Raw genomic sequence first — 134,726 nt, forward strand, 5'->3', positions numbered from 1 at the left:
CCCTATTTAAGCGGAGGCTCAGCCGCTGCCGGGCTGGAGACCGGGGACCGGCACCGGGACCGTCGCTGCTCCGCTTCGTCTTCGCTTTGTTACCCCCGAGCGCTGGAGAGCCCGGACGTGGGTGAGCAGCAGCGGAGGGGCAGGACCGGGATGCGCGGAGGGGGGGGAAGACGAGGGTGGGAAACCGGTACCCACCGGAGGGCGGGGGGGGAACAGAGCCGGTCCCGACCGCAGCCGGTGCGGGCAGCGCTGCCCTCACCCACCGCCGGCTCCCCCCGCGCCGCCGCCGCCCGGTGCCGGTACCGGCTCCCCCCGGTGCTGCGGGCGGGGCGAGGCGGAGCCGCCGTGATGCAATTTCCGCGAAGTCCGGCCCTGGTTTGAACGCGGGGAGGCCCCAGAAACGAAACCGGAGGCGGCGGCGGCGGCTGCGAGACCCCGGCCCCCCCCCCCGGGGCGGCGGCGGTGAGAGCGGAGCGAGGGCTCCGGTGCCCCGGGGCTGCGGGAGGGGGGAATCGGTCCTGGGGGGCTCATCCGGTCCTGGCCCCGCTCGCAGCATCCCTGCGCCTTGTGGGGGTTACGGTGTTGGGGTGCGCAGCCCCGGGCAGGGGGACAAGGAGCATCCCAGCGGCTCTGCCCTAACGGGGGCTGCAGGCTGGGAGCTCCCAGTATAAAGTGAACTTTTTATACTGGGATAATGGGAATGTGGGAGTGAGGGGAGGGTGGCTGGCCAGCGGTGTCACGGTGTCTCTTGGTAGCAGCCAGCGCGGTGCCAGCTTCCTGGGTGGGACACGGTGTGAATTGTGCTGATGGATAAGGCTGGGGCCAGGAGGGCCCCCTCCCGAGAGCCTCTAAGGTTGCTTTTGCCCAGGAGGCAAATACCAAAGGGGGTGCGATCTTCGTGCAGCCAAACAACTGGAGGTGATGGGGATGGGATGGCACCACCGGGGATGCTGCACTGGTCCCGCATGGCTGCTCCGAGCGCTCACACTTGAGAGAGCCAAAACTCCCCCAAGTCCCAGCTCCGGTGCTCGGCCGGGACCAGTAACCGGGTGCGGGTCCTATGCTGGATGCCAGTCCCCGTCGCAGCACTCTGACCCCCTCCCTGGCTCTGATCGAGGGGCACTTGGCTTACTCCAGCGTAGCCGTTGCCTAATCCCTGTTAATCATTAAGCAGGCAGGACCTGACCAAAGCCGCAGCGGCAGCGCTCGGTCACGGGGAGCGCTCCTTTGCCATGGCCACGCTTCCATTCCCCATTGCCAGGGATGGGGATCGCGGTGGGACACGGCATGGCCTGGCCCCGACCTGGAGCATCCTCCTGAGGGCAAAGGAAACGCGGTGGTGTGGGTCCGGTCGGGCTGGTTTGTAGGGAGGCTGCAGCGGGTGCCTGTGGCTGTGTTGGTGCCTGCTGAGGGCACGTGTAATTGGGGTAGACGGGGCTGCGGTTGGTGCAGATGTGGGTGTACAATAAACCACCCACAGTGACTTGTTTCACCCATCAATGGGTACCAGTGGCTTTAAACACCCGACTGGGCTGGTCAGGACCACTGGGAAGAGGTTGCTTTGCTTAAGACGTGCAGGATTCAGCTCGCAAGCTGTGGTCTGGCTGGTAAAGAGTGAGCTCAATCAGCTCCCACGTCCCTCCAGGCTCTTGGAGTTTGCCCTGTTGATATCAGAGGTTTATCAGTAAGACAGCTACCTCCTGGTGCACCTCCCCACGCTTCCTTGTGCCTGCATCTTTCCTCCACCCTGGCCTGGATTGGAAAAGCTCCTGTAGCTTTTCCCCCTTTCTTTCCTGGTATAAGATGGTTGTAGAGAGGAAGAGGCTTTAAGTTAACTTCAGTGCTGTGTTGTGCAGAGGCTTTCAGAGGGGTTTGCACTTCCCCTTCCTCTTCCCTGCCACCTCCAGACCCATGTCTGGGTTCAACAACGGGTTCAAGGCTTGCTTCAACAAAATAAACAGCAAGGGAATTGACCCTTTAAAGGCAGAATGCTCCTCTTGGCTTTAGCAAGCTGGGGTGTCCTGAATAGGCACAAATACCAGCAAGAGCCCAGCTGTCCTGTATGGTCCTTATGTAGTTCTTAGAGCTTTTAACCACCAGGTCAGTGCTGTTGCTGCTGCAGGATTGCTTCTTCTCTGGGCTCTGTGGCTATAGTGGGACCAGGAAGCTCAGCTCCTGCTCCATGGAGCTGAGTGCCAGCGGTCAGATTCCATCCTCTCTTTGTGTACTACCGAGGTATGCTGGAGTTGTGCAACATCTGTGCAGCTGTTGACAAATCCGGGCCTAGTGAGAGCCTTTCCCAGGAGGGCTTGTCCTAAGGAAGAGAATTCCAGAGGAAGGAAGGTGAAGCTGCTGTCGGAGGGAAGCTGCAGTGTTCCCAAGGCTGCAGACGTTAGTCCTGGCTCAGCTGGGAGTGTCCAAAGGAGCTGAAACATGCACCAAAAGGTGCAGGGGTCTCCCTCCCCTCCTGCAGCCAGGCATGGGGTGTGCTCAGGACAGGGTTAGGGTTAGGGTTACCCCCAAACCTCTGCCTCAGTTCCCAGGACATGGGGTTTGGCAGGAGCAGCTTTGGATGCAGGATCTGCAGCCTCGGATGCAGCATCTGCATCCCCATTGCTGTGTTGCCTTTGTGGTCTCACTGGGGACCAGTGGAGCATCCCTTGGGAAGCAGACACAGTGTCCCATTCTGCCTCCTGTCTTTTTACTGTTTAGAGCTGCTCTCTTATGATTTGGTTGTTTCCCAAGTTATTTCATTTCAGTGCAAAGCATCTGCCTTATCTTCTGAAGGGGGATGGCTGTAACCTGCCTGCTTGGCTGGGGCTTTGGGCCTTGGTACCCACAGGATGCAGCGCAGGGGTGAGGATGCTGCCTGAGCAGCCCCACTCTGGTCCCTGCAGATGCTATAGGTTTGGTCAGTTCATGGCACAGCCATGGGAATGCTGCAGGTAAAGGTTTGGAAGCAACAGCACAGAGATGAATGGGGGGGATTTAGGTCTTGGCATGACCCAGTGACCCAAACCATAGCAGAGGAAGTGGCAATGCTGCTGTGGGGCTCTAATGCAGGGTATTGCAGCTCACCACAACAGACAGCACAGTTGTGCCCAGTGCCAGGCCTGCTGCCAGGCCTTGGGAGATAAAGAGAGCTGGTGCTTACCCACCGAGCACGTGTCCAAGCTGCGGAGTGGTGGAGGAGGAGGATTAGGTGATTTCTCCATCGCTTGGCAGCAGTTGGATGCTGTGGTGCTGGGATGGGATGTGAGGGTCTCACTGAGGATGAGCTGGGAAGGGGGTGATGCTGTGGCTGCTTCCCCTTACAGTCCTGTCTCTGTTTGCTGCCTGCAGCTTCAGCTGGAGCAGCAGCTTCAGCACTGGCCAAGTTGGACGGGGCTCAGAGCAAGCAGCTCCAGTGGAAGGTGTCCCTGCCTGTGACAGGGATTGGAGCTGGATGAGCTTTAAGCTCCCTTCCAACCCAAACCAGGCTGTGGTTCTATGAGTTAAAGGTGAGCTTATTTCATAGAATCATAGGATAGTTTGGGTTGGAAAGGACCTTAACATCATCCAGTTCTATTCTAGTTCTAGTTCTGTGGGCAGTTCAACGCAGTTCACCCCCTGCAGCTGCCAATGCTGCTCTTCCCCATGTCACTGGAGGCTGTGGGTCAGAGCTCGATGCTCGGCACGAGGCTGGTGGCTTTCCTTGGCAGCACATCCTGCCCACAGATCTGCCCCAGCTTGATCCCAGCCACAGAGCCCTGCAGCAGCATCCCCAGCGATGCTCCTGGCCTCTGGTTACCCAGGGAACTGCCCCAGTGCGGATGGGGAGCAACGAGTCCCCTTCCTCACCTTCCTCACCTTCCTCACCTTCCTCACCTTCCTCACCCTCCTCACCCTCCTCACCCTCCTCACCCTCCTCACCCTCCTCACCTTCCTCACCTTCCTCACCTTCCTCACCACGGGGCCAGGGCTCTTCTGGCTGGGTGGTTACAGGGGTGCCGGCAGATCCCAGTTCCAGCCTCCAGTCTCTGGCCTTGGGTGCTGCATCTGAGGAGCAAAGAGGGCGGCTGCTTCCTTAATGAATCCCAGTTAAACCTTTGTGTCATAGGGGAGACCAGGCTGGGGCTTGGAGCTGGATTTGTCCTGCTCCGTGAGGAGCTTCCCAGATGGACCTAGGGCATAAAGCAGGGAAGAGAAAGAGAAAGTTGTCAGGAGCCAACCGGGGTGGGGAAGGCACCGGCAGAGGGAAGAGGAAGTTGGATGGTGTGGATGGGGAGGAGGTTGGTGGGGACCAGGTCCTTGGGGCAGGCTCCAGTGCTGGGTGGTAAACACTGATGGGCTGAGCTGAGCCCCATGGGGACCCCTCACTGCTCAGCTGTGGGACATGGTCCCCTGGACCTGGGGTGATAGCTGAAGGGTGCTGGGGGATAAGGAAGGGGCAGAGCCAGGTCCTTGGGTGCTGGGTGAGGTTCGTGGCTGCTCAGTGGTGAGTGGGGCAAGGCTGTGCCCAACCAGGAACCTGCTGATGGGTCCTGTTCCTCATTCCTTTGCCAGGCTTTGTGACCCCGCACCAATGGCTGGCACCTACATAGCGAGCTAGGACACGGCCGCCCCATGGCACCTCCGTCCCCTGGCATCACCTGCTAGGAGCTTCCCACCGGCACATTCCGCTCCGCCGGAGCCAGCGCTGAGGATGCCGCCGGCCAACGGCCCCGCGGTGCCGCTGGCCAAGCTCCAGCAGCAGCTGGAGCTGTGCCTGGTGTGCTCCAAGTGCAGCGTGAAGGAGAACGAGATCACCTACCACCGACGGGACGTGGAGCACAAGTGCATGTATGAGATCCTGCTGGCCCGGTGCCGCCGCAGCCGCGGCACGGCGTGGAGGAAGGTGAACCGGCGCCCTGGCTTCCCCAACCCGGCGCGCTATGCTGTGTGCCGGTACTACGTGATAGGGCTGGGCTGCAGCAAGCACAAGAACCAATGCACCTTCGCCTGGAGCACCGAGGAGGCTGCGGTGTGGAACTTTGAGCGTGAGCATCAGCTGCAGCGGCGCTGGTTGAAGGTGGCTGTGCTGCAGGCACAGCTGGGGGGTACCCCCATTGCCGGCGCTCACCCCACCGCGGCTGCCGACATCACCAGTGAGTTCGGGGGGTGCTTCCAGGAGATCTGCCGGCAGTGCTTCTTTGGCTGCCCGCAGCGCATCTCAATGGGCGGCCAGGGCCGGCTCTGTGACATACACCGTGCTTGGGACCCGCTGCTGGTACATGTGGTGTCGGACAGCCGCAGGAAGCAGCAGTACACGGCTATCCGGCCCTGCCCCGAGTTCATGTCCACCTTCAGCTACTGCCGGTTCGTGTCCAGGGGGCAGCCCTGCAAGCACCACCCGCAGCGATGCCAGTATGCACACAGTGATGTGGAGATGGCCGTGTGGCAGGCGGAGAGGGAGCATGGCTTGGACCGCGCCGAGCTGCTGCCGGCAATGGGGAGCAGCAGCAGCACCGGTGCCACCGGTGAGCCCGCGGCACCCGCACCGGTGCACTTGTACTGCCGGTTCTGTATGGTGACCTTCAGCTCACAGGAGAGCTTCGAGAGCCATTGCTTGTCTGTGGAGCACCTGCAGATGCTCTCGGCAGACAGCTCGGTGCAATGGGTGCACCGCGCACCACCGCTCGGGATCACCAAGTTCTCACTGTGCAGCAGGTAAGGCACACGCATGGGGATGGGGCTGGATCCATGAGGAACCCCATGGAGAACCCGGATACCTCTCTCCTGACAGAGTGGACGTGTGTGAAATGGGGAATAGCTGCACCCAGGCACATTCTGTTGAGGAGCTGCAGGAGTGGATCCAAAGGGTGAAGGTTGCCGCGAAGAAGAAGAAGCAGGCGCTCAAGGAAGGGCTCTTGCCATACCAGGACCGGCTCATTGCAGAGTATAAGACGTGCTCCAACGAGGTGTTGATTGTGAGTTGTGGGCAGGGTGGGAATGGGGTGATCTGGCACATCACAAGAAGCCTCTTGTGTGAGAGCATCACCATCCTAACGGTGATGCAGAAGGGGGTGTTGTGATAGGATGGGGGGTGATGGTTTTAAACTGAAAGAGGGGAGGTTCAGGCTGGATGTGAGGAGGAAACGTTTTACAATGAGGGTGGTAAAACACTGGCATAGGTTGCCCAGAGGTGGTGGATGCACCATCCAAAGCCAGGCTGGACGTGGTTCTGAGCAACCTGATTGAGTTGGAGATGTCCCTGCTCATTGCAGATACCCTTCAGAGGTCCCTTCCAACCAAAACCATTCTATGATTCTATGTGGCATTCCCTTTTGGGAAGGGCCTGCTCAGGGTACTTGGCCACTCTGCTGTGAGTCCTTTTGTGCCCCAAGGCTGCTGCATGGGGACACTGAGCAGTGGATGAGGACTGAGTGTGAGGATTTACCATAGTCCCCTCCTGGGAGGATGCAGGATGCAGTCAAAGGATGGAGCTGGCCCCATGGAGGATCCCTGAGGGGCTGCCTTCAGTCTCACTCCTCTCATGCCTCCCCTACAGATGTCTGAGCACGTGGAGGGTGTCAGGGTGGTGTGTGAGCAGCCCCTGGTCATGCATCTGGAGGACAGGAGGATGAAATACCAGTGGAAGTTCAGGGTGCACTCCCAGGTAAGGCCAGCACAGCGGGAGCTCCTCTGCACAGCCCTGGGGCCTTGGGGGCTGTTTGGGTTAATTCTGATTTATGGAAGGGGCACCAGGATTGGGATTTGGGGCTGTCCAAATGAGGATGAGTGATGGAGATGCAGGAGCAGGTCAGGCTCAGGCTGAGCTGGGACCATGTGTGAGGGATGCAGCCACCATGCCTCTCATCTCACCTCATTGCTGCTCCCATCACCTCCCATGTGTCATCACAAATAACAAAGACCAGCTCCTTTCCTGCCCTGGGTTTTGTGGGTGTTGATGCAAGAGCCTGGCTCTAACTGTCCTCTCCAGCCTCAAAGCTTCCTCTGGCAGCAGACTGCCTCACTTGCCATAGAACTGACAGCTGAGGTTCTTCCAGACCTCAAACCATTGCTGTGGGGCTGCACAAGGAACAAGCTCCTTTAAGGAGAATTCCAAGTGCTCTGTAGGTCCAGCACAGCAGCAGCTCCAGTAGCAGAACATCATCACCCGCTGGGCTTCCCCCATGGGCTGCCCTCACTGCATCCCTCTCTTCCCCTTGCCTGTAGATGCCTCTGCAGCACGTGGCCCTACTGAAGCGAGAACCTGGAGTCAGCTTCTACCTCTCAGGGAATGGCCTTTCCCGAGGCCTCCAGTACATCCGTGGGGAGCACGTGGCCACGCTGCCCACCTGCCCCCCCACAGCACTGGTGGAGGTCTGCATGGAGAGCTGCTCGCTGGGGGTCTTCGAGCAGTGGGTGGTGTTTGACTTCGGCAGCCGCCCGGTGCTCATACAGAAGGTGAAGGTGAAGGTGGGCAGGAGGGATGCTCCCCAGCACGTCCCCAGCAGCAGGGACAGCAGCCGCCTCGTCGACTTCGTGCGATGGGATAGAGGCAACCGCATCATCGTGCCCAGCGTGGTGAGGACTGCTGAAGATGTGGTTCTGCTGGCCAAGTACAAGCCTCCTGCTCTGGCGCTGGAGTACCAAAGGGAGGGTGGTGCAGCTGTTCCCATCACCCGGCTCAACTATCGGGACAGGATGCACAACTTCCTGTTCCGAGAGGAAGAAGCTGAGCAAGGTCTGATTGCCAAGTAAGTGCTGGGTTTGGGTCCGGAGGGGTTCCTTGTGGCTCTGGACCCAAGGCCCATTGGGGCTGTGCTGCTATTGAAGTCTCTTCTGGGTTGGGTCCTGAGGCTCCGTTCCAGGAAAGAGGAAACCTGCCAAGAAAGATGTCTTGTTGGGTACTGATAGCATGGAAGGAGTGAGCAGGGGGTGGTTGTTGGGTTCGTGGGCTGGTTCTCTGCTGTTCATGAGGGTGTTTCCTCCTTTCAGACTCAACCTGCGGGTTGTCATCTCGCTGACCCACATGCTGCAGAACCTCACCATGGGGATGAAGTTTGCCCTCCCTGGTGAGCTGTTTGCTGAAGTGCCTACCCCATACAACCTCTCGCCGGACACGGATGAGGGGTATCTGCTGAGCAGGTCTGTGCCCACTGCTTTGCTGGCCCTGGACCCACCTGTAGACAATCGGGTGTACGAGGTTAGTGTGGATCATAAAGCCACCACGGAGAAGACCATCTGGCTGCAGATACCAAAGAGATGCTGCTCAGAGCTGAAGTTCCAGCAAAACACATCCCGTAACGTGGAAATCCAGTTCCAGATCGACCAGCTGCTGTTCCGGCAGTGGCACCAGGCTGTGGACCGTCTGCTGGATGAGAAGCTGGTCCTACCCGATGTCGCCAATTGCTCCATCCCCTACTCTCTTGGGTCACCACAGAAAGGGAACAGCAAGCAGAAACTCGCCATCTCCTTGATCACAGGCCAGACAATCAGCAGCCGGCAGGTCCCACCTCTCCTCATCTATGGGCCTTTCGGCACAGGGAAGACGTTCACCTTGGCCATGGCCACCATTGAGATCCTCAGGCAGCCCAACACACGGGTGCTGATCTGCACACACACCAACAGGTCAGCAGGGGTGAGGGAACAGGCAACCAGGGCTGTGAGCCAGGTCCAATAGAGCTGGTCTGTTGCTTGTTGTTGGGATGAGAGGGAGCCAGGGTGGATGAGATGGAGCCGAGCTGCCCTTGCCTTAGTATTCATTTCAATGACTTGTTTCAATAAGTTCAGTTTTATTTAATATGTCTTAAGCTGCTCTAGCACTTCCTGCTAGGAAGAAGCCTGGCATGGGTGGAAGCCTTTGTGGAAGAGACATGTTCCTGCCTCATTCTAAAACAGGGATAGAGAGACAGTTCTGTAGCCTTTGCTGTGCACTGGAAGGAGTAGGAAGCTGTTGGCTGCCCTTGCTGGGATAAGATGGTGCTCTGCTTGCCCTTGAAGGTTATTGTGCTCTGTGCACATGCCAGTTTTTGACTTTCCCAGGGAGACTTTGGGGAAGAGGAAATGCAGATCCACTGTGACTGCCATTGACTCTGCCCTAGGAGAAAGCAGGGCAAGACTTAAATTAGAGCAGTTATGCTCCAAGAGTGTCCACATCCAATCCTGCAGGCTGGTACTGCCTTCGTTTGTAATGTATAATAGATGGGTGGCTGCTCATCTTAGCCTCTTTCAGGCTGTCTGCTTGCCCTGAAGCTTCTTCTGCAGATCCTGTATCACCCTCATGGGCTGTCAGAGAAGAGCTCTGTGTGACCTGGCCCTGGAGAGCAGCAGGGCCATTGGGTTTGTGGAGCACATTGCATCAATAGACGCCCTAGTCTGAACTGTCAGCTTCTGGTTTAAGCCATGCTCACAATAGGCTTGGAATTGGTGGCTGCATAAACAGCACCTTCTCCGTGCATATGTGGATATCTCCTGGGATGAGGATATTGTGAGCCAAATCTGGGAAGAGTCTGGGTGTGCATTGGTGAATGATGGGATAACGCATTGGGATGATGGTCACAGCATTTGGGAACAGCACTTACAAGCCCTTGATGGTTTCCCCTTTTGTTCCCCTCCAGTGCTGCTGACATCTACATCCGGGAGTACTTCCATAACTACGTGACCGACGGGCATCCATGGGCTGTTCCTCTGAGGATCATATCCACTGACCGTCCCATCAACCTGACGGACCCCATCACACAGATGTACTGCTGCCTCTCTCCAGACCAGCGCTCCTTCCGGCACCCCACGCAGGCAGAGATCGACAGGCACCGCATCATTATAACCACCTCCATGTTATCCAAGAACCTGAAGGTTCCCCCAGGCTACTTCACCCACATCATGATTGATGAGGCTGCTCAGATGCTGGAGTGTGAAGCTTTGGTTCCACTCTCCTATGCCACGTTTGAGACCCGGATTGTGCTCGCTGGGGACCACATGCAGATCACCCCAAAGCTGTTCTCTGTTGGAGGGGGACAATCTGCTGATCACACTCTGCTAAACCGACTCTTCCAGTTCTACCAGAGGGAGACGCATGAGGTTGCCAAGAAGAGCAGGATCATCTTCAATGAGAATTATCGCTCCACTGCAGGCATCATTGAGTTTGTTTCCAAGCACTTCTACACTGGCAAAAACAACACTATCACAGCCAGTGGAAACATCCCACCCCATCCCGAAATATACCCCCTCATGTTTTGCCATGTGTCTGGTGTGGCAGAGAGGGATATGTCCATGATTTCTTGGCAAAACACCTCTGAGATAATACAAGTGATTGAGAAGGTGAAGGAGATTTATTTGAGGTGGCCGGATGAGTGGGGTGTCCGAGATCAGAAGAGCATCTGTGTGGTCTCCCATGGGATGCAGGTATGTAGGAGAGCTACACGTTCCCCACTTGATGGGGCTGCACACGCACTGCTGACCATGCTATGAACACTCCCTAGTGAATGCTGGACTCTATTGATGATAAACCCATCCCTCGTGCTAGTGAAAACGAGGAAGCTGGGGTCTTGCATGGCATCAGTGGCTGCTCCCTGTTTGGATAGCATGTCATGGGTGGTCAGAGCAGGGATGCCTCGTGGTGACATGGTTTAGTTGAAGGCTTCTTTCAGCATCTTGGGATTGATCCGAAGGAAGAAGTTCCTTACGTTAGGGTGCTGAGGCACTGGAATGGGTTGCCCATGGAAGCTGTGAATGCTCCATCCCTGGCAGTGTTCAAGGCCAGGTTGGACAGAGCCTTGGGTGCTGTGGTTTAGTATGAGGTGTCCCTGCCCATGGCAGGGGGGTTGGAACTGGATGATCTTAAGGTCCTTTCCAACCCTAACTATTCTATGATCTTCTGGGCAGGTTAACTATAGTGCAGCCTATGGGCACTGGTGACAGCCCAGGACGTGTGCCTGTTGTTGAGTAACTTGCTTGGTGAGCCTGCAGCTGAGAAGGATGAGGGACCTTGGTGCTGGGGACACACACACACATTTCTGAGCTGGAACCGTGTTCAGTTGTGCCTCTTTCTTTCTTACCAGGTTTCTGCAACAAGGCAAGAGCTGAGGAAGAAGCACCTCCAGGATGTGGTGGTAGAAAACTATGAAAACCTGCCAGGTTTGTGTCTTGGGCAGCAGCTGGTCAGGCCTGGCTGCATCTGAGCTCTCCTGTGGGCTCTTTCACAGTCATACTGGGGGACAGGAGAGTCTGCAGCAGCTACAGCCGCTGTGTCATGGGCACAGGGAAGGGATGCTGGGTCATGTCTTGCCAGCACCTTCATGTTGTCCTCATTAAAATGGAAAACGCAGGCTGACCCCATGGCAAAATACCTCCCTGGGAGGCTGCGTGTGGTGCTCTGAGGCAGAGCTCCTCTCCCTGTGGCTCTGCCACCACCGCAGCCCAGGGAATGATGACTGGGAGGGTGCCTGGGAATCCTTTGGCTGGTTTCCATCCCCTTCTGGTTGGGGATTCTTTGGTTTTGCCTTCGTGGATAAGATTCCCCATTGAAGGCAATCTGCACCCAGCTCCTCTCAGATAAAGGCCCTTGCTCTGTGGGAGGCTGAAAACCCCATAAGTGAGATCCCAGGGACTTGGGTATGTGTGAATCATGTGAAGCCTCAGTGGGAGAGGCTGATGAAGGAAGGGAATTGAAACCAGGATGGGCTGTGGGTACCGGTCACAGCAGAAATCCCAGAGCAGTCAGTGAAGGAGGAGTCTGCTGCTCTGATGATGGGAGAGGGACAGGGCTGAGTTTGTCCTCAAGGATTTAGTTTATGATGCATCCATGGATTTATGACCATTATGTTTTTATTGTGCAGCTGGGACTCCTCGTGGTGAGAATAACCAACCCCTGGGGGGTGTTTCTGACCTCCAGCCCCTCTCTTGGCAGCCTCTTCCCAGCTCTGAAACCACCAGGGTTCCTCTTGCTGTCTGTTACTTGTCCTTGAGGGGAGAGGGATTCTTGTCACTGCTCTTGTTCCCCTCGGAGCCCTGAGGAATCTGGGACTCACAGCAAACCCCATGCTTGTGAGGAAGGGCTGGTGGTGCTGCTGGTGGCACTGAGTACACTGGGCTGCTCCGTGGGCTGCCCATCTCCAGGCATGCAGGTGGTGGTGGCCTCATGGCATCCCCAAGAGCTGCTTGTTCACATCAGGGTCACTCCCATGAGCCGAGTGAGGTTACATCAACCCACGGCCGCATAACACAGCATAGATGGGCAGGAGGCACACACGGGTTGGGGTCCCATGAGTGACTTCTCCCTTGTCCCCTCCGGTGCAGGACGGGAGTTCCGGGTCATCATCATCAGCACGGTGCACACCAGCGAGAGCCTGCGCTTGTTGGCCTCCCATCACCTGGAGTTCTTCAATGAAGCCAGAGTGCTCAACACGATCATGACCCGGGCACAGTCGCTGGTGGTTGCGGTGGGGGATGCGGTGGCCTTGTGCTCCCATGGCCAGTGCAGCAAGATCTGGAAGCGCTTCATCCAGGAGTGCATTGAGGAGGAGAGCATCTTCCCAGAGGAGCTGACAATGGCCCAGATCAAACAGGCTGCGTGCGACAAGGAGAGCTGGAGCAGGAGGAGCCCGGAGGGGGATGAGGATGACAGCGACACGGATTCCTGGAGCTCTGAGGCTGAGAGCATGAATCCCGATGATCCCATCCTCCAGGAGCTCTTGGATGAGAGCAAGAACGTGCTGGTGACGGTGTCTGAAGAAGGGCTGCTGAATGTGAAGTCTGAGTCTTCAAGCCTGTGGAAGGACCGGCAGGAATACGTCAGCTTCTCATCTCAGGTGATGCAGGAGTACCTGCACATGCACCCCAAAATGTACAAGAGGTGTGAGCTGGTCAAAGAGAGCTTTGACAGAGCTTCTGCCTTCACCCTCAACAACTCCCCTGCCATGACCATTCAGATCAAAGGCAGAGTTCACTGTGGAACTGCTTTCACCGGGGATGAGGTGCTGGTGGAAATCCTGCAGGGCAGCACATCTGAGAGCAGCAGCCACCGTCCGCAGGGGAAGGTGGTGGGCATCCTAAAGCGCGGGGACAGGGAGCGCACCTTCATCTGCATGATGGATGAGTTTGATCCCCGGGTGATGATACCCATCGATCCTACGGTCACCAAGATATTCGTCCCAGGGCTGAAAGAGAAACCCAACGTCATTCCCATCCGCAGGCTTGTCAATGGGAAGTACAGAGTGGTCAGCTGCGAGAAGATCAGCCAGGAGATGAGGAGATGCCAGTTGTTCTGTGTCCAGGTTATCTCCTGGAGGGAAGGGTTTTACTACCCTTTGGGGATAATAACAGAGATTATGCATGCAGCACTGACTTTGGAAGAAGGCTTAAAGATCCTCAGCTTAGAGTATGGTCTGGAGAAGAAATACCCAGCTGCTGTCACCAAGGAGGCAGCCAGATACCTCTCCAGCAGCAAACTGAGCTTCAACAAGGAGAACCTGAAGGACTGCCGGAGTTACCTGACCTTCACCGTTGACCCTGAGGGTGCCAAGGATTTGGATGATGCTATCAGTGTCAGGGATCTTGGGCATCACTATGAGATTGGGATCCACATTGCAGATGTAGCTGGCATCATTCCCAAAGACAGTGCCTTGGACCTGGAAGCAAAGAAGCGGGGGGTCACCTACTACCCTCCCAACCAGGAGCCTCTGTCCATGTTCCCACCCCACATTAGCCAGGATGTCTGCAGCCTCCTGCCGCAGAAGGATCGTAGGGTGATCTCCTTGTTTGTCACCATAGCAAAGGGGACCGATGAGATGCTGAAGGAAGTCTTCTCCCTCTCTGTGATCCGCTCGGACATGCAGCTGTCCTACGAACAGGCAGAGCTCTTTATTAAGGACCACTACAAGGGAGAAGCAGAGACCCTCTCTTTCAACACCTTGGAGGACTGTGTAGCTGTGGCTTATCACTTCTCCAGGGTCCATCGGAAGTTTCGGCTGCAGGACGACTATTTCTATGACCAGCTGGATGAGGAAAGCTCTCCGGGGAACAGGGGCTCCCATCAGATGATAGAGGAGTTAATGATCATGTTCAACAGCTTTGTGGCTGAGTTCCTCACCAACCAGGAGGACACCAGAAGCTTCACTCCTCTCCGGTGTCAGTGCGAGCCAAACCCTCAGCAGTTAATACACATGAAGAACAAGTACAGCCACATGCTCCCTTTGTCCATCCACCTCTCGCACCACCTGGGAGAGGTGACTGCCCAAGGCTCCTGTGAAAACATGAAGTTCAGCCTCCTGGTCCCCATCTGGGAGCACCTGCAGTCAGCTGCTGCTGTCCGTGACTTCCAGAAGATGCTGGACCTCATTGCTACTGATGACATCCACCCAGAGCTGGCCCCGCTGGCCCTGGAGTTCCGGAGGATGCTCAGCCGCTCCTATTTCAGTCGCTCCAACTCCACTGTGCAGTCGAAGGCTGGGCATTACTCCCTGCACGTGGACTCATACACGTGGGCTTCCTCTCCCATCCGTCGGTACGTGGATGTCGTGGTCCAGCGCCACCTTCACTCCGTGCTCGGCCATAAGCCCATCATCTATTCTTTGGATGACATTGAGTTTCTCTGTCATGACTTCAACAGGAAGAATTCCCAGGCAGTGATGTATGAGAAGAGAGCCCGCTGCCTGCAGATGACCACCCAGCTGAAGGCTCAGGTCCTGCAGAAAGTGGCCTTTGTGGTGGATGTCAAAGAGATGAAAAGATACTTTGAAGTCCTGTTTCCACTGAACAGAGAGAGTATCCCAGATCCCCAGGCCATTAACTACAGGTCTCTTCAGCTGATGGAGCAGCCCGTATTCATGCAGCAGCAGAACAGCATGAGGCTGACGTGGAAGAGGAGGATGTACTCTGCGGAGAGGATGAAGGAGCACAGCCTGCAGAAAGGACCTCTCCTCAACCGCAGTGTCACCCTCTTGGGCAGCCAGACTTGGCAAGAGGTGCTTGTAGCCATCAGGAATGAGGATTTTGAGAAGGCTGTCTCCCTCCTGAAGGGCAAGGAGCTGCACCAGAGGGCCATGGGCTGGATACAGAAGAGCCGGTGCTTGCACTACGTGGAGGTCTCCCTGGATCTGAAAGCTGGTGACGCGTTGCAGTTCCAGCTCACCACTGATGTCTGTCGGGGCTTCCTGGTGCCCTTTGTGCAGCTGTGGTGTGTGACACCAGGGTTCGATGTCTGCCTGCAGCACACGGAGAAGCCGATCGATTGCTTCTCTGCCTACGCCACGCTGCCATCCAAAGACAGGTACAAGAACGCAGCCGAGTATAACAAGGTGTGGATGCTGATGAGTGCCATGGAGTCTGCTTCGTGTGCCGTGGCTGAAAACGACTCCATTGTCCTCCAGGATGTCGAAATAAAGTGGGCAGAGCAAAGGACAAGCAAAGGGCAGCTGCAGGGGAGCTTCGTCCTCAACAAAACGTGTTTGGAGGAGTGCTCCATCGAAGTGGACTTCAGCCACTGTTACTTGTGCATTCGCTTGGCTGGGCTGAAGCTTCAAAGGGAGGAGGAAAGCCTTAGCCACAGCCTCCAGAATCTGACTTTCCTGAACAAGGGCAGGTCAGAGAGCAAGCTTGTGGTTGATCCAGATACCTACACCTGGGTGGCTCATGGGGTGACCGAAGAGTTCAGCGATGAGGAGAGGTCGGAGAGGTCGGGCCAGCGTACTATGAACTTCTACATCCACTATATGTCTATGGAGAACATCCCTGTGGAAATCTTGAAGGCCTCTGCCAGGTTCACGGTGGAGCTCATCCCAAAGACGCTGCCAGATGTGTAAGTGTGCTTAGTGGTGAGTGTGTCCATGCAGAGCAATGGCTTCCTGCAGGACTCCTTAGCTGCATCCAGACAAGGCTTTGCTTGCCATTGTGGCTGGCCCCTGACAAACCCACTTGCTCTTCTGGTTGACCTTGAGAATGGGGAGATAGGGGCAGTTTCCCCAGGCATCTGTTTCTGGTGTTACTGGGTTGCTGCAGTATGTGTCATAAAATGCAGTGGGAAACACAGGATCAGGGGTTGCTTAGAAGTGCTCCCTGATGTCCCAATCATTCCCCTTTGTTGTTGCTGTGAAGCAAGATCTGCTCTTGTTAAAGCCAAGCTGATGTCTAGTTCACCTCTCTCTGCACACAGCATGGGCTGTACCCATGACTGTTCTGCCTTTATCAGGACAGAATGTGTTTCCTTTTGTAGTGTGAACTTTGGGAAAGAATTGGAAGCTAATCCACTAAAATGGGGTGGGCAGCAATAAAATGGAGCTGGGATGGAAGTTGTGCTCCTTGTTCTCAGCATCTTTACAAGCTCAGCTCTTCAGACAGTTGACAAATAGTCCCAGATGCAAAACAGCAGAGAAACAGTTGGTTTGGTTTAAGTCCCTTATGGAAGGATTTAACGCAACACCATAGCAGAGAGGAAAGGATAAACAGGACAGTTGTACAAAGCTGTATGTTAGTTGTCAGTAGTTTATGCAACATCCCATTCATTCTTATATTGCCCTGTCTGTCAGACGGAAAGAGAAGGCAATCTGGAAGCTCCACCATGCCTCTGAGCTCGCTAAAAGCATCGCCCTTGGCCACGAACCTCCTAAAAGAGGTAGGTGCAAATACCTTTCTTACCTTGTAGCTCCTTGCTTCTGGGGGTCATTGCCATTGGGGTTGCACTCCCAGACCAGGAGGTTTCCCTGGCAAGGGGAGGAGAGGAGCTGCTGGCCTGGCAGAGGGAAGGTAATAGGGAATGCCCTGCGGAGAGTGGCATGGGTGATGCTTTAGCCCCAGGGCTCACAGAGAAGGGCTCATGGGCAGAACATCCTGGCACGGAACAAGGATTCCTTTCAGGTGGTCTTGTAAATGGGGCACACTCGGTACCTGCTGCGTCCCCCTGTTGAATCACTCGTGTGTGTAACCCTCTCTAAACTTGTTCTCTTGGCTCTTTGCTGTAACAGGGACAACGTCCAAAATCCTGCAGCTAAGATCCTTTGACATCCCTAACAGCAAGAGGGAGCTGAACGAGAGCCAGAACCAGGCTATTCTGAATGCTCTGAGGAAGTCCTTCACGCTCATCCAAGGCCCACCAGGTAAGGCTGGGGAGGCAGCACACGTTGTTACAAGAGACAGGTTCATCTGTTGCTTTCCATAGGACCCTTGGCTACAGGAGGGGGTAGTGTGGGTTGGCATCACCCAGAGCTGTTCAAGGCAGACCCCTCAGTTCTTGGCTTTATTTCATGGCTGATCATCCAGATGCTGGTCTAGAGCATGGGTGTCATGGTTAAAGTGTTCTCACCACCTCCTTGTTTTTGTAGGCACAGGGAAAACCGTTGTTGGAACTCATATTGTCTACTGGTTCTATAAGCTGAATGAGGAGAGCGTTGAGAAGGAGAAAATGCTATCTTCTGATGAAGAAACGGCCAAGGGGAAAAAGTGCATCTTGTACTGTGGCCCATCCAACAAGTCTGTGGATTTTGTTGCTGGTAACTATTGGTTTGAAGCTCCCCGAGTGGCTTGTACAGGTGGGAAGGAGAACATTTGGCTGTGAGCAGAGGTAGGGGGACAGAAAACAGGCCTGGTCCTTACAGAAGACCCCTCTCTGCAGGGTGAGGACCAGAGAAGCTGGGGTTGATGAATGAGGGGTGGGGAGAAGAGGGCACCTCACTGGCCATGGGCTTTCTGAGCATCACCAGTGCCTGGTGCTGTGTGAGCAGACCCGTTCTCTCCCCAGAGATGCTGATGAAGATGACGATCCTGAAACCACTGAGGGTCTATGGGGAGGCCATTGAGGCAATGGAATACCCATACCCAGGGAGCAACCGGCACCTCTCCCGCAAAGCCCTGCGGGATGCCAAACCAAAGAAAGAGCTCAGGTAGGACCTGGTGGCCATGCAGGCTCTGAGGGTGCTGGGGAGGGATGTGTTCTGCACTGGGAGAGCTCAACAAGCCAGAACAAGTGTGGTTTTCTGCTGTGGAGCAGCATTATTAACCTGTCTTGTAGTTACTTTCTCCCTGTTGGAGGTGGATAATCTAATGCAGGAGCTGGTCAGGTTGTTGAAAAGATCCTAGAGTTTCCATCTTTTGGTTTTGAATGGCTCTAAAAGTCTCTGAGTTTATAGAATCAAAGAATCCCAGCCTGGCTTGGGTTGAAGGGACCTTAAAGCCCAACCAGCTCCAACCCCTGCCATGGCAGGGACCCCTTCCACTGGAGCAGCTGCTCCAAGCCCCTGTGTCCAACCTGGCCTTGAGCACTGCCAGGGATGGGGCAGCCACAGCTTCTCTGGGCACCCTGTGCCAGCACCTCAGCACCCTCCCAGGGAACAGCTTCTGCCTCAGAGCTTCATTCCCCCTTGCAACTACTGAAGAAAACTGGTTGCATGTTGTGTCCTCAAGGGTGAACTGTGAGGTCTGCAGAGATGGAGCAGTCTGGCAGTGACTGCTTTAGCTGATGGGGTTTCTCTACATAGCAGTGAGGTCTGCCTCAGGGCAGAGATCACTTGGGTCTGTGTTGGGGGATGTTATTTATGTGCTGGCTCTTTATCCAGTGCTATAATCCTGCATCACCGCATCCGCCGGCCGCCCAACCCTCACTGGAGGGGCATCTGCAACTTCGACTCCCGCATGAGGAACGAAGAGCAGATAACAGAGGAAGAAACAAAGAAGTGAGTAGAGACCCTCTAGGGTCACCTTTAGGTGAGAGGTGGCTGATGTTGTCCATGTCCCACCCCTCAAGCACTGCCTGGAGGAGCGCAGTGCAGCCATCTCTTGCCCCTGTGAGAAGAGCTTTGGGCTGCTAAGGCTCGGCTGACACAAACTCATAGACCTTGGGAAACACAATGGGTTTGTCCTGGCTTATGGAAGCCAAGGACACTTCTGCTCTGGTGCTGTTGTCCATCTGGACCAAAAGTCCTATTATGTGTTTGTGATGCGTGCATCCTCCACCATAAGCCCTAGTAGGTTTCCTACAGCGTCCATCCGAAACCCTTTTCTGGATGCACCAGCTCATTCAAGGGAAGGAGATGGAGACATAATCATTTAGGAAAGCAGAGCCCCTGCCTGGTTCCTGCAAGAGGAGCCTTCAGCTGTGTTCCTTATGCATAACCCGGTGTCTTCTGCATCGACCACCAGGTACAAAAAGCTGCTGTCGGCTGCTCGTATGTACGAACTGAGACGTCACGATGTCATCCTGTGCACGTGCTCCGCTGCATCTGCCCCTTCCCTGGAGCAGCTCAGTGTCAAGCAGATAATCATCGATGAGTGTGCCATGTCCACAGAGCCTGAGACCCTCATCCCCTTGGTCAGCCACCGCCATGCAGACAAGGTAAGTCCCTTCCTTTAGGAGGAGCTGCTCAGGGCTCTCAAACCATTTCTTCCATCCCTTCTGCTGCTCTTCCAAGTTCTCCCAGGTTTTAAGGTTGTTCTTGGTAGTACCTGTGATGGTTTATCACTGTCCTCATGCACTGGAATGGGTTGCCCATGGAAGCTGTGAATGCTCCATCCCTGGCAGTGTTCAAGGCCAGGTTGGGCAGAGCCTTGGGTGCCATGGTTTAGTGTGAGGTGTCCCTGTCCATGGCGGGGTTGGAAGTAGATGATCTTGGGGTCCCTTTCAACCCTAACTATTCTATGATTCTATGGTTCTGTGTACAAAGTATTAACGTGACAAGAAGCATAGAGCAGATCTCAGTGGGCTTACTAGACAATGTCATTCTCCTGTCAGATGGGAGCAAGACTCTGCATTATCCAGGTTAGGATCTATATGCAATGCCCAACATGGTCTTTGCTTGAGGTTGCTGTAACCATCACATAAATAGGTAGCAACAGCTGTCTGTGTACAAGCAGCAATTCAAAGAGCTGGCTGCCTTCAGCAGTGCCTCCACCCTCACAGCTCAGGTGTCCACTCTTCTTCCCAGGTTGTTTTACTTGGGGATCACAAACAACTGCGCCCTGTGGTCAACAATGATGTCTGCAAGACCCTTGGCATGGAGACCTCTCTTTTTGAGCGCTACCGCAAGCAGGCGTACATGCTGAACGTGCAGTACCGCATGGTGAGTGCCTCCAGGGCCTTTCCTTCTTGCCAGCTTCAGCACCACGGCATTGATGGCACAACCTGGCCAGAAGGATGCTACAGGTTGGGTTGTTCCTTGGGGGTTTGCTCACCTCAGTTTCTCCCCTTTTCTCTACCAGCACAAAAGCATTTGCAAGTTCCCATCGCAGGAGTTCTATAACATGCAGCTGAAAACGTGTCCCAAGCTCCTCCGTAAGAACAGTGTCTTGTACCACAAGGATAACTTGTGCTGCCCCATCATCTTCGGGCACGTGGAGGGGAAGGAGCAGAGCCTCATGGTTTCTACTGAGGAAGGAAATGAGAACTCTAAAGCAAACCTGGAAGAAGTGGAGCAGGCGGTGAGGAGGGTCCTGGGGCACTGCTGGAGATGCAAAAGCAGGGGTTGTTGTGCTGGGATCATGAAGGGACAACGAGTAGCCATATAAGATAGAGATCAATGGGGTGCAAGTGTCTGCCTGGTGTCTTCTCGGGTCTGGAGCACACCAGGATGCCCCTGCCCAGAGGCAGATATAGGGCAGGGTGACCCAGAGCAGGGGCAGCAGCACAGCCAGGCACCATCACTGCTCTGGGGTCAGGGTGCTGGAACGCTGGGTCCCTGTGGCCACCGCTCCCAGGTGAGGAAGACCCTGGTCTCCCCAGGTGAGGATAGCGAAGCAGCTGACACTAGATGGCACCATCCTGCCGGAGAGCATCGCCATCCTCAGCCCCTACAACGCTCAGGTGTCCGAGATCAGCAAGGGCCTCCAGAAGGAGAGGATCCATGGGGTGACCGTCTGCACCATCATGAAGAGCCAAGGTGAGGCTGGCAGGAGAGGGGAGGGTTGGTTCTGTTCTCTCCTTGCCTTCGTGGGGACTGAAGAAACACTTCACAGAAAGGGTCTTTGAGCGAAGCTGACACCAGGGTCATTTCAACATCCCTTTGGATCACGATTGGTGATTGTAACAAACCCTTTGGAAGGCTTCAGAGGGCTCAAACAGGGTGAGATTGATGAAGATGCAGAGGAGGAGGATGCCTGTCGGGGTGTTGAAGAGCTGCCATAACACATGCTCTTTGGAGAACAGCGATCAGGAGTCTGCTGGCCTCCAAAGCTGGAGAACCCCAAGAGTGGCAGCAGTTCTGTGGGGTCACTGTAGGGACCCCAGTGTTCTGAAGGGTGGAGGGTGGCCGGATGCTTCCTTCTATAAACCCATGGTTCAATTGTGCTTTGTAGGAAGCGAGTGGAGATACGTGATCCTGTCCACTGTGCGCTCCCGTCCCCGAGCTGAGATTGACAGCAAGCCCACCAAGAGCTGGCAGAAGAAGTACCTGGGCTTTGTCACTGACCCAAACCAGGTCAATGTCGGCATCACGAGAGCTCAGGAAGGACTCTGCATTTTAGGTGGGTCTCCTGGCAGTGAGTGCAGGGATAGAGGGTGCTAGTGTGAGACATTGGTGCCCAGGGCAGGGGGATGGAACTGGATGGTCCTTTCCATCCCAAACCATTTTATGGTAAAGGGGGGGAGGTCCAGCCTGGTACAATGATGGTCTTGCTTTATTCTTTTAGATGTCTATGGGTTAGAAACTGGTGTGTCTGGGCAATCTGGGAAGTGGAGGGTGTGCACAGCTCATATGCAATGTGTACTATTGTCTGTTCTCACCCTCTGGTTGGGACCACATGGTTTCTGTCACTTGCAGCCTGGAGCAATCTCCTAACAGGATTTGGCTGCTTAGTTCCCTCCTAATCACGAGTAGGCTGTGATGTGCAGGGAAGCTGCTCACAGAGATGACAGCTCGGAAAAGGGAGAAAGGAAAGGAAAGGAAAGGAAAGGAAAGGAAAGGAAAGGAAAGGAAAGGAAAGGAAAGGAAAGGAAAGGAAAGGAAAGGAAAGGAAAGGAAAGGAAAGGAAAGGAAAGGAAAGGAAAGGAAAGGAAAGGAAAGGAAAGGAAAGGAAAGGAAAGGAAAGGAAAGGAAAGGAAAGGAGGAAGGGAGGAAGAAAAGAAGAAAGAAAGAAAAGAAAGAAAAAGAAAGAAAGAGAGAAAGAAAGAAAGAAAGAAAAGGAAAGAAAGAAAGAGGGAGGCAGCATCTCACAGAGCTCAAGGAGATGTCCCTGTGAGTTACCCAGCACCTGTAGGCTGGAAGGGTCAGAGAGGAGTTTCTGTGGCTGGTTTGTGATGTTGTTCAAGCCTCTTCTGGCTACTAACCTGCTGCCAACCCCCCTTTGTGCCACCAGGGAACCGGTACCTCCTGGAATGCAACCCTTTGTGGAGGAGACTGCTCCAGCATTACAGGCAGCACAACTGCTACACTACAGGCAATGGGATCTTAGTCATGAAGGCTTTAGCCTTCCGCCGGTGAAGATGGGCTGTACCTCCACGAGCTCTTCCCTCTCTGCCTGAACTGTGTGCCTTGGGAAGGATGGAATCTTTCCATTACTGAATCACCCATGGAGCCGGATGCCGTGTGCAGGACGTTTCCTGCACAGCCACAGATCTGCTTCAGTGCATGTTTGGCATCTTGGGGTGTTTAAATCAGTGCAACCTTGGATAGGAACTTTCAGCTCTAGCAAACCAAAAACCATTGGAAACGGATGGGGACGTCACTCGATTGATGGTGATGCTGGTTTTTAACCAGAAGATGCTCAACGGAGCCTCCATCCTACCTACCAGCATCGCTGTGCTTTGGGGACCAAATACTCCATCCATTCGCCAAGGGTGGAATTCCTGCGTGCAACGGAGCCACGCAGCAACCTGCTGTTTGCCATAGGGGACCAAAGCTTCTGAGTGCTACCACTCCTTTGAAAACCAAGGCCAGGGGATTTTTAATGCTTCTCGTTTCTCAAAGCAGAAAACCAACGTGTTTTGTTTTATCGCTGTTTTTAAGTGAAGGAAGAAAGCAAAGAGAGAGCCGTGTTCTGCTCTTTGTGCAGCTAGAACGCTGTTCTCTGACCGTGTAAATACCACAGAGCCAAGGCCGAGTTGGTTTTGTAAATAGATTTACTCCTTCTTTGTACGAAGGAGGTCAGCCTCAGCAGTGTAATGTTAATGAAGAGCAATGAGCTCTTCTTCCAGGAAACGCTGGCATTTGTAAGCGTGTTTTAATCTCTTCCATTTGGATCTCCCACAGGAGCTTCCCCTTTTCCTACCCCATGTTTTTTAAAGCTGCTTCTAATTTATTGACTTTTAACCCTGTGAATTTGTTTCACAGTTTTATGGCCTGAGTTTTTAAGGGCGGTGATGGAGAACTGGTCAATGTGCCCACAGCTTCCATGTGCATCGTGTGCTTTCGTTGTTGGGAGCAGCCAAACTGCTGTGAACTGGAAGCTGTGGTTCACTGGGGCTGGTAACGTGTGGCTGACACCGGTGTGGAGCTCTCTGCCGAACCATGGAGCTGCTTTTTGATGCAGAGTAGTTTAGAGGGAAGGGGTCTTTTATCTCATTTCAGTCCTGAATGTATGAAGTGCCTGTCTCAGCTCTCCCCATGGCCATGTGCATGGATGTCTCTGGATGCGGGATGGAGCCAAGGTGCAATCGCGGTGGTTTTAGACCCAGTCTATACTGTGCTGGGACCAGAGTCCTCCTTGGTGCAAGCAAAGGGGACCCCAGACTTCACAGCACCACAGCTGGGATGAATTCTGTCCTATCCGAAAATGCAGCATGGCTCTTTCCAGGGTGGAGGAATGCGCAATAAGGAAGTGTTGTGTCTGGAAAAGTCCTTCTTGAACGCTGTGTTTCTTTCTTCTCATGACCATGTTAGGCTGGACTCAAGAACTGTGGAGAAATTCTGTTCTCTTAGTTTAAACTACCTTCCTGCACTCATGCGTCTGGTTTGATCTGAGCACTAGAGCCCACCCAGGCTTGCTCTTGTCTTATTGAAGCATAATAATAGGCATCTGGCTGGTGATTCCATGAGGAACAAAAGCCCATAGGAAGTATATCCTGCTGGTTCTAAAGCTGCTCGATGAAAGCTGGGAAGAAGCAAAGTTCATTGTTCCTCTTTGAAGTCATCTTGGTTGGGATCTTCTGCACCAGCCTGGTTTTTGTAATTCCAAAGTAAGCTTGCATGGGAATCTTTGTGGACTACTGAAAGGCAATCGTGTATCCCCAAGGTGATGGGGAGGATTGCAGAAGATGCTGAACACTTCAGCATGGTGCCAGCATTGTTCTGACAGTCACCTTGGTCTCTTTAGAACCAGAGGGTCTCGTTTCCCTGGTCTAATGTAAGTGTGGAGGCTCCTCCCTGGTGGCCTTTGCTGGTTATTCCATTACATGTAACACAAACTCACCTCAAGAGTGGTGGCTTAGTCCAGTGCTGGTGTGTGGAGTTTGCCCATGTGTTTGTAGAGACCAGGAAAGAGACCTCCCAAAGCATCTCCCTTGCCCTCAGTGGGGAAAAAGTGTTTGCTGCTACTCCTTGGAGGGTCTTGAGATGCTTTGCTTGGTCACCTCTGTGTTGCAGGACAATATACGTCTTCTTTTCACCTCTGAGCATGCATCTTATAGGCATTGCTTGGAAAACACTGCCCTGGTCCATCCGAGCTGGGCTGGACTCTTGGGCTGCTTGGGCTGGGGGCAGGTATAGAGTTGGTCCTGCAGCTGCAGGAGTCAGGGATAGCTGGAAGTGCAATTAATCCAAGTTTTTATAGACTGTTAATGACAGCTTTATATCGTGTCCTTGTGCTCATGGACAGAGAAGCATTGACATGAATGGAGAAAAGAGAGTTCCAAGTAGTCCAGTTTCATTTGCACACAGAGCTTGGAATCTACTCCTGAAGGAATTTTCTGTTCAAGCACATGTTCTTCAATGACCAAACCCTTGGTAATTCCAATAGGAATCCACTGGCAGCACAGGGTACCTGTCCAATCCCAGGCTCTATGTGTTCTGCACCCCACAGATGAAAGAACCTTGTTGCAGGACACAGATGTGGATTCATCCAACAGGAAAACTTCCTTTCCTTGGCACAGGTTAGAGCTTGTGCCTGAGCTGAGCCAGGGGAACCTGTGCAAGCAGGAAGCAATGGTCCATGGGGTTGTAGCCATCCTCCTTGGGCTGGCGGTGACCCCATAGCCATCCAGAACAGGGAAACCTCTCCTTGGCTGGCAAAGGAGAGGCCCCTAGGACTGATCCTGAGGGATTGGACAGATGTGTGTAGGACAATCAATTTACTGCAATAAATTGTTGGGTTTTTTAAATACAAATGAGATGTGAAGGTGTCCTGAAGTGTAAAATTGAGGGACTTTAGATGGGGCAGGCTTTTATCTTTTGTACGTCTGTGACTTGCAGCAAACCTCAAATGATGTTTTGGATACAGATTTTTTTACCTGCTTCTACTGTTTATAAGAATGAACCTCAAACATTCCTGGGTTTTGGGGGTTTCTTTGGGGTTTTTTTTATATTTAAGCCATAATTGTAAAAATGATTTGGATTTATTTAAAGAATAAATTTTATTATGAAAAGCTCTGTTTCTGTGATGGTTTGACTGGAATCTGTGTGGGGATGGCTCTATCTGGATGGAACCAAATGGTACTGCATTAACTGCAATACATGCCAGTGTGTAGAGGGTGAGAGGAACCAGAGATGGAGATAAGACAAGGGGAGTGATTTGAGAGCTTAGGATTCAGGTAATTTAGAGGAGGGGAAGCAGAGGGAAACAAAGCATCGTTACACTGGGCATCTTGCAGTGGATGGCAAACCCTGGATGATGGAGATGCTTCCATATCCTGAGCTTTGCACAGGATCATAGGATGGGTTGGATTGGAAGGCACCCTAAAGATCATCTAATTCAAAGGTGTCTGCCTGCTTCTTTATGGTCCCACCTGTGAGTTCTGGCAGTGGGAAGAGTTGGGTCCTGAATGCTGCCAAGGGATGTGAGAAGGTTGGGACCTGGAAGGATCTGGGGAAGATGCTTCTAAAACTGTTGAAAACAAGAATGAGGTCGGGTTTACTCCTAAGCTTAAAACTAAGATTTGCCTTTAATAGTTCTCATTCCATGGTTTAATTTAGTTCTCATTCCTATGGTTTCAAACGTATCAAACGAGAAGCATGTTCGTGTGTGTCACCTCATCCTTCCGGGGTGCAAGCACTGCTCTGCACATCATCAGTGGTGCACGTTGTCAGAATGATGGTGTCGTGCCACGCTTCAAGGACCAGGGTCCGTTTGGGTGACCTTCTAATGGTGAACTCATAGGATCTGCCTGGCTTCAGGTTCTGCACTATGCGGGTGTTGGAGGTGACCTGGTGGGTCCTGCTGATTCCCACTTCCAACCCAATTGTCAGTAGCTTAAGGGTCAGCTCGCACGGCTCCAGGCGTGACTCTTGATTCTCAGTGAACCACTTGAGCCGGGCCCAGTTCTTGAGGGCAAAAGACTCTTTGCGATCAAAAACCACTGGCATCTTGGTAGAGAGGGACAGCCTGATGCTGGGGGGTCTGATACCCATGAGATGCTCATGGGACAACAGATTGTCCTTGACACAGATCTTCCCGGGGTACTCCAAGGAGAGGAGAGTCTCCATAAACCCAGTGAGCTTGGACAGTTTCTGCCTGATCCCATCCCACTGGGAGAAGAAAGTCATCATGTCACAGAAGTCTGCATAGAAGTTCAGCTCCTCCCAGCCTTGTTGCAGCTGTTCCAGCAGCTCCGTTAGGAGCAACAGCTGGATTTGGGTCTGGGTTTTTCCCACCTTCCGCACCCTCTGCAGCCGCTGGTGGTCTATGAGCTGCAGGGTCTCGGTGCGATGCATCCCATGGTTCTGGTCTGCCAAGATCACGTATTTGGGCTGAATTTCCAGGTAAAAGGAACACCTCTTCAGAACGTGAACCTTGTCCTGCTGCTTCCGGAGGTAGCGCAGGCTCAGGCTGGAGCGCAGGAACTGCTGGATGAGGTTTTTCCGTTGCAAGTACAGCTCCCAAGTGTCACTGTCATGTTCATCCCTGTGTGCAGTGAGCTCCTGACTGCTTTTAGGCTCACTGGAAACTGCAGCCATGATTCCAAAGCTCGGTTGCTGCGTAAGGAGACAGCAATACAACATTAAGGACCATAGGAAAAGCAGCTCTGAGGGAGTGTGATTGTGACTCCTCTCTTTAAGCTTAGCTTATCAGTTTTAGATGGGAAGAGCCTTTAAACCCTATGGAGTTCCAGAGGAATTTTCCTTTCTGGTTGTACACTGATGTTTAGTGTAGTCTGCTTTCCCATATTCCAACTAGCTGGGCTCCTTCCACCCTCCCCCTTTTGAGCATTTCTACCTCTGCTTAATAATATTCACTGTCAGGAGCTATTCTCTGATATACTCTGCCAAAATTCCTCTGTATCTTATTATCTGTTCCATTCTAATTAGATGCCTTTGTGCTCCTGTAAGCAATTGCTTTCCATTCTCTTACATCTCTGGAGATGTCTATTTTTCTCTCTCCGATGGGTTCGAGACCCATCCTCTAACCCAGTTCTACAGCTACATAATCACCTTGGTGATTCAAATTAACCCTCTGCCCCCCACGTGAGCTGCTATTCAGCAGCCACAACCATGCAGTACACTGAGTGCTGCCTCACAGCAGCTTTCAAGGGGAAAGCTGGTGCTTCTCCTTGCTCCTCTGCCTTCAGCAGTGGACTGACAGCCGTAACTTGGTGTTTTCAGTGCTTTATTGCTTTCCCTTTCATAGGTTTTAGCTTGTATCATCACCTCGGACCATGATACCTCCTTGCTTTCTTGTAGGATGCTGTTAGTGTCTAAAGGATGTACAGTAAGAGAATGAAACACATGGAAAACAACCGTGAACAGATCACAGCTGGCTGTTAAGAAGGAGTTTAGGTGGTGGTCCTTCCCAATGCCTTATCTGCTGCCTCAGCCTTCAGTGTTCCATTTACTGGCAAAGACCTGCCCTGGTTGGTGGTGCCAGGGCAGAAGGGGTTTCTCTGTGGTGCTCCTACAGCTTATGTCTCATAGACAGAAATGAGCTAAATCAATGCCGTGTTGTTGATGATACCACCCAGAGAACCCAGCTTAACATCAAGAATGAGGCTTTCACAAGCTGCATGCTCTTGATTTGGAAAGGAAAGACACAGGGAAACCTGGAAGCAAGATGCTGTGTCCTCAATCAGCCTGTGCAGACACAACCCAGCAACAAGTAACTCTCCTCCTGTGTGATTTTCTGCTTGTAATGACTGAAGTTGGTGTACCTAACGGGGTGTTTCAGTTCTTACCCATCTGGTAGGAGCTATCTGGTGCTATGGAATTGACACAGCCACTTTTCTTGGCTAAATACATAACTCCACTAAATGCATAACAGAACCAATAACGCTGCCTTGGAGGGGTTTCAAGTGTTTGTAAACCTGTCAGCTGCGTGGCCTTTGCTGTGCTGTGATTTAAGCTAATTCATTCACAGGAGCCTGTTCTCCAAGGAGCTGTCAGCTTCAGATACAAGAGGAATTCCCTTTTCCTTTTCATTGCACACCAAAACCCCACCTCATGCTCCCAGCATCCCCCTATGGAGCGCACCAGGCACAGCACATGCATTGGGTTGTGGTACCTTGCTCTCAGAGGGATCTGGCTCTCTCCAGCAGCCTGTTTGCCCACAGACAGAGCTGGGATTGTGCCTGTTTTCCCTTTCTGTTTCCCTATCCCTTGTATTTCCCTTGCCATGGCTGGTTTCCCAATAGCCACATTCTGTTTGCAGCCAGGAGGCTGCAATTGCCCAAGCAGGAGCCGCATTGCCTTGGGATCACCCAGAGACTGGATGGGGTGGAAGGAGGCACCACAGCAACCGGGGGGCACCAAGGGGAACCAGGGCACCCCAACACCTTCCCACAGCTCAAACCCAGTGCTGTGGCTTCCTCCTGCTGCCCTGGTTGCCATGGTGATGCATTGTGGTGTGTGGTCCTGGGACGAGGTCTTCAGCATCCATCATCTCCCCCCGGCCTCTGCTTTACACTGTGATGCTTTTTGCTCTTGGTGGCAGTGGTTTAATCACAGCAGCACAGGATGACTTAAAGTTCCTCCAGCTCCAACAGGCAGGGACCCCTTCCACTGGAGCAGCTGCTCCAAGCCCCTGTGTCCAACCTGGCCTTGAGCACTGCCAGGGATGGGGCAGCCACAGCTTCTCTGGGCACCCTGTGCCAGCGCCTCAGCACCCTCACAGGGAACAGCTTCTGCCTAAGAGCTCAGCTCAGTCTCCCCTCGGGCAGGTTCAAGCCATTCCCCTTGGCCTCTCCGTACATCCCTTGTCCCAAGCCCCTCTCCAGGTTTCCTGCAGCCCCTTTAGGCCCTGGAGCTGCTCTCAGGTCTCTCCTTAAGGAGCCTTCTCATGCCCAGGCTGCCCCAGCCCAGCTCTGCCAACCTTTCAGCCAACGTCCCCATCAGTAGGGCCAGACCCCGAGGATCTATAGGGCTATTGGCCCCAGAACCATTGGTACCCTCACCTCATAAACCGCTTGTCTGATCCTGGAGGAAACGCAGCTCCTGGTGGTTGTGGGGACACTGGGGGCAGATGTGGGTGCACGGGGTGAGGAGCACGGCCCTGCTGCCCCTCTGCCTCCTTGAGTCCACTCCAGCTCCTATATGGAACACAGGCAGCAGGGAACGCCCGGCCCTTGTGATCTCAGCATGATGCTGTTCTCAGTGCAGGGGTTTTGGGTGTCCTGAGCACTGCAGGGTTGTGTTCATTTGCTTCCCAAAGCTTTGCTTCCCCATACGAGACATTCCCGTTGTGCTTCACCTCTGCTCCATGGACCAAGCATGGTCTCCTATGAGCTCCAAGGAGCTGCTGTGGGATGGGTTAAAGCTTGGTTCTCTTTTACCAAGCCTGGACCTCAACAGCAAGATGCAGGGATATGGCCTCAGGACAGGTCCCTTTAAGGTCCCTTCCAACTCTAACCACTCCATGACAGCCAGGCCATGGTAAATACTAGCTCAGCACAAGTGCAATGGGTGCAGCACTGAGCAGGGAAGCCAGCTCCATCCTGGGATGCATGGGGTGGACCAGGACACCCACAGATGTGCTTTGTGCTTTGCTCTTTGCTGCTTTGCTGATGTTAATACTCATCCAGGATGCTCATATTCATCCACTGGGAATGCTGGAGCACTGTTGGCATCTGCTGGGCTCCATGGTGTGCTGTGGGTGGGAGGGTGATTTTGCAGTCTACATCTGAGGCCAGATGTCCTCCAGTGCTTGTATCCACAGTGAGATAAGGCTCTTTCCCCAAGTGTCAGGAGTTCTATGAACTTAATCACAGAATCCCTATTAGAGATGTGTTGAAACAGGACATAAACTGCTCCATGAAGTGCAGCAGCTCCCATTTGGGTGGGAAGGGCTTTCCCTGCTCTGCTTTGCTGCAGGACTGCCCAGTTGGTTGGTTTATGGTGGAGAAGAGACTGCCCTGACTGGGTCACAGCGACAAGCTCCATACACACCAGCTGTGCTCATCAGCAACCTGGCCAGGGCTCCTGTGTCTGAAGGTGCCTCCATACTCCCTGTGATGAGACCTTTGGCTCAGGGCTGGCTCTTGTGCTTACCCTCTTCAATTGAATGATAGGCAGGATCCATCAGAGTGGCCCAGAGCTCCTGCTTGAGCATCACGGGAGGAGGTGACCTGTCAGTTTAAGCCATCAGTGCATCTTCCCAAGGCAGCCGGAGCTTACCCTTTCATTCCACAGCTGCCAAGAGATTAACTCGGCAGTTGTCAGGTGTGATCTCTAACAGACAGGGAAGATAACGAATGGGAATGACAGGAGGTTGATGGCCTTGCCTTGGAGAGGGGGTGGCAGGGATCAGTGGTGGGCATTACGGCAGGTTTACTGCAGGAGCTCATGTCATGCATCCCCATCCTGATGTTTGGGCTGTTTGCTGGGAGCTGGGGCTCTGCTTCATCCCTTGGCCTTGGTGGTGTCAGTGCTTAGGGATGCAGGAGTGTCCCATGGAGGTCTGGGTAACCCCAGCTCCTGTTCCAGCCATGGCCAAGGCCCTAGGGGGTGTTTAAGCTTCTGTGCTGCTGTCTTCCTATTAAAGAGCTCTGTCTGCCTTCAACCTGGTGAGCTCTGTGCTGGTCACGATGCTCCTGTACCCAGAGCTGACCTGGAAAGGCTCAAGTACAATACAAAAGTGCTGCAGAGCCAAGTGCAGCATCTCACATAGGTGAGGTCCTGAGCTTTGCTCCTCACTCTGGCAGGGTTTGGAAGTCAGGGTTTGGAAGTCAGGGTTTGGAAGTCAGGGTTTATCCCTGGGGCTGTGCAGAGCCTTCTACATTGAGGTTTTATCATAAACACTAAACCACATCCCAAATTCCGCATGGAGAAATGGGATACCCGAACAGCCCAAGCTGCTGTCTTAGGTTCAGGACTATGAACTTCAACCTCCCATAGGCTGCAGCTGGAATCGTGCTGTTTTCAGCACCAGGGATGGATTCAACCACTGCTGTTCCAGCACTCCATGACCCTCTTTGCATGAATACAAACCCAAACGTGTTTGAAGCACCTTCCCCCCCCTCTCCAATCAGCTGAGCTGTCTGCAGCGGAGCTGACACATCTGTCATCCTGCCCTGTCCACAGCATCAAAAGGAAGCACTCGTTAGTCCTGTCAATGGGCTCCAGATAGAAGCAGACAATTGATTTTCCTCCCTCTTCTCATTAGGGAGATCTGACACTTAATACAACACATATTTCCGCTCTTGGGGTAAGCAAACCACCCCGATAGTGCCTGTCAGTGGGAGGAGGGAGCAGGGACTCATCCTTATGGAGAATCAATAGCTGGAACAGAGAGATCAGCAGGACCCAAATTAAAAGTCTCTGGCAATTTCTATCTCCATATTTCACATCTGCTGCAGCTCTGAAACAGGCGCTTGCTGCAGAGGAAACCACCCCATGGATGGGGAGCAGGATGGACTCTGCACCCGGTGCTGCCTCTTCCACATGGGCTTGGAGCAGCTCTTTGGGCTGTCCTGGTGTTCATCACACACCTTTCTGCTGTTGGTTGTGCCCCACGGCCACTGCTGGCAGTGCCCCAGTGTCCCCATCTCCTCCAGGGCTCCAGGCAGCATCCCTGAATGGCACCAGTAACTCCTAATGCTCATGGGCCTATGGGAGTGGGGCTTTCAGCACCCACCTGCTCCAAACCCCATTAGCACCAAGTGTGATTGATTTACTCACTGCTTGCTCCCAGCTGCACTTAGTGCCTCATATACCTGAAATAAATCCCACGTTCCAGATATATCCCAACTCTAAATCACCTCCCCGCACTGGTGCTTTGCTGTCAGACCATGATTCAGAAGGAAGAGGGATGTTTCCTAAGGAGCCTGGGATGGGGGAGCTGCTGTCCTGGGATTCACAAGCCCCAGCTGGGCCAGGGCAAGGAGGAGTTAATTGTGTCCCGGGGGCAGCAGTTATCCCAGCTCATTACAGCCACTGAAGGCAGCCCCAGGACCTGCTGCAGAAGGAGAAGTCTGTGGGTTTGAGGCTGGTTTGGGGTAAGAATCTTCCTGTTTATGCCCATCCTTGAGATCTGTTACTGCAGGGTTGAGCCTTCACCTGCTGCTCTGCTTCCCCCCCTGGGGCTGTTGATGGGGGGCACAAAGGGAGCCTCAGACCCTGCGTGTGGGCTGCAGGCTGCAGCAAGGGCTGGTTTCCTGATGAGCTGGACTGGGCTCATGGAAGCTCCTTTATCCTGCTGGGAACGCATCAAAAGCCCATTCAGATATCCTTGTGCTCTGCTTTGCAATGCAGACACCCTTGAGCTCCAGGCTGTGTGTCCCACATCCCATGAGACAGCCCCATTGGCAGGGGTTCTGTTGGCTTGGATGTGGGACAGAGCAAAGATGGGAAGTGGGAACCCTGCTGGGCCTGAATCCTTGTCCCTGCCTGGGGCTGGCTGGGAGCACAGTCAGGATAAGCCCTGCATCCACCCTCCCTGGAGCCTGGGATATAGAAACAGCTCCAAAGCTCCAGTGTTTATCCCACTGGGATCAATGGGACCAGCAGCACTGCAGGACTGGAGCCACTACTGGGATTTACTGCCTGGCTCCTGCTCCCTCCCACCCCCTGTGTTATCCTGCAGTGCCAAGGTGCAGGATAAATCAGCCCAGAGCATTGGTTCCCACAGCAGCCTCCAAGCAAGGGGGGGCTGCAAACACCCCAAGGGGCACTGATTTATTGCTGTTGGGGACTATGGTGGTTTGGGGGATGTTTGTCTGTGCTCCACAAGCATAGAGCCAGCAGCAGATGCTGTGTTACAGGACGGACTGAGGCTCATAGTAAGGTAATACCATAGTATTACCATAGTAAGGGGTGTTTAAGGGGGGGTGGACCCTGCATGGCCAGTTTAGGGCCTGTCACTCATTTCCACAAGGCTGGAAATGAGGGGGAAAGAGGGAAAGAAGCATCTTCCACAGGACTGCAGATACTGACCTCTTCCTGGCTTAAACCAGGAGCAACCACAGGGCTGGATCCATGCATAGGGAGCAGAGTCAGAGCTTGGAGCCATGAGCTGCTGCTCACAGGGATGCTCACACCAAGGACCACATCCAGCCCTGCCGCTGGGCTGTGGCTCCATCGGGCAGGGCTCCATGGGGTGGCTCTGGGAATGCCGACAGCCGCTGGCTCCGGCTGCAGGGGTGAACTCATGCCCATGTCAGCTCATCCATCCCCACTGCTCGCAGCCTGGTCCTGGGGGAAGCAGAAGCTTTGGCAGCTCTAAGTGGGGCTGGAGGCGGATGCAGCTCTGCAGAACAAGGTTCCCTTTGCACAGCCGGTGAGAAGAGAGAAATGGAATCAAAGTTCTGGGGTTGTTTCAAGAGCTGATCCCTGCAGAGGAAATGAGGGCTCCATTGTCCCCCGCTGCTCAGCTTCACAAGAGCCCCATCCCCAGAGGAGCACAGGGCATTGAGGAGATGGAGATGAGAAGTGGCTTTTGTTCTGAGCTGAGGCTGCTGCCCCTGCCATGGTGCTGCTGTGGGGAGAGACAGGGGCAGTGTGTGTGGGGCAGTGTGTGTGGGGCAGTGTGTGTAGGGTGGGTGCCCTGTGCAGCTTCAGGGAGCAGGCAGGGAGCAGGCAGAGCACGTATTGGGCCTTCTGAGTCGGGTGTCTCTCTTTCCTGAAGCCTTGGTTGGAACTGGGAGGTGGTTTGGATGCTGCTGCTTGCCCTACTACAGCCCTGGGATGCTGGGAAGAGCTGCATCCTTGCAGCGATGAAGATGCATCCTTGGGGCTGCCTGTTTTGGGCAGGAGGAAGGGTGAGGTATCCACAGCCATCCCACACACACCGGTGGCTGCACTGCTGCTGCCTGAGTCGGGATGTGATGCACAATGGGATAAAAGGTACCTGACAAGTGATGCATTGATGCTGTCTCCACTGCATGAGGACCCCCAGGACCATCCTGCAGCCGAGCAGGGTCCATCCTCCCCAGTGGCCACCGGGGAGAGCAGAGCCCCCACTCACTTCCATACCCTCGTGCTTCATCGTCACCTCCACCCGCACAAAGAGCCTCGTCTGAGTCATCTCCCGGCTCAATGCAGTGTGTGGGCTCAAGCGCAGCTTTAGTGTTCATCCTCTGCTGTGCCAGAGCCTGACAGGGGTAAAGCAGAGCTCTTCATCAAGCAGAGATGAGGCAGATGAATGACCTGTCCCCATACACCAGGCCCTGCTCTCCTCCTCCCAGCTCAAGCAGCTGGTGCTTAAGTGGCTGCTGCTTGAGGAGCTCAAGAGATCTCACAAGAAATATGGCTTTGACTTGAGTGCTTTGCTGTGAGACACGAAGGGAGGGCTCTGCAGAGAGGCTCTGGAGAACAGTCCTCCCATGTGTGAAAGCAGGGAGAGGAACAGCATAGGAGAGGGTTTATGGGGCTCGCCTGATGCTGAGCCCCTCCGGGCTGAGCACGGTCCTTGCCCAGCCGGTACCTGGGATAAGAGTGGCTTTGGGGTCGGGTTTTCCTGCCTGCCCCATGCCCTGATGCTTGTGGCAAAGCCACATGCAGCAATACCCCAGCACGTGCCCGGTCCCCATGGAGCGCAGGGCTGGGGTGCATCTGTCAGCACTCACGTACCTGAAGCATCTTTGTGGTGTTCCGAGAAGCTCTTTGCATAGGAAATGCCAGATCTCCAGGGAGCGAAACGTTCCTGCTGGTGACTGACACCAACCGCCCTGCTCATGAGGATGCTGAGATGCTCAGGTGCTGTCAGGTCTCCTGCTCCACACGTGGGCCATGAGCCAGCTCCCACCCCGGTTCCTGCTGGATTTCAGCTTCACCACCTCAGGAAGGGCTATAGGAGCTCATGGAGCACATTGTGTATCCGGCCATGGGGAAGTGATGGATGCCATGAACCTGGAACGTGGCAAAATGATCCTTGCACTGATGTAGTTCAAACTGGGCAAGTCCTGAGAGCAAACTCAGCCTTCTGGGAGGTGCAGCAGCAGCATTTGTGCTGGGGACGTTGGAGGTGACTGGAGGGGGGCACAGCAGCATCATGCAGCTACTCAGCATCCACACTTGTCACCAGGATAGGGACAACATCAGGGATTGTCCCAGTGCAATGGGAGCCCTGTCTGCAGGAAGGATGCTCTGGGCAGGACCAGGGCAGATGTTTGAGTACCCGGTGTTGCTCTCACAGTGCTGCCATGATGCATGAGATAACTCACCTGTGAGCTGGGGATGCACTGCAAACCCAGTTTGCCCCCATTTGCTGCCTGTGGGTGAACAGAGCAGCTCTGGCCCCTCAGCATCGCACTGTCTGTAGCCAACCAGCCCCAGTGCGGCCCCACTGTGCTGAGATCACCCATGTCAGGTGCCTGTCAGCAGCAATTAGGGAGCACAATGGTGATGAGGTGCTAGGGCTGCCGGGATGGGACAGGCTGCTGAGCACGTCCCGGGGCTGTTACACAAGGAGTGGTGAGCACAGGGCACGGCCCCATGTGCTGGGACATCCCGAGCCCCACATCACACCCGGCACGGAGCTGGCTCTGCTCCCAGTGCAAAGGGAACCTTCCCATCACTGCAGGATGCACTTCCCATTGTGGATGTCAGCCTTGGCACTGGGATCCCCCTGGAAATGGGGCTATGGGAGCTCCGTTGGGTCTGTGCAGCTGGGATTTGGGACCCGGGCAAAGGGATCCTTTGTGGCTCCTACAGCCCCAGCTCTGCAGGGCATCTCCCTGCTGGGTTTGCAGCCACCTCCGGAGCTGCTCATCCCTTGGCTCCCAATGCCCAGGGCTGCCAGGCAAAGGGCAGGACAGGAGCTGCTCCCACAGGCAGTGTGCAGGCACAGACTGAGCCTGCTGTGCCACTAATAACCATGGCCTACTTGGTGTCCAGTGAGAGCAGGGCTAATCCTAATCCCAGTGAGGATAAACAGCAGTGGAGCCGCACACCAGGGAACCACCTTCTGGTTGGCACCAGCCACTGTGCCTTGGTTTAGTGCCCTAAACCTGTGGGGTCAGGCTGGATAGCCCCGCATGGGCTTAGCCAGACCCAAGCTTAGCTCTCCAGCATGGAGCTGGTACCAGTTCAGAGCCCTGGAGCGTGTCCATCACTGCTCAGGGACTCCCCTTCCTTACAGACCTGAGGAACAAATGCACAGATCAGGTGTTCAAGTTGCATGTGGCTTTTCAACCCCATCAAATAGCTTTTATTCACACAAACGTCCTTTAACTTACAAAGCCTCAGCCACTCATACACATCAGGGGATCCACAGTGTTCAAAGAACTTAAATAGAACATCTCATACCAATGCGAGTAAACCAAGTACAAAAAAATATGTCTATAAAGTTGTTCACACGTAGGTCCTAAATCACCAGCTTCTGTGCAAAACAAAGAGAAATACAGATTCCTTTACTAAGATCATCATCTTCAGGTTGGAGTCTGGGTTTAAGCCTTGGCTCCCACGTGCTTGGTCCAGAGGCTGCAGGGAGAGCCTGGGTGAGCCCAGGGCCCTGCTCCGAGGGGTGGAATGGGTTGGGATGTGAAGGAGCCCATGCTGGGATGTGCTGGTACCAGCTAAGGAGAGGAGCTGCAGACGCTGCTCTCCCCACCACCAACACCTCCCTTGGTGATGGAGCTGTTGCTGCAGCAGCACAGGAGCAGGGGCTCCACTTCCCAGCTGCTGCCCCCTGCAGAGCATGGCTGATGGGATGGGAGAACAGGTAACACACTGCATCCCATCCCATCAGCACACCCATCCTGCAGCAGCAGCACCAGAAAGGGACCAGGAACCCCCTTCACCCCAGGCAGCTGCAGTGGGATGCTTGGGCCTGGGGTGATGAAGGGAAGCAGCAACGTTTCCCTGCTCTCATGACCTGCAGAGTGCAGGGAAACATATCCCAGTTCATGCCCTGAAGCAGCTGCCCCTTGGCTCTCAGCAGGCTTAAACCCAGACTCAGTACTGCATACGGAGGAGACAGACAATGCACACAAAGGAGGATTGCCACAATGATGGTAATGCTCAAGTTCAGTCTTATTGCTCCAGAAAGGCTCTGGGAGCCTCTGATATGTGAAGGAGCTGGGTCCTGAGGAGTAAAGGAAGACCACAGGGGTAACTCTTATCTGTCACTACCACTGCTGGACCTCAAACACAGCAGCAAGGGGACAAGGGGGAGCTCATCTAACCCCTCTAGGCCAGAGCCACCTCTGCTCTCTCCTCCCCATGGACTGGAAGATCCCCACGACGCCTGTGTGATGCCAATGGTGTCAGCATCAATCCTCCTGAGGCTTGGCCTGTTCCCCCCCCCCCCCACATCCCTCTTGTAAACAGCATAGTCAGAAGTAAACAGTTTCACACCATCACCCCCTCGGTGCAGGCACCGGATGGGGCTCACCAGAGGGTCCCCAGCACTGCCCTGGATGCTCAGGCTCAGCATGGCCAGGAGGAGATGGAAGCAGCATGGCCATGGGCTGAGCAATGAGCTTCAGGCTCAGTGCTGCTGTCCTAAGCTGGAGTTTTCCCAGCGGTGCATCCTAATGTCAAACACGGACAGCAGAGGGAGAAGTTCAGCCTGGAGGAGCTGGGCAGAGGATGCCCGGATAGACCCACCTGGAAAGAGAAGCCTAAACATCCTCCATCCCACAGCACACGCAGGTTTGAGCTGTTCCCACCTTGTTCTAGAGGGAATGCTGGTCTGGGTCAATGTAACTGGGAGGAGAGATGCTGGGAGCTGTAAACAAGGCAGGTTCCTGTACAGTGTGGGCAGTCGAGCACAAACAGCAGCAAAATCATCAGGGAGACAATGCTCTTCATAGGACAAACTAATGGGGGCACATCCACGTTGGAAAGGCTAGCAGCCCTGGGACTCATCCTTGGAAGTGTTTGCTAAATCCTAAGTAAGGCACTACGGTCTAGCTCACTAACATCAAGCTGCTTGAAGAACACATCTGCAATGCAAAAGCTGAGGTGGAGACGTGTGGTTTGAAGATGGCTTGGAATAAGGGATGGAGCAAGAGGGTTGACCCTTCCAGGGCCTGCCTGGATGCTTCCTGCCCACTTCCAAATGGGAGCTGCCTGCAGGGTACAGGCACCTGGCTGGAGGCAGAGGTCCCAGTGAGCAGCTCACTCACCAGCTTCCATGTGCCATGTTTCAGGCTTGGGTTCCACACATGGAAACCTCCTGCTAGGAACCTCCCTTCAACTGGGATGCAATGCCTGGGGAGAGGCTCTTCCAGCAGGGAAAGCCACAGGAGCAGGGCTGGGAGGGTGAAGAAACCCTCTTGCTGCACCCATTCAAGCCAAGGTTAAGTTCTAAGAGCTGTAACAGTCAGGAGCAAAGGCTCTGTCAGGTGGAGGAAGGAGGGTCCAGTGCTCAGGGCATTAACACTGTGCCTGTGGGTCCATCCATGGGATGCAGGGCTCTGGAGCTTGGCACAGCCACTGTAGGGATCTGCTGCTCATTAGAGAGAAATGAGAGCAGCCCAAGCCCCTGGAGTGCTGCTCAGCACCTACTGCCCAGCCCCACACTGCTCACAGCCCAGTGACCAGCCATGGGTACAGGCATGGCCACAGACCACAGCAGCATCTCCAGGAACAGAGCAGTGTGGGAACAGGGGCTTGGGGCTGAGTTTGAGCTGTGCAAACCTTCACAAGTCACAGACAGATGGGCTGGAGCCTCCTGGCATCATCCTCCTAAGAGGGACTTGTCCTTCCTGCACTGACAGCCTTAGCTCTGTGTCCTGGAATAGATGGATGACAAAGAGAAACCCATCCCTGCTTTAGCCCTGCCTCAGCCTGCCTGAATTTCCTCCATTCCCATTCATTCCCATGAGGTCAGCAAGGTAACACTGAGTAGATACAAGGAGGTGCTGCCAGTTCAGTGATCCAGTGATGGCACAGGAAAGCTGCAGCCTACAAGGAACAGTTCCCACAGCCAGGGATGAGGGGTCTCAGGGACCCTGTGCTGCCCATGGCCCTGGCTGAGCACCCAGGTCAGACCAACTGGTGTTTTAGCCTGATGAGGAATGGCTTTAGTTGGTTCAGACACACAGGGTGGTGAAGAGATGCTGCTTTACATTGCATTTACAGTGAGCAAAGTCTAAAGAGCATCAACACAGGGTCAGCCCCAGAATATTAGTGTTGCTCTAAATATAGGCAAGGAAATCGAGTATTAACTGCTCAGCCTGAGGTTGCAATCTCCTTACCTGAGCTGTACTGTATGTAACCAAGCCTAAACAGCAGCATTTGCTTCCTGGAGATGGTTAGCTAGCAGAGAAATGTTTTATGGGAGGCTAGAATCCAGCCCCTGAGCCATTTAGGCTAAACCTCCTCCTCTCCCAAGCTCCTAACAGCTGAAGGTTGGCATTCAATGGATCAGAGCAGTGGACTCCCTTGTTTCTGTCCATTGAAAACACGCTTAGGGGCTGCCCATCACCCCCTCTGAGGTACCAAGCATGATGAGTGAAGTCCAGCTCGGGAAGAACAAGTATCTGCCCATCACAACTAAATGCCTTCCCAGCTTGGTGATGCTACTTTATCCCAATGGCAACTGCTCCCAGCCAGGGCAGCATCCCCCTGGTTGGAAGCTGCCTGGCTATGAAAGGATTCAGCTGTTTGTAACACCTGATTGTAGGGACTCTGTTTCTAAAGGCCTGCACTGCTGGTACAGACCTGGCAATCACTTTGCTCCCATTTCCCCTCTACAAAAGCAATAGCTTCAAACCCAAAGCTGTGCCCAGCCAGACCCAGAGCTGGGGCCTGGCGGCTGATTCCCACCTCCTTATGGAACCAGATCTTGTCTAGAGACATCTATGGAGTCAAATGGCAACACAGGAGACAGGGGAGGGCTGGGCAAGGGCAGCTCTGCTCTCTGGATTGTGTTTAAGTCTCACAAGCATGACTGCTGCTCTTCCATAGGCCCCTGCATCCTCCTCCCGTGCCCCCAGAACACCCCATCCCAACAGAAAGTAACACCCCAAGATTTCACATTGCCAGAGATCCTGCACACCGGAGATCTTCAGTATCATCATCATCATCCTCATCATCCTCCCTTAGCTTCAGCTGCCCTCCTTGCATGTAAATAATGGAGATCATGGGTCCCTGGTAAATAAACCTACAAGAAAAGCAAGAGAGGAGAAAGAGGGGTCAGGTATGTCAGTGGCTTTGTGCCAGTTACTGCACTGTGACAATGCCCTGCCAGCCCTCCCCCTGCCACCAACCCAGCCTGCACCAGCATCGCTCATTCCATGTGCTCCCTGCACCTCTCCTTTCATTCCCAAGCCTTAAAGCATCCCAATGGTCTGGGAGGACTCAAAGTGAGTGCACAGCTTCTCATTACCCAGCCCCAAACAGCAATGCCCACACCAACTGCACTGGGTGGAAGGTGCAGAGGTAACCGGATTGGTGCTGGAGGCAGCCTCATCCCATGGGATTCACTGCAGTGACAGCCCTGCTGGAGCAAGGATGAGTGTTACAGCCTTGAGGTTCCACGTGATGCCAGCTCCGGGTCCTTCACTGGGAGGTGGAACACGCTGTGATAACAGGGACAGCCTGCACTGCTCACCCTATGCAGCAGCAGCAGCTCAGCTGCTCAAGTGGCTCTGCAAGAGGAGGTGAAAATCCATTTCTGTGCAATGGGAAGAGGAGCAGGATGGGCTGTACCGGCCCAAGAGGATGCTCAGTGCTGGGGATTAACAGGCAGGTCAAAGCCCCAGCACACAGCATCCCCCCTGGCTATGCAGTACCAAGGGTGCTGCATCCTCACCCACAGCCCTGGCACTGCAGCCTCCTGTCCTCCAAATGAGGGATGCAGAAATCCCCCAACTCTGCACATAACCCATCAGCATTTCCCACCTGCATTGTCTGCAACACAGGTAATTCCTTGTGATAGCCCATCCAGCAGCAGGGATGGAGCCAGAAGAGGAACATGTGCCCAAAGGTCACTCCTGGGCTGGAAATGCATCACTCAGGGTGTCCCAGCCATCAGGGGCTGGACCAGCAGAGCTGAGGCCAGGGAGCATCAGGGATGGCTTAGTGAAAGCTGGGACCCACCTGATGGAGGGAGCTCCTGAGCTAACAGGAGTTCCATCTCCCCCCAAACCTAAGCTGTGAGCTCAGTTACATGGAAAACAGCAATATGGGGGCTGAATTTAGCCCCCCTTTTGCAGGAGCAGGTCCTTTCCCACCAGGAGCAGGCAAGGGGCTCTGCAGAGACACCAAACAGAGCAGCAGGAGAGACCTGCTGAAGAGCTGCCACTGCCCAGCAAACTGCTCACATCCCTTGGCCCTCGGGAATGCCATTAAAGAGGCACCAGGACACCAGGACAGTGGTGCAGCTGCATTGGCAGATAGGGCCATGCTTCCACTTGTGCTTCCCAGGGGCAGCACTGGCAGCTCAGAGGCAGGACAGCTCACCCCACTGACGCACGTTGTTCCAGGGGCTGGCTCGAGAGCTCTTATTCCCTGCACTGATGCCATTTAGGGTTTTTAATCAGCTCGAACGTTCATTCAGCATCAGCAGGATGAAGCAGCAGCTGCCTGCGGGGTCCTCATCCAGCACCCCCAATGTGTGGGCCATGGCAGTGATGGGAGGTCTGCGTGGTAGCAGAGGTAACCCAGCACTTTCACGTCTAAAGCTTGTCCAACCCACACTGCACAACCCCACTGAAGCAGCATCCATGGGAGGGCCAAATCTACCCCGGGTAACTCAAGAGGGCAGCCACCAAAGACACACAAAGATGCTCACATTGCAGGAAAGGAGAGAGGAAAACAGCCCCAACCTCCTCCAAAGGACAAGAAGGGGGTGAAATACTCCTTAGAGTGGGGGGCAGTCACAGAGCTGGGCCATCACACAGCCATCAACAGACCATTATCAGCCCAATACAGCCCCTGCCTTATTGTATTAGAAAGGCTTTTGTCTTTTGGCATGCCTTTGGGAACAGCCTTCGGCACAGTGTGCAAATGAAGGGAGCAACTTCATTTTGCCTAGGGAAATGCTGCTCACCTCTACTGGACCAGAGCTGGGAAGGGGAACAAGGGGATAAGAGGAGATAAAAGGTTCATCTCCAGCAGAAACCAAGCCAGAAACACTTCCCTGGCTGAGAACTGACACCCACACCTGCATTTCAGAAGGGTACCGGTTTGTGTGCAGCATCCATAGCAGAGTTAAAGGCAAAGCTGCTGGGACATGAAGCAAAACCAGAAGAGGCCAGTGACACACCAAAGAACAAACAAGATTCCTATTGCCTGGCTCAGGGAGGGTTCCAGCTTTCCAGGTTATGACATAAACCAAGGGCTGAAGCTGTCCTAAGAACATGACCCACTGCATGACCCAGCAGCATCATAAGCTATGCACCAGTGGCACAATTGAGTTAGAAGGGGTTACACGAGTTTCTTGGCCAACTTAAATTACCTGGGAGCAGAATCCAGGCCCTGCTCTAAATCCCATTTTAAGCTTCTCAAGCAGGTTTCCAATTTAAGACCTGCCTTTAATAACAGCCAGAGGTCGGTTGATTTGGATGCACAACGACACAACCCATCAGGAAAACCCTATAGGAAGCACAGTGAATGTTCTGCCATCCCAGAAAGAAGGCAGAGGAATGTTCTGGGTGTGCAGAGAGCAGATGGCTGGTGCTGGGCTCCTATCTGGGCACACTGTTATGCAAGTGCATCCATCCCTGCTGCAGCTGCGTCATGGACTGTGTGATCAGTGCAGACTCAGGGCTGCAGATGGGGGGGGTGCTGCAGGAGGCAGCTGGGTTTTAAGCAAACAGCCCCAGGGTAGGACTGTCCCTCGGTGTTTGTCATCCCTGCATGTACTATTCTGCAGGATGAAGCTTCCCCGCAGGGCAGGGGCTGGTTGCATAACTGAGCAGCACAGAGCCACTGCACATGGGCACAGCCCCAGCAGACCCTCAGCCACACAGCAGGCAGAGGAGACCCACGCCTGGCCCTGGGGCACAAGGAAGGGAGCCCTGCTCCTGCCCCAGGACTTCTTCACACCCATTACCTCCCCACCCTAATCCCCAGCCCACACTTGCACTGGGAGCAGCCCCAGGCAGCAGCAGTCCCATCAATTCCTTGTGCTGGAGACCTTCAGGGCCTTAAATATTCCATTTTAGAATGAAATCTTTTATAACAGGGACGGTCTGTGGGCCAGTCTGGACAAAGCAGCAGTGACAGAACTAGACCCACCCCGTGAGCCTTTCCACTTCTATATCCTTATTGCTCTGCATAGGGCACAAAGCTTATTTGGGCACACACACACAAACACGGGATGGGCAGGACATTGCTTTACATAAGCTCAGGAACTCTCAGGTGGGCAGAAATGAGGCTTTTTTAGCAAAACCTGCCCAAATGCCCTCACGTTCCTGCTGCTGGAGGCTCGTTCTTGGGCATGGGCCAGCCTGCTTGTCCCTCTGTGCTCCTGTACCTGTGGTCTGCTCTGGTCCAACAGGCTCGGGGTGGTTTTGGGGTGAGGGCAGGGCTGGGAGCCTGACACAGGCTCCTGTGACCAGCAATGCTCAGGCAGCTCTGCAGCAGCTTGAGAAAGAACCAGGCTGGGAAGACCTCACCCCTTGTAATCAGTCTTTTGTCACTTCAATTGAAGTGCAGGGCCAGGACAATCCCTAGTAACAGCTCCTGTTTACACACTGCTTTGCCATGCAGGCAACACCTCCCCGCCCTTCAGCATCACTGCTTAATGACACTGCCAACCACCCCATGTCCCTGGAGTCCCTTCCAGACCATGTATGAGCACCCAGGCCTCAGAACCAGGACCTCTGAGCTTGGGACTACTTGGAAACCAAGCTGGTGGGAGAAGGGAGGGGACTCTGCTAGAACAGAGCTGAGCTCAGGCTAAGCACTGATTTGTAAGCAGACACAGGCCTAGAAATCAGATGCTACACTCCACATAGCAGAGGCAGAACTGGCAGCTCCATCCCTGCCCCTGGGAGAGACTGAAGTACCCAAGGCTGGGGTCAGAAGGTGCGTGCAGATCCCTTTGCCATGCACTAGCCAGGACCTCAGAGGAGCAGGATGCCTGCCCAGCCCTGCTGGTCCTTTGGGCAGCAGTGGGACACGGAGCTGTTAATTCTGTTTCCCACCTCTATTTTTGCAGTAGAATAGGTGGAAAAAACCTCAGCAGCAGTGCTCTGATGAGTCACTATAGAAATAGCTCCGGGAACATAAAAGCCTCCTTTGTGTCACTACAAAGTACATTATCGGGCTGGTACAGGGGACAGAAGAGCACAGAACCTAAGGATCACTTACCCAGCTGCAAAGCACGGCGGTGCCCTGCCCTGAATTTAAGCAGCACATGTAACCTGGTCCATTCTGGTTTCAAGCTCAAAGGCATCAGGTCGATTCTGCGGGTTAGCAGCCAACATGTCTTTCAAGAGCTGCTTGATCCCCTCAGACATGGAAGTCCTGCGTTTCTGAGGGATGTGCAGCTCCATCTTTGGGTTTTCTAGCAGCGCTTCCCCAACAGGCACAATCTCAGTCCCCTGCTTGATGTAGGTCCCCAGCAGCTCCTTCTTGGTCTCTGCATCAATGAAAGTGATCCTCTCAATCATAGCCCAGATGATGATGCCCAGAGCGAAGATGTCAGCCTTGGCAGTGTAGTGTCCCTCCCAGACCTCGGGGGCCATGTAGAAATCAGAGCCACAAGCCGAGGACAGCCAGTACTTGTTCACATTCACATTCCTGTTCCTGTGCCCCCCCTCCTTGCCCCGAGCAGTGAGGCCAGCGCAGACCTTGCTCAGCCCAAAGTCGGCCACTTTGAGGACAGGGGTTCCAGACTTCTCTGTTATCAGGATGTTGTCTGGCTTCAGGTCCCGGTGGACAATGTGGTTCTTGTGCAGGAAGGCAATGGCACTGGTCAGCTGCAGCATGAAGCTCTTGGTGGTGGCTGGGTCAGGTCTTCGTGAGAGCACGTACTGGTTGAGGTCTCCTCCTTCACAGAACTCCATGACGAACCACAGGTAACAAGGTTCCTCTGCATAGCCCAGGATCCTCTCACCTGAAAAGGGACAAGAGCAAGCGTGAGTTTATGTGCACACTAACTCAGCACAGGCAAGGAATGGATCTGGTTTATGTGGACACTAAGGGCTTTCGGAACATGACTGGGATCTGCTGCCCTTGCAGGTACCAGCAGTGATGGTGGCACTGCTGTGGCTTCAACTGCTCTAGGTTTCCATGGAATGCCATGCACCAGCATGACCTTTATCTCAGCCCATTGCATCAGGGACCTGCTCCAGGCAATGCACACACACACGAGTGAGATCAAGCACACATCCTCTCAGATGCTTGCAGGGGACTCGAACCAGAGGGTTATTTTCCTGTGCTACCATCAGGCAATTCTCGCTGGGCTCTGAGAGCCAAAGCAGCAGAGACCAAAGGCACAAACAGCAGCAAGTCCATAGGAAAAATATCAGTTCTATGTGAACAAAAGCTCCCACCTGAGCTCTGCTGCAGGAGTGTCATGGTTTAAACCAAGTCCACACACAGTTTGTTCACTCACTCCCCCCCTTGCTCCCCCAACTCCTGGAGAGTTAGGAAGGAGAATCCAAAGAATGCAGCCCCCACGGGTTGAGATAAGCACAGTTTAATAGCTAAGGTATAACACAAATCACTACTGCCATTACTACTACAAATAATGATGATAAAGCCAATAACAAGTGAAGAGAATACAACACCTCACCAGCCACCAACCCATAACTCACCCCACCCTGCCCGACCGAGCACCGACCTATACCTCCTCCATCCCCCCAGAGCTCCAGCCCTTCTGGGTCTCTCCCCATTACATCCTAGCTATGATGTGCTATGGTATGGAATCCCCCTTTGGCTAGCCTGGGTCAGGTGTCCTGTCTCTGCTTCCTCCCTGGCAGAGCATGAGCTCAGAAAGGCCTTGGACAAACCAAACACCCAAGCAGTAACTCAAAACATCAGTGCTATCAGCACCGTTCCCAGCCTGAAACTCAAAACACAGCAGTGCACCAGCTACCAAGGAGGAGAAACATGACTGCTACTGCTCAATACAAGGACAAGGAGGCAAAACTGGCTTATACCTTCCTAGTAGAACTGAGGGTAAATACATGGCTTAACGTTGTGCCAGTCCAGCCTGGCTAAGAACAGACACCCCAGTGTCAAAGCTGGCACTTCTCAGACTAAACCCGTGTGTTTAAGCACTGTGTTTGTGCTCAGAAACACTTCATACAGTTCTCATAGTGCCAACAAGTCTTTAAAGAGAGGAAACTGGAGGCCCAAGCAGTAAATAAGGTTTGCTGGGTGCAATCTCAGCCACACTTATGGATGTAAGTGGCTGTGCTTGATGTTACCCCCCAAGCAGCTTCTTCCTCCATTAGACATCCCATTGAGCTCTTCAAGCTCAGAGCATCTCAGGTCCAATTCATTTACTCCACAAGCCCCCTGCCAAGGCAAAACACTCTGGCACATAACCAGACACAGAGAGAAATGCAACAGCATCACATCAGCTAAGGGGGTTGGGTCTGCCACTGGTATTCCCCAGGACAGCCTGGGTTGCCCTAGGGAATCCCAGTGGCAGACCCAGCCCCATTGGCTGATGCCAGGATGCAAACCCCACTTCCAGACCCCAGCTTACCCACACAGAGCACTAAGAGGACAGGCAGAGCCTGCCCACAACCAGGGCTCTAGGAACCCTCAAACACCAGAAGGGAGAGGGGCTGGAGGCCACCACTGGCCTCTGCCACAGTCCCAGTCACCCAAAGGAACCAGAGTGTTCTGAAAGCACTTGAATAACTCCACCCGTTTGACAGCATTGAGCTTTGTTTTAGCAAAGCCCTAGAGAGCATCTGGGTAAAGCAGAAACTTCCAGGGGCAGGTGAAGCCAAGGGCTCTGATGAGCACCGAGCCCTGTGATGGTCAGCGACTGGTGTGGGTGGGAATACTGGTTATTTGCACAAACAGTCTGTATCCATGGCTACTGCTATGGAAATGGAAGTCGGAACAACAGCAAGATTTGGCTGAACCTCCTGCCCTCAGCAATCTTCTAGGTCTGGATGTTGGGAGGGAGCATGAACAGGCTGGAAACACAAAGGACCTAAATGAGACCCCTGCAGTGCTGGAGGGGGGCTCAGCACATGAACCCAAAGGCTAAGTGGGAGCAGCACAGGACAGGTTGGCTCCAGAGGCCAAAACACTGCCCAGGAAAAGCAGCTGCTCTGGTGTGAGCCACCCCCTTTGGCAAGGCCAGGATGACAGCATGGAAACTGAGCAGAGGCTGCTCAGCCCCCACTGCCAGGACAGCCCCAGCTCACACCAGTCGGGTTTGCTAAACCCCAGTGACATCCAGCAGGACACAGAGCTTTGCTTTCCTGCTCCTCAGAGCCCCACCATGGGGAGGGAGCAGAAGGGTTTGGGTCTCCTCAGCCACCATGATGGGCACAGCAAGCCCCATGGCATGCAAGTGGGAGGGTGAGAGCATTGACACGGCTCAAACACCAGCTTCACCTGGACCAGGCAAGGCTTGGTTTTAGCCTAACAAAGGTTCTGATGTGAAGCTTGGCCCCTGAGCCTCAGCAAGCAGAGGGAGGATGCCACTGAGCAGCAGTAGCTGCAAGCCCCATGCACTTCACTTTGGGTGGAGCGCTGCTCACAGAGGCTGCAGCCAAGAGTAATATTTCCTCATTTTCTTTCTATAATCAGAAAGTGTTTTAGCTGTTAAATCATCTTCCTACCTTCAAAACAAACAGCTTTAAACATAAAGAGCTGGCAAGGCGCTTCCTAAAGATGAGATGTTTGCAAACTGATGTCAGGCAGCCAAGAGCTGAAGAGATGCAGACAGGCCAGAGCTGTTCTCCATCACAAAGAGAGCATCCCCTGCCCCAACAGGCCAGCACTCACCAAGCTCTCCATCCTCACAGCAGGCCTCCCACCACCTACCCTGGGAGCTCATTAACAGCTTCTAGTTTGCTTAGTATCACCGGTAGAAAACAGTGTAATGACAGCAGACCCAGCATCCCACTCCCCACAGGTAACCCCTGACTCCCTCTGTGCAAAGAGGCTGCACCAGAGAGATGGGAGCTGGCAGCACAAAGGTGCTCTGGGTTAGGAACAACAAGAGGAGCACAGGGAATCATCCCAGCCTGGTTTGTATTGGGAAGGACTCTTTCACCCCCAGCACATCGTGTTCCCTGCCACTGGAGCATCACTTGGCCTTGTAATGTAGGAGTGATAAACAGCAAAACATGGTAAAGCAACGGTTCATAGCATCATAGGTGTTGGAAGGGACCTTAAAGCCCATCCAGTTGCAACCCCTTCCCACAGGCAGGGACACCTACCCCTGGAGCAGCTGCTCCAAGGCCGATGCAGCCTGGCCTTGAGCACTGCCAGGGATGGGGCAGCCACACGGCCATGCACAGCCCTGAAGGTACACGTGTATCATAGCACCAAGCACCACTGCTCAGGGATGTGCCTCTCCTGATGCTCATTCCAGGCTTCCAGCTCCCTCTCTGCACTCTGCCCTTCAATTCTCCAGCCCACATCTCATTAAAACCATGCGGGGTTGGGCTCTGCTGTAGCTGAGCCCCACCAGTGCCTGGTACCCCAGCAGTGGTGCTCCTGATGCAGCAAGGCTGATTAATCCCTGCCGTGCCCTGAGCCCCGGCACGTTGGCACAGCATCTGTGCTGGCCTCTAAATAGCCCCGCTGCGGTCGTGCCGAGCAGCACGGCAGCACAGCACAGCACAGCCCTGCTGCTGCACATGGGGAGGGACACACCAGACCTGCAGGCTCCTCTGGCCTTATCAGTGCTCTATCAGACCCAAAGGAGCACCGAGCACAACCTCTGCCCCAGCCCAGGGCCAGCACAACACAGCCCACAGGGCACACAGGGAGAAGGCAGATGGAGGGGAGGACACATCCTGGTTTGGGGAGTGAAACAGCCCTGGGATGGAGAGCTCAGCTCTGCTCCTCTCTTCAGGGCTGCAGCAGAACCAGGGCAGCAAAAGACAAGGGAAGTCAGGGGGTTCTCGCCCTAGAGATGGGGACCTACAGGTACCCAAGAGCTTAGGGTGTGGAGAGGACAAAGGGAGCCAGAAACCTTGTACCTGCAGACAGAGCATGACTTGCTACAGCTGGACACAGCCAAAGGGAAGAGCTGGCTCCTCTGGAGCTGTGCCTGTGAGAGCACGTGAAGGAAGCACCCAGGCTATGCAGAAATCAGGACACTGCCCTTGGGGAGCCTCCTGGGGGTGATTGTGTGTGGAATGCATGGGGAGAGCAGGATGAGGTCCGCATGGGGAGAGCCAGGCAGGTCCAGACATGCTCCACCAGTAGTGCAGAGGGGACAGGAGAGGTAGGGGCAGTCTGAGACCCTGATGGCTGCTCAAAGGATGGGGCTCTTGGCAGCCCTGTGTGAAGTCTGTGCCTGGCACAGGGTCTGGAGACTGCCTACACCGGGGGGCATGGGGAAACCGAGCTCCTCAAGGAGCACATGGGAGTGCTGGCACACAGGTTTAGGGATGGAGGCTGTGGGGTGAGCTGGCTCTGGAAACTGGGGGGCACAGGGGCATTGAGGAGACAGCGGTCCTGTACCTTCCCACCTCTTTACCCCATTGGCAAGAGCTGGGTCTGACAAGCAGCACAGGATGCAAGGGAGCATTTCGGAGATGTCACCATCACAGTTATCGGCTGTGAGAGGAGAAGGTGACCCCTGACAGCCCCATGATGCTGCTGAGGGACCCCAGGGCAAGACGGGGGTGTCAGCCCAGGCTATGGGCACTGGTGCTTCCAGGGCTGTCCCCATGGAGCCAGCACAGGGGGAGCCAGGAGAACACAAAGAATGGTCCCAAAGGTGTAAGGGCTCGAGGGCACCAGAAGGGCTGCAGCCCTGGGGGGCTCAGAGCACACAGGACTGTGGTCAGGCAGAAACAGGGGGGATGTCCCCTTGGTGTGAGCAGGACAGAGCCCAGTGAAGGCCCCCATGGGATGTGTGTGTTGTGGGGCAGGTCAGGGGCTGTGCGGCTGTGGTGCTGAGCCTCAGAAGGGGTGCACAGGAGAGGGGTAAGTGCTGAGGTGAGCACATGGGGATGCTCCCCAGGGCTGGATCCAAGCCTGGCAGTGACAATAGGGTCCCTCAGGAGGAGGGGTCAGGGATGCGCTGCTGCAGAGATGCAGGGCAAAAGGAGAGAGCCCACAAGGAGGGTGCAGGGCTGCTAAAGAACAGGGTGGGGGCTTCAAGAGAGGTGCCCCTGGGAGCAGCATGAAGAGGAAGGGGAGAAAGGGAAGAGGATGCAGAGGTAGAGCCCAAGGGCACAGCACAGGGGGTGCTGAGTGGGGGTCCCACAGGGGTGGCAGCAAACGGGGGTGCTGGGGCAGCACAGGGGCAGGTGATGGGAGTGTGGCTGGGACAGAGGCAGGACAGAGGAGCCGTGGGGTGTTACACAGGAGAGGCAATGAGTTCAGGTGCAAAGGAGAGAGCTGGGACCCCCAAGGAGGGGTCGGAGCAATGAGGTGGTGCTGAGGAGCAAGGCTGAGGGTGCCCCCGGTCCCAGCGAGCACAGACCCCGCTGCCGGTAAGCGGGGGTCGGGTACCTTTGAGGGAGGTCTCCACGAGGCGCAGGTAGAGCTGGCTGCGCTTGTTGCCGTGGCTCATGCGCTGCCCCAGCCCGTGCCGCTGCAGGACGCACTCCTCGAAGCGCACCACGTTGGGGTGCTGCCGCCGGAGGCTCGTCAGGGCCCAGAACTCGGCCAGCGCCAGCTCCACGTTCTCGGGGGCGTCGCACCGGATCCGTTTCACGGCCAAGCGGGCTCCGCTGCGGCCGGACACGGCCTCGTACACCACACCGTAGGCCCCGCGCCCGATCTCGGCCAGCAGGCTGTACCGTGGGGCTCCGCCGCCGCCCGGGCCGGGCCCCGGCGCTGCCACCGCCGCCGCTGCCATAGGGCCCCGTTGAGCCGCCCGCCGCCGCCGCGCAGCCCTTTGTGTCCCTCGGCGGCCGCCGTCCGCCGCCTCCATGGCGCAGCCGAGGGGGGGCTCCGCTGCCGCCGCCGTCCCCCCCGCCCCGCGGCCCGGGATGCGCCGCGCCGGCGAGGGCGGAAAAGCGCGCGCTGCCTGCCCCTTTAAGCGCTCAGCCAATCGCGGCGGCGCGGGCCGAACCATGACGGCGGCGGGGGGGGGAGCGCGGGCACGGAGCCAGGAACCGGGACCCCACCGGCACCGGGACGGGCCTCGGGGGGGGGAACCCGGTGCCCCCAACGCCGTGCTCGGTAACGGGGCCGCCGCGCTGCCGGGGCGGCTCAGAGCGGAGGGGGCTCACAGCGACAACCACCCGCCTTCCCCCCCCGCCGCTGTGGTACGCGCCGGGCCGGTGTAAACAGGCCGGTCATGGGGGCGGGCGGCCGGTGCCACCGCCCCGGCCCCGGTGTCCCCGCCCCGCCGGGCCCGGCCCCCGGTGCTCACCTGGGCCGCGGCGGAGGCCTCCGGGCCGGGGCCGTGGGAGCGGGGGGGGGCGGGGCGCCATGACGTCATCCTTATGTAACGGACGGGGACCCGCCCCCCCCCGCCGGTGCACCGGGAATGGGCGGTGCCGGCCGCGGCAGTGACAGGGCACCGGAGCCCGCAGTGCCTGGGCTCGGGGCTACGGGGCTGTGAGACCCCCGGTGCCCGTGGGATGGGGAGCGCATCGGTGGCCAGAACCGGGACACGGCAGGGGTGGGAGCCCCGGGGTGCAGCGAGGACCCCTCCCCATGGGAGCACCGTGTCCGCCGGGCCTCGATCCCGGCTCCTGTGGGGCCGGTTTGGCCGCGTTGCTCCCTCGGCAGGAGGTGTGGGGTGGCCTTGTCCCCGCACGGGGTCCGTGTCCCGCACACTGTCCCCATACTGCTCTTCATCCCCGGCTGGGGACTCCATGAGCATCCATCCAACCCAGGCAGTGTAGATGGGTCTAATCCTGCCCCTGGGCCTGCTGCTGCTGGGGGGGGCAGATGGATTCAGGGGGAAAAGGGGCATCAAACCCCATCAGATGTCATTTCCCAGCCTCTTCTCCCCCCCTTTCCCATCCCGGCACGGGTGACGTTAGCAGCAGGCAGCGATGGTCAACGGGAGCACCGGCAGAGCCGGTTTATGGAGGAGGTTCCTGACACATGTGCCGCTGCCATCATGCAGCAGCTCCGGCTGCATCGCACTGGTGTCCCCCCAAGGAGGATGCAGACCCTGCAGGGCACCAGCACTGCTGTGCAGGGCAGGTGATGGCTGCACCCTCTGCGGCTCAGGCTGCAGCACCAGCAAATGCTTTGAGCTCCATTTGCTTTTAAACGGAGCCACTTCCCCCCGAGGCCGGGGGTGCGGGGGCCGTTCCGCAGCCCAGCGCTCCCGGTGGCGGCGATGGCAGCGCCGTGACTCGCTCTGTTACGTGGGCTCCAGCATCGAGTGGCCACTTGTGCCTCTTTGCCCATGCAGGGGGGTCACCGTGTGCCCGCATGGGCTGGAGCGGGTCCTGGTCCCCACACTGCAGCAATGACCTCCCCCTGCCCGTCTGGCATCTGCCTCCAGACCAGGTTCATTGGGGCTGCTGTGATCAATCAGAGTGAATGACTCCGAAGGGGGTTTGGGAGCATCCTCCAGGCTCAGCTCATCCCCACAGTTCTCCCCATGGAGCTATCGGGGTCTCTTGCAGCCCACAAAACGCATCCAGTGCATTTCTTACTGTGTAGCTGCCGCAGGCATCCTTTGCCTGCAGCTGCCTTGCAAACCCGCTGCTTCCCTGCCCTGCCTGCATCTGCCTGCAACCCAGCCAGCTCCCTGCCCTGCCATGGCAGCCTGGCCTTTGTTTAGGGCCTGGAGGGAGAACAAGCGTTTAGGAGCTTCTGGAAAACCCCTGTCCCACTCCATAGGACAAAGCTCAACAGGAGCCAAGCGGAGCAGCCGCCTTCAAACGCTCCCCCAGCAGCATCCTGCCTGCAGGGATGGTTTTCCCCATCCCAGTATGGGAACGGGGCACCCTGTGTGTGCTGGGGGTCTCGGGCAGAGTGGCAGCGCTGGGTGACGTTGGTGCCATTACCTCCCACTTGCTCTCGGTGCGCAGCTCGTCCCCCTCCTCACCGAGCCCGCTCCTCACTCATGTACTTATGGAAACTTAACTTTCCTATTAGTGCTCATTGCTCTTACCCAGGTGCTTAATTCCCATTGTCCCAGGGAAATGTCAGTGTGACTCACAGACACTTTCCCATTAGGAAGCGACAGATGAACATTAATTACACTTGCTGGTGGGTGGGCTCGATCCCAGCTCCATTCCCAAAGGACCCCGTTACCCCCCCCCACCGGCCTGGACCCCAAGCAGCCCCAACGAGGACCCTCTCGCCCAGCCCAGCACATCTGTGGCACACATAGAAGATAAAGCAGCTGTGCTCCGGGGACAGGAGTCGCTCAACCTCCCCCCGGAGCAAAGGGAATCAGCCCTGATGAGGAATATTGTGATCAGGAAGGAACCTTATCACAAACAAGTTCTCTCTCATGCCTGTGGGTTCTGCTCCATCATCAGAAGCACATCTCCCTCCTGTGCAATTACCCTGCATTGGAGGTGGCTGCGCCCGGGGCTGTTCGGTTTAGGGGGTGCTGGAAGCAGCTTTGCCTCTGGGCTCCATGGTCCTCGGGCAGGCACCAGCCTTTGGGGCAATGCTATTGCTCCTGCATGGAGCCATTTGCCTCAGAATAGGAGGCTGACCCCAGGAGACCAGGCTCTAGGAAAGGATTAATGGATCTGGGAGGGCTATTTGACAGAAAGGATGGGTTTGGTGTAAGAAATGCTCCCTCCCGCAGTGGCTGTGCTGCTCCTGGGACCACTAATCCCAGCAGCAAGGGTTAAACCTGCCTGGGGGATGCAGGAAGCCCCTGACTGAGGGTAATCTGCAGCTTTTGTTCTCTGCATTGTTCTGTGCCTGCACATCCCTGCTCACCACAATGAGGGGGCCATGGATGCTCTCTGCCCCCATATAGGTCCCACAGGGGATATCTCCTCCATCAGTGCTGGGGAGATGCAGGATGCTCTGCCCTTGCCTTGCCCCTGCTCCCCTGGTCCCTCAGAGCTGCTACAGCCCCAGCCTGGGCAAGCTAAAATCCACCTCCAGGCAAAAGCTGCGGGGTCCCCATGTGCTTTCTGGGGAGCAGAGCCTGGCACCCAAACATGGGTGCTAGCAGAGGTGGCACCAGCCATGGGGACAGGGGACCACAGGCTGCTCTGCCTATCCAGCCATGGTTACTGGGTGCCCAGTGGAAGCTCCTGGCCATGCGGGTGGCCCCTGTGCCCCCCACCAGCACTGGGAGGATGAGCAGGGGCCACCGGGTCCGGCAGCTGCTGCTGGAGCCGGGGAGAAAGGCAGGTTGCTGGGAAACATTCCTCTTGAGCTCCGATAAAAATAGCTCCATCTTCAAGGCGAGAGGACGGGGCTGCGCTGCCGGCGGTGCAGGAACAGGACCGGCTGGCCCCGACCCGTGGGGTCTGTGCCCTGGACCCCCAGCCCCACACCTCTATCGTGACATGGTGCGGGGGGACAGTGGTGCATGGGCTGAGGGTCTGGTATTGCCCCGTGCTGCCCTCCTTCACCCCCAAATCAGGCTTGGAGGTGTTTGAAGGAATTGGGGCTGAGCAGGGATGCTGGGGTGGGGGGGGGTGGGGGGGTGTCTCCATCCTCCCACTCTGGTCCTCCTGCCCCTCTGACTCAGCTCTGTGGGCTTGTCCTCAAGAGGAGGAACAGAGAGGGGCAGTCTGGGGAGTCCAAGCCCCGACGGTGCGGACATGGAGGGGTTCTGTGCAAGGGCTTTGCTGCCTGACAGCAGCCAGGCTGGGGGGGCTAGGGGGGGACCAGCCTTTCCCAGTGTGTTAAGACCCTCCTTTGCCCATCCTGGTCACTTCAGATGGGCTCAGACCTTTCCCCAGCACCTCTCCAGCGTGGAGCGCAGGGCACAGGGGGGAATCAGGGCTTCATCCCCCTTATCTTGGGCAGGATTTAAATGTGGTGCTCAGGGGGGATTCACACCCCAGCAACAAAACCCCTCCAGCACACAACCAGGGGGGCAGACGGACCCCAAGCTGCCACCTCCTGTGTTTGGGGCACAAGTTTCAGCCCTGATGGATGGAGCTGGCCCCGACGGGGGTCCCCGAGGGATGCTGTCGGTGGCAGCGCAGTGATGGGACACACACCCCAGCCCTCGGGGCAGCCTGGGGACCGTGGGGAGCCCCTGGCACAGCGGGAGAACCTGCTCGGGAGGTGCTGAGGATGCTGCGGGGCTGATTATTCACAGCCTCCCTCGCCCCGATTGGCTCCACGGCGCCGAGCGCAGCCGGGCCCCGCCGCAGGAGGAGGCTCCGTGGCCATAAAAGCGGGGTGAGAGGCGGCGGGGGGCGAGTCCGGCGGCACCGCGGCCCTGCCGGCACCGCCGATGCGAGGCTCAGCCTGAGCCCCACCGAGGGAGCGCATCCGTCGGTCCCGACCCGGCTCGTCGAGGGCACAGCGCAGGTAGGGCTGCAGCCGGGGTCAGCGCCCTGCTCCCATCGCATGGTGCCACTCACCAAAGGGGGTCCTGCTCCCATCGCATGGTGCCACTCACCAAAGGGGGTCCTGCTCCCATCGCATGGTGCCACTCACCAAAGGGGGTCCCGCTCCCATCGCATGGTGCCACCCACCAAAGGGGGCTCGGAAAGCAGATCTGAGCCGTGGTCCAGGAGCGGGTCATGGGGGGCTTGTGGTGATGTCCTCCTCGTCCCCTCGATGGGCTCACAGCTGGGGTTGTTTCCATGCCGATGCCACATCTGGCCTCGGGTCACACAGGGCTAAGAGGCACAAAGGGGGCCGGGGAGAGGATGGAGGGAGGTTTCCTTCTCAAGCAGCAGCTTGGGTTTTGCTGTGATTGTGTCCCAAAAGTCGTTGTCTTTTAGGAAGAGCCTCATCCTGAAGGTGCTTCCAGATCGTTTTGAAAGGTGAGGAAAGGAACTGCTGGAAAGGGATTCTTCTTCTCCACCAGCAATACGTGCAGGGTCCCAGCCTGCCTGGGTTAGACCTGTGTGGGAGGAGAGACCTGGGAGAGCTGCTCACATCCCACTAGCAATAACCACAGGTTAATCAGGATGCAGGGTTGGTCCTTGTGCTTTCTGGCACACACCAGGGTTCCCCGTCCCCCCTTGGGTCTGTAACTGGCCCTGGGGTGTGTGGATGCAGCTTGGGGCTTTTCCACACAAAGCAAACCTGGGCACTGAGCACCTGAGTGGAAGCAGGATGGGGAACAGGGGATCCCGGCAGGCGCCTGACACAGGTAGGATGTGCTGGGACCCATCACTGGCATTGCTACCGAGGTGTTCCTGCAGGAGGGATGGATCTGGAGCCTTGGAGCTCCTCCAGGTAAGGCAGGATCCAGCTCTAACTCTGCTTTTCTTCTCCCCCTCTTTGTGTGCTGCTGCTTTTTGCTCTTATCCAAAGCCCTTTGCTTTTGTCCCTTTTCCTGTCCCAGTTTTCCCAGTCATCCCCCTGCCTTGGCTGCAGGAGCAGGGAGATGGACAAGGTACATTTGGAGTGGGGTGTTCTGGGGTGCCTGGGTATGGAGGGTCCTTGGCCATGCTGCAGCTCCCCTGGGTGCCATGGAGTGCTCCGGATGGAGCCGGGTGACAGGGATGGGACACACCATGTCTGAAATGCCAGGGACTGAGCTGTGCAGTGCCAGTCGCACCTGCAGCATGGGGTGAGCACTGATGGTGTGATCCCTGCATGCTGCTCCAGTTCTTAGGAGCTTCATTCCCATCAGTGCTGCAGCCGGCACTTACCTGAGCGGGTCCTGGCTCATCGGTGCTGTCTCAGTGCGGTACCAAGGTGCCATTGCTGTGTCTTGGTGGCCAGGGCTGGCTGAGGTCCCTCCGTGCCCATGCCGGTGCCAGGACCGGCTGCGGTGCCATGCTCCAGGCTGTGTGGTGCAGCAGGGGAATGCGGCGAGCGCGACACACGGCGGTAGGGATAATTCAAATGGAGTTTTAATCGAGCCTGAATTAATACCGTGGCATTAACACTTCTTCATCAGGACCAATTACAGAGCATTAGCAGATAGTGCTGGAGAATACAATAGTCTCTGATATGCGTCATTAATGTGTAACAGATCCCTCTGGGTCACGTCTTTCCACCCTAGATGAAACAGGCAAGGAGGTAGGCAGGGGCTCGCTGCCAGCGCATCCCATTGGGGTTGGCTCTTGCACCCAGGGCTGTCACGGTCCCGGTGGCACCATGGTCCTGTGGCACCGCAGCCAGGGCTGGCACTGTCCCCTCCAGCCTGGCTGAGGGGTTCTGGAGCAGCACAGCCCCTTTCCAGCCATTGCACGGTGAGTTCAGCCCTCATCCATGGAGGTGAGAGGCTCTGGCTCTGCTCCGGGCAGGCTGGGAGGTGATGATCCTGGCTTGCAGGTAGGCTTGAGCCTGGAATCCAGCTTTACCCCCTTCCTTCTGCTGCACCAGCCCAGCAGAAGCAGTAGTGGGAGAGGAACCAGGGCTGTGCAGGTGTGGGGTGGCTTCAAAACTGGTGATGGCATCACCCTGTCCCCTTTCTGCTTCTGGCTGCAATTGCGGTGTTCTTCCCCAGGGCCAAGAGGGAGAGCCCGTGGTTAAATCTCCTCCATGCTGATGTGGTCATTGCAATATTGCAGAGAAACTCACCAGTGAAGGCAAAAAGGGGCTTTTCTTTCCAATGGTGCGGAAGGAGAGAGGGATGGGATGGGGATCGCATGGGATGGGATGGGATAGGATGATGGTCTCTGTGGACCTCAATAGCCCTGCGGCCCTGAGAGGTTCCGGGCTTGTGCCAAGGACCAGGCTGCAGCCAGGGTGAGTGATCACATCCCACAGCATCCCCACAGTCACCCCTGTCCCCTTCTCTGCCTGCCTGGACCCAGGAGCAGCACCCAGAGGTGAGTTATACGGGCACCATGTCCTGGTGCCCGTCCCCAGGAGCAGCCCTGCAGGTGCAGATGGAAGGTGCCCTGCACTAAGGGGGGCAGTGATGGGGCCAGCACAGTGAGGGTGATGGGCTCTGTGTGTCTCCCCCCCCAGGCAGTGGCTGCAGGGTGCAATGGTGCGGTGGGCGCTGGCACTGGTGCTCTGCCTCTCCCTGGCTGCGGTGGCATCAGCCGACTGCGTGACCCAGTGCTCCCTGTGTGCGGCACAGACCCAGGGCACCGAGACCAGCATCCGGCCCCTGGTGAGTCACAGCATCACGGGTGCTGATGCTTGGGGTGGTGGTGCGGGTACCCCAGGGTGGTGGGAGCAGGCACCCCAGGGTGATGGGAGCAGGCAAGCTGCAGCTCCTCACTAAGCTTGGGATCACAATGGACGTGGATTCCTATGCTTGGGTTATGGGAAGCCCATAAGCAGGGTGGGATGGAGAACAGGGATCACCAGAGCATCACGGTGATGCCAGTGGGGTCCTGGGGCTGCTGTCTTGCAGATGTGCCTGTGGGAATGCCAGGGCTCCTCACCCCCCGGCCCCGAGTGGGACACGTGCAGGAAGGCGCTGGCGCTCCTGGCCCCGCTGGTGGCTCTGGCTGAGGGGACAGAGCCTTCCCCTCGGGAGGAGGAGGAGGAGGAGGAGGAGGCAGAGCCGGAGCCGGGTCCTGGGGAGCAGCCACTGGTGCCAGCCAAGCGCTATGGGGGCTTCATGAAGAAGATGTCCAAGGGGAAGCTGCTGTCCCTGCAGAGCGCACACAGCAAGGGCAGCCTGAGCAAGAAGGACTACCCGGGGCCGGCAGGGGCTGGGGGCCAGGAGCAGCCCATGGGGGCCGAGGGGCAGGAGCTGCACAAGCGCTATGGTGGCTTCATGCGCCGCATCCGGCCCAAGCTCAAGTGGGACAATCAGAAGCGCTATGGGGGATTCCTGCGGAGGCAGTTCAAGGTGAACACGCGGGCGGATGAGGACCCCAGCGCCTACTCAGGGGAGGTCTTGGACCTATAGAGCCCGGCCCCACGTCCCCATGCTGCCAGCCCGGACGGTGCCATCACCCCCGACCCCATCCCGTTCCAGCTGGCATCATCCCTGCCTCATCCACACAGGGGACCATGGGTCTCCATCCCCAGTTATCCCTCCCTGGTTCACCTGCCCATCCCTTAGGGTACCCCGGGTACCAAGGGGACGGTGCCACCCCTCTGGCTGCTGATGGTGCGGCTGTGGGTCCAACCCCAAGGCTCCTGGGGGGCAAATCAAGGGGGACACACACACATATCCTCCACCCTCCCACAGCTGCAGAGCACAGCAGGGTCTGGGAAACACCATGGCTGATGTAGAGGGCAATGGCCTCTGTGCACCAGGAAGGATGAGCTGGAGCATTGGACCTGTGCCCCTTCTCCCCCCCACCAGCCAATAAAAGGCACATGCCAACAAAGCCAACGCTGTGCTGAGCATCCTCCATGGGCCATTCCACACCCTTGGCATGAGGGGACCACTCACCCCAAAGCTGGAGCCTGGTGGGTTGGCAGGGGGGGCCATGGATGCCAGCCGAGACCATCAGGCAGTATGCAGTGGTACCCTCCCTGTGCCATGGGTGCTGATGGGGATGCAGGATCCCATGCAGCATCACTGCTGCCCTTGGAGCACCTAAGGATGCAGCAGGGCTGCATGGGGAGAGCCTCCCTGGGACACCAGCCCTATAGCCCTCATCCCAGCCCTATAGCCCTCATCCCAGCCCTATAGCCCTCATCCCAGCCCCACCTGCTGCTGTGGGGCACGCAGCCCCAGGGCATGGGCACACGCTGATGGGGGCAGCAGCACAGGACTTTCCACTTTTATTATAAAAATATCTCGCAAGCAAAAAGAAGAAGAAACCAAAAAAGTTCTGTACAAGCAGTCCCAGCGCTCCCAACGCAGCCCCTGCCCCACAGCCCCCCCACCTGCAACCATGGGGGGCCAGCCCCATGCCGCAAGGCCAGCCGGCTGCTATGGGAGCCAACGCGGGTGGTGTCCCTGTGTATTGGGGCGCAGGGAAGGGGCACATGGAAGACGCTGATCCCACGGATGGGCTGGGGGGAGCCTGCCTGGCCCCGTTCAGAGCTGGGGAGGGTTGTGCGAGTCCCCTTAGAGCTCTGTGGGGTTTTGGGGTCTCAACGGAGGCCTCGGTCTTCGTTTTGCACATCTTAATCCTAGTGTTAAGTACACAGCAGAACACCCACGTACAGCACAGAACATTGGGGTTTAGCTCGAGAATTAACAGTTACATGGCAAACAGTCAGAACATGTTACACGGTACCTGCGGGGAGCACCGGGCTGGGGGGGCACCGGCCGGGGACCAGCTGCACGCGTTGTACAAGCCTGGGGCAGGGCAAGGCTGTGGAGAGGGTGATGAAGAGGATGCTCGGGGCCGTACCTGGAGCCTCCCTGGGCGGCTGGATGGGCAGAAGCCTGCGGGGGGGGGGCTCAGCTCTCCGGCCTTCCCAGCATCATTGGCCTTGGGGCGAGACCGAGGTCCCGCAGAAGGGACACTTGGGAAGAGAGATGCGGACGCTCCGGTCCTTCCTTTAAAGCCAGTTTGGTTTCCAGGCAGCAGAGCCCCAGAAGGCAGTGCAGGGGCTGCAGCCCATCCCTGCGGGGTCAGGGCGGCAGTGGCATTCCAATGGGAGCCGGTGTGGAGGCACTGTCACTGCTGCATTGGATTAACCCACTCACAGGCAATCCCGGCACTCCGAGGCTGAGCAGTCCCCGTGGCTATGGGGGGATCCCCACGGATGGAGCCGGTAGCCCCGGGACAAAGCTGCCCCCCAAAATCAGGTCTCTGCAGATGGGAGCCAAGCCCCACAGTGCGGGGGGCTCCATTTCCATCCCAAAACGTGGGTACCACAGAGCATCTTCACATCGCTCTCGGTGCTTCCAAGAACATCCCTCCGGGAAGGAGCAGGATGGCTCCCCATGATGCAGGGATCCCGCTGCTCACTTCCTTGGGATCTGGACACTGGCATACTCGGATCCGGCTTCCTCGGGGCGCGGGGCCGGCCGTGGGGGTGCCTTGCTGAGGTGCACCATGTCCAGGTCGGCATAGGTGAGGTTGTCATCGCCGTTGGGGGCCCGGCTGCCCTGGATACAGGCGTACTCTGACTGCTGGCTCATCTCCACCATCCGGCGGATGGTTTTCCTCTCCTTCTCGAAGTTCAGGTCCGCATAGGTCAGGTTGTTGGGGTCGGATTCCTGTGGGGGACACCAGGAGTTCTTCCTTTGGAAGGATGAGCAAGGAGCATCCCCATGCCCACCCATGAACCAGCCCAAACCCTGCACTGGAGTCATCCCACTGCAGCTTGTACAGGGGGTACCTTTTACAAGGGCCTGTAGGGACAGGCCAAGGGGAATGGCTTGAACCTGCCCAAGGGGAGACTGAGCTGAGCTCTGAGGCAGAAGCTGTTCCCTGTGAGGGTGCTGAGGCGCTGGCACAGGGTGCCCAGAGAAGCTGTGGCTGCCCCATCCCTGGCAGTGCTCAAGGCCAGGTTGGACACAGGGGCTTGGAGCAGCTGCTCCAGTGGAAGGGGTCCCTGCCCGTGGCAGGGGTTGGAGCTGGAGGAGCTTTAAGGTCCCTTCCAACCCAAACCAGTCTGTGATGAAGGGGAGCGATGCCAGCAGCCACTGGGACAACCCCACAGTGATGCTTTACCCCACATTACACCTTCAAACCACCACTGACAGGTTCAGGGCCAGCACCGTGACTCAGGAGCCACCGCATCCCCTTGGATACAGGCGCACTCCGAACACAGGGATGAGCAGGGGCCAGGCTGCCCCGCGATGCCCACGCCGGCGCTGGCAGAGCCTGGGTGGGATGGACAGATTGCTGCTGATCACGACTTCGCTCGTAACTGCGTCACCGAATGCAAAACAACTCCACAAATAGCCTGGTTGGCTATCGCACCGCTGGCTCCCAGCACACGGACCCGACTTCCAGGAGGAGGAGGAGGAGGAGGAGAGGGCGAAGGCACAAAAGATGCTGGGAGCGGCTCCCCCATGGCCAGGGCCGCGCTCCTTCCCTCTCCTGCCGCTGTGTGGAGACTCTGGTGCTTCACAAGGGAACCATCCCCCTCCACTGGAGGCACTGGGATGGCTCATGCAGGAACCCTCCTCCTGCCTCTGGTGCCTCCCCCTGCGCTCCCTCCCTCCCCGCGGTCAGTGCATCACCTGCGGATTGGCCTCGCTGCTCTTTTCCGGCTCATGTAACCTGAAAAGGGGAACAAAGTCCCATCAATAGAATGCCCCATTGCCCCTTCCCTTGTGATGGGGGTTCGGATGCAGAACAAGCTCCTCGCAGCAGCACCCAGCAGGATGAGTCCCCACCAGTGAGTGTTTGCTCACTTGCTGCTCCAGCTGCATCTCTGCAGGCTGGAATCCCACCTCCCAAGCCCCCCCAAGAGCCAAGTGTTTGGGTATAAGATCAGTGCAGGGGCAGAACCACAACCAGATGGGCAGCGCCTGTGCTCCTGCCTTCCCTTTCACAGCAAGCTTTTAGGGATCCAGCTGCATCCCAGCCCCAAAGGACCCTATTTGCAGGCTGGGTTGTCCAGCTTGAAGTTCCCATGGGTTAATCAGTGACTAGAGGTCTGCACTTACCTAGCTGATGGTGAACTTTTACCTGCCGGAAGAGAAATGGTTTAGGCAAGGAACAGACCAGGAAGCAATGGGACCCCCCCTCCTTCCCCATGGAATGCCAGCCCACATGCAGAGACAGGAGCAGATATACATCTTTCCCCAGAGCCAAGGCCTGCAGTTTGCTGGGGTTCTGCTCCATTCACTGCAGGAGCTGCAGGGGAGGCTCAGGTTCTTTAGGTACAATGAACAAGCAGGTTTGACTCTGGGCACACAGCAGCAACCAGGCAGAGCCTTCCCTGTGACCAACCCAGCCAGCTCTGCTCTGTGCTCCCCTTTGGGCAGAGCTGGGATTCAGCATCCCCAGATGCTCGAGGTGAGGGAAAAGGGGGTCGGGAGCAGCCTCTCCTCAGCCATTGGTTTCCTTACCTTTGCTCTGCTTTGCCCGGATGAGGTAAAGAATGGCAGCCACCAGCAGTGCCAGCACTGTGCAGACCACCCCCACCACAACATAGATGAGGACCAAATTGTCTGAAACATGAATGAAAAGGTCACCATGGGCTGAAAACACCAGTACTGACCCAGTCCCTGCAGGCTCAGCTGGGTGACACCTGAAGCACTGAGGACAAGAGGTCGGTACCTGTGAAAACCCCAAACCCCAACAGGGAGATGCTTTGGGGGACACACATTTCACATCACCCCTGCAGCTCTCACGCACCGTTATCAGTCTGGGACCGGTCGCTCAGCCCTCCCTTGGCCGGGGCAGCGATGCGCAGGATGCTGGTCCCACTGATGGGGCTCTGAGCATCGTGCACCACACGGCAGGTGAACACGGACCCGTTCCTCTCCTCCGTCGCCTGCACCTCCACCAGGCTGCGCAGCTCGAACAGCCCCCGTGGGGTCTCCGATGGTGGGGGGAGGCTCCCCACGCTCAGCTCCGTCCCGTTCTCCAGCCAGGCAATGGCCACGTCTCTGGGGTAAAACCCCTTCACATGGCACGTGAAGTTCACTGTCCTGTTCAGCTCCACGGGGCTCGGAGGCTCAGACACCACCTGCACACTGGGGGGCACTGGGAGGGAGATGCAGTGCTTGGTGCATGGTGTCCCCGGCCCCATTGCACACCCCATATCCCACCCCAGCTCGATCCCCCCCAGGCCTCACCTCGCAGGGCTCGGCTGAGCTGGAAGCTGCCCCGCAGTGGGGCCGGCAGCGTGCGGTGATGGACCTCACACTGCAGCTGCGAGCGGACATCACCCTCCTGCAGCGTCACTGACACGGTGCTGGATGCATCATAGGAGGACTTGGTCTGCCCGGGGGTGACCTGGGGCTGCTGAGCCGAGATCTGAGCCCCGTCCTTGAGCCACTTCACAGCGATCTCCTTGGGGAAGAACCCTCCGGACGTGCAAGTGAATGGCACTGACTGCCCCGGTCCTGCTCTGCTCTGCGGCCCCGACACCAGCGGGCTGCTGGGTTTGGCTGTGGGGGAAGCAATGGGGCTGTTGGACTGGGCTCTGCCAGCCCTGCCCGGCCCCCCCATGGGGACATGGGTATGGTCAGGGGTGACCCATGGGACCTGCTAATGGGGCAGCACCGAGCCGCTCTGGGAGCCCCACTCACCATACACGGACACCTGGGTGCCGTTTCCATGCTGAAGCACGACCACCCCACGCACAGACTTCTCGTACTTCACACAGTAATAGGTGCCGGCGTCCTCGGGGCGAACGTCCCTGATGTGGATGGTGAAGTCTGTGTCGGACCCCATCACTGTCCGCATCACACGGGGGAACGTGCCTGTCTGGTCATAGATGGTCTCGTTCTCAGGGCCCCAGCCCTTCAGCCACTTCACAGGACCAATGGGACCATATCCAGACGTGGTGCAGTTCAGGGTGAGTGTATCCCCCGCTGTCACCGACACATTGCCCTGGGGCTGATGCAGGTTGAAGCCCTCAACCAGATGGGTACCGGTACCTAGGGGGGAACATCAGCCTGCATCACATCTGGCACCGCACACACAACCAGGTTCCCTTCCGCACCCAGGGCCAGGCTGAGCACACAGCTCTGGTACTGGGGACCAGGGAGCCCAGGGCAGTGACTGCAGGTACAGAAGCATCGGACACCTCTGTGCTCCCAGCCAGGCCGAGCTGTGCCAATGAACACCCATGGTGCTCACAGCAGCTCAGACACAGGCAATTCCCAGCTGCTGGCACAGCCGCTGCCTCCATCACCGCTCGGCTCTGTCACACGGGAGGATACAGGGATGCAGGATCCGAGGCACTCCAGAGCACAGGCTGCAACACCACAGACTGCAGCGGGTGTCCCACGTCTGCAGTGGCTCCAAGCCCTGATTCCTTCCAGCAGAGCACAGCCGTGAGCCAAAGCTGGTGCCAGTCAGGCCAATGCCAGCTCTGCTCATTGCCAACAGAGAGCACTCCCCTTCCAAGCATCCCTCATCCAGCCAACATCACTGCACTTCACACAACCAGAGACCTGCTGTCCCAAACGATCCCAATATACCTTCCTACACACAGGGAGAAGCACCTAACAGGAAAACTGCAGGAGTTCTGCTCTCCCTATGGGCAGGTGACAACAAACTGCACCTCCCCAAATGCCATAACAAAGTGCACCAGAGCGGGCAGGGATGGGGCTCCAAGGCCACCCCTATGCAGGTGGGATGCACCAGGAGCTGCTCAGCCCCATGAACCAGTGATGCTGCTGCTCCCTTCTCCCTGAAAGTAGCTACAGCAGCAGAACAAGCCACCCCATAGCCTGTATGGCTCTCAAAGGGTTGGTGTTGGCAGCGCCTGTTGTGCCAACATCGTTACTACAACCACACTGAGTGAGATTTCCATACGGGTCACTGCTTAAAGGAACAGTTTTAAGCCACATAGGAGAACCATTTAAACCCTGCTGATGATGGGCCAGGCACTGCTGACGGCTGCAAGTGGCACACGGAACCAGTGTCATGGCCATGCAGAGAGCATCAGGTTTGAACAGGGGCTCCTGCACCCCACTGCAGACATAACCCAGGGCACAGACCCCTTGGTCCCCTGCAGCCATCCCCATGATGGGACAAGGTCCTTGGCTGGATGCTCCCAGGAGAAGCCGCTGCAGGACAAGCTGCTCTGACCCTTCCTGGCTCCCACAGAGCCTGGGGAGGGATCTTGGCAGCCGTTAATCCCTCCTGACTCCCAGCACTATGTGATGCACCCACAGATGTTCTCACTGTCTGCACAATGACTTGGTCTCGATGGCCACAGTCACCAGTGCATCCGGGTTCCCCAAATGAAAGGGGATTTGCCCAGGGCATTAGGCTGCTGCATCCACATCATAGGCAGATACCCACAGACAAAACCTTGGGCTCTTGGTGTTTCCCTTCAAAGCCACACCAAGGACGATGCTTTAGCCACACTCAACACCAGATCAAGCTTGCTCCATAAGACAAGTGCACAAGGACAGAAGCCTGGTTTGTGTCACATCCGAACTGCACCGCTCAGGCTGATCCCTGCTCTGCAAGGCAAATCCATGCTGCTTGCACGACACCAAACCAGAGGTCAGAGAGTCCCTGTCCTCCATGGGGGCTTGTGTGTGCCATGTGCAGCACACAGTGACACTGGGCACATGCTGATGCTGCTGCTGCAGCATCCCTTGAGCTCCTGCACTGCCTCCTGCCTCAGACCCTTCCCAAGAAGCAGGTAAGTAACACACAGAGGAAGTTTGAAGGCACAGAAGCATCCCCTGCCCCTCATCATCCACCTCTCACCATGGGGATGTGACCCAGCCCATGGACCAGGGCACAGGGACCCCTTCACATCCCCATTGTGGCCCCATTGCTGGTTACTCACTCTGCTCATCAGCAGCCGCTGCCTGCTCCCCTCTGCAGCCCTGTGTAATAGTGACCAGTGTGGGGCAGTGCCCCCCCCGCAGCCCCTCCAGGGTCCCCATCACAGAGGGGCCAGCACCACCCTGTGCAGCACAGCCCAGCCTGCAGCGAGCCAAGCGCTTCCTCTTCATCCTCCCTCTCTCCATCTGTCCCATCTCCCCATGAGCCACACATCGTGCCGGAGGGGGGGACGTGGGGAGAAGCACCTGCCTTGGGGTCCTGGAGCTGACCCCAGCACCAGAGCAGGGTTGGGGTGGGCACAGAGGCATTGCTCATCCTTGAAGCGTGTTTCTTGGATGCAGTGATGGGGCCTTGGGGCAGTTAAACTGTGCTGAGTGCATCCATCCCTGGTGCTGCAGCTCCACAAGGCTCCTGGGCTCACAGGGGTTTATGTTTGCAGGCAGTGGGGTTTGGAGCAGGGCTGTGGATGGTCCATGTGCATCACCCATCATCCCTTCTCCAGGCAGCAGCAGAGGGATGTGCAGGCAGGGCCCATGCTCCTGCCCAGTGACAGGATGCTGGAGGTGCTGCTGCAATGGGGCCATGGCCATAAGGGGCTTCTCTGTCAGTGCTGCTGCTCCCAGAGCAGGCAGGGAACAAAGGGCTTCCCACTGCTCCCATGCTGCCTGCCTGGAGGCTGCAGGGGCAGCGCTGGTCCCTTGCTCACTGCAGAAGGCACACGTGGCTCTCGGTAACCTCTTAGGTAGGACTAAAGCTCGGCTTTAGGGTATTTTCCCATGTGTTCTGCTATGAGCCTTGCTGCTTTACAGCCTTTCACACACAGCTCCGCTACTGAGCTCACCCCGCTCGGGGTTTGCAGGAGATCTATTAAACATGAGCTTCAGCCATGATACAGCACGTTAACAACACGTCACTTTAACAGGACCCGCTCCTGCCTCCCACCGAGGGGCACAGGTCCTGGTCAGAGCACCAGCACCCCAGGACCATCCTGCCCAAGCCCCTGCAGCCCCTGCAGCAGCAGGCTCAGTGCGGTGCCCCCAGCCCCTGCCATGGGAACACACAAAGGGGAAGTTGTCAGAAAACCCCAGAATATGCAAGTTCGAAAATGTGAAGTTTCCATTGTGGCTCCTTCCCCCCCCCCATGGCAGCCTCCCCTCCTTCCCCTTTCTGTGGGCTCACCCCAGGCAGGGCCAGGGAGCTCTTTCCTAGATCCCAATGTGCCTGTGCCCTGGAAATGGGATGCAGGGGGGTCCTCATGCTGCAAACACGTGGGACACAGCCCAATCTCTCATCATTCCAGCATGAAACTGCTCCCACCTGCACACTGCCACTGCCACCCATGACTGCAGCTCCTGGAGACTCTGCTTTCAAACCCAGATCCAGGGCAGTTCAGGTGCTCTGCCCCTGCAATCTGCTCTATCCCACACTCCGCAGTTAGCAAAGGGGATCAGAGCCCCAACAAGCATCACCTGACGATCCCCATGTAGGTGGGAGCACCCTCGCAAGGCAGACCCGGAGCACTTCCAGCCCGGAGCAGCGGCACGAGCACGGGCATCGTGCTGCACCTGGCCTGGCAGAGCCTGGCATTGGGTTTAATGTGGGAGCAGCATCACCCGCTGCGGTGCAAGTTCCCATCTCGGTGACACATTTTCCTTCCCTGTATTCCACCTTTTGAAGTATTCGATACGGAACAGATTGCAAGAGGCTGGGGTTGAATTCAGGAGAGGCTGCTCGGATGCTTCCCGATAAAAATAGAGCTTATTTCCCCCCCTTCCAAAGGAGTGGGGTGAGCAGCTCCAGTACAGAAGCAGTGCAGCTGGTCACCGGCATCCAGAGCCCTGCGGGCACTTGCTGAAGGGCAAGAGGAGCCCCAGAATAATCCCATTGGAATTCCACCTGCAGCCGGGCCGCCCATGGGGAAACAAACAGGTGCTGCCTCTATAAAGGGCCTGGAATCTGCAGTTTGGGGGCAGCCAAGAAGAGAGACCCCAGGATAAGCTGCTGAGCCACACGGATCCCGGTGCGGCGCCGGGAGGGTTGTAGTAAAGGCTGTATCTCCCTGATGTGACATCAGAGGAAGCCTCGGATCACACACAGCCACCATTTGCGAGCTTCCCTCCTACAGCCTTAGCAGAAATTGAGCTTGAAAGCCAGAGCCCCACGAGCAAAGAGGTTTCCTCTTTAGGGGAGGCTCCGAGAAGCACAGCGCAGATGTTGCAATAGGGCTTTGCAACCCCGCTTCCGAGCACCTCGCTTCTCATTGCCCTCCAGGAAGAGCTCCAACAGGACCTTCCCTTTCCCCTTTGCTTCTGCAGAAGCACTATTGAAGCAGCAGGGCCTGGGCCAGCTCTCCTGCAGCCCAAGCTTCACTTGAGCCATGGCCCAGGCGCGTTCACCGCATGGAAGTAAAGGCTTCGGATCCACATGCTCGCACCCGAACTCAGGGATGCAGAGCACGGCTTCCCACCCCACGATGGTCCTTTCCCTATGGCTGCCTTGGGAAAATGGGGCTCCAACTCCCAAGGCCACGTTTAATTAAACTCAAGCACATTGCTGGAGCCATTCTCCCGTGGCAGGAAATCACAGCGGTTCACTCAGAAGCACCACTCACAGCCAAAGCCTTCTTGGCTCTCAGCAACTGGGAGTTTTCAGCTTGGGGCCAACACTTCTCAGTTGTGATCAGGCAACTCAAAGCAAGGAGTGTTGTGCTGAAAGCATTTGCTTTCTGCTCAAGTTTGCGCTCAACTCCCTGCCCAGGGAAAGCTTTGGGGGTAAACAGTTCCCATGGGCCTGGGGGAAGATGGGCTTCCCCCTATGGGAGCCTGGGCTGGGTTATCTGTAGTGGGATCCCACTGGAAGGGGGGAATTGGGGACTGACCAGGCTAAAGGAGAGCGATTCCTTAGCATGAAGAGCACTGAAACGAAACATCCTAGAAAGGAAACCTCCTTGAAAGCAGCAGCCACCACAAGGCTTCATTCCTGGTGGGGCAAGAAACTTCCCATTGCTGGTAAGGGAAGAGAAACAGCCAGAGAGCAACACAAACCCTGACCACCTCACGCTGCAGCCCCAGGGGCTGGTGGAGCCCTGGGCCATGCTGGGGAGGCCAGCAGCCCAAGGAGGGCTGGGGGACACAGGGGTAGCAGCAGGAGCTGGGGGTGCCCCATAGCTGATGCTCACAGCAGGGCTGGGTGGCGCAAGGTGCCCGCAGGGATGGTGCAATCCCATCACTTCAGTGCTCAACAGTTGGGTTGGAGCAGCAAGAACTGTATTGGGGAGGGGGGGAGGGTGTAAAGCAGGGGGGTAACAAGAAAAACAAGTTCATTGAATGGTTTGGGTTGGAAGGAACCTTAAAGCTCATCTGGTTTCAATCCCCTGCCACAGGCAGGGACACCTTCCACCAGAGCAGGTTGCTCCAAGCCCCATCCAGCCTGGCCTTGATGGGGTGTATCTGAAGTTAATGGCAGCCCTCAGCACAGCCTTCCCCTGCCTGCTCCACCATCCTCCCCATCAACCTCCGAGCAGGAATTTGGGCTTGCAGAGATTTTCCTCTCACGTAGCTGGCAGGGGGTGCTAGCAAACGGGTGGAAACAACATGCGGCTTCACGTCCCTGCCGAATAACCTCGTCTGGCTGGGAACGGGAATGTCTGCCTGGAAGTTTGCTGCTGGAGGAGCGGCGGAGCGAGGCCCCTGCGGGAGGGGAGCCCATCACCGAGCTCTAGGTCACCGCGGAGAAAGGTCAAACCGAACGGCATCATGTCGCGGTCGGGAGGTGCGCGGAGAAGGGGAAGGAGAGGCGAGGATGGAGGGGAAAGGAAGGGGGAAAAGACGGGAAGAGCAATGGGAGCTGCAGGGCCGGGGCTTACCTGACAGGGAGAGCAGCACCAGGCAGGTCAGCGGCCAGGGCCCCCGGAGGAGCGGCTCCATCGCCGGTGGTCTCGGGGCGGCAGGGGCTGGAGATGCTGCCGAGCTCCGCGCTTGGCTTTTGGGTTTAATAACAGGAGAAAAGGGGAAAAGGCAGAACGCGGCCGGAGCGGGCGCCGCTGCCCCAGCCCCGAATGAGGAAGGAGGAGCTGGGTTCCCTCCTCCCGGCTCCGAGCGCACGCACAGCCCGGCCCCCCCCCCCCCCCCCCCCCCGCCGCCGCCCGTGGGCACCCACCGGGGCCGGGCCCCGGCACCGACCGCTCTACGGGGCCTCCCCGCCCGCTCCGTTACCGTGGTACCGGGAGGGCGGAGGGGGAAGGGGGCGGCACCGGCTGCCGGTGGGGGGGGGGGTGTCCGTCCGTCCGCCCCGGTCTAAGGTCGCTTCCCAGCGGCGGGGGCGAAGCACCGAGCACCGCCCGCCCCGCAGCGGGTTTGGCTTTCGCAAGGTCCCTCCGGTGAGCGGCTGACTTAAGGTGGGCTGGGATCCCCCCCCCCCGGCAGGCACCGGGCGCTGTGTGCAGCACAGCATCCCTGCGCTGGAGCGGGGCTGGTGGGGACAGCCGGTACTGGGGGTCCTGAATGCGATGGGGGGGATGCACCTTCCTACAGCAGACACAGGCAGCATTTTGGAGGTGCCACGTGGATGGAGCAGCTCAGCCTGGAGGGGAGGGGGGGGTCAAAGTGAAGAGGGAGCCCTGGTGTGGACAGACAGAAGGTAGATGGGGAGATGAAATGATGGAATCCCAGCCTGGTTTGGGTTGGAAGGGAGCTTAAAGCTCCTCCAGCTCCAACCCCTGCCAGGGCAGGGACCCCTTCCACTGGAGCAGCTGCTCCAAGCCCCTGTGTCCAACCTGGCCTTGAGCACTGCCAGGGATGGGGCAGCCACAGCTTCTCTGGGCACCCTGTGCCAGCGCCTCAGCACCCTCACAGGGAACAGCTTCTGCCTAAGAGCTCAGCTCAGTCTCCCCTCTCTTGGGCAGGTTCAAGCCATTCCCCTTGGCCTGTCCCTACAGGCTCTTGTCCCAAGCCCCTCTCCAGGTTCCTTGCCAGCCCCTGCATCCCTAGAGCATGGAGACATCCCCATGATGTCCCCTCAGCAGGACAGGATTAGCAGGAGCCCTTGGCAGGCAAGACCCTGAGGACGAGGCAGCTGCAAGGGGAGACAGATCTAAGGAAGGGGAAAGTATCTGGATGTGAGCATCCATGGAATGCAGCCCCTGCACCACCCTGCTTCTCTCTGACACAGATCCCTTCCCATGGAGCCATAAGGACACATTCTCCACCGCACCTGCAGCAGCTTCTCCCACTACACACAGAAACCTCAACACAAGGACCAGCTTCATCCCCGCATGAACACAGTCACCTGCAGGCAGCCCCGATGCTGGCAGCCCCAGCTCCAGCACATCCCAAAGCACCCACTTCCCTCTGCCCACACGGGGACGGGGCAGATGCCCTCAGCCCAGTGCTGAGTGGGGGCTTCCAGCACCCCCATCCAGCACCCATCCAACCCACTGTGTGCTGCGGGACCGTCTGCCGGCTCCCTCCTCCTGCCCATGCTGGGGCTGTCAGTTTATTTCGAGCCCCGCACAAACAAACAGCAGAGCTTCTGAAGGGACTTGGCACCATCAGTCTGCGCCTCCCCAGCCCCACAGCCTCCCCCTCGGCCCCAGCTACGCCCATGTGTTGCATCCAGCCCTAATTTAGCTGCTGGGAGCCGGGACCTGCCCCTCCAGGCATCCGCACCTCCCTCTGGGAACCCCCCCAGCTGCCTTCAAGCACTGAACCCGCAGCTTCTCCTGCTGCAAAGCCCCCTGCGGCCGGTGTTTGTTTCCCCTTCACACAGCTGGCGAGGGCCAGAGCCAGCAGCAGGGACCTGGAGCAGCCCCGGGTTTGGCTTCTGGCCTCCTGCACATGCAGCAGGACATGGAAATGAGTAACTGCTCTGCAGAGAGATTGGACATGGGATTAGCAGCATGTGTGGGAATATGGGAATGGGGTGTCCTGAGGCTGCCCCATCCCTGGCAGTGCTCAAGGCCAGGTTGGATACAGGCTTGGAGCAGCTGCTCCAGTGGAAGGTGTTGAGGCTGGAGGAGCTTTAAGGCCTTTTCCAGCCTAAGTGATCCCATGATTCTACAGTGCAATGGGGCAGCACATCCCACCCAGCAGCAGGCACCCATAGGGCAAGTAGGTACCCAGTAAAAGGGAAGGTGCTGCAGCCATTCCCAGCCACTTCCCTGGTTATTTTTAACTGGAAGCACAGCTCCGGGGGCCTGGCTGCCTTCAGCCTGTCTGGGCTGTTCCTCTGCTCAGCACTGAAGGATCAGACAACCTGTTTGGAGGCGATCACAACGTGGGGATGAGCCCATACGCAAGCAGCCGCCGCCGAGCACTTGGGAAGGGAAGTTAGAGCCTAAAAAAGCTCTGCGAGAGAAGGTACCACAGCAGAGCAGATGGCACAGCGAGAGCTTCCCGGGAAGAGCTGCTATTGCTCCCCATTAGGAAGCATATGGGCAGGCTCAGCTGCCTCCCCTCCTGCCCACGGCCCTTCCACTTGGCATCGCAGGGACCTGTTTGAACACGGGGGTGTCGGAGGATGCACCCCAAAGGGCAGCCCCTGCCCTTGTAGCAATGAACCTGGGGGGGAAGAGCTCTCGGCTCCTTCCCATACCCAAGAGGAGCAGGAGCATTTCGGGAGGCTCAGCACCACCATTAGTAGCTTCCTCCTGCACCAAACACCCACAGTGAGCAGGAGGCTGCCTGGCAGGGCAGGCAGCGCTGCCAGACTCCAGTGCTGCAGCATGCAGCCAGGCTGTGCTCCCCTCTGCAGCATCCTCATGCTCCAGCCCATAGGGATGCTTCTGGAGCCCAGGTCTCCCCAGCCCCAGCGTGGGGAGGATCAGGGCTGTTTGAGGAGAGCTTTCCAAGCACAGGTTGGTTTCCTGAGCTCAGAGCACAGCAAAGAGCCTCATTCATGCAGCCAGCATCCTGCTCTGGCTGGACTGGGATCACTCACTTGGATGCTGGAGGGAGGCAGGGCTCTGGTCCCCATCCTGGGGGTGAGGGCTCCAGCCAAAGCTACCCCAGCTCCAATGTGCTCCTGCATCTCCCCATGTCCAGCTCTATGTGGGCAATGCGAGTGCTTTCCCCCTCAAAGGAGATGGGGACCTCTCCCTGCACTGGGATCCCTGACCAGGGCAGCAGCATCCATGTGTAGAGGGGCCCAAGACCCTCTTGTCTGAGCCTGGCAGCACCCAACGAGCCATTGGAGCCTCACTAGGGTGGTCCCAGCCCCAAGCTGGGGTCTTGCAGCATTGGCTTTGCCCATGCAGCTCTTTCATCCCCTGGGCAGCTCCTGTCTCATCCCTACCTGGCTTCTGCTGGAGGGGGACTCACAGTGATGGGGATGGAACAGGATTCGGTTCCTGCCTCTGATGCCAAACCTGGGCCTACCAATGAGCCACGTTTCATTACTGATGGAGGGAACTGCATTTCCTCCCCTGCCAAAGACTTCCTCCATTGGGATCCACACTCCTCAACCTCAGGCAAGCACAGTTACAGTGCAGTGAGGAGGTTACCTATGGCCCAAGCGACCAGCACCAGGACACAGCCCTGTCCCAGAGAGCTTGTGGGCTCAATCCAGCCTCCAAACCCAAACCAGCTGGGAAAGCTTAGAGATAAACATGTGGAAAACACCAACACTTTGGACATCAGCCTAGAAACCACCCTAAAACCAGCACCCCACAGGGCTGGTTTGGGGCTATGGGTGCAGAACTGTGCTTAAGCACCAGCAAGCAGCCAGCACCCATAGGAGTGCTCCACAGTAACCCAGTAACAAACAGAGGCATTTGGGGCTGCAGCTCCTTACTGCCCCAGGGAAGCTCAGAGCTGCCTGGTTGCATCCTGGCCCAGCCCCAGACACAACCCAGCACCATAGGAGATGGTGCTTCCATGGCTCACCACAACAAGCCCAATGTGTGTGCGACCGCATCAGAGCCAAGCCCAGCCCAAGATCTGCTCCAGTGCACAGCACAGCTTCCCTGCAGCCAGGGAGCAACCAGGCAAAGGACACAGCACATTTACCCCATCCCTTCTCCAGCTCCAGTGCTGGATTCCATGACCTCCCCAGTCTATGAGCCAGGCAGACACATCCCAAAGCCCTCCTGCCTCTCCCCATCATCCCTCAGGCTTCGAGTCATCACCCCCACAGGGCTTTAGGCTGGGGAAAAACCACACAAATGCCTTCTAAAGTAGGTAGCACCAATTACACTGCTGATATTTAGGGCTTCCAGCACAACAAATGGAGCTTCAGCTTCATTAGGTACCATGCCAATTTAATCCAAGACATCCAGTACAGAAAGAGCTTAAATTAGTTTTATCTGATATTAACTTAGAACAAGCAATATGTTAATATGAGGAGGGGAAGAAGTGACCCACAGCCTATTTGCAAGGAGTAGCCAGGGCAGACCATGACCTGGAGATAGGGGACAACGGCAGCAGCACCCACACTGAGAGCACCCCAGCACTGAGAGCCCCGGCTTGTAGGGGCAGCAGTGGGTACCATACCTGTCTGCTCCCTGCACACTCCAGCAGCATCACCCACTGCCATCAGCAGCTAGGGATGGGTGTCCTCAGCTCACTCCCTTATGTGGGAGAGGGCCTGGGAGGGGAAATGAGCTGCAGGAGCTTCGTTAAGGCTGTGATTGCTGAGTCAGGGGTGGGCTGTGCAGGATGCTGAGTAAGCAGGGACCTTAAAGAGCCTCTAATTCCAACCCTGTCAAGGGCAGGGATCCCTTCCAATGGAGCACGATGCTCCAAGCCCCTGTGTCCAACCTGGCCTTGATGCCAGGGATGGGGCAGCCACAGCTGCTCTGCTTCAGTCGGGCATTAAGTGTGATGTAAGGTTGAGCTGAGCTATCTCAGGTCCTCATCTGAGCCCTGGCCCCGCCGGTGGGTGCAGATGGTGCTGGGGAGGTGCTTCCCGACGTGGGGTATTCCAAGGAAGCCGCCTCCGCCGCCTGTCACCACAGCCTCTGCAGGGAGCCGCATCCCTCATCACAGCCCACTTGGTTCTATGGCCCTCAGTGCTCTGCCAGCATCATCCCATCCCCTCCCAGCCCATAAACTGGGATAAAAGGGATCACAAGGGAGGGATGCGGGTGCCGCACTGCACTGGTGTGGGATGATGCTCCCAGTGTCCTCATGCTGCTGGTGCACCATCGTCCTGGGCTGCTGCAGCAGAACCGGGCTGTCCACCACCATCCACTGAGCAAAACGGGATGCAATGAGCTGCAGCAGGGACTGTATCTGCAGCACAGCTCACCCATCCCAGTGCCATGGAACACAGTAACTCATCCAGGCTTCCTTAATGCAGCTCTGTGCTCCTCCGACTGGGGGAATTCCTCCTGCCTGTGTCAGAGCAGGAAAGGTGGTTTATATCCTGTGCCTGGCCTGGAAGTGGCCCTGCCTGACCTGGAGCCGATGGGCAGAGGGGGTTTAGGGTGAAACTGCTGACGGGCCAGGAACACCCGGCTGAGAGGGCTGGTTTGGATGCATGGATCCGGCCAGGCCGGTTTGGTGCCCATGCACTGCCCTGAGCACTGCAGGCTGTGGTGACCTTTGTTCCCTGCAGGATCCTGCTCTGGAGGAGGCTTTGCTCATTGCTGTGTGTGCAGGGGGTGAGCAGAGCCCCAGCAGCCCCACACTGCAGCCTCCTGCATCCACAGCACAAGGATGTGGACCAGGGTGCAAGGCAGCTCCCCCCCAGTGCAGCTCAGTGTGGGGTGGCCCCAATCCTGCACCCTGATTCATGCACTTGCTGGGAGCTGTGGGGCTGCTTGGGGCTCACCCCAGTTCCCGTGAGGTGCCATGGTGGGAGCTGGGCAGTGCCTGCCCTGCAGCACTTCCCCAGCCCAGTCTGGGCATGGGGGGATGCTCAGCACTGGGAGCAGTGGGGTTGTTGGGGCAGGGAAGGCAGACATGGAGCCAGGCAGGGAGCCAGGGGACATTTCGGAGCCGGGTGTTAATCATTGACAGGCTCCTGGGAGCTGCTTGAGCCAAAGCCTCCATCCCTGCTCCAGAGGGGAATGCTCTGCATGGGGCTGCTCCATGGGGCTGTGGTGGCTGTGCTGGTACCCAGAGCCCCCACGATGCACAGGCTGCTCCTCACAGCCATGGCCAGGTTTAGGTCCTGGGAGGCCTTACACTGACACCAGACAGATTCACCCTCTCAAGCTCTCACCAAGGGGTCAGATCCCTGCCAGAGCTGCTGATGGTTCCCCATATAGGATACAACCCATCCTCCTCCAGCTGCCCCTACTCTTGGTGCTGCCGGTGCCATGCCCATGCCCATGGCTGGCCAGGGACCGCATGGAACAGCCTGAGGGTGCTGCAGCACAGGGATGGGGTACAGGATGCACATGAGAACTGTGGCTGCCTCCGAGCCTACAGCCCATGGAGCGATGCTGGAGAAGACCTTGGTGTCCCCTTGGCTGGCACCGGGTGGGTGAGGAGCAGCATCGCTTTGGTTTTCCTTTGCCTTTTGGGTTCTGTGCCTCCTCCCCAGGCTCTTTGCTGATTGCAGATTGTTCTGATGACAGCACAGCCAATGCAGGAGCAGGCAGCGCTGGGTGCCCTCCCTGCTCACTGCTGCAGCTCACTGCAGGCTGAGCATCCTCATAGAGCCCCACGGCAGCTGCAGCTGGGGATGAAAACACTAACGTGGGGGGATTGATGAGGTTAAACCATCCCAGCCCATCGCTGCCTGCTCCTCACAGCTCCCACTGGAGGCACCCACTGGGGGCAGGATGCTGGGGGGGGATTTGTGCTGGACAGACACTGGTGGTGCTGGGGAAGGGGAGATGCCCCAGTGAAGGGTTGAGTTGGGGTGCAGGAGACCTGGTACCACCTGTGTCACCCAGCACCACCAGCACCATCCCAGCCCTGACAATGGCTGTCCCTGGGGTGCTGTCCCCACATCACCATCCCCTCTGCAGCCTCACAACCTCCCTGTGCCAGAGCTGGGGCCTGTTTGCATTGCTCCCATTGAGAGCAAGCAGAACCCAGCACTCCCAGCTCCATGCTGGTCCTGCTGCTGGGAGCTGCAGGAAGATGCTTGTGTGCGGGGTCTGTGCTGCTTTGCTTTGTGGGTTTGCTCTGAAGCTGAAGGGCAACACAAAGCACCAGGATTAATTCTGTCTGTGCAAGATCCATCGTGCTCCTGTTGATTGCATCAGTCCCAAGGGTCTGGCCTGGCCCTGATGAGGAGCTGCAAATCAGAGCTGTGAGATGCTGCCATCCTGGAGCTCAGCCTGCGGGAGCTGCATCAGGGATCAGGGATTTGGAGGGTCCGTGTGATGCCTGACAGGGTTAGAAACGTTCCTGGGATTATCCATTAGGAGCAGTGACCGGAAACCTTGGAGCCAGGACACAGCTGATGTCTGCTGAGGAGGGCCCATGTGTGTGGGAAACCTGTTCTGCCTGTGCATGTGCTTGTATGTGTGTGTGCGACAGCTCCAGGGTGGGTTGTGGGTGTGAGGGGGACCCCAGCTGCAGGCTCTGGTCCCGGTGGGCACCAACCCCATGGCTGGGTCTTGGGTACCAAGAGGGCTGTCAGCAAAGCATCTCCCCTGCAACATGCAAGAGGGATGCTCAGGCTCTGGAACAGCAGCTCCTGGCCACAGGCATTAATGACATCCACCCAATTAGCAACTGCGAGCTCTGCCTAGCCCGAAGGATTAGCAACCGAAATCATCATCCCAAGGCATAAGCAGTTAACACCACTAATTACTCATGGTGTGAATCCTCACCCAAACACTAACCACTGCGCAGGCAGCGGCAGAGACAGTGCTGAGGGCATAAGGATGCTGTGGGCACGGGGATGCTGCAGGCAGGAGGATGCTGCGGGCACGGGGATGCTGCGGGCAGGAGGATGCTGTGGGCATGGGGATGCTGCGGGCACGGGGATGCTGCGGGCAGGGGGATGCTGCGGGCACGGGGATGCTGCGGGCAGGGGGATGCTGTGGGCATGGGGATGCTGCGGGCACGGGGATGCTGCGGGCAGGGGGATGCTGCGGGCATGGGGATGCTGTGGGCAGGAGGATGCCATGGGCAGGAGGATGCTATGGGCAGGGGGATGCTGTGGGCAGAAGGATGCTGCGGGCAGGAGGATGCTGTGGGCAGGAGGATGCTGTGGGCAGGAGGATGCTGTGGGCATGGGGATGCTGTGGGCATGGGGATGCTGAGGGCAGGAGGATGCTGCGGGCAGGAGGATGCTCTGGGCATGGGGATGCTGAGGGCAGGAGGATGCTGAGGGCAGGAGGATGCTGTGGGCAGGAGGATGCTGTGGGCAGGAGGATGCTGTGGGGACGGGGATGCTGCAGGCACGGGGATGCTGCGGGCAGGAGGATGCTGTGGTTCCCATGGACCGGCCCTGTTTAAGGGGAATTTGCCGGTCTCGGGACCCGTTATTTTTACACGTTGCCATAGTGACCGGTGCCATTATAAAATTAAGCTGAACCTTGCGGAACAAATGGCTCTGTCAGAAGCAATCCCTGTATCCCGCTGCGCTGCCCACCCTGCGGCCGGCCCGGCCGAGCCGATGCAGCCTCCCGACCGAGGCTCCGCATCCTGCCCACGGCCACGGTGCTGAGCCACGGCGCTGGGCAAGCTCCGGCACAGCCCCTCCGTGCTGGCAGCAGCGCTGGGCACGTCGGGGGCCAACAAAAGCCCGTTGAGAGCCCGCATTGAGCCGGTGCCGGCTCCTCCCGCAGCGGCTGCTTTGCCCCTCTCTCAATGCTGTTCCCCTCTCCCTGCGCTTGGGGCTCTGCCAGCGCCGGGACTGCGGCCAGGATGGAGGTTACTGCGTGCCAGGAGGAGCGGGGAGCACCGGGGACCCCCACAGCGGAGCTCCCGAAGGGTTTCCCCTTCCCAAACGGCAGCTCCGGATCTTTACCTGGGGTAAAACCCATGGAGCATACACGGAGCCGGGCACGGTGCACATGTGGGTGTCAGGGTCCAGGACCACCCCAATGGGTGATGCACTGATGGTACAACCACAGGACACCCCCATAGGACACCCCCACAGGACACCCCCACAGGACACCCCCATAGGACACCCCCACAGGACACCCCATAGGACACCCCACAGGACACCCCCATAGGACACCCCACAGGACACCCCCATAGGACACCCCATAGGATACCCCACAGGACACCCCCATAGGACACCCCATAGGACACCCCCACAGGATACCCCCACAGGACACCCCACAGGACACCCCCACAGGACACCCCCATAGGATACCCCACAGGACACCCCCATAGGACACCCCCATAGGACACCCTGGCACCTTCCCTGGGGCACCGGCAGGACCAAGCACCGCAGCTGGATCCACCTCCTGAGCGGCTCCAGAGGGTGATTGTTCCTGAGCAGTGTCCCGTGAAACACCCAACACACAAAGTGAGTCTTAAGCACTGGATGTTCCTGTTCGTCCCTCGGCCCTGGAAACCCCTTTAGTCATTGCCAGAGGCTTGGCCTCCACATCCCGCAGTGAAGGATTGCACAGGCCAAAGGAGTGTTGGGCACAAAGGATTCCCTTTGAAATTGAGGTTGACACTTCCATTTTCACTGCCTGCCCCCTCTGCCTGCCATGGAGGAGATGGGGAAAGGCTGGGGGGCAGCCCCTGATCTGCCCCATGTGCCCTCAGCTCCAGGGATTTAATGACAATCATTCCAGGTCGGACAGAGCATCCACAGTAACAGCTGCAGCAGCACAACCTTCCATTAGACACCAGAGGATCCACACCAACCAGCAGCATCCTCCATGCCTCTCCCCAGTTCAAAGCCCAGGGGTCCTGGTTCACTTCCCCATGGCTGCAGGGAGCCCATAGGGTGCCCCAGTGCTGGGGGGCACTGGAGACACCTCTGCAGTGCCAGTGAGATCCTCACTGCATGAGGAGCCCGGGGGGAGGATGAGGCTGGTGGTGAGGCTGCGGCACTGAAACAGTTCCTATGACAACCCCAGGTCCCAGACCTGGTTATCCCCTTCAATAAGAGCCCACAATAACTGTGAAACCAGGGAAGAAGGCTCAATAGGATGCAAAATAAACAGGAACAGCATCAAGCCCATGTCACTGGTTTACTTCAGCTTCATTCCCGGCTTTCCAAGGGAAAACCTGAGAAATGGGGAGCTGCGAAGGTGGGTTTGGAATTGGTGGGATCAGGGTCTGGCCATGCAGCATCCCAAGGCTTCTCCCTGCCCTGTGCTCCTCTCCCAGCAGGAGCACAGCACTGGGCAGCCAGTGGGCACAATCCTGGGGACAAGCAAAGCATCTCTGTGCCCCTCCCACCCGTTCCAAGCTGTCCCTCCAGCTCATGCTGGTCCCCATCAGTGTCCTAGCACCACATCCCTATGGCATCACCTGGATCTCACAGCATACAGGGTCCCCATGGCATCACCTGCGGCATCGTGTGGGTCCCTCTTGGACCTGCGGCTGTTTGTCTAACGCTGATGTGCAAAGGGACCATCCTGTCTGTCCTTGGGGATGGGCTCATGGCCACCCCGTTCTCACAGCAGCAAATAAAGGGCTTGGACAAAGCAGGAGCATGAAGGCATCTTGGACAGCACCAGCCACAAATCAGGACCTTGGCTGGGTCTGCTGGATGGGACAAGCTGGAGCGATGCCGGCAGACAGGATGGCCCCAGGCTCCCATCCCTGCGGGGGCACTGTCAGCATGGGGCAGAGGGGGGGTCTCTGCTTCTCACCCTGGAGCTGGAGCATCCCTGGGCATTTATCCCCATCTCCTCCCTTTGCCCCTGGCTCCAGCACAAGCTCAGCTTTGTCCCTCTGCCTGCAGGCGCTGCCAGCCCTGTCCTGCCCCCCAGGGCTCCAGAGAGACCCTGCACCCCCCGTTTCAGCCGCCCCATCGCCAGCTGAGCCCCTGCTCTTCCTGGGTGTTCACTAAACCCTTGTTCCTCCTGCGGCTGCTGGGGCCTCCCCCATCGCGCTCTGCGTTAATGGCTCTCTGTTATCCTGTGTGTTCCATTGAGGCTCCTGCTCCCCGTTGGCTCTTGGCACAGCCCGTGCCCCCCACACGGCACTGCACGGCACTGCATGGCACTGCACGGCACTGCATGGCACTGCACGGCACTGCACGGCACTGCATGGCACTGCATGGCACTGCACGGCACTGCATGGCACTGCATGGCACTGCACGGCACTGCATGGCATGGCACACACCGCTGCCCCGCACTCCCTGCCAGCCCTCTCACCTCAGCACCTCCACCGGCCCTTCCCCACCTCCTGCTTCCTGCCTTCTCCCCACCCCATCCCAAACACCCTTTCCTTGGCTTTGCCATCCCACAAGATCCCAGCACCAGGCTCACACCACATGGAGGAAAAGCCCAGCTAAAGCCCCACAACACCCATGTGCCAGGAGCTTCCTGCTGTGGCATGGGCTGCTTTGCTAGGATGCAGCACCACAGCCTCACCAGCATCCTTGCCTTGGCACGGCACCACCCTGGCATGGCCATGGATGGGGTCCAGTACTGGGATACAGCCCAAAGCCTTGGTGTGTCCCCTCCCCAGCTTGGACACTGAGCCCCACCATCCATCCATCCATCCACCCACCCATCCACCCACCCATCCATCCACGGGTTCTGTACCATGGGCAGGAGCCTGGTGGGTACCAGCCCCAGCATCACCCACATCCACCCCGATGCACACAAGCTCCCACCCCTCACTCAAGCACCCAGTGAGCACCTTACTGGTACACAGCACACGGCAGCAGCAGGAACCCACCCCGAGGACCCCCCCAAGCCAGGTGCCCCCCAACACGCTCTTACCTTGTGCCGGTGCTCGGGTGCCTCTTTGTGCTTTCACTGCCGCACACCCCAGGCTGGTGGCTTAAAGGATTTTCCTATAATAACCTCCAAATCCCTCTCCTGGGCACTAAGCTGCAGACCTGGGCCCTGTACTGGGTGCACAGAGCTCCACGGTGCTCTGCTCTGCTTTGCATAGGCTTGTACCGGAGTGGGTTTCCCCCTGACCCTGTAAACCTGGATCCCAATGAATTTCATTTCCCCCTCCTGTGAGGTCTGTCCCCGGTTTCGGTCTCACCCACACACTTTATGTGCTCCCCATTGTGATCCTGATGTGTGCTCATAGTCGGCGCTGGCATCCTCCCCTCCAGGGTCCTGCTCAGGGACAGGATGGAGCCACTGCTGGGTGCACTCAGGAGCTGGTGCTGGGGGAGGCTTCACCCCAACACCCCCTCCCCATGGCCCCTCACTGCCAATGGGGAACAAATCACAGCATCCCAGAGTGGTTTGGGTTGAAGGGACCTTAAAGCTCCTCCAGCTCCAATGGGCAGGGACCCCTTCCACTGGAGCAGCTGCTCCAAGCCCCTGTGTCCAACCTGGCCTTGAGCACTGCCAGGGATGGGGCAGCCACAGCTTCTCTGGGCACCCTGTGCCAGCGCCTCAGCACCCTCACAGGGAACAGCTTCTGCCTCAGAGCTCAGCTCAGTCTCCCCTGGGGCAGGTTCAAGCCATTCCCCTTGTCCCATCCCTACAGGCACTTGTCCCAAGCCCCTCTCCAGGTTCTCTGCAGCCCCTTTAGGCACTGGAGCTGCTCTCAGGTCTCCCCTTCAGGAGCCTTCTCATGTCCAGGCTGCCCCAGCCCAGCTCTCTCAGCCTGGCTCCAGAGCAGAGCTGCTCCAGCCCTCACAGCATCTCCATGGCCTCCTCTGGCCTCACTCCAGCAGCTCCACATCCCTCTGGTGCTGTTTCCTCAGTGCTGGATCATGACCCCCTCCCGGATGTGTCCCAGGTCAGGTCCCTGGAGCAGGGGACACTGATTCAGCCATGCAAATAAACCCCAAGCATGGCTCCTGCGGCCCCATGGCAGCTCTGCCCCGAGGTCTGTGCTGCCCAGGGCACACACACTGTGAGCTCACCCTGTCTTGTTTCACTTCTCCTTTGGTGTCACAAGCCTGAAGTGAACACCCGATCAAACCAGCAGCTGCAGCAGCTTTCAAGGGTCCAGCGGCCACCGCAGCACCTTCCTCTGCTTGAAAAGCGTGTTTCCCCTGCAGCACCCATGTGGGGAGGGCTGGGTGCAGGCATGAGTGTGACACCGGCTGCACTCGGGTGCTGACCGCATGGTGCATGCACCCTGGGGCTTCCTGTGGTCACCGTGCTCCAGCCTCAGCCACCAGCCTGCTCCCCCCGGGGGTGGGCAATGAGCAGATGTGCATGGAGCAGAGGATGTGCATGGAACAGATGTGCATGGAGCAGAGGATGTGCATGGAACAGATATGCATGGAGCAGGGGATGTGCATAGTGCAGATGTGCATGGAGCAGGGGATGTGCATGGAACAGATGTGCATGGAGCAGGGGATGTGCATGGAACAGATGTGCATGGAGCAGGGGATGTGCATGCCCTGGCTGGAGCTGGGGATGTGCACGGATCAGGGAGAAGGGATGGAAGAGCTACCACAGCACCATGAGCCACGTTCCCAAAACCCAGCCTGAGCTGGCACAGGCTGTGGAGGGCACAGAGCCCCCGGACCCCACAGGACCAGGCCTGTTTGCTCTGAACCCAATGGGGCAGGATGGCAGTGCCTGTTTGGTGGCTTTAATGGGGATGGGCTCAGCGTGGAGAGAAGGTAACACACATCACGGACCTGCTGAGCTGGGGAAGTGCCATCGACAGCCCTTGCTGGTGGGAACAGTCCTGGCTCAGCACCCCACAGCCTGCACAAGGCAGAGGTGCTCAGCCTCATGGCCTCATCCTGTGCTTGAGATGTCTACTGGGTCCTGGCAGAGCTGCTGCTGAGCCCAGCCCAGCTGCCGAGGTGGGAATGAATTAGGGAAGCTTTGGCAGCTCCGAGCCCAGGGTGCAGGCCTGGACGGGATGTGCCACACAAACAGATCCACTTCTCCTTTATTGAGCCCTGCAGAAACATCCCAGCTTCCTCCCCCAGAATGGGCTTTATGCAGCCTCTGGTGCCAAACATCACTTGGCAGGGACCCTGATGCTGGCGTACTCAGAGCAGGCTGTGCCGGGGCTCCTGCTGTGCTGTGGGGCTGCGGGCAGGGGCTGGAGATCAGCGTAGTGGATGTCATTGTCCTCCTTGCTCCTTTGCTGTGGAAGAGCACACGCATGGGGAATGCTGTCCTAAGGGAAAGCCTCCACAAGTAACCCTAAGGGCAGGCTCAAGCCTGTGGCTGCACAGATGGCATCGTGCCATGGTGATGGCTGATGCTCACCCATTGCCTACCCTGGCCCCAGAGCCTGGTGGAATCCCCACAAGCCAGAGCATCACCGTGGGATGCTCTTCCCCATGGTCCCAGCTTGCTCTTACCTGGCTGGCCAGATGGGAGGTCTCTGGGTCCAAGGCTTGGCTGCGAGGGGGAAGGATTGCTGTTAGTGTTAAAGGCAGCTGGGTCCCCTCCACACTCAGCCTTCCTCAATGCCCTTCCCCAGCTTTAGCTGGGGACTGCAGCATGTGGCCACACAATGCCCACACTGAAGGCAGAGACAGACAGGGTGCTGTCTGTGTGCCTGGGCTGGGCTCAGACACTGCAGTGAGGGGCTGCAGGGAGCTCCCACCCATGAAACAGGGAGAGGCAACACAGTGCAGTGATGTGCCTGCCAGTAAAGGAGGTTTTATGGGGAAAACCACTGCTCCAGCAGGAGAGGAACCAGGATGAGAGGGTGGATAAGGCAGTTCTCAGGGTGCAGAATGATGAGTACAAACCTGGGGGAGCTGGGGGTCCCTGCACAGCACCGCAGAGGGATGGGCAAGAAGCTGCCTCCAGCCACTGGCCTGGCTGGGTCCTGGCTCTCTGCCTGGCCTCTGAACTTCCTCCTGTACATGCAAAGGGCGATGAAGAAGCCGAGGAGGAGGAAGCACAGCACTGCAGCTACAGCCACCATGCTGGGAGCCAGGGCTGCCTCTGCAGAGGTACAACAAGAGAGGGTGGTGGGTGCGAGGCAGTGGGCAGGGTGGAGGCTGTGGGACGGGGTCCTGGGGAGCAGCATCCCACTGGGAGCCCCACTCACCACTCAGGGACACCTCGGTGCCCTTTCCACGCTGAAACACCGAAACATCATGCACAGACTTGTTGAACTTCACACAGTAATAGGTACCAGCATCCTCGGGGCGAACGTCCCTGATGTGGATGGTGAAGTCTGTGTCGGACCCAGTCGCTGCCCGCATCACACGGGGGAACGTGCCCGTCTGGTCATAGATGGTCTCGTTCTCACGGCCCCAGCCCTTCAGCCACTTCACAGGACCAATGGGACCATATCCAGACACGGTGCAGGTCAGGGTGAGTGTATCCCCTGCTGTCACCCACAGCTTCCTCTGGGGCTGATGCAGCTGAAAGCTCTTCTGGGCACCCACACCTGGGCAGAGGACAGGAGAGGTTGGGGCTCCTCTCAGCCCAGAGCAGCCCCAGATTGAGCCGAGTTTGTACTAACTCAGCTGAGAACTATCCCAGGGTTTGGCAGAGAGAAGCCGCAGGCGCCGGGAGTGGCAGAAACCACGTTCAAAATGAACAAGAACGGGCAAACACATCCTCTGTGGTGCCGTTAACACAGGAGCTGTGTTTGCTCCGAGTCCAGAGAGGTGCAGAGGGAGCCAAGGGGAATTCCTGGCAGGAAACGCTCCCGAGTGCTGTTAAACCTTAACTCCCCAGCGCTGTGTGCCACGGACCGGGGCTGCCGGGGCTCTGCTGGGGCTGTGCCAGGAGCCGGCCTGGAGCCGAGCACAGCCCCGAGGCTCCTTCTGCCCCCAGACCCCTCCAGCCCCAGGCTCCAGCCCCCGAACGCCTCCTGCCCCCAGACCCTCCCGTCGAAGCCCCTCACTACGGGACTCACCCGAGGGCTGCTGCGGGACGATGCGGAGCTGCCCGGACGGGAGCGGGGCCGCGGAGTCGGGACGGGCCATGGGCACCGGCTGCGGGCAGCGAGAACGAGAAGCGGAGCAGGAAATGGAAGCGAGCGGCCGGGGGCTGAGCCGGCCCAGGGTGGGCGGAGATCCCCGACCGGGTTCACGCTCACTGGGCACCGGACCCGCTGCACGCTCCGGCTCTCGGTGCCCTCCGACGTGCCGGGACCGGCCCCGTGGCACGAGGTGGGGTCAGCACCGCGGGGAACGGCGGCGGCTTGGGCAAGGGCTCGAGGGGGAACTCGGTCAGGGGCAGGTCCCTTGCTTCCCCTTTGCCAGGAGGGAGCCCAGCGTCGACCCGAGCCGAGCCAAGCCGTGCTGAGCCGACCCGAGTCGTGCCGAGCAGAGCCGACCTGAGCCGTGCCGACCCGTGCTGACCCGAGACGTGCAGACCCGTGCAGACCCGAGCCGAGCCGGGCAGAGCCGACCCGAACCGAGCCGACCTGAGCCGAGCCGTGCCATGCCAACCCGAGCCGAGCCGTGCTAAGCCGTGCCGTGCCGTCCCAAGCAATGCCGAGCTGAGCCGACCCGAGTCGTGCCGTGCCGAGCCGAGCAGACCCGTACCGACCCGACCAGAGCCGTGCCGAGCCGAACAGACCCATACCGACCCCGTACTGACCCGAGCCGACCCGTACCGAACAGACCCCCGACCCGTGCCGTGCTGACCCGTACCGACCCGAGCCCCCCGTCCCCATCCCCGGTGCCCGGTGCCCGGCGCTGCCCCCCCCGGCTCTCGTTGCCTCTCCCCTCCGCTCCGCCAGGGGCCGCTGTGGCGCACAGCGCCGCTCGCCGGTGCCGTTCCCTGCCGGGCTGTGTTCGCCGGCGCACACGGCGGCGCCGGGCGGTGCACCGCGGCAAGATGGCGGCCAGGGAGGAGGCGCTGAGGGAGTTCGTGGCCGTGACCGGGACGGAGGAGGGGCGGGCACGGTTCTTCCTCGAGTCCGCCGGGTGGGACCTGCAGGTACCGGAGAGCGGCCCGGGGAGCGCCGGGACCGGAGCCGGTGCTGGGGGGGGAGCGGGGCCGCCCTCGGTGCTCGGCTCCGGGCTCAGCCGTCACCTTGCGGCCGTCTCCCGGTCCCGGTTGGGGCCCGAGCCCGGCCTGGGTCTCGCGTTGTTCTGAACGTAGCCGCTCGCTGGAGCCCCGGGGGGTCCTCCCGGTTTGCTCCCGGTTCCCGTTAGGAACAGAACTGCGCTGTCTGCCGCTGCTGTGCGCTGCCCTCCAGCCATGCGGCTGTGCTGAGCTCGGAGCCTGTCACAGCAGCGGCCGTGCCGGAGCCGGAGCCATACACAGACAGCCCAGAACGGGGGAGGCTGCTCCGAGCCACCGGTAGCACTGAGAGCAGGCAAAGGCTCCCGGTGTTCTATGCAAGGCCCCCGGAGGGGAAGCATCCTTGGGGTGATGTGCCTCGGTGCGATGGGGCCCGCAGCTGTGTGTGGGTTTGCTGCCGTGGGGAACGGCTGCTCCCAGCCTGAGGAGCTCCCTGTGTTCCTTCCAGATCGCACTCGCCAGTTTCTATGAGGACGGGGGGGACGAGGACATCCTGACCCTGCCCCAGCCAGCTCCCAGCTCCGTATCCAGAGGCTCTTCAGCCAGGTGAGGAGGGGGCTCCAGTGCTGAGCTGGACACTGGTGGTTCATCCAGTGGTGGTGAGGGAGCTGGGTTGGTGGATGCTGGCCAGGTTGGACACAGGGCTTGGAGCAGCTGCTCCATGGAATGGGTTGGAGCTGGAGGAGCTTTAAGCTCCCTTCAACACAAACCAGTCTGGGATTCACATAAAGCCTCAGCTGTATCTGAAGCACTGGTGTGTGTTAGTCTGGAGGACAAACAGCTGTGTGGTTAGACCTGCTGCACCTCCTGGCTCCCTGGGCATTGTGAAAACCCCAGTGTTTAGAAACGCAAGCACAGAGGGTATTGCACAACTAATCCAAAGAGCAGCTCCTCTGCTTGCCTCCTTGCTCAGGAAAGATGTGATTTGTCTCGAGGTCACAGGCAGGCAGTTGGGGACACTTTCATTCGAGCAGGTTGTGCCTCCACAGGAAGGATCTTCTAATGTTGGGTGACACCTGATCCATTTTACAAGGAGAAGTTAGTTTTGCCTTGCCAAATCCGTGGGCAGCAGGGAAACACTGCCTGGGTTTAAAGAGGAGGAGGTCCTGACTGTATGGTCAGCAGTGCTCTTGGTTCAGGCTCTGGTGAGCAAACCCCTGTTGCAGAGGAGCTCTGCTCCAGTTGGGATCAGCAGAAACAACCAGAAGGGGAAGGATGGTGAGGGATGGAGGAGGCACCTGTGCAGTTGGGAGAGGTGGCAGAATGCAGTATGTGAACAGACTGAGGAGTCCCCACTCTTCCTGTGGGGCAGCCCCTCCAGTGCACCCACCTCCATTGGTGTCATTGGTGGAGGGGTCCAGGAGCTCAGGTCACAACCTGGTTGCACACAGGGCAGCACTGACCTGTCCCTTCATCCAGTAATGAATCACAGCCTAAAGCAGAACAGCATCAACCAGAGGTTGTGCTTGCATGGGTTTGCTGTGTCATGAGGGTGATGAACTTCTCTGGCTGCCTCTTGCAGTGACCACAGAGTAACGTCGTTTCGAGACCTTGTTCATGCACAGGAGGATGATGATGAAGAGGAGGAGGGGCAGAGGTGAGTTCTCAGAACCTGTGTGTTCCTCCCTGCCCTGCTCTTTGCTGCTTCTGTCCAGGGCTTTGTAAGGAGCTGATTGGAGTCAATATGAAACTCCTGTAGTGAAAAGTCTCAGGTTTGACCAGACAGGTTTGGTCTGTGCAGTCTGGGCCCAAGCACGTGCTCAGTGTGGCTGTGCAAGCACCAGATTTCACTGCTGAGCTCTGCTGCTGAGAGGGGGCTTAAGGCAGGAGGTGGAAGCCCTGAGTTCAGAGTAGAAAAACACCTTCCCAGTGGGGCCATGGTGTACTGCTGGGGAAGCTGGTTACTGTCTCAGCTCTGAGTAGCTGGATACCCTCAGGGTTAGCAGGCAATGGAAGTGGAATGGAGCTGTGATCTGTTTAAAGTGGCTCAGCCCTCAGTAGACTGCGTGGTCTCTGCAAACAGATGTGGCTTGCTCTGTTTGTGTTCCAAGCCATCTGGAAGCTAATAAACCCAGTCTTCCAGAAGTGCTTAATTGCACTACACTGACTGCATTCACTGCTTCCAGTTCAGATCCATTCTGAGTGTGGGGATCTGTCAGTGTGGTGTGAACATGTGTGCCTTCCCTCACGCTGCCCACCTTCGTGCATCTGACAGGTCAGGGCTGCTGGGTGTCTTGTTGAGCTTGGACGTAAAGCTGGTGCTGGCATTTGAAACTGAGCCTTGTCAGGCTGGGCTGCTGCTCTTGCTGGGTCTGAGAGTTATCGATGTATTGCTGTTGAGCAAGGATGATGTTACAGTAACTGACATAAGGAGATGCTGTGAGGGCTGGAGCAGCTCTGGGCTGGGGCAGCCTGGACAAGAGAAGGCTCCTGAAGGGGAGACCTGAGAGCAGCTCCAGTGCCTAAAGGGGCTGCAGAGAACCTGGAGAGGGGCTTGGGACAAGGGATGTAGGGACAGGCCAAGGGGAATGGCTTGAACCTGCCTGAGGGGAGACTGAGCTGAGCTCTTAGGCAGAAGCTGTTCCCTGTGAGGGTGCTGAGGTGCTGGCACAGGGTGCCCAGAGAAGCTGTGGCTGCCCCATCCCTGGCAGTGCTCAAGGCCGGGTTGGAACTGGATGAGCTTTAAGGTCCCTTCCAACCCAAACCACTCATTCTATGGTTCTGTGAAGAGGAGAGTCTCTAGTACAGTGAGTACTTGTGAGTGGCCCCACTAGAGACACACTGGTAGTAGGCAATATTTGTAGATCCAATCTGTTCCATTAAGCTGCAGAACCCAAACAGGTGAATCCAGGTATAAAGCCGGGTGCTGTGACACACGTCTCACCCAGGAGCATGGAGTGAGCCCATTTCCCCCTGTGCTGTCTGCCAGGTTCTATGCTGGTGGCTCAGAGAGGAGTGGGCAGCAGATCGTTGGTCCCCCGAGGAAGAAGAGCCCCAATGAGCTGGTGGAGGATCTGTTCAAAGGAGCCAAGGAACACGGAGCAGTGGCTGTTGACCGGACGGCCAAGAGCGGCGGCGAGACCAGCAAGCCTAAAGTGAGGAGTTCTTCCTTCTGTTCCCTGTTTCAGTCCTGTGGAGTCCTGGAATTGTCTTTAAAGGACAGCAAAGTTGGGTTCCTTTAGTGCAGCTCCAACTCCTGTATCACAGTGGCAAGAAAAGGCACTTTCCTGTGCTGTATTCATTAATGTGCTCAAGCTGGTCACTGTGCCTGCAGGACAAGAGATGTTCTTGATGCCCCATTCAGGCAGAGCAGTGTTGGGGAAAGCTGTCCTGGGTTTGTGTCTTGGTTTGTGCCATTCTATAACCTCTTTGCTGCCTCTCTCTTGCAGCCTTTTGCAGGGGGAGGGTATCGCCTTGGTGCTACTCCAGAGGAGGAGTCTGCTTATGTGGCAGGAGAGAGGAGACACAACTCTGCTCAGGATGTGAGTATCAGTTTGGTGTGTAAATGTCAGCTGAGGGATCTCTGTTATAGCTGCACAGCTTGAGAGCCTGAGAGTTACAAAGTCCTGTAGAAATCCAGGAGGACAGAAGAGTGGTAGATCCTGCTTCTGGTGGGATTTCTGAATAGAGGATAGTAGATGCTTGTTAGAGCACTGGGTGATTAACTCTTCATAACCATGAATAGATTTGGAGCTAACAGCACCAGTGCAGGATTCTCCTGTGCTTGGCTTGTGACCAAATACCCACCTAGGGTATGGTGGGAGCTTGATTTTGGCTCCTTTCCTGGCACACTCTTGGCTTTTCAACCTTATTTATCAGATGGCACCTGCAGTGTCACCTCCTAGGAACTGCTGCATGGCTGTTACATAGCCAGAGCTTTGGGGTTTCCCTCAACCTGGCTGGAATGTTTTCTGCACCTTGATATTCCCCTGCCAGTCTGGAGCACTTCATTTTGCATCTGCTTATCATTGTTACCAAGCTGCTTGAGTGAGGCTGACTGTTGGTTGGGGCTGCTGCAGGTCCATGTTGTGCTGAAGCTCTGGAAGAGTGGATTCAGTCTGGATAGTGGAGAACTGAGGAGCTACCAGGATCCATCCAATGCCCAGTTTCTTGATGATATCCGCAGAGGGTATGTAGGGAAAGGGGAGGAAAAGAATTGTGTTTTCTGCAACACAAGTGCTTGTGGAATGCAGGATGCTGAATCAGTGGTACACTTCACCTGAGCTGGGTATTTAATATGGGAACTATGGAAGGGGAGACTTGAACACTTTGGATAAATGGGAAGTGGCTTTAGTTTAGGTGGGGCCTGGAGAGCTCGAAGAGAACAAATGTGTGTATTTGGGCTGGGAATGTCTGATGTATTTTGTCCCTCCAGGTGAGGGCTAGGGAAAGGTGACCTTTATTCAGTGTCTGGTAGTGGGAGGTGTGCATCTGCCCTGTTAATGAAGCACAGACCCACTGCAGCTGCCAGAATCCCAGAGGTCTGTGCCTGGCACTTCCCCTTGGTGCTTTCCCAACTGGCTTCTTGAGGCAGCAGCCTCAGGGTGGTCTCTTTGCAGGGAGGTCCCAGCCGAGCTGCGCAGGCTGGCGCGGGGTGGACAAGTGAACCTGGACATGGAGGATCACCGCGATGAGGAGTATGTGAAACCCAAAAGTGTCTTCAAAGCTTTCACTGGAGAAGGACAGAAGCTGGGCAGGTGAGGAGGCAGCAGCTGCCCAGCAAAGAGCTTGCTTTGTGTGTGATGTAAAAGCATCACGCCAGGGTTTGGCTGGGTTGATTCATCTGTCAGTGCCTGTGGGGTGGGAGGTGTTCCTCCCAGAGAGGAAATGAGCTTTACTGGCATGTCCTGTGAGGTGGCTCAGCCTTTCCAGGCCAGGAGGTGAATCCCTAGTTTGGAACCATTGTGGGATGTTACATAGGAGCAGTGTCTCCAAGTTACACTGCCCGTGGTTCCTGTGGGGGTGTGAAGGCCCATGATGTGCTCCAAAGGGATATAGGGGATGTTCTAGACAAGCTCCTGCTCAGTAGCTGACTCCTGCATCCTCACCTCCAGCTGTGTTGGTACCTCTGGGTTAGGAACCTAGCAGTGGGCCCAGTGGCTCATTTGGGGTTTCCCAGCTCACCCTGTGTCTCCCTGTCCTCAGCAGTGCACCCCAGGTGATGGGCACCAGCTCTCCAGCCCAGCAGGCAGCCAACGAAGCCAAAGCCAGCTCTGCCATTGTGATTGATGAGTCAGAGCCTGTCACCAACATCCAGATCCGGCTCGCTGACGGCGGGCGCCTGGTGCAGAAGTTCAACCACAACCACAGGTACAGACACAACTGGAATCACAGGGGACTGACTGGGAAGGCTGGGATGGCACTGCAGGCTGTGCACAGAGGGAGCTGAGGGTAAACTCCTGGCCAGCCTCCTGAAGGGAGCTCTGGGATCCTTCTGTATCGGTGAAGAGGAGTAAAATCATTGTGGGGTTTTAAGGCAGTTGTTAACTGTTGGAAGGATTGGATTTGCTTTCTGAATCATGATGGATTATAGCCAGGGATACTGCACCTGAAAGCATTAGAGGCACTTTCCCTAATGTCAATTAAAAAGGCTCAATCTCTTCTAAGGGCTTTAGAAACTGTCAGATAACTGTGAACTTGTTCCAGTTGTTCTGCCTCCCAGTTCAACTTCTTTACTGGCTGTTGCCTCTGTTGTTAGCTGACAGCCAAATACAGCAGCAGCAGGGTTGCATACTCTGGAGAGATGAATTCAGGCTGTCGCCTGGTTTTAGGATGCTCAATAACAGGATCATCCTCATGTGTTTGATCCCTTTGAACAGGATCCGTGACATCCGGCTCTTCATCGTAGATGCCCGGCCAGCGATGGCTGCCACCAGCTTCATCCTCATGACCACCTTCCCCAACAAAGAGCTGACTGATGAGAACCAGACCCTGAAGGAAGCCAACCTGCTCAACGCCGTCATCGTCCAGCGGTTGACATAAGGACCCTGCTGTGCCGTCAGGCTCACACCTCCTCGTAGCTCTGGGGTTTTAGGTCTCATTGGACTTTATTTTTCTCTTTAGTTGCATTTCCCATGGGGTTTTTTTGGTTGTTTTTTGTTGTTGTTGGTTTTTGGGTTTTTTTGTGATGATGATCAGTGGACTTGGAAATAAATCAATGAGATGAATCCATTTCGAAAGGAGCTGCAGCCTCTCGTGCCACAGGTTCTCCAGGAGAGCTGAGCTGAGTTTCCTTTGTGGGTTGTGCTACTGCCTTGGGAGGGGTGAGGAAGGTGAGGGGAAAGGCAGCTCCCAAGGAGCAGTTTCTGTCCAGAGTTCCCAACTGACTGCTCATCACAATCCTTTTGCTCTTCCCTCTCCTCCAGGGACTGCTGTAAAGTGCTGTTTTCTCACCTTAACTAGGAACTATATGAGAATGGGTGATGGTTGTGGAGGGAAGGCTTTGGGAAACAGGCTTTGCTCACTGTGGGGTGCCAGGTTTAACACTTGTTGGGCTTTTCCAGAGAGGAAATCCTGACTTTCCTTCCCCCAGCAGGACTCAGGGGTGGTAAGTGCAGGGCCTGCTCCTCCTGCCCTTCCTCCTGCAGTCCAGGCTGCAGCTTGAATTTGCTGTATTGCATTCTCTGCTGCTGACCTTTCCTTCCCAAGAAAGCACAAAGTTGAATCAGCACAAAGGGACTGAAAGTAAAAGGCAAATGGAGTCTGTCTTACTGGAAAGCAAGTTTTGTTTTGATAGGTGAATTATTGAGATGATGGAAATGGCTCAGGTGGGAAAACTCAAGCCCCTGGGACCCTTTTATTTCCTCTGCTGAGGGCTGATGTAGCTGCACAGCTGTAATTCTCCAGCTTTGTTGTACTGGTTGTGTTTTGGACTCAGGTCTCTGCATCTTTCTCTCCTTCAAACAGAATCCTCTGGGTGCTTTCATTAATGCCCTAATATAAGGGCCTGGTAGCAGTCACATGTACAAGTTGCCATCTATAGCCTTGTGCCAGGGTACTTTGCACCATCCCACAGTGTGCTCACCCTCGGAGCAGAACCGGAGAGCTGTGTGGATCCGTGGTCCTGCAGACATCAGTGGGAACTGATCCAGCACCATCCCATCCGGAGAGGCTGCACCGCTGCCATGGCCAGGGCTGGAGCATCCCAGCTGGAGCCCTGCACTGTGAGTCCAACCCCTCAGTGCTGTGAGGCTCCCAGGTCCCCTCCTGGGCACAGAGGACAAGTGGTAAGGCCAGAGGTGCAGGCTGGGGCAGAGCAGCAGGTTGGGGCAGCAGGCCAGGCAGGTTGAGCATGAGGAACTCGCTTGGCTGCCTGTATGAATGCACAGCATGAGATTCCAGAGCTCAGCAAAGGGCAGTTTTACACCAGTTCCTCCATTGAGAGCTGGATTCCCTTCGCTGTTCATTCCTAACTGGAGGCATAATGTGAGTAACAAGGAGTTTGTAAAGTATTGTGGAAATTGCCATTAAAAGCCCACAAAAGAGGAAAGCAGCGTTTGAGCCTGTCTAATGATGGCTGGGATGGGGTGCATGCAGTGCCTGCTCCTCTGCAGCTCAGGGAGATTCAGGCTCAGCAGTGGTTTGAAGGTGTTTTTCTGCAGCTCTTGGTGCTTTATGACCCCTTGGTAATCGGTGGGAACCTGTACAAAGAGAGCTCAGAAAGGGGATTTACCCCTGTGGGAAGTCACACACTGGAGTCATTCTTTGGAGGAGTTCATAGAACCCCAAACTGGGTTGGGTTGGAAGGGACCTTAAAGCTCATCCGGTTCCAACCCCTGCCATGGGCAGGGAGACCTTCCACTAGAGCAGCTGCTCCAAGCCCCATCCGACCTGGCCTTGCTCTTGTATCTTGTGCCATTTTGGGGACCTGGGACATCTTCCCGACTGCTGGATAGGATCTGCTCCTAAACCCAGACAGACTTCATCTATTTGTGTCCTCTTCTGCCTTGGTTAGCCAGTGTCATCAGAAGGCTGAGGTGACAACCAGCTGCCATCCATGGTCCTTGTGATCCCTGCAAGTGAATCGAGGGCTGGCAGTCAGCATCTCCTCCAGCTGCCGATCCCAAGGGTCCTGTTGTGCAGATTCTGCTCACCGATGGCAACTTCCACACCCAGGTTTCCTGCCAGCTCCTTGGCACCGGGTGATCAGTTCCGGGTTGCTCTGGGCCTCAAGCCGTCTCTGTGCCAGGAAAGTCGCTTTTCCCCCTAAGCCGGATGGTGGCAGTGCTGCAGAGAGGCTGCTTTGTGCCTTGCAGGCTCCTGCGGGGGAGCGATGAGCTCCCTGCTGCCTGTGCTCTGTGTGTCTGAGCCCTCTGTGACACCGATGCCACCTCCTCCTTCCTCTGAGCCGCTGCTTGGGCTTTGTGTTTGTCAGTAATGAGCCGTCCTTATGTCCTGGTGCACAGCATCAGTTCCGCTGGGCTCCGGGAGCATTCCCGAGTGGAGCACTGAAGTGGTGTCCGTAACAAGATAGGCACATCTTCCTCCACAACAGAGCCTGTGGAACAAACTGGAAGCAACATACATGTATTAAACTGTCTCCTGTGAGCTGGTGGAAGGTGTCACCATGAAATGAGCTTTAAAGCAAACATGACAGGCAAATTGACAGGGCTGGGATAAGCCACCAGAGCAGGGAGAAGGCTGTGGAGACACCTTGGTTCTGCGAAGAGCATCACCTTCCCCATCACTCGTGCAGCTCTTTGGTGTTTGACGTGTCCCTACAGGAAGGTAAATGCTCGTTTCTGACACTGCTGCAGTCCATGGTGGTTGTTGGGGAGTTTCTGACTTACAAGTAAAAGCTCTTCCCTTTGTCATTCCCTGTCTTTGGAGCAGCACTCCATCTCCCGTGTGGAAACTGGCTTCTGTTCAACGCCTGCATGAGAAGATAGAGCTGCTTTCACCAGGTGCTGTCCTGTCTGGGGCTGATGCATCCACTACATCCCAGGGGTTTCCTCCAGTTTTACCCATTTCCTTTTCCTCAGATGGTGTTTGCAGAACTTCCTTGGATTCTTTCCCTTTAGGGGCACTTTGGTGTTTCCTTTTCCCACATCCTGGCTGCTAAGGTTGAGTTCCTGGGTTTTCAGATGGCATTTTGTCCATTGCCTGTGAGCTTCACCTCCCCTCTGTGGTGCTGCCTTTGCCATGGGGTGTTTCCTGGTCCCTCTTCCAGGCACGGTCAGTGATGCTGGTGGAGGAACATCCACTTCCAGGTGTAGCTGTGCCTTCAGCTGCCTGCTGAGGTCAAACAACGTGGACAGCACAAAGCTTGGGAAGCTCAGCTACAGATAACGGGAGGAAGCAACCGGAGATGATGGGGAGCAAGGAATCTCAGGGCACTCGCAGCTACAGGAGGAAATGACTGTGACTTGTGGCCAATGGGGGAAGGACACAAGCACACGATGTCTAAACCCCAGGAGGTGTGTATTGCTGCTGGGGACCAGGTGAGCTGCAGGGCTGGAGCTCCATGGGGATCCCACCGAGTTCCACACAACAGGAAGAGAAATCCCATCTAGTTATTACCAGTTAACAGCTCTTCCAAACGAGTCCCACGTTTCCCAATTACACACTTGTATAGAGAGCAGGGTAACACTAATGCTGTAACAGGCTCAGAGCGTTGGCAGCCAAACAGCTCCTGTGTCAAGCACCTCTTGATTTACCTATTCATCATTTTCTGACTTATTTGCTCCATTCCTAAATGCTTATCTCACTGGGGTGTCTTGCCTGCACTGCTCCTGCCCATCCCAGTGCTGGCAGGTCCTGAAGGGATTCCAGATGTTCTTATTTACTCAGGTACACCTCATGATCCTCATGTCATTCACTCTCCATTGGCTTATGGGGCCTCCAGTAGCAGCAGCTCTTCTGCTGCATTCACCTTGAGGCCATGGCTCCTGTTCCACCCAGAGAAAGCAGCTGTGCTCAGGGGAACACGAGAGCTGTTGGAGCACAGAGTGGTTATAAACCTTCTGAGGACTTGCTAGTGGAAGGTATCCAACTGCTGCCGCTTGCTCCTGTGCCAGGAAGTCCCATTTGCTGGCTTGAGACTTGGGGTTTTGGTTGGGTTTGGTTTTTCAATGTGAGGAGGAGAATTGAGCACAGCAGTAGGCAGGGAGTGAGGGCTGCAGAGCTGCCCTGGGAGGCAACGGAGGGGCCTCTGTTGGCTTCCTGCACCTATGGAGAGTGAATGATGCCAAGGAGCCAGAGGATTAACTGCTCAGTACCATCTCCAAAGGTACCCAACTACCCACAGGGCAGAATGGCCTAGGAAAAAAGCCCTAAAAATCAGGTTTTTCTGTTTCCTTTTGTGTTTCTCCTTTCCTCTGGCATGGGGAGAGAGGTATTGTGCTTTCTGATAGAGATGTATGCTTAGATACACCGGTGGGAGATGGGGATTTGGCTGCCTCTGCACTGGCTGTGGTCCAGCATGAGTGATATTTGTTATCTGAGATGTCAGCAGAACAGCAGTGAGGAGAGATGCTGCTGACTCAGTCCTGCTGGGGCTTAGGAACCGAGTTCTGACTCAGCCTGTGAGATTCAGGGGGTTGAGATTAACCCCACTGGGTCAGGCTGAGCTGAAGCCAACCTAACAGCATCAGGATGAGCCCTTGTGTTCCCTTATGGGTGGTGGTACAGGGACACCAACATGGATTTAACCTTCCCAGTGGCTCTTGGTAATGTGGAGGAGGGCTTGGAGGGGGCTTTGCCTGGGGTCCCGTGCCCTGGCTCTGCCTCTGCTTTGCCTGGAGCTCACTGGGGTGATGTGCTGTGTGTGGGGAGCACCAGAGCCTTGGGAACTCAGCTGCCCCCACTGCTCTGGATGCAGGGGGATTTCGGGTTTGTGATGCTGAGATGCAGGGCTCTGGGGCTGGGAAGGGGGACTGAGAAAAGCACGTTACTGGTCACAAGCTGTGTGGGGTCTGCGTTGTCATGGGGCAGTGCTCAGGAGATCGCAGGCTGAAAGAGGTTGATAACTGCAGGTCTTGCTTAATAGAGAAAGGAAAGAGGAGAGGGGCAGCTCTGCTCTGGAGCCAGGCTGAGAGCTGGGCTGGGGCAGCCTGGACAAGAGAAGGCTCCTGAAGGGGAGACCTGAGAGCAGCTCCAGTGCCTAAAGGGGCTGCAGGGAACCTGGAGAGGGGCTTGGGACAAGGGCCTGTAGGGACAGGCCAAGGGGAATGGCTTGAACCTGCCCGAGGGGAGACTGAGCTGAGCTCTGAGGCAGAAGCTGTTCCCTGGGAGGGTGCTGAGGCGCTGGCACAGCTCCTGATAGCTGAGTACATGGTGCCCTGTGAGCCCTGCCAGGCTTCCTGTCCCCATGGCCATGCTCCTCCTTCCAGGCCACTCACTTCCCCTCCACCAGCTTCCCCTGGGGCCCTGCAGATGATGTATTTCACTTGTCAAACCTGTATCCAGCTTTGCTCTGTGCCTGTCGTGTGCTCTTTGACGTCTGAGGCCAATACTTCCTCTCCCTGGGCCAGGAAGTTTCCGCATCCCTGGCACATGTTGCTGCAGGACACTCATCCCTGCAGTCATGCTTCCAGCTGGTCACGAAGATGCTGAGGTGCACAGGTCCAGCCAAGGAGGAGCTCTCCAACAGAGCAGAGTGGTCTGCAGGGAGGTAAGACACCTATAGAAGCCCTTAGGATAAAGGTTATGACAGGCTGAGAGAGCTGGGGCTGTTCAGCCTGGACAAGAGAAGGCTCCTGAATGGGAGACCTGAGAGCAGCTCCAGTGCCTAAAGGGGCTGCAGGAAAGCTGGAGAAGGGCTTGGGACAAGGGATGTAGGGACAGGCCAAGGGGAATGGCTTGAACCTGCCCAAGAGAGGGGAGACTGAGCTGAGCTCTGAGGCAGAAGCTGTTCCCTGTGAGGGTGCTGAGGTGCTGGCACAGGGTGCCCAGAGAAGCTGTGGCTGCCCCATCCCTGGCAGTGCTCAAGGCCAGGTTGGACACAGGGGCTTGGAGCAGCTGCTCCAGTGGAAGGGGTCCCTGCCCGTGGCAGGGGTTGGAGCTGGAGGAGCTTTAAGGTCCCATCCAAACCATCCCAGTCTGATTCTAAGCCCAGTGTCCCGGGTGCTGGCTCCTCACATGCAGCAGCACCAGCACACGTGCTCTCACCCACGCCGAGCCTGCCTGGTGCAGCAGCCGCAGGCTGTGGGTGTTGTGAAGTGCTTCTGACTCAGGCTCCAGATGACATTGTTCGAGCAGAGCTCCGTGGTTTGTTGTTGCTGCCTCCCAGGCGGCATGGGCAGAGCCGTGCCCGGCTCCATCCTCCCTGCTGCGAGCAGCAGGGCACCGAGGGCTGCCATGGAACCTCCGAGCCCACGGAAAGGGCTTTGGTAATGTTAGAAGCAGGATTGCTGTGGAAACGAGCTGCTGGGGGCTGAGTCAAGTGCTCCTCGGTGGTGCTGAGCCCAGTGCTCCTGCCAGCCCTGCAGTTTGGAGCGCGAGGGACCTGTGCTGGAAAGGGCAGGGAGGAAACTGGAGGCAGAAGTGGGGAGGTTCGAGCAGGATGAGGTTACCCAGCATGGGGGAAGCAGGAGCTCTGCTCCCTGGGCCTGGTGGGCACAGCAGCGTCAGTGCTTTATCCATGGGCTGTGGAGGAGTTATTGCTAATGGTTCCATGAGGGAAATGCACTCAGTGCCTTCTGGAATGCTGCTTTTCTGGGCATTGCACCTGTCTTTCCAGAAGCTGTTCCCTCAGCACCACTACCATGAGGGTCTGTCACCCATCACGGGTGGCTCCTGGGGCTCTCCGAGAGCTCCAGGGCTCTTGGTGGCACAGCCAAACAGGCAGAGTGCCCAGAGGAGCTGTGGCTGCCCCATCCCTGGCACTGCTCAAGGCCAGGTTGGACACAGGGGCTTGGAGCAGCTGCTCCAGTGGCAGGGGTTGGAACTGGGTGAGTTTTAAGGTCCCTCCAACACAAACCAGTCTGGATTCCATGATCACAGGCTGCTAACAAACGAGATCCATATCTAACGCCAGCCGCAGTGCTCTCTGCTGAGCTGGTCCAACACTGTCCTTATTGTATCGAGCCTCCATCCAGTGCTTCTATTTCTGTCACATTAAAGTCCAAACTGCATCAGACTTCAAGCGGCTGTAACGGGGGCAGGCAGAGGAGAGGCTGCAAAGGCCAGAGCCCAGGGGATCCTATAGATAACAGGGAAGGGTTGGAGCACGCAGGAAGAGGGCTGATGGCAAAGCCTGGGTTTAATTTGGATGCGGTTACCTTCAGTAAATACCCAACCAAGCCTCAAGGAGCTGGCAAGTTCCCAGAGGCAACCTGCAGCCCTGCCTTCCTCCCAGCCCAAAGCTGCTGTCAGCAGTGATGCACCTCTGTTGTACAGGAACAGGAGGCTACTGCAGAATGCAGGATGAGACCTCGGAGAGAGCAGCTGATCCATCCAACCTCAGCTTGTGCTGAAGCAGGAACACCTTCCCTAGACCAGCTTGCTCCATAGGCTGGCAGCATGCTTATAGCCCCTTGAGCTCATACCCTGAAGAACAGCAAATGCATTGAGCAGGACCCCAGGAGCCAGGCTGCTGCCCAAGCGCAGGTCACGGGTAGGAAACACCATGGCCTGATGCACTAAGATCAGCAGCAGATGGGGAAGCACCCCACAGCACCCAACTGCCATCAGCACCCTGCTTGTGGGTGTCAGTCGGGTTAAACAGGCCTTGGAGAGCCCTGTGGATGGGATAAGCTGGGTGTCTGCTGCCAGCCCAAGGTGTGCATTGGTTCTGAGGTGGGTTTGTTCCTTGTGGCTGCAGGAGCAGGGGCTGCCCTCTGCAGGAAGGTTTGCTATGCTGTTGGGGGCATTCCCTACCAGATGACAGGCAATGCCCTGGGGTTTTTCCTCCAGATCTTCCTGCTGGATGTGGTGCAGGTGAGCAGCCACTTGACATGGGCTTATCAGCAAAGGGGCTCAGTGTAAGCTCAGCACAATGGTGCAAGGGCAGAGTTTGTGGGTGGCTAAAAGCCTTGGAAATGCCCATTAGATGTTCAAACTGCATCAAAATCACATTCTGCAAATCCTGGTGGGGGTGCAGGAGATGTTTCTGGGTCACTTCAATGTCTGGAGTGGTCTCCAGGGGATGCAGATGAAACCTTGGCTGGAGGGAGCAGCCTCGTGCTCACTGCTTGCAGCTTTTCACCAGCTTGTCCCTTTGGAGCTGTGGTTTCTGTTTCCCCTTCAGCTGGATCCATTCCATGCCTCTTCGATCCTCTTCCTTGGAAGAGCCTGGGATGCAGTTACTGACACAGCTATTGGCTTCCTGGTCAGCAAGAGCCCGAGGACAAAACACGGCAAGCTGGTCCCATGGTGGGTGCTGGGGCTGGAGCTTCAGGAAGGTCTTTGCTGGGTTTATGGAGTACTAACACCAGGAGGCACTGGGATGCTTCACTGGGAGTTCAACGTGATTGAGGCTTCTGGAGAATTCCAAACCTTAACATTGCAAGGGCACAAAGATGACACAACTTGCATTGGGGTCCACACGTCACTGCAATGAACCAGGAGGGATGTACTGCAAACCTGTATGCTTGCTGGCACTCAGGGACCTCATGTTCTCAAGGCTTTGGTGCTCTGAGAGCCCTGTGTGGTGGCACGCAGAGTTTGGCAGTGCCAGCAGCTCTAACCACAGGCAGACCTTCCCCATAGAGGGTTCCTGCTGCCCCCCCAGTTCTGATGCAGGGCAAGGGCTTGATGTGGTTAAGGAAGAGGAGAAGCAATGTTGGACAATTGGCCATTACTGTTTCACTGTGATGGACACTCACATGGGCAAAGCTGCCTCCTCACACACATCCTGATCTCACAGCAGCTGGGCTCCAGTTGGAAGCAAGGGAAGAGGCTGTGCTACATAGTTCAGCCTGTGCAAGCAGAAGTGTGACCACCATGTGTGAGGGTCCCATCCGAGCAGCTCCGTTCCTCCACAGGATCGCATGCTCCATGCCCTTTGGGGTGCTCTGCTACTGCATGATGTGCTCCAGCCTCCCGGATGCCACCCCCACCGCCCTGAAATTCCTGTGGTACCTGTTCATGTACAGCTCCTTCCAGACCTGCATGACTGTAAGGAACGTGGTGCCTGGGGCTGGCTGGCTCACACAGCAGCCTGTACTGCAGGGGATGGGGCCATGCTTGGATAGGGGGGTCCCAGAAGGGACCTGGAGTAGAGCAGTAGATGGGGGAAGCAGGAGGGTGCAGACCATGCCAGCAGGGATGGGGAGATGGAGCAGTGGGTGCATTTGGATGCTGGGGATGCAGCTGAGCTGCCTGTGCATGGCGATGTGATCTTCTCCATCATTCCTTTGTGGGAAGAGAGCAAATCACAGGAGATGAGGGCACCACTGAAGGCAGCATCATCTGCTGCGTGTAGGGATGAGGGGGTGACGAGCAGCACAGCAGGGAAGCAGCAGCCAGGGCTGTGTTTGCTCTCCCCAGTGCCACCACTTGCCGTACTCTTCCCTCACAATGTTCCTGGGAGGAACCCAGGGAGACCGTGACTCAGCCACTGCCTACAGTAAGTGTCTGTGCCCTGAGCTTCTGTCTGCCTGTTTGCTCAGTGCTGCAGCTTTTGAGGGATGGACAGGGATGGGATCCATGGTCCTCCAGCAGCATCCTTCAGTCTGTGCTCAGGTTGGGCAGCAGCGTGTGCAGGGACTACTTTAATTCTCTTTTCCTGAAGCATTCTGTGTCTCCCTGCTGCTGGGAGCAGCTACATCTGTATTCAGCTGGGTGGGTGTCACTGACCTGTGTCCCCCCAGGTCCATGCTGCCGGACGCAGTAGATGACTTCATGCTGAGGAACCCCGGCTGCCTCAACCTGGAGGCTCTTTTCTACTCCTTTTATGTCTTCTTCAACAAGCTTGCTGGGGGCCTTGCCGTGGGGATATCCACACTGAGCTTACAGTAAGCCCCACATGAGCATCACCTCCCCCCTTGTGTCAGCCCAGCACGGGCAGCTTCCACTGCTGTTCTCTGGAGTGTTGAGAGGAGGTGCTGGAATCAGTCACAGGGAATCCAAGTTTGTCTTTCCAACATCTGTTGGGAGCAAGAAATGCAGAAATCCCCCCAAAACTGAGCCCCCAAGACCAGGCTCTGGAGGAGAGCAGCACAAGTGCCTGCTTGCCCTCTGTGATGGGGCTGGGGGAAGGAAAACCATTCTCCTCCTTAGCTTTGCAGGTTACCACGCTGGAGACTGCACATCCAACCCCTCTGTGGTCCTCACCCTGCAGCTTCTCATGGCTCCAGTCCCCATAAGCCTGCTGCTCATTGCCATACTTGTTTTCTGCCTCCATCCCATCGGTGAGGACAGGAGGAAGGAGATGAGAATGGAGATGGAGGCAATGGGGTAAATTTGAGCTCCTGGAAGCTTTGGTCCTGGCCCAACATGAAATGTTTTATGAGGAGACTGTCCCCCCTCAGTGCAGCTCCCCATGTCTGGGCTATGATGCCCTCAAGGGGTGCACTTCCCCTGGGTTTTGGGGTACTCTGGAGGCTCAGACCAGCTTCCATGTGTGTTGCTGTTCACAGACACCAGGTACAAGCAGAATAAGCCCTGGCAGGCAGCAGCTGAGCTCACAGGGATGGCCACGGAGCTGCTGTGCTCTCAGGATGTGCTGCTCTCAGGGAAAGCCATCGCTTCCTGTTGTTTCCTGTTCCCTGTCCCAAAGGGCTGCTTTGCATCCTGCCCCCCTTCCTGCCCCACTGACAGACACAGGGAGCTCTGACACCTCAGCAGAGCTGCGTTCTCCAGGGCTTGGCCTTGCTGGTCCTTCGGCAGGTCCTGACAGAGCTGGGCAAGGCAGATCCATGCTCTCCTCCTGGGACAGCTGCAGTGCCAGCCAGGAAGGGCACTGGGGGCACAGGTGTCCCTTCAGCTGTGGGAAAGCACACGCAGAGCACTGGGATTGTTTTCAAAAGGAAGCTCTTTCTGACCAGATCTTAGGGAAAATACACCCAATGCAGCACAATCCTGGTGCTTAGGCTGCTCTTTCCTAGGGAAAGGGTGAGAGTTTCATTGACCACGGGTGAGGTTCAAGCCAGTGGTGGTTTAAAGCATGTGCTGAAGCACTGGTGCCTGGCAGGAGGGTGTTGGAAACCAGCTCTGTCCATCTGCTTGGGCTGTGTTACCCGAATCACCCCTGGGAGACTGGGAGCTTCCCAGCAGGAAAGGGCTGCACTGGTCATGCAGCTGGGCAGGATTGTGGCAGCTTCTGGTTCCTGCACCTTGGGAGGTTATGGCACAAGTGTCAAATGAGCATCTCTCATCTGAGACAGGCCAAGGGGAATGGCTTGAACCTGCCCAAGAGAGGGGAGACTGAGCTGAGCTCTGAGGCAGAAGCTGTTCCCTGGGAGGGTGCTGAGGCGCTGGCACAGGGTGCCCAGAGAAGCTGTGGCTGCCCCATCCCTGGCAGTGCTCAAGGCCAGGTTGGACACAGGGGCTTGGAGCAGCTGCTCCAGTGGAAGGGGTCCCTGCCCGTGGCTGAAGGAGCTTTAAGGTCCCTACAACCCAAACCAGTCTGCGTTTGAAGCTGGTTTCACATGGCAGCCTCTCTGCGGTGCTGCTCAGCACCCCCACATCTCTCCTGGCAACAGGGAGGAGGCAGCAGGGGGAAGAGGCGAAGCAGCCACCCCGGAGCTGTCAGCTGGGAGCCGGTTCCCCCGCGCCCACAGCAGGAGCCTGCTTATTTATAGGGCTGGGGCTGTGTGTGCCCGTGGGTGCCCATTGCCACCGGGCCAAGCCAAGCAGCCCCAGCTGTGCATGGAATGAACTGAAAGCCTTGGGTCCAGCAGCACAACCTGGATCCAGGCTGGAGATGCTCTAGGGCTGCATCCAGGTCCCCACGCTCCAGTTCAGAGCTGTTTCTCAGGCACACAAGGAGCCTCCTGACCGCTTTCCCCCTCTGGTTTTAACTCCTGCTGTTGTCTCAGTGTCTGTTGGGTGAAGGGTGCTGTGTGCCATCGCCTGGCTAAGCCCATGCTGAGGCATGGGGAGGCTCTGCCCACTGCCACCGTGGTGCTTTCAGCCTTGGATTTAGGAGCAAGCAAACGCCTTTGAGCATTGAGGAAATGCTCTGATTGTTGTGCAGAAAACATAGATTAGAGAATATGGGATTGTCTGGGCTGAGAAAGACCTTTAAGATCATGGAGTCCAGATGTTAACCCAGCACTGCCAAGGCCACCACTAACCCGTGTCCCCAAGTGCCACAGCTACGTCACCCCCAGGGCCGGTGCCTGCAGCCCTGCCCTGGGCAGCCTGTTCCAATGCCTGAGCACCCTGTGGGGCAGGAATTGTTCCTCAGCTCCATCTAAACCTGCCCTGGTGCAGCTTGAGGCCGGTTCCTCTTGTCCCATCCCTTGTTCCTTGGGAGCAGAGCCCAGCCCCTCCTGGCTCCATCCTCCTGCAGGCACTTGGAGGGAGCCATCAGGTCCCCCCTGAGCCTTCTCTTCTCCATCTGAACCCCCCAGGTCCCACAGCCCTTCCCCATCTCTCTTGTGCTCCAGGCCCTGCCCCAGCTCCAGTGCCCTCCTCTGCTCCATGCAAAGTCAGGGACCCCAGACCCCATCTCTGTGATGTGACAGCATCGAGCAAGGGAAGGCACCCTTGGCATTGCAGCATCTAAAAGAAGCCATTAAACCTGCTCCATCCCATCAGGTGCTGTTTTAAGTCTCCTCCCCTGGTGCCCCACTTTACTTACCAGGAAGAGCAGCTCTGTACGAGCCTCTTGCCTGTCCTTGGGATGTCCCCGTTCCCTTGCGGGCGCTGAGTTCAGCTCTGGAAGGCAGTAAATGGGACACTGAGGCACAAATCCTGTGCCTGGAGCTGGGCTTAGCTTGGGCAGGAAAGCAAAGAGAGTCCTTGCAGAGGGTGCTTGGAGCCACTGAGCCTGCCTGGGATGGCAGGGCCGGTGCTGCCCTTTCCTGTGTGCTGAGGAGCAGTGTTCATGTACAACATGGAAGGGTTTGGGTTGGGAAAGGCCTTGGAGCTCATGGAGGGCAACTGTGCTGAGGGCATCACTGAGCATGGCACAGGCACAGCTGCATGGGGCACAGCTGCATGGGGCACAGCTGCATGGGGCAGAGCTGCACGGCCTTTGTGTCGCTCCAGGGATGGTGGCTCCAGCACTGCCCTGGGCAGTGTTCCAGTGCCAGTTCCAGTGCCCATTCCAGTGCCTATTCCAGTGCTTGTTCCTGTGCCTGTTCCCATGCCTGTTCCGGTGCTCATTCCAGTGCCTGTTCCTGTTTCATTGCCCATTCCTGTGTCTCTTCCAGTGCTCATTCCCACGTTTCTTTCAGTGCCTGTTCCAGTGCCCATTCCAACACCTGAGCACCAGTTTGCTGCAGGTATGTTCCTCATATCCACCCTAAGCACTCCCTGGTGCAGCCTGTGGCTGCCACCTCACCTAACCCAATGCACTGAGACTCATGGCCGTAAATGCCACCCTGAACACAGCCGCGTGTCAAGAGGTGATTTCAGCTGCTCCATACAGCTTGGGAAGGACACACAACATGGAATGGGTTGGGATGGAAGGGACCTGAAAGCTCCTCCAGCTCCAACCCCTGCCAGGGCAGGGACCCCTTCCACTGGAGCAGCTGCTCCAACCCCTGTGTCCAACCTGGCCTTGAGCACTGCCAGGGATGGGGCAGCCTCAGCTCCTACGGTCTCCCTGTACCTCAGCCCCTCACCGGGGGCTGCAGCCGCTTTAACCGGTACCTCCGGTGCTCGAGGCCCAGCGGCTAACCGGACAGGGCCGCGTTGCCCTGGCAACCGCTCGGTGCCAAGATGGCGGCCGGGGCCGGGCAGGAAGGAGGCTGAGGGCCGGGGAGGGGGGGGGGGGGAGCAGGAAGATGGCGGCGGGGGGGGGGCGGGCTCTATGGCGGCGCGGGGCCGAGGCTGCGCACACGTGGCCCCTCCTCCGTGGGCTGCGGGCGCTGCGGGTGCGGGAGCGGCACCGGCACCGGGATGGGCGTGCATGTGGAGACCATCGCCCCCGGCGACGGTGAGCGGAGACCCCCCCATGCACCCCCCCATACACCCGGTGCCCCCCATCCTTCCCCCCCCTCCCTTCCCCTCCGGTCCCGGTGCGGCCCCGGTACCGGTCCCGGTGTGCTCCCGGTGTGCTCACGGTCCCGGTGTGCTCCCGGTGTGCTCACGGTGCTGTCTCCCCGCAGGGCGGACGTTCCCCAAGCGCGGCCAGACCTGCGTCGTGCACTACACGGGTGAGTGGGGCCCGCAGGGCGGGGCGGCCCCGGCCGCACGCACCGGAGAACGGGAGGGGAGCGTCCGGTTGAGCTCGGCCCTGCCCGGTGCCCGGGGGGGGTGCGGGGTCTGTGCCCCGGTAGCTGCGGGTGCACCGGGCCCGGCCCATGCGGGATGTGCGGTTGGGCCGCGGGGATGCACGGGGGGAACCGGGAGGGACCCGACCCCCCCCCCGGGGCTGTACCGGGGGAGCAGGAGGGGGATCGGGGTCCGGATGTGCCCTGGGCCGTGCGGAGCCCTCGGGGGTCCCCCCCGTGTCCAGCACTGGGTTTGGGGGGGGCACCGGGAAGCGGATGAGGGGGGGAACGGGGACCCCCGGAGGGCAGGGCTGGTACCCAGCGGGTCCCGATGCGCTCCGGGCTATGGGGCGGTGGAGCCGGGAGCCCCCACGCTGTGGCACCCCCGGAGCCTCGGGCTCTGCAGGGGGGTCCCCGTTGTTATAGGGGTGCAGCCTCCTCCCCGGTGCCACCCTCGAGGCCCCTTCTCCCTTGTGGGGTGGGAGCCGGGTGCCCGTGGGGCTGAGTTAGGGGCGTGCGGGATGCCCGTGCCTTGGGGAGCCCTGGTGTGGGTGTTCGGGTTGTGGGTACAGCCCTGCGAGCCCCACTCGGTGTCCTCCGGCGAGCATGAGGGGAAAGGAACCATCCTTGGGACCCCAAAAACGCGTTTTGGGGGTCACCCCATTGGAACAGACGGGGGCGGCTGCTGCGCTCCGATACAAACCACTCGGTGCATTTAAAGCTGTTTCTGGCCGGGACCCGTTCCCGTTCCCACCCTCCGCTCACCCCATAGGGGTCTGGGGGCTCCCATCCTGCGGGGCAGGACCCAGGGGTGCTGGGTGCGCTCCCAGCCCCTCACCCGCTCCCCGCCTGCCCCGGCCGCCCCCGTTTCCTCCGCCGGTGGCAGAACAAAGGGATCCTGGCAGGGACTCAAGCGGCTCCCGGTGGGGCAGCGCTGCCGGCCCCGGTGCTATGGGTAGAGCCGGTGCCGAGGGCAGAGCCCGGTGCTGTGAGCAGAGCCCGGTGCTGTGGGTAGATCCCGGTGCTGTGAGCAGAGCCCGGTGCTGTGGGCAGAGCCTGGTGCTGTGAGCAGAGCCTGGTGCTGTGAGCAGATCCCGGTGCTGTGAGCAGAGCCCGGTGCTGTGAGCAGAGCCCGGTGCTATGGGCAGAGCCCGGTGCTGTGAGCAGAGCTCGGTGCTGTGAGCAGAGCTCGGTGCTGTGGGCAGAGCCTGGTGCTATGGTTAGATCCCGGTGCTGTGGTTAGATCCCGGTGCTGTGGGCAGAGCTTGGTGCTGTGGTTAGATCCCGGTGCCATGGTCAGAGCCCGGTGCTGTGGGCAGAGCCTGGTGCTGTGAGCAGAGCCCGGTGCTATGGTTAGATCCCGGTGCCGTGGTTAGATCCCGGTGCTGTGAGCAGAGCCTGGTGCTGTGGGTAGAACCCGGTGCTATGGGCAGAGCCCGGTGCTGTGGGTAGAGCTCCGGTGCCATGGTCAGAGCCCGGTGCTGTGAGCAGAGCCCAGCGCCACCACTCGCTCCGCACCCGGCTCCCGTGCATGGGAACCGCTCCCGGTTTCCTTCCCTCCCGTTGTTTGCTGTTATTGTCTCCTTTTGTCCTTCCCCCCCTCCCAGTTTCCTCCTGAACCCCCTTCAGGCCCTGATGCTGGTGCTGAGCACTGCGGCTCCTGCAGCCCATGAGGGACCAGAGCGGGGCTGGGAGCTCAGGGGATGCTAGAGCTGCCCCTGGTTCTGCAGCCCCATTGCACTGACCCCACAGCAGCATCAGGTGCTGCTCTCTGAGGCTCCTTCCAGAGCCCGATGTCAGCTCCATCCCCGGCTGCCCTTTGCTCCCATGTGGAGATGCAGCTCCATGGGAGGGGTGCGCAGCTCCCCCTGGATGGGTTATGGATGTGCACTGATGCCCTTAAAACCCATGTTTTGGGGTTAAAAACTGGTGATGAGGGATGAAGAGCTGCTTTGATCAACCATCCAGCCCCACCGGGAGCAGCCATTTCATCCTGGAGGTGAGGGATGGACACACAGACAGCACTGATGCAGGAGGGCAGCGCTGGGGAGCAGAGCATCCTCTGGGCAGCTTGTTCACACTGGGATTGTGGAAGTGGGATCAAATCCATTCCTTGGGTCCCAAAGCTCGAGGCTGCTGTGATGGCTGTTGATGTGAAATCAGCTCCAATGGGCTCTTAAAGCTAAAGCAAGGATGTGGGCATGTGGTCCCCCCATGGGTTTGGGAGCAGATTGATGGGGACCGGGATGCAGGGTGAGGAGCAGCAGCCCTGGCCCCACTCTGGCTCTGGCAGCCGGGGCAGTGGATGCAGTGCCCCACAGTGCTGCTGGTGGAGGCTGGGGCCTTGCACCAGCACCTCCGGCTGCTGCCAAGTGTGCCATAGAGCTCCATGGCCTCGGAGCTGGGGCTGCTCCACAGAGCCCCTGCTGCAGGGCTCCATGGTGCACACCAGCTGGGGTCTCCAGGGGTCCAATGGGGGGAGCTGGGGCTGCTGGGTCCCTGTAACCCATTGCCATAGGCTTTGCCCCTCTCATTGGTGCCAGGCAGAGCCCTGCCAGGGTGTGTGATGTGCCAGGGGCTTTCTGCTGCTTTGCTTTGTACCAGTGCTAAGATGTTGTTATCTCCTTGCTGGGGCATGGCAGGGATGAGGAAATGGTTGTTCATACTGGTCCAGGGCTGGAGAGGTCTCCCAGGAGCCTCACAGGCAGAGGAAGCACCTGAGCTGAGGATGCTGCCTCATCGGAGCCTCTGGTTCCCTCACTGATACTGGGCAGCAGGGACAAGCTCCTCTGTGTGCCCTTTGCCATCCTGTGCTGGGCACAGCGAGTGATCCATATCCCTGTGCTGCTGCCTTCCCAGCCCAGTAACCCCCTTTGCTGCAGGCAGGGAGCTCCCCAAGGTGGGTTTGCCCCACAAGCAGCCCTGTTTGCACCCCTGGGGAGCTCTATGGGTGCTCAGGGTGGCAGCAGGATCAGGCCCTGGCTCTTTGCGGTGTCGCAGGGCTTGGGGCTGGGCTTGGGGTCAGCTGGGGCCAGGGCTGAGCCGGTGCCAGCAGTGGGGCCAGGGAGCGGTGCCAGGGTCAGGCACAGGAGGTTTATCCCGGATGGTTTTGCTTTCGGTGACACCAGAAGCTGACCTGTGGAGAAAGGAGCCCCCTATGGGGCTCATTGCCCCCCCAAAGGGGATGTGTTTGTCCCATTCCCTTCTCCCCACCGGTGTCTCCCATCACCGTGGCTCTGTGTCGTCATGGTGCGAGCCGGGGCTGAGATGCCCCATCCCATCCTCTGCTGTGCCCCATGTGCTGCTGGGTGAGGTTGGTTCAAGGCCATAGAAGGGTTTCCAGCTGGGAAAACAGGTTTGGGGGCTGCTTGGGGAACTGGGAAGCATATGGAGGAGAGTTTCCTTTGCTCCTGCTGCGCTGGGCACTGCTGTGTCAATGCAGAGCTATAGCTGCCCTATGGGAGCATCAGTCCCCATGGCCACGGGAGTTCCTGCTCCTATAGGGCAGCTCCGGCTCCAAGATTCCCCAAGAAGGTCAGTGAGGGAGCAGGGGAGGGGAGGACATTCCTGCTCTGCTCCTGCTGGGCAGTTATATTTAGCCCTGGGGATCTCAGCGTGTGCTGGGGGATGTCCTGGGCAGCTCCCTGGTCTCATTCCTGCCTTTGGGAGTGATTTGGCTGCGGATCAGCAGGACAGGGCTGGGCATGGGATGGGCTGGAACTGGTGCCAGCTGGGATGTGGCACCGGAGCCTGGCTCGTGCTGTGGCTGCCTGAAGATGGATCCTGGCTGAGGAGCACAGGATGTGTTTGCTGGTGGGATTGGAGCCTGATCCTGCTGCCTGCTCAATGGCTCCCAGTGATGCTGCAAGGGGAGAAGGTTTCTTCCCCCACTTCCATCTCCTCCCCTCATCTGTGCTTGATCCCAGCCGGGAGCAATCCTGCCCTGCCCCACATGATGCCCTATGGGTGCTGCTGGGGTTTCCCCTCCGAGCTGCCCCATGGAGGTGTTTCCCAAAGGAAAAGGAGCCTGAGCTGTGGAGCATCCTTGACTCAGGCCCATGTGAGCTCTGGGTGCTGGTGCCTGTGGAGGCTGCCAGCTCACAGCCTGTGTTCCTGTGTCCCCATATCCCTGTGTCCCCATGTCCCCATATCCCCCTGTCCCCATATCCCCATATCCTCCCTCTCGCTCCCAGGGATGCTGGAGGACGGGAAGAAGTTCGACTCCTCCCGTGACAGGAACAAACCATTCAAGTTCGTGATGGGGAAGCAGGAGGTGATCCGTGGCTGGGAGGAAGGTGTCGCTCAGGTACCTGCTGTGTCCCCATTGTGAGCCGGGACCGGTGCATGTGGCTCCACTCCGTCCCCGTTATCCCCTCCTGCATCCCCACCTGGCACATGGCTCCGGGCTGGGAACACCTACAGCCTGCGGTGACTCAGTGCTGACATTTCCCTATGGAATCCATTGCGGTGGGATGCGGAGCCTGGGATGTGGAGCCCACGCAGAGGGAGGGCTCTGGGCATGGATTCGGCTCCGTGGCTGCAGCCAGCACTGTGCTGATGGGGATGTGCACAGGGGGCTGGGGGCAATGGGGATGTGCACAGGGGGCTGGGGCTGATGGGGATGTGCACAGGGGGCTGGGGATGATGGGGATGTGCACAGGGGGCTGGGGCTGTAGGGGATGTGCACAGGGGGCTGGGGCTGATGGGGATGTGCACAGGAGCTGGGGATGATGGGGATGTCCTGGCTGTGCCATCGCTGTGTGAAGGACACAGAACCATGGATGGGTTGGGTTGAAGGGACCTCAAAGCTCCCCCAGCTCCAACCCCTGCCATGGACAGGGACCCTTCCACTTGCTCCAAGCCCCATCCCTCCCATGGTGCCATCCCTGTCTCTCCCCTGCCCCAGATGAGCGTTGGTCAGCGGGCGAAGATGACCATCTCCCCAGACTATGCCTATGGCTCCACTGGGCACCCAGGGATCATCCCACCCAATGCCACGCTCATTTTTGACGTGGAGCTCATGAAGTTGGAATGAGCCCAGCGCCCTGTCCTCGGGTAAGGGGGGAGCGATGCTGTGGGCTGGGCTGACTCACGGCCCCCATCTTTTGTATGGGGCGGTGGGATGGATGAGGGGCAGTGGGGGGGATGAGAAGCAGAGGGGCTGTGGGTCCTGCAGTGTGGGCAGGATGGGGCTGTGGGTCCTGCAGTGAGGGCAGGATGGGGCTGTGGGTCCTGCAGTGTGGGCAGGATGGGGCTGTGGGTCCTGCAATGGGGGCAGGATGGGGCTGTGGGTCCTGCAGTGGGGACAGGATGGGGCTGTGGGTCCTGCAATGGGGGCAGGATGGGGCTGTGGGTCCTGCAATGGGGGCAGGATGGGGCTGTGGGTCCTGCAGTGTGGGCAGGATGGGGCTGTGGGTCCTGCAATGGGGGCAGGATGGGATCTGTGGGTCCTGCAGTGAGGGCAGGATGGGGCTGTGGGTCCTGCAATGGGGCAGGATGGGGCTGTGGGTCCTGCAATGGGGGCAGGATGGGGCTGTGGGTCCTGCAATGGGGGCAGGATGGGTCTGTGGGTCCTGCAATGGGGCAGGATGTGACCCTGTTCCTTCTCGGCTCTCTCAGTTCCCTTGGCACTGGCTCCATACCGGAGCCTGCTCCTGAGCTCTGCTCCTCTCCCAGCAGGTTTGGCACATGGAGGAATCCGGAATCTCAGCTTCAAGACGAGTGCACATGACTTTGTACGGAGCTTTCCTGATGCCCACTACACATTGTATAACCTTACACCTTGATTGAACGCCTTTGGTCACTAAGCTTTGCGTCTGACTCTTCCTCCTTGTATTGTGGTTTTATGTCTTTTAAACTCTGCCATAAACCTCAACTCTCTTTTGGGTCAAGTTCCTCATCTTTCTGTTCAGGTGTAGCCCACGTTTCACCGGTAGCACGCAGAGGGGCTGCCCTTAGCTAGGAGTCATTAGAACAACAGGAAACCTGCTACATACCATTGTGGTGTGGATCTCATGGTGGTTTCAAACCAGAACCTGCTGCTGCTGCTGCTGCAAAAGCCATAGCAGAGGGAGGCTGTGGAGGCTGGATGGATGCGGAGAGCATAGTGCTGGGATCGTGTGTTAGGAACTGGGGCAGTGAGGGGCAGGAGAGGACACCATGGGGATGCCATCCTATGGGAGCCTTCCTCCTGCTCCTCATCCTGCTTCCCAATGGGGTTCCCATCATCGCTCTTCCACAGCCTGAATGGTCAGAGCTTCCATTGAGCGAAGGGAAGGTGCTGCCTGCAGGGAGGTGGGGGGGTCAGCTCGGACACCCCAACCCTGTGGGGAGGAAGCCCCAGCCCCAGTGTGCCCACTCAGAGCACACTGGGGCCATTCACCTGATGCTGGTCATCGTGCTCGCCTGCTCCCAGCCCATGCCAAGCTTCCCTGCTGCTCCCTGCCTGCCCCTGCCTGTGATGTGCTCGGAGATGGTCCCGGTCCCAGTCCTGGTCCTGGTCCTGGTCCTGGTCCTAGTCCTGGTCCTGGTCCCTCCTCACTGCATAAAGGTACCCACTTTATTCTTGCAATAAAAACGCTTTATGCTGGCTTTTAGCACCGTGTCCTGCAGGTTCTTCCCTCGCCTGTCGCTCAGCACCGGGGAGCTGGGATCATGGGATGCTCTGGGTGCTATGGATGCTGTACTGGGGTCCATGGGTGCTGGCGGTGCCATGCTGGGATCACAGGATGCTCTGGGTGCTGGGCTGGGCTCCTGGGTGCTGTGGATGCTGTACTGGGGTTAATGGGTGCTGGCGGTGCCATGCTGGGATCACAGGGTGCTGGACTGGGGTGCTGTGGGTGCCATCTCAGGGCTCCATGCCAGGCTTATGGTGTGCAGCACATGTACCAAGGCTCCATGGTGGGCTCATGGTGATGTGTGTGCCATGCTGGGCTCACCCAGTGCCATAGCAGCAGGAAGGGCTCTGCCTCTGGCTGTGCTGGTTTGCTTTGGAGCACCAAGCAGTGCCCAGGACTCAGTGGGGAGGTGATGGAGGCCTCTTGGAATCTGAATCATCCATTGCTTCACCATAACCTGTCCACGCAGCCTCTCACCCTCGCGGCTGTGACTCAGCCTGTGCCAGAGCATGGAGTGTGGATGATGATGCTCCAGGTCCCTGCAGCTCCGGAGCAGGACATGGATCCATCCCTGGGCATCTGCTTTGGTCCTTGCTGGAGGTTGGATGTGGCAGTGGGTGACAGAACCCCCAGGAGCCAGGATCTGCAGGCCAGAGAAGCCTCTCAGGGGTTGTTTTGGTGCCTTTCCCCATGGCCCCCCCATCGATGGGGCTCCTGTGCCCCATGTCTGCTCCGCAGTGCTGGTTCTGTGTCTCACAATGGGGTGTTGATGGGTGCCAGCTCCCAGCCCCTCCCCAAACGCCCTTTGCTCCATGGGCCACGATCGATAACAGCACATCCGGAGCGGGTTTGTCGGGAGCAAAGTTTGTTCCATGGTGGAAAACCTGGATGGGATTCGGGAGCAGCATCACAAGGATGGGGCCATGCGGCCCTGAGCTGGGGGCACCAGTGCCATGCCCTGCCCTTGGCTGCAGCAGGGGCCGGGTTGGGTTTCTCTTCTGGCAAAGCCTTCCCTGTAACCATGAACTGGTGCCAGGCAGGGCCATGGCTCCGGCTGGGAAGCAGCCAGGCCTGGGGTGAGCCCAGTGCCCTTGGGCTCCTTCCAGCTCTGTTCCAATGGGGATGAGGGGTTTGGGACAGGAACCCCCCCCCCTGCTCGGGGCTGTTCCTGGCACTGGGGCTGCTCCTGTCCTGGGCTAAATATACCAGCAGTGAATGGAGCACTTCCTCAGGGCTGGCATGCAGCAGCGGAGCTGGGATGTGCCCATGGGGGGGGCTGGCCCCTTGCTGGCATGTCCTGGATGTCCGTGGGACCCAGCTCCTGAGGACAGGGTGGTTGGTGGCATCCGTGGTGCTGGCAGGGGGATGCTGAGGGCTGGATCCTATGGGTGATGTCCCATGGAGCAGGATGTGCAGGGCTGGATCCCATGGGTGATGTCCCATGGCAGTGGGATGCTGAGGGCTGGATCCCAGGGTGATGCAGTGATGTCCCATGGATCCCATGGGTGATGTCCCATGGCAGTGGATGTGCAGAGCTGGATCCCATGGGTGATGTCCCATGGACCCCAGGGTGATGCAGTGATGTCCCATGGCAGTGGATGTGCAGGGCTGGATCCCAGGGTGATGCAGTGATGTCCCATGGACCCCAGGGTGATGCAGTGATGTCCCATGGCAGTGGGATGTGTAGGGCTGGATCCCAGGTGATGCAGTGATGATGTCCCATGGATCCCATGGGTGATGTCCCATAGCAGTGTGATGCCCGTGTGCATCCCGTGAGCTCTGCACTCACTCGGTTGCTCCATCAGGACTCCCACGGGTCCGTCACACCCAGCACGTGATGGATGGAGGGTGTGGGACACGGTCACATCACAGCCGCGTCAGCACCATGTGCCCAACAGCAAGGAGCCAGCCCCTGCTCAGGGGTGCTCATGGTGGGGACCCCCCTTCACCCCCTGGTATCATCACCCTTTGGACCCCACTTCATGTCCCCAACATCATCCTTGTTCCTTGGTCTGAGGCACTGAGCTCTGACGGAGCCATGTGTTGCTGTGGGCAGGATGGGTGATGCAGTGGGAATGGGGGACCACAGCCCCAGCCCTGCTCATCCAGGATGCCTGAACCCACTGAAAACCATCCCCATCCCTGTCCCTATCCCTATCCCCATCATTGTCCCCATCCCTATCCCCATCCCTGTCCTCATCCCCATCCCTGTTCCCATCCCTGTCCCCATCATTGTCCCCATCCCCATCCCTGTCCCCATCTCTATCCCCATCATTGTCCCCATCCCTATCCCCATCCCTGTCCCCATCCCTGTCCCCATCCCTATCCCCATCATTGTCCCCATTCCCATCCCTGTTTCAGCTTTGCCTTCACCTTCCTCTTCCTCGCCTGTGCCCCACCTGTGCTCACAGTCAGCTGAGCGGCCGGGCCCCTCCCTGGGCTGGGCTCAGCTATAAGTGCCTGGGGCCGGGCACAGGGTGCAGAGGGAGCTGGAAGCTGCTGCAGGTGAGTCCGGGGCTGGGTTTGGGGGATGCTGCTGTGGGGCCAGTGCTGTGTGTGCCCCACAACCTGCTCGGTACCCACAGCACTGAGCTGGCTCTGGGTTTAGCCCCCGCACCCTGGGTTTGGGTGATGTGCTTTGGGGCACAGCCTTACCGTGGGCACAGTGTGAGGTGCATGGGGGGGTAGAGGGGACTGATGGGGGGTTCAGGGGCTGTTTCCATGGGATATCCCACTGCTGGGTCTGGGTGATGCTGGAATGGCCCCATTGGACAGGGGGATGTGGGGAGCAGGACCCGCTGGCAGCCAGCAGAGCCCATGGAGCCGGTGGCACCAGGAAGTGATGGAGCTGATGGCCCCGGTGAACCGGCTCTGAGTCACTGCGGGGGGAGCCCGTGTCCAGAGCACGGGACCATGGGGTCAGAGGCTCCCATCCCTGATCCCTTATCCCCATCCCTGATCCCTTATCCCCATCCCTGATCCCTTATCCCCATCCCCAGGCACGGCCCCGCAGCCATGGCCACGCTCTACCCCTCCCTGGAGGACATGAAGGGTCACCAGCTCCTGCAGGTCAGTCTGGGGGGGGGGGAGCTGACCCCGATGGGTGCCCCCCCATCGGAGGGTCCCCAGGGTGGGGGTGCACCTCAAGCAAGCCCCATCTCCCTGCAGGCACAGGCAGCAGCCGGGGTGAGGACCCCCCCCACAACCGTGGTCACGGAGAAGCCAAAGCTCAGCTCAGACACCAGTAACACAGGTTGGGACTGGGGCTGTCTGAGGGGAGGGGGCACAACGGTTACTATTGGGGGGCTCAGTTGGGACCCCTCACACCTCACTGCATGGGCAGGGGATGGAGGCTGAGGGGTTCCCAGGCAGGGAGGCAATGGTTGTGGGTTGGGAACCACCATCCCTGAGGCCACCCCCTGTCCCCACAGCACCGCCTGTGCTGTACCCCAACCTGGCCGAGCTGGAGGACTACATGGGGCTGTCCCTGTCCAGCCAGGAGATCCAGAAGAACCTGCTCCCGGACGGCAGCAGCTCTGTAGGTGTCCTTGTGCTGCAGCATCACTGCTGAGCACGGTCCCCATGCAGCTCATCCTGCCCCGGTTGGGATGCAGCATCCCCATAGAGCTGCTCGCACCCTGACCCCCGGCTCCATCGCAGGCCCTGACCCCCATCGGGCCCCCCCCGGGGCAGGTGGTGGCCCCACTGAGCGGGAGCAGTGTGGGGCTGCGGCGAGCGGAGATCAAACCAGGGGTGAGGGAGATTCACCTGTGCAAGGACGAGAGGGGCAAGACGGGACTGCAGCTCAAGAACGTGGACCAGGTGAGGGCTGGGCTGCTGTGGGGTGGGCACGGGATGGGGCATCCTGGTATGGTGGATGGGACACGAGCTGGTGCATGGCATGGCAATGTGTGGTGGTAATGGCACAGCATGGAACACAGCATCCCAGAGGGGTGAAGGGACATTAAAGCTCCTCCAGCTCCAATGGGCAGGGACCCCTTCCACTGGAGCAGCTGCTCCAAGCCCCTGTGTCCAACCTGGCCTTGAGCACTGCCAGGGATGGGGCAGCCACAGCTTCTCTGGGCACCCTGTGCCAGCACAGTGCAGCCCAGCCTGGCGTGGGCCATGGCACTGCCAGCGCGGTGCCATCGCTGCCCCCATCCCCAGGGCATCTTCGTGCAGCTGGTGAAGGCAAACTCACCGGCGGCACTGGTGGGACTGCGCTTCGGGGACCAGATCCTGCAGATTGACGGCCGGAGCTGTGCGGGATGGAGCAGTGACAAGGCACAGCGGGCACTGAAGAAGGCAAACCCCGAGAAGATCGTGATGGTGGTGAGGGACCGGTGAGTGATGGTGCTGGCAGTGCTGATGCTGGTGCTGATCCCGGTGCTGATCCCGGTGCTGATCCCAGTGCTGATCCCGGTGCTGATCCCAGTGCTGATCCTGGTGCTGATCCCGGTGCTGATCCCGGTGCTGATCCCAGTGCTGATCCCGGCGCTGATCCCAGCTCTGATCCCGGTGCTGATCCCGGTTCTCCCACAGGCCATTCCAGCGCACGGTCACTGTGCACAAGGACAGCACCGGCCACGTCGGTGTCGTGGTGAAGAAGGGGAAGATCGTGTCCCTGGCCAAGAACAGCTCTGCCGCCCGCAATGGGCTCCTGACCCATCACTACATCTGCGAGGTGAACGGCCAGAACGTCATCGGCATGAAGGTAGGGGCTGCAGAGCCATGGGGCCGTGAGGAGCATCCCATGGGATGGGGGCACCCCATAGAGCCACCGCTCTCTCCTGCAGGATAAGCAGCTCATGGAGGTGCTGGCAGGAGCCGGGAACGTGGTCACACTGACCATCATCCCCACTGTGATCTACGAGCACATGGTGAAACGGTGAGGCCATGGGGCCGTGGTGCCCACCCCAACCCCACTGGGGTGCCCCCAGGGTGCCTCTCCCTGCTAAGTGCCCATTCCCTGTGCCCAGGCTCTCACCAGGGGTGGTGAAGTCGAGCATGGACCACTCCATCCCTGACCTGTGAGGACATCGCTGCTCAGGGTACCCCACAGCATCCCTAAAGGAGTCCCTCACCCTACAGCCACCGGCCTGGTGCTGTCCTCTCCTCCCTGCATGGGCAGGGATGGGGAATGAGCATCCCCACGTTCCGGGGCAGACGCCAAAGGCTGGTTCCAGCCAAAGCAGACACAGACCCAGCGACGTTTATTACATCCACCAACAGACAGCGAGTACAGGACGGGGGGGGGGGGGCAACAAGAACCGGGGGGGGGGGTCGGGGGGGTTACAGCTTTGTCAGTTCTGTGTTTAAAAAATATATAATATAGATTTGTCTGTCAAATATAATCATTACATTTATTTCTTGGCAAAGCTTTGGGCAGACGCGAACACACGGCCACAAACACACTGCACGAGAGGCGGATGCTCCAGCGCCCGCCCCGGCTCCAGCATCCATCACCCGGCACCGGCATCCCCACTGCGGGGCATGGGGAGCACAGGACATGGTGTGTGTCCCATGTGTCGGGGCATGGCCGCTCCATGGGTGGTGGAGTGGGGTTAGGGGGAGAACACTGTTAGTTCAAGTCACAAGAACCCACTGACATTCATGGGGGGAGCCCGAGGCTCGCATCCTGCCGGCCCCCGCTGAGCAATCGGCGCTGTCGCTGCTGCTCCAAAGGGAAGAGAAGGCATTGGTGTTGTTCCAGAGGCCACCGGCAAAGCAGGGATGGGGATGGAGCAGGGGAAAGCGCTCGGCTCCTGCCCGCATCCCTCACTGCAGCCCCAGCTCCGGCACAGGGATCACCAGTGCCAAAACCACCGGAGCCTCCGGTCCAGCTCCATGAGGCCAGAGCCCAAGCCCTGGGCTTCAGGCTGTACCCAAACCAAAGTGAATCTAGTGCAAAGCGGGGGGAGGAGGGAGCCAGGCTCCCCTGGGTCAGGGATGCAATGGGGAGCCCCATCCCAGCCAGGGGCAGAGGATGGACACCGGAGCAGGGCAGCAGGCCCAGGTGAAGGTGCCCCATGGGCTCCATCACCTCCAGCACCGGTCACTGTATCCGGGCAGGTTCCCCCATGCTCCTGCCCACAGTCAGACATTGCTGTCGTGGTGCAGCCTGCATCTGGAGCAGGAGATGCACCTGGAGGGTCCCACCGGACCCCCCCTGCTGCCATCACCCACCCTGGGGCAGGGCAAGGACAACCGAAAAGCACGTGCAGCGATGGGAGAGCCCACCCATGGGTGCAGCCGCCCCAGCCAGCAGCAGAGGGTCCATAGGGCAGGGGGATGCTGGCACCACATCCCACAGCCCCACCTGGCACCCCTCTCCCAGCACCATCCTTCCCCCATCCAGAACAAAGGATGCGGTGGGGTGGGGGGGGAACAGCACACCCCAACGCACCCACAGACCCCCCATCCCCTTCCCACCCCCAGATCCGCATCCCTGCAGGCAGCAGGGACACGTTGGGGTTTACAATCAGCAGTCGGGTCCTCGGGGGCGGTTGGGGGGCTCTGGGGGGGGGTGTCTCATGGCTGGGTGCTGCCCCCGGGGTTGGCGACGGGGCGACAGCCCATCCTGCGGATGGAGTGCAGGGCCACAGTGCAGCAGCCACGCAGCAGGGAGCTGATGTTGTAGATGGGCTGGCCCTGCCGGCGCTGCGAGCGGCACAGCCAGGCCACGGTGGGCACGGCCGGCACCACCACCGCCAGCAGATCCACGATGAAGTGCCGGCTCCAGTAGCTCTTGGACGGGGGCCCCTCGCAGCCGGGACCCTCCGGAGCCTCCTCCTCTGCAGTGCAGGATATGGCCACCGAGGCGCTGGGCGGCTGCCGCACGGCCGGGTTGGAGCAGGGGACGGGTCCCCCCTCACCACCCGCACCCATCACCGCGGCGTCGGGCTCGGCCACCGGCAGGTCCGTGCTGGGGTTGGAGAGCTCGGGGACGGGCAGCGTGTCTTCCATCTCGGACACCCAGGCCGAGGTGGGGCTGCCCAAGCTGCAGGCTTGGGACTTCATCACCTTCTCCAGGATGGTGTCCAGGTCGGGCTGGCAGGGCACGAAGTCCGTCTGGATGGCCCGTTCCTGCATGCAGCTGGCCTGCACCCCGGCCTCCACGCTGCCCCGCAGCAGCTTCTCATAGGTGGAGCTGGGGGGCAGGCGGGGGCCGGGCTCAGCCCCCATCTCCAGCGGGTCCGTGTGTCCCGGAGCATCCTCCATGCCCATGAAGCCGCTGTCGGCCCCCTCATCCACTGAGATGGTTTGTGAGCCCCCCACATTGCGGTCCCCGGCCCCCTGGTCGCTCAGCTTGGTGTATGTGGAGCTGCGGGTGAGGGACCGTGCCGGGGACCCCCCGGCTGACTCGCCGGCCCCCTCCTCCTTCAGGGCACCGTTCTGTGCCACCTCCATGCTGTGCAGCAGCGTCTCCAGCTTCTTGTTCTGGATGTTGATGTCCACAAAGTACTTCTGGAGCCCTTTGTCCTTCTCCAGCAGGTTGTTCTTCACCGTGTCGATGACCTGCTTGAGCTGCTTGATCTCCTTGCGGGCCTCCTTCAGCGCCAGCTGGGCCTCCACGCGGTGGCATTCCTCCTCGATCCAGTCCTCCTGCATCCGTGAGAGCTGCGTCTTCAGGTCCTCGATCTCAGCATCCCTGTGGGAGATGGGGAGGGCACGGCCATGGTGCTGAGCGGGCTGCGGGGCCAGCCCTGGCCTCACAAGCTCAGCACTGAGTTGGAACCATCTCAACCCAGTAACATCACTGGGACCCAGGGATGGATCCAGTGGCTCAGGACCCTTGGGGGGGATGCTGCAGAGCCCAGGGCTCTGGCAGGTGCCCCGGGTGGGTGCGTGGCAGCTGGCACACCAGCGAGGATGTGCCTAAGCCCTGGAGGAGCAGATGGGGATTAACCACCCCCTGATGATGGAATTCAGATACAGCAGAGACTTAACCAGGAGCATGGGGCAGAGCAACCACTGCAGGTGGGATCTGAGTGCTCTGCAGCCCCCAGATCCCACTTGGATGGGGATGCCCACGTGCCTGCAACACCACAGTGAGGCTGTGAACGTGGGTCTAAGCATGAGGCCAAGGCCAAGCTGCAGTGCTGGGAACTGGAATGCCCACAAGCAGCAATACCCCAGCCCCATACAGGAGCTGCTGGTGGAGGTGGCAATGCCAAGACCCGTGCCCGCTGCTCCCACCCTCACCTGTCCTGCAGCCGCTCCTGCGTGTCCTTCAGGCGTGCTTTCAGGTGCCGGATGCACACCTCCTTCTGCTGCAGTGGGGTCAGGTACTGCTCCGGTGTCGGTGGCTTTATCCCATGGTTGTCACTGCAGAGGTTGTACTTGGCCGAGCGCCTGTGGGGACACACGAGTCACCCACTGCCAGTGCTGGTGTGGGCTCACACAGGGGTCCTAAGGGAGATGCCTGCTCTTGGGGTGCTGGGAGCATCCCAAAGGAGCCATGGGGGCAGGAGGGGCAGGGTGGGTGTCTCCCACCACACTGGTGCTGCCCATGGCTGCAGAGCTGCAGGCTTCATGCGGGTGCATGAGGAGAGCCAGGAGCAGGAGAGCACTGAGGTCTCTGTGCCCAAAATGAGCTTTCCAGGAATGGCAGATGCTGATGGAGACCCCAGGATGGGATCTGCCCTGTCAGGGATGGAGGTGGAAGGTGGGTCATGGGCCTGGGATGGAGCAGGTCTGGAGCTGGTGGCTGTCCTGCCCATGAACAGCAAGTCAGGGCATCCTGCATCTGCCCCAGCAGCACATCCAGACCCTCCTCTTGCCACTGCTGGGGTGGATGAGGTGATGATGCCTGCGGCCATGGGGAGCACTGGGAGCAGGGGCTGGCCCAGGACAGGGCTGCACATCTGGGCTGGGGGGATGCAGAGAGCTGAGCACAGGAGGCTCCTGCACTGCTGCAGGGTGGCCCAAAGCCCCTGTGCATGGCAGCTGGGTGCTGGGGATGCTGTGCACAGAGCAGGACAGCCCAAGCCCTGTGCATGGTGGCAGCCTTCATCCACAGACATAAGCATCATGTTAGGAGCAGCCAGGCAGGATCATGGCCTTGCAGCACCCCATGGCAGCAGGATGGCCACTGCTCCCTGCTGCAGCGCATGTGGGCTCTGATCACCCTCAGGCCCCTCATGTCCTCCCACATTTGCTGCCATCTCAGAGCTGGGAGGTTCTTGGGGTCAGGCAGGAGCAGCAGAGCACAGGGACAAGCCAGTGCCCATCCCACAGCTCAGAGCCTGGGTGTTCATGCCCGGAGCACACCAGGAGCTCTGACCAGACCGGGCAGTGCAATGGGATGGACATGAAGCTCTTGCCCCCCATGGCTTCAGTCCTGAAGGACCCATGGTGCTCCTCAGGGCGCAGGAGGGACACGTGCAGCGTGCAAGCCACAGCCAGGGCGGGAGCAGGGGACGGGTGCTGAGCTGCCAGGCGGGGGGACAGGGATGGAGCAGACACCACAATGACAGCAGAGGGGTTGGGAGGAGGATGAAGGGGTCACTGGGACACAGCAGCGGCTCCGGCTCCCGCAGCCGCCGTGGCACAGCCTCGCTCCACCGGCCCCTGCGCTCCTGTCCCAGCAGCACCAGTACCATGGCCCGGGGGCCGCGGTGATGGGGTTACCTTGGGGTGGGGCTGCTGTCGCTGCCCTTGCAGGAGCCAGAATTGCTGCTGCTGCTCAGCGAGGAGGTGCCGTAGGTGTCCCTCCCGGGGGGCGAGGGGCGCCTGGAGGCAGGGAGAAGAGGCTGTGTCTCAGGCCGAGTGGCTGAGGGCGCTGAAGACTTAAAGAAGGAGGCAAAGCCACTCTGTCCATAAACCCCGCGACTGCCAACCACCACACCGAGAACACACAAGACAAGAGGACAAAACAAACAGCAGGGATCAAAATGGCACGGACATGGCGACGGGCACGAGGCAGGGCTGAGGGGAGAAGGGGGGGGATGCCCACCCGCTTCCCTGCTCCCAGTGTGGGACCCCCTGGATGCTGGCACAGCATCCGCAGCACAGCCGGAGCCCCTCGGGAGTGCCTGGCATTGCTGGAGGCACCCAACTGCTGCTGCAGGGCAGCACCCACACGTGGGCAGAGCTGCCTGTGCTCCCTGCTAGCGCTGCTGGTGGCCCCCAGTGCCTGAACAGCAGCAGCCCAGCTCATGGAGACACATGGAGAGGAATAAGAGCTCTTTCCTCCCTCTTGTCCTTGCTCAGGCTGCCCAAGGGCTGACCCAGCCTCACCCAGTGCCTGCACCGCTGCCAGGGCCCTCGGCCACCCCCTGCCATTGCCCGGCTGTGGCAGGGATGCACAGGGAGGGATGCAGCGCTCGGGTGCTGCGTGCACAGACAGGGAAGTGCCAAAGCCAGGCTGGGCTCGTGCTGCAGTGTGGCTGTTGGTGGTGAGGGGGGGATCAGCTCATCCCCTCCCTGTGCCCGGAGCCATATTCACCTTCGGGATCCGGTGGACGCGCGTCGGCTCCCCGGCAGGGACATGGCCACGGCACCGCGGTCCTGGGCACGGGGAGCTGTGGGGTAAAGGCAACAGAGAGAGGAGGTGAAGGCAAAGAATGACCTTGGGGAGATGGGGACCAAACAAAGGTGACCCCCTGCACCACGGCACCGGGTTAGTCCCCATAGCCTCCTGTACAGATGTGAATGCATCCCCTGCACATCTGGGCTGTGCCTGACTCCCAGGATGGTGCATGCCCAAGGTCCTATCCTGCAGGGGATGCTGTGGCTGAGCACTTCCTTCATTTATAAGGCAAACCAGAAGCATAACAGGTCCCTGCCCATGGCCTGAGCCCCTTCCCCACCCGTCTCCAGGCACAGGATAAGCTTTCCCCGGCACAGGTCCCATTCCCTGCAGGCAAAGGGAGATCCAGGATGCAGGATGCCTCAGGGCTGGCACCTCTCGGAGCAGAGATGGGACAGGGGCTGTGACCCCCAGCCCTGGCCCAGGAGGGTCCCTGCAGTAGCCTGGGACCTGCTTGCTCTGAAGTGAGTCAGAATCAGATGTGCTCCAGTGAAACCGGGTGAGGAAGCCCAGATCCGGTGGGATGCGGAGGCAGCAGCAGATAATCCCTTAGGAAACACAGAGCCCGTGTGCTGTACATAAATAGGCCACATCCAGAGGCTCACAGCAACCGGCTGGAGCTGCTTGAAGAGGCAGCACCTTGGGATGTGATGGGATGTGAATGCTGCAGCACAGAGGAGCCACAGAAAGCATCTGCTCAGCACATCCATCCCGCTGAGCATCCCATGGCACCGCTGCGCTCACAGGCTGCCAGGGATGATGGCCAGGATGCCACTGAGCCCTTCCCATCCCCATCCCATTCACAATGCTGGTATTTATCCCACATTCTGGCAGCTCCAGCCCAGAGCAATGCAGGCAATGGGACCGGCCAGCTCATAACGGATGGGCAATTGGAAACACCAAGTGGTGCTGGGCTCTGCTCCAGGGGAGCACAAGGAGCAGGACAAGAATAGGGACAGGAGCAGAGGGTTGTCCCCAATGCAGCCTTTTGCATTTGTCACCCCAGGGCTGTTTCTCCAGCTGCCTCCTGCCTAAAGCCCAAAGCCCAGAGCAGCCAGCCCAGGCCTCTCCTCTGCCCTCACTACTCCCCGACCCCAAAACCACAAACACCCCAGCAATGCAGAGCAGAGACCCCCAGCCCTGGCATACGCAGTGCCCCACACTGGGGGGTGCCAGCAGCAGGATGTGGGGGTCCTGTTGCTCCCCTCCGGGATGGATTTGTGGGGGGATGACCCAGGGGTGACAGCTCTGCCCTGTCAGTGCTGTGTCCATGGCTGCAGGCTCTGCTAATGCAGCAGCGTGAATCAGCATCCAGAGCTGAGCTGGCCCCGGAGCAGCCTCCAGCAGCTCCATGCAGGGCTGCAGCACAGCGGGGCCAGCCTGTGCCTTGCTTTTACTGCTGCAGGGAGTGCCTCAAGCAGATACCAGGAGGGCTTTAAGGACATTCATGGCCATGGAGGTTAACTCCTCACAGCCGCAAACCCCGTGGTACCCATCATTGTGGTACCCATCATTGTGGTACCCATCACTGCCGCTGCCTCCTGCTCTTCCCTGGTCACAGCAATCACCCCCACACCAAAGGGTCCTTCCTTCCTCTGCTCCATTAACACCAGGTCAATGCCAGCACCTAAAGAGCACACATGCATCCAGCACAGGGGCTGGTACCACACCGGGGGCTCCCACACTGTGCCCCAGGTGCCTGCATCAGCATCCACAGCCAGGAAGGGCTCTGTGGGGAAGCAGGATTCGGCCTCACGCCTGCTGAGCTCAGTTCCTCCTCCTCCCACTGCTGCAGACGCGCCCAAGCCCACGCTCGATGCCTTGCACGGCACCAGATATAGGGTGAGAAGCTCGGAGCAGCCCCATGCTGCTGCCAACAGGCACCAAGATCCCATGGGGGGGTCAGCACCATCCTGCACCATGCCCGGGTCCCCCTCTCACAGCGATGCTGAGCTGTGCATCCCTCCCCTGGGTACCGGCTCTGCCCAGGCTGCCCCAGGGCAGCTTGGATTTAACCACTGGTAATAAATAAATCATCCCTGTCTTTATTCCTAGAGAATGAAAGGGCCATTTCAGCCTCCCCAAAGCCTGGGGCTGCTGAGGACAGGCAGGCTGAAAACACACCTTCCACATGGGATGTGGTTAACATCTAACAACAGAGGGAATCACTTCCCTGCCCTTAGGATGACCACTACAGCACATACCAGGACGAGCAGCTGCAGAGCGAAGGGAGCAAGAGGAAATCCAAGGTTATCTTATCAAGGGAGGAAGAGCTCTGCTTTCCTGGTGATGTGCAGGGGGGGCTGTTCCTGTGGCTGTTCAGGATCAGGAAAAACAAATGGAAAGGAAATGGAAAGCATTCCAAGAGGAATAACTGCATCCCTGAGCACGCTCTCCAGCAAGGAAGACAACAGCAGCCACGAGGGCCAGGAAACAGGGAGGTAACCAAGAGCAGGTCACTAACATTGGAAAACCATCCAGCAGAATCCCAGAGGGGTTTGGGATGGAAGGGACCTTAAAGCTCCTCCAGCTCCAACCCCTTCCACTGGAGCAGCTGCTCCAAGCCCCTGTGTCCAACCTGGCCTTGAGCACTGCCAGGGATGGGGCAGCCACAGCTGCTCTGGGCACCCTGTGCCTCAGCACCCTCACAGGGGAGAGCAGCAAAATTCCCTGTGGATCTTCCAGCTCCTTTGAAAAGAGCAGCACAAAATGGGACTTATTATGTGCAGAATGAGCCTGAGGGTTCACGCTAAATAAAAGCAATGGACCTTGATAAGGAAACAGATGGAGCACGAAGAGCTGATACCCACAATGGGGTGGGATGGAGCACAACTGAGCCTCTCTCCCCAAAGAGAGGAGGTCCCCACAGCCTGCACTGGGACATTGATTGCAACCACTCCGAGCACTCAGTGTCTGCTGTGGTCAGACAGGGATAGGGAGGCATTGCTCCTCCTAGAAGCTTCCTGCATGGGACACAGGGCCTGGAGAGACCCTCACCATCACCTCTGATGGGTCCTCAGCTTGTTGCTCCCATCACCTCTGATGAGTCCTCAGCTTGTTGCTCTGGGCTTTCATGCCTCCAGGCTCTGGAGCTTCCAAAGCATCTTGTTTTGCTCAGTCTCTGCAGGGTTCAGGGCTCATCCCGTGCCCATGGGGAGCACACAGGACAGTGAGGAGCACATGGAACCCTCCATCAGCCCTGGCCTAGAGCAGCAGCCACTGCACTTCCCTGGATTTCTTGCTCCCCTTTAGCAGGTTCCCTCCCCTGCCAGATTCCCAGACACATCCTGTGCTAGGACCACTTTGCAGCGGTGGCACCGAGCCCAAGTGTCTGAAAGCAGCTTCACTGATGGTGCAGAAAGCTCGGGAGAAGGAGGGTGAATTCCCTGCAGATCCCCCTGCACGGGCAGGAGATATCCAGCCTTCCAGCACTAACCAGGTTAAAAGCAGAGAGCAGCAGGGGGAGGGAAACCACAGCTCCGCTTTCCCAGGGAACAAAAGCCCTTCCTGCCCTTCCGATTGCTTTTCCTCCACACTAAAAATAAGCAAAGTGGCCAACGTGGCAACCGAGCAGCAGCAACCTGGTTTGGGACAGAGCAAACAGCAGTGCCGGGTCAGTGTGTGTGTGCAATGGGGCTGGGATGCAGTTGTGGGGTGGGAAGGGGCAGGATCCAGCAGCCAGGGTGCAGTAAGGAGGGGATCAGCAGCACAGGCACCATCCGAGGCAGGAGGTGAACGCTGCCGGGTGCACAGTGATGATGTCTGTGCTCCTCCTCCTGCCACAGGGGATATTTTGGGAGACAAGAGCTGCTTTGCTCCTGCTTGGGAGGTTCCAGTGGAGCAGTGAAATCCCCAGGAGCTGGGGACTCTGCTCCCTGCTCCAGCAGGGATGGGCTCATCCCAAAGCAGAGCTTCACCTGACTCCCATACAGAGGGGGATGCTCCAGTTCACACCAGGGCAGGGACAAACCACACAGGACGTTTATGCAACAGCCCCAGAAAGATCAATGCTGCTCAGAGCTGTTGCATCACGTAACGGACCGCAGGAGCCTCTCCTTTATCCCCTCGTTTGTTACAGAACGCTGAGTTGACAGCCAGAGCTTGCAGGAAAGCAGAGCCCATTCCAACAGATCGGGTTCTGCAGCTCATCGCTTTTCCAGCTGACCTGGCCATGGTGCAGGGTGGGAGGTGGTGATTCCTGGCCCTCAGCAGCTAAAAATAAGGACCTGGAGCAGAGGGAACAGGTTGGTCCCTGCGGAGGCCTCTGCAGGCAAAGGGAGCAGAGCTCCATGACAAGCACTGCAGCAGCAGCTACCAGGAGAGCAGGATGCCTGGGATGCGGATGCCATGGTCCCACCCCAGCTGGGCAGGTTGGGGGTACACATGAGATCACACCACACAGCCCATCCTGTGCCGGTGCTCTGCTGCAGGGCTGAGCTGAGGGCTGGGAAACAAGGAAGAGCCCACTCCTTCAGGATATGACGGCAAAAACATGGGAGATAAACCCAGCTTCCAGCACAGCAGTTACTCCTCCCCTCTGCACCCTTGCATGGGCTCAGTGCAGCACAAGCAGCCTCCCTCCTCAGCTCCCACCTTGAGCTGGGAATGACGGTGGTCACGGTGGCTCAGCCCTGGCTCCCTGCACCACTGGGCCTACTTTGTCACCCCACCAAACCTCCTGTCTCAGGCACAGGCATTGCCCCTCTGACCCCCCCACAGGTACCTCTGCAGCCCCAGATCCCCCGTGCACACATGGGGTCACACAATGAGGGACCCCAGTGTATGATAAGCACCACGAGCGCACGGAGGCAGGTTTGGGTGCGACAACCAGGAGCAGCAGCAGCACTGACCTTGTGGGGAGGAGAGAAACGAGCTCCTGGCGCATCAGGCAGCTCATGTGTTCCCCGGGTCCCTTCCGAGATGGAGCATTAAGCCATTAAATCACCAAACCTCAATGGCACAGCAGCTCCGGCTCCGGCAATGGCCCACGGTGCCGGGAGGGATGCTGGATGCTGCATGAGCAGATGTGGGTCTGGTGCATGCAGGGAGAGTCTGGCACATGCAGGGAGGCTCTGGTGCATGTGATGAGGATGTGGTGCATGCAGGAAGAGCCTGCTGCATGTGATGGAGGTCTGGCGCATGCAGGGAAGGTCTGGTGCATGCAGGGAGGGTCTGGTGCATGCAGGGAGGGTCTGGTCCTACAGGGATAGATAGACTGGGGCATGTGATGTGAGTCTGGCACATGCAGGGAGGGTCTGGCACATGTGATGGGGTCTGGAGCATGCAGGGAGGGTCTGGCGAGTGCTCTGCAGGTCTGGTGAGCATCCTGTATGTCCAGTGCCTGCTGTGATGGTCTAATGCCTGCAATACGGGTCCGGTGCTTGCGATGCAGGACCGGTGTGCCCGGTGCAGGTGCAGGTACATGAGATATGGGTCTGGTGAGGGTGACACGGGCCCGGTGCATGCCATGGGGGGCAGCGCACGCACTGCGGGGCCGGTGGGCGTGCCCGGTACATGCAATGCGGGTGTGCTGCGGGCCCGATGCGCGACCCGCCCCGAGCACCCCCGGCCCCTGCTCCCCCTCCCGCACCGGAGCTCCGGAGCCCCCTCCCCGCTCCGCAGCCCGCAGGGGCCGAGTCCCGGCGGCCGAGCCCCCCCCCCCTCGCCCCGCTCACCTGCACGGGCCCCGCTGCCGATGTCCGGGGCGGCAGCGCCGGCGGGGGGGGGTCAGCGACCTGCCGGGGAGGGAGAGAAGAGCGGGCGGTGAGCGGCGGAGGGGGGCACGGACCGGTGACACCCCCCCGGCATCCCCGGACCCCCCCCGCCTCCATCACCTGCGCCGGCCTCCATGGGTGCGGTGGGATGGATGGAGGGATGGAGGGATGGAGGGGAGGATGGAAGCAGGGAGGGAGGGATGGAGGGAGGGATGAGCCTTGCAGCTGCGTAATTTGCCTCCCTCCTCTGCGCTCTTAAAGCGACGGCGGCGTCGGCGCCGCCCCCCCCGCCGGGTTTCCCCCCCGTTTCTATGGCAACGCCCCTTTGCCGGGATGCACAACCCTGAATTTTAAGGAAAAGCCGGTTTTTGGGGTCCCTTCCCCGCAGCGGAGCCCCGCGGGTCCCGGCGCTCCGCTCCTCTCCCCGCGTAACCCCGGAGGAGGAGGAGGGAAGGGAGGAGGAGGAAGGGGGACCCCCACTCTGCGGCCCCCCCGGCCCTTGGAGTGCCCCCAGAGCCGCAGTTTTCCTCTAACCAGCCCAACTGGGAGGACAGGACATCCGTGTGCTCCCAATGACGCACTGCGTGCAGCCACATCAGTCCCGGAGCCACCGACAACCAGCGGGACCCAGCACAAGCCGGAGCCTCCCCCGGCTGGCAGCGGCTGCCACGGCACGTCCGATGTGCCGAGCACGGTGTGGTTACCTCTTGTTTTCTCCTGGAGCTGTCGAGGTTCAGCCCTTCAAACCAAGGAGCAGGCATGGGGTGAGGCTGCTTCGTGCTTGCTGGGAGCCACCGGGAGAAGCAGGATCAGTCAGGTTGGGAAAGACCTTTAAGATCATGGAGTCCAGCTGTTAACCCAGCACTGCCAAGGCCACCACTAACCCGTGTCCCCAAGTGCCACATCTATGTCTTTTCAATACCCCCAGGGCCGGTGCCTGCAGCCCTGCCCTGAGCAGCCTGTTCCAATGCCTGAGCACCCTGTGGGGCAGGAATTGTTCCTCAGCTCCATCTAAACCTGCCCTGGTGCAGCTTGAGGCCGGTTCCTCTTGTCCCATCCCTTGTTCCTTGGGAGCAGAGCCCAGCCCCTCCTGGCTCCATCCTCCTGGCAGGCACTTGCAGGGAGCCATCAGGTCCCCCCTGAGCCTTCCCTTCTCCAGACTGAACCCCCAGGTCCCTCAGCCGTTCCCCATCTCTCTTCTGCTCCAGGCCCTGCACCAGCTCCATTGCCCTTCTCTGGCCCCACTCCAGCACCTCAAGGTCTCTCTTGTAGTGAAGGGCCCAGAGCTGAACACGGGATTCGAGGTGCACCCTCACCAGTCCCCACTGCTGGGGGACAGTCACTGCTCTGGTCCAGACTGGCTTTGGCTCCATCTCTGCCCTAGTTATTGCAGCTGAAAGGACCCAGGGGTGGCTGCAGCCTGGGAGAGCAGTGATGTGCATGTATCTGTGTGCCCAGGTTACACACGTGTCCCTAACACCCGATGTATATGCTTGCAGGTGGAAGCAGTTCACACCATTGTGGGGTCAGAGCAGAACCTGCTCCATGTCTGGGGCTGGAGCTGAGGCCATGGCTCTGAGCTAAACCCATGCTCAGGTCCCTGTGCTCCCCCTGCCCTCACAGGCTCCCTTACTCCCCCACCGTTATTCCCAAGTTCTGACAAGCCTGTTCTGGGAACACCTGCAGTCTGTTCCCGACCTATTTCCTGCAAGGTCTGTACCTCATTTATTCCAACACACAGACTCGTTTCGATGTACATGTCTCCTGCCTCTCATCTATTCCTGCTCGCCTCCAGCCTCCTTTTGTTTCCCTCTTTCCTGGTGAATCCAGCACGGAGCTGCTCTCCCTGAAAGGAAAATGAATGTGTTATCACCTCTGCTGCCACTGGAGCTGCTCTTACCACGTGGCAACGGTGCCGGTGGGAGATGCAGTCATTTTGGATGGCTTTTGGGGGAGAATAACAGGATTTCTCCTTCCCTCCCCAGGCTGCAGTGCTCTGTGTCACAGGGGCTCCCTGGACACTGCTGGTGGGGATCGGGGCTGGTGCAGGGGAATGGGGATGAGGTTTTTGCTCCTCCTTTGGCCATGCACTCACCGAGAGTCAGATTTAGGGAACCAAACCCCTTCCTGAGCCCAGGTTGGTACCTGATTCCCAAGTAAAACTAGTCCCAAAAGAGGAGAGGGGAACACACCACCCTCAAGTGCAGTCTTGGCCTGACACATCTGAAGAGCAGCACTCCCATTCCCATCAGAAAAAGAAAATGCCATTTTTCTTGAAGTAAATGGGAAGGTTTTTACCAAACAAGGCTGTTTTCCTCTCTCTTACAGCCAGAGAGGTAACCCCATGGCGAGCAAAGGCTTCTTACTGCTTATTTTATCAAATAGAAGTAAGAATCCAGGTGGAACAGCCCCAGGCCCAGGATCTTCACAAATACACAGGGACCACCTGGACACCAACATCCTCCATCCTTCCAAATTGTAAGATTACTGACTCTGAGAAGGAGATGCCAGAGTTTGAACTTCGAGCACAAACACCAAGGAGCACAGGAGGTGTCGTATTCTGGTTTTTATTGATTTCATGGTAAGAGGGGGAATGTACCCAGAGCCACCTGTGTGGGTTCAGTGTGCCTGGAAAACACCACCACATGACAGTACAAGTGTTAAAACTCATCCTAAATTCTATGAAAATACAAAAAACTACAAGATTTCCTCTAACAGCCATTTTTAAATAGGGCTACACATAAATAAAAGACCTCATCCTTAAGTGAACATGCTCCATGGAATGTGAGCTGGAGGATTTGCAGGGGAGAGGGATCTCTCCCTGCCTGAACACATGGAAACAATGCTGGAGGCACTACCTCACTGGGCCTTGAAACAGCAAACACTGGCCTTTCTCTGGAAGGAATCATTGCAAACAAATGAACTTTGGATACAAAGAACTCAACAGATTTCTCTTACTAATGGTGTGAGAATTAACACGTGTGATAGTTCAAATTTGGTCTCCTAAAAAGGATTTTAAGGACTTTTCCTAAAACCCCTCACAACATCAATCCCTCCCTACTGTATTGTAGGGATATTTTATTAATGGAATAAGTAACTGCTTATCCCCAAACCAGCTATATTAAGAATAAACAAGCTAACAAGCTAGGGAACATGTTGGCACGAGCCTGTCACACAGTAGTTCAGAGGTGGCTCCATGGTTTAACAGAACATTCAGTTTTCCCACAAAATCCATTTGCTGGAAAATCACCAATCAATCAGGTTGATTTTTGGTGGCTTATCTGGCTCTGACCATCACTGAGCATCAAACATAGGGCCAGGGGTGGCTGTGATGTTGGCGAAGGGAGCACTCTGCTTGAGCTCCACAACCGACTGCTTCTTCAGCACCAGCAGGATGTAAAACTTGGCTGCAGCCTCTTTCCGGTTGTTTTTCCAACTGAGATCCCGGAAACTGAAGGAGCTCATCCCGGATCTCTTCAGGTGCTGCGGGAGGGAAGCAGGACAGTCAGGTTGGCTCTTCAGGTGAAGCACATCTGAAATGGTTTTCAGCATGCAAACTGATAGAACTCATCACTGCCTGCTCTCTGGGTGCTGGGTACCCAGCTCTGTCACAGGCAATTAGTGCCACACCTAATCAAGTGTTATTTCTTGGGGTTTAATGACTACACTTATATGAAAAGCCCCTTCAGACCCAAACCATTCAATGATTCCTTGATTCTATAAGGAGACAGTCTTGACACTTCTGTTGGACCATGGCAGGCACTCAGAATCCTGGTTTCCCAAGTAAATACCAAGGAAACACGACAGCAGTAATGGGGTCAGGTGTTCAAGGCCAGGTTGGACAGGGCTTGGAGCAACCTGCTCTAGTGGAA

The 134,726-nt window shown here is 57.8% G+C and overlaps 11 protein-coding genes across 15 annotated transcripts in view; 5 read left to right on the top strand and 6 right to left on the bottom strand.

Annotated features, from left to right (window-relative positions):
• Positions 1 to 5,392: 5,392 nt before the first annotated feature.
• Positions 5,393 to 25,424, top strand: HELZ2 (helicase with zinc finger 2). The gene is made up of 19 exons (XM_034067064.1): positions 5,393 to 5,688; positions 5,765 to 5,948; positions 6,530 to 6,637; positions 7,198 to 7,721; positions 7,963 to 8,595; positions 9,585 to 10,368; positions 11,025 to 11,100; positions 12,262 to 15,760; positions 16,488 to 16,573; positions 16,923 to 17,054; positions 17,280 to 17,447; positions 17,696 to 17,837; positions 18,510 to 18,626; positions 19,093 to 19,285; positions 19,875 to 20,009; positions 20,149 to 20,367; positions 20,669 to 20,825; positions 21,241 to 21,408; positions 22,240 to 25,424. Exons 1-19 carry the CDS (start codon positions 5,408 to 5,410, stop codon positions 22,362 to 22,364), a joined length of 7,731 nt encoding a protein of 2,576 aa, XP_033922955.1. The 5' UTR covers positions 5,393 to 5,407; the 3' UTR covers positions 22,365 to 25,424.
• A 642-nt stretch (positions 25,425 to 26,066) lies between these two features.
• On the bottom strand, positions 26,067 to 26,999 carry FNDC11 (fibronectin type III domain containing 11). Its single transcript, XM_031051657.2, has one exon. The coding sequence runs from the start codon at positions 26,988 to 26,990 to the stop codon at positions 26,067 to 26,069; it is 924 nt and encodes a 307-aa protein (XP_030907517.2). The 5' UTR covers positions 26,991 to 26,999.
• A 13,361-nt stretch (positions 27,000 to 40,360) lies between these two features.
• STK35 (serine/threonine kinase 35) lies at positions 40,361 to 51,546 on the bottom strand. Its single transcript, XM_034067276.1, has 3 exons — positions 50,970 to 51,546; positions 44,667 to 45,414; positions 40,361 to 40,509 (listed from the first exon to the last, which is right to left on the bottom strand). Exons 1-2 carry the CDS (start codon positions 51,535 to 51,537, stop codon positions 44,702 to 44,704), a joined length of 1,281 nt encoding a protein of 426 aa, XP_033923167.1. The 5' UTR covers positions 51,538 to 51,546; the 3' UTR covers positions 40,361 to 40,509; positions 44,667 to 44,701.
• A 4,246-nt stretch (positions 51,547 to 55,792) lies between these two features.
• Positions 55,793 to 59,785, top strand: PDYN (prodynorphin). 3 transcript variants are annotated; one of them, XM_034067277.1, is made up of 3 exons: positions 55,793 to 55,892; positions 58,461 to 58,608; positions 58,855 to 59,785. In XM_034067277.1, exons 2-3 carry the CDS (start codon positions 58,480 to 58,482, stop codon positions 59,356 to 59,358), a joined length of 633 nt encoding a protein of 210 aa, XP_033923168.1. In that variant the 5' UTR covers positions 55,793 to 55,892; positions 58,461 to 58,479; the 3' UTR covers positions 59,359 to 59,785. The 3 variants fall into 3 exon arrangements, with proteins under 3 accessions (XP_033923168.1, XP_033923169.1, XP_033923170.1); XM_034067278.1 differs by lacking the exon at positions 55,793 to 55,892 and adding an exon at positions 56,101 to 56,353; XM_034067279.1 differs by lacking the exon at positions 55,793 to 55,892 and adding an exon at positions 58,195 to 58,318.
• Positions 59,786 to 60,204: 419 nt separating this feature from the next.
• LOC117436774 (tyrosine-protein phosphatase non-receptor type substrate 1-like) lies at positions 60,205 to 70,873 on the bottom strand. Its single transcript, XM_034067272.1, has 8 exons — positions 70,662 to 70,873; positions 64,573 to 64,923; positions 64,117 to 64,431; positions 63,674 to 64,024; positions 63,385 to 63,486; positions 62,980 to 63,001; positions 62,551 to 62,590; positions 60,205 to 61,578 (listed from the first exon to the last, which is right to left on the bottom strand). Exons 1-8 carry the CDS (start codon positions 70,720 to 70,722, stop codon positions 61,324 to 61,326), a joined length of 1,497 nt encoding a protein of 498 aa, XP_033923163.1. The 5' UTR covers positions 70,723 to 70,873; the 3' UTR covers positions 60,205 to 61,323.
• A 13,535-nt stretch (positions 70,874 to 84,408) lies between these two features.
• On the bottom strand, positions 84,409 to 87,013 carry LOC101877087 (signal-regulatory protein beta-1-like). Of its 2 annotated transcripts, none has more exons than XM_031043754.2 (5): positions 86,605 to 87,013; positions 85,786 to 86,130; positions 85,481 to 85,591; positions 85,085 to 85,124; positions 84,409 to 84,864 (listed from the first exon to the last, which is right to left on the bottom strand). In XM_031043754.2, exons 1-5 carry the CDS (start codon positions 86,672 to 86,674, stop codon positions 84,507 to 84,509), a joined length of 924 nt encoding a protein of 307 aa, XP_030899614.2. In that variant the 5' UTR covers positions 86,675 to 87,013; the 3' UTR covers positions 84,409 to 84,506. The 2 variants fall into 2 exon arrangements, with proteins under 2 accessions (XP_030899614.2, XP_005139810.2); XM_005139753.3 differs by having other exon boundaries at positions 84,646 to 84,864; positions 85,481 to 85,679; positions 86,605 to 86,868.
• A 467-nt stretch (positions 87,014 to 87,480) lies between these two features.
• Positions 87,481 to 93,901, top strand: NSFL1C (NSFL1 cofactor). 2 transcript variants are annotated; one of them, XM_034067273.1, is made up of 9 exons: positions 87,481 to 87,635; positions 88,171 to 88,268; positions 89,245 to 89,319; positions 90,652 to 90,817; positions 91,112 to 91,204; positions 91,742 to 91,851; positions 92,282 to 92,419; positions 92,868 to 93,032; positions 93,542 to 93,901. In XM_034067273.1, exons 1-9 carry the CDS (start codon positions 87,534 to 87,536, stop codon positions 93,702 to 93,704), a joined length of 1,110 nt encoding a protein of 369 aa, XP_033923164.1. In that variant the 5' UTR covers positions 87,481 to 87,533; the 3' UTR covers positions 93,705 to 93,901. The 2 variants fall into 2 exon arrangements, with proteins under 2 accessions (XP_033923164.1, XP_033923165.1); XM_034067274.1 differs by having other exon boundaries at positions 92,871 to 93,032.
• Positions 93,902 to 107,587: 13,686 nt separating this feature from the next.
• FKBP1A (FKBP prolyl isomerase 1A) lies at positions 107,588 to 113,880 on the top strand. Its single transcript, XM_034067280.1, has 5 exons — positions 107,588 to 107,712; positions 107,885 to 107,932; positions 112,183 to 112,295; positions 112,896 to 113,044; positions 113,669 to 113,880. Exons 1-4 carry the CDS (start codon positions 107,676 to 107,678, stop codon positions 113,022 to 113,024), a joined length of 327 nt encoding a protein of 108 aa, XP_033923171.1. The 5' UTR covers positions 107,588 to 107,675; the 3' UTR covers positions 113,025 to 113,044; positions 113,669 to 113,880.
• A 3,157-nt stretch (positions 113,881 to 117,037) lies between these two features.
• Positions 117,038 to 119,856, top strand: SDCBP2 (syndecan binding protein 2). The gene is made up of 9 exons (XM_034067275.1): positions 117,038 to 117,111; positions 117,606 to 117,675; positions 117,775 to 117,859; positions 118,038 to 118,144; positions 118,267 to 118,428; positions 118,774 to 118,949; positions 119,149 to 119,320; positions 119,403 to 119,494; positions 119,586 to 119,856. The coding sequence occupies exons 2-9, from the start codon at positions 117,622 to 117,624 to the stop codon at positions 119,638 to 119,640; spliced, it is 903 nt and encodes a 300-aa protein (XP_033923166.1). The 5' UTR covers positions 117,038 to 117,111; positions 117,606 to 117,621; the 3' UTR covers positions 119,641 to 119,856.
• Positions 119,857 to 121,137: 1,281 nt separating this feature from the next.
• SNPH (syntaphilin) lies at positions 121,138 to 125,100 on the bottom strand. The gene is made up of 4 exons (XM_034066579.1): positions 125,057 to 125,100; positions 124,240 to 124,440; positions 122,812 to 122,961; positions 121,138 to 122,257 (listed from the first exon to the last, which is right to left on the bottom strand). Exons 1-4 carry the CDS (start codon positions 125,098 to 125,100, stop codon positions 121,138 to 121,140), a joined length of 1,515 nt encoding a protein of 504 aa, XP_033922470.1.
• Positions 125,101 to 133,458: 8,358 nt separating this feature from the next.
• The window catches only part of RAD21L1 (RAD21 cohesin complex component like 1), an 11,839-nt gene continuing 10,571 nt past the window's right edge, over positions 133,459 to 134,726 (bottom strand). The window contains exon 13 of the mRNA XM_005140391.3: positions 133,459 to 134,337. Within this exon, the coding sequence (XP_005140448.2) occupies positions 134,149 to 134,337 (189 nt within the window). The 3' untranslated portion in view covers positions 133,459 to 134,148. The remainder of the gene's footprint in view (positions 134,338 to 134,726) is intronic.

This window comes from Melopsittacus undulatus, chromosome 10, assembly GCF_012275295.1.
Source record: "Melopsittacus undulatus isolate bMelUnd1 chromosome 10, bMelUnd1.mat.Z, whole genome shotgun sequence".
NCBI classification, from domain to species: domain Eukaryota; kingdom Metazoa; phylum Chordata; class Aves; order Psittaciformes; family Psittaculidae; genus Melopsittacus; species Melopsittacus undulatus.

Bases quoted from the DNA above. Each gene is read 5' to 3' on its own strand.
- HELZ2 (XM_034067064.1), top strand. From the start codon at position 5,408: ATGGCCGTGTGGCAGGCGGAGAGGGAGCATGGCTTGGACCGCGCCGAG. The intron at 5,689-5,764 runs GTAAGGCACACG...CTCTCCTGACAG, and splicing joins AAGTTCTCACTGTGCAGCAG to AGTGGACGTGTGTGAAATGG. The intron at 21,409-22,239 runs GTGGGTCTCCTG...TTGTGCCACCAG, and splicing joins GGAAGGACTCTGCATTTTAG to GGAACCGGTACCTCCTGGAA.
- FNDC11 (XM_031051657.2), bottom strand. From the start codon at position 26,990: ATGGCTGCAGTTTCCAGTGAGCCTAAAAGCAGTCAGGAGCTCACTGCA.
- STK35 (XM_034067276.1), bottom strand. From the start codon at position 51,537: ATGGTTCGGCCCGCGCCGCCGCGATTGGCTGAGCGCTTAAAGGGGCAG. The intron at 45,415-50,969 runs GTACCCGACCCC...GTCCCTTTTCAG, and splicing joins CGTGGAGACCTCCCTCAAAG to GTGAGAGGATCCTGGGCTAT.
- PDYN (XM_034067277.1), top strand. From the start codon at position 58,480: ATGGTGCGGTGGGCGCTGGCACTGGTGCTCTGCCTCTCCCTGGCTGCG. The intron at 58,609-58,854 runs GTGAGTCACAGC...GCTGTCTTGCAG, and splicing joins AGACCAGCATCCGGCCCCTG to ATGTGCCTGTGGGAATGCCA.
- LOC117436774 (XM_034067272.1), bottom strand. From the start codon at position 70,722: ATGGAGCCGCTCCTCCGGGGGCCCTGGCCGCTGACCTGCCTGGTGCTG. The intron at 64,432-64,572 runs GTGAGTGGGGCT...CTTCCCCCACAG, and splicing joins CACCCAGGTGTCCGTGTATG to CCAAACCCAGCAGCCCGCTG. The intron at 63,487-63,673 runs GTGCGTGAGAGC...TTCATGTTTCAG, and splicing joins CCGGTCCCAGACTGATAACG to ACAATTTGGTCCTCATCTAT.
- LOC101877087 (XM_031043754.2), bottom strand. From the start codon at position 86,674: ATGGCCCGTCCCGACTCCGCGGCCCCGCTCCCGTCCGGGCAGCTCCGC. The intron at 85,592-85,785 runs GTGAGTGGGGCT...TTGCATGTACAG, and splicing joins CACCGAGGTGTCCCTGAGTG to GAGGAAGTTCAGAGGCCAGG. The intron at 84,865-85,084 runs GTAAGAGCAAGC...GCTCTTCCACAG, and splicing joins CCTCCCATCTGGCCAGCCAG to CAAAGGAGCAAGGAGGACAA.
- NSFL1C (XM_034067273.1), top strand. From the start codon at position 87,534: ATGGCGGCCAGGGAGGAGGCGCTGAGGGAGTTCGTGGCCGTGACCGGG. The intron at 87,636-88,170 runs GTACCGGAGAGC...TGTTCCTTCCAG, and splicing joins CCGCCGGGTGGGACCTGCAG to ATCGCACTCGCCAGTTTCTA. The intron at 91,205-91,741 runs GTGAGTATCAGT...GGGCTGCTGCAG, and splicing joins GACACAACTCTGCTCAGGAT to GTCCATGTTGTGCTGAAGCT.
- FKBP1A (XM_034067280.1), top strand. From the start codon at position 107,676: ATGGGCGTGCATGTGGAGACCATCGCCCCCGGCGACG. The intron at 107,933-112,182 runs GTGAGTGGGGCC...TCTCGCTCCCAG, and splicing joins CTGCGTCGTGCACTACACGG to GGATGCTGGAGGACGGGAAG. The intron at 112,296-112,895 runs GTACCTGCTGTG...CCCCTGCCCCAG, and splicing joins GGGAGGAAGGTGTCGCTCAG to ATGAGCGTTGGTCAGCGGGC.
- SDCBP2 (XM_034067275.1), top strand. From the start codon at position 117,622: ATGGCCACGCTCTACCCCTCCCTGGAGGACATGAAGGGTCACCAGCTC. The intron at 117,860-118,037 runs GTTGGGACTGGG...CTGTCCCCACAG, and splicing joins CTCAGACACCAGTAACACAG to CACCGCCTGTGCTGTACCCC. The intron at 118,145-118,266 runs GTAGGTGTCCTT...GCTCCATCGCAG, and splicing joins TCCCGGACGGCAGCAGCTCT to GCCCTGACCCCCATCGGGCC.
- SNPH (XM_034066579.1), bottom strand. From the start codon at position 125,100: ATGTCCCTGCCGGGGAGCCGACGCGCGTCCACCGGATCCCGAAG. The intron at 122,962-124,239 runs GTAACCCCATCA...GTGTCCCCACAG, and splicing joins GACAGCAGCCCCACCCCAAG to GCGCTCGGCCAAGTACAACC. The intron at 122,258-122,811 runs GTGAGGGTGGGA...CATCTCCCACAG, and splicing joins CAGGAGCGGCTGCAGGACAG to GGATGCTGAGATCGAGGACC.